This window comes from Liolophura sinensis, chromosome 6, assembly GCF_032854445.1.
Source record: "Liolophura sinensis isolate JHLJ2023 chromosome 6, CUHK_Ljap_v2, whole genome shotgun sequence".
Classification (NCBI taxonomy): domain Eukaryota; kingdom Metazoa; phylum Mollusca; class Polyplacophora; order Chitonida; family Chitonidae; genus Liolophura; species Liolophura sinensis.
The window spans coordinates 9,575,964-9,720,142 of record NC_088300.1 but is presented as its reverse complement, the minus strand read 5'-3'; the positions used below and the strand labels follow the sequence as shown (position 1 = coordinate 9,720,142).

Here is a 144,179-nt window from a genome sequence, read left to right as displayed (position 1 = left end):
TGTACGCTAGGTAAACCATGAGCACGTTTTCCTGGTTCTGTCCACTTCACGTCACTACGCTAGGTAAACTATGAAAACGTCTTCCTTGTCCTGCCCATTTTACATCACCACATGTACGCTAGATAAATCATGAGCACGTTTTCCTTGTCATGTCCACTTCACATCACCACACATACGCCAGGTTAATCATGAGCACGTTTTTCTTGTCCCGTCCATTTCACGTCAGCACATGTACGCTAGGTAAACCATTTGCACGTTTTCCTTGTCCCGCCCATTTCACGTCACCACAAGTACGCTAGGTAAACCATTAGCACGTTTTCCTTGTCATGTCCACTTCACATCACCACATATACGCTAGGTAAACCATGAGCACGTTTTCCTTGTCCTGTCCAATTCATGTCATTACACGTACTCCAAGTAAGCCATGAGCACGTTTTCCTTGTCATGTTCACTTCACGTCACCACATGTACGCTAGGTAAACCATGAGCACGTTTTCCTGGTTCTGTCCACTTCACGTCACTACGCTAGGTAAACTATGAAAACGTCTTCCTTGTCCTGCCCATTTTACATCACCACATGTACGCTAGATAAATCATGAGCACGTTTTCCTTGTCATGTCCACTTCACATCACCACACGTACGCTAGGTAAACCATGAGCACGTTTTTCTTGTCCTGTCGGTTTCACTTCACAAAATGTACGCTGGGTTAACCATGATCACGTTTTTCTTGTCCTGTCCACTTCACATCACCACACGTACGCCAGGTAAATCATGAGCACGTTTTTCTTGTCCCGTCCATTTCACGTCACCACATGTACGCTAGGTAAACCATGAGCACGTTTTCCTTGTCCTGTCCACTTCACGTCACCACATGTACACTAAGCAAACCCTGAGCACGTTTTTTTTTGTCCTGTCCACTTTACGTCACCACATATACGCTAGGTAAATCATGAGCACATTTTCCTTGTCATGTCCACTTCACGTCACCACACATACGCCAAGTAAACGATGAGTACATTTTCCTAGTCTTCTTACTTCATGTCACCACATGTACGCTAAGTAAACCATGATCACGTTTTTCTTGTCCTGCCTATTTTACATCACCACATATACGCTAGGTAAACCATGAGCACGTTTTCCTTGTCATGTCCACTTCACGTCACCACATGTACGCTAGGTAAATCATGAGCACGTTTTCCTTGTCATGTCCACTTCACGTCACCACATGTACGCTAGGTAAATCATGATCACGTTTTCCTTGTCCTGTCCACTTCAAGTCACCACATATACGCTAGGTAAACCATGAGCACGTTTTTCCTTGTCCTGTCCACTTCACGTCACCACATGTACGCTAGGTAAATCATGAGCACGTTTTCCTTGTCCTGTCCACTTCACATCACCACATGTACGTTAGGTAAACCATGAGCACGTTTTCCTTGTCATGTTCACTTCACGTCACCACACACGTACGTTAGGTAAACCATTAGCACGTTTTCCTTGTCCTGCCTATTTTACATCACCACATATACCCTGTCGGTTTCACTTCACAAAATGTACGCTGGGTTAACCATGAGCACGTTTTTCTTGTCCTGTCGGTTTCACTTCACAAAATGTACGCTGGGTTAACCATGAGCACGTTTTTCTTGTCCTGTCGGTTTCACTTCACAAAATGTAGGCTGGGTTAACCATGAGCACGTGTTCCGCTTCAAATCACCACATGTACTATAGGTAATCCACGAGCACGCGTTTTTCGAGGAGCACATTCATCTTGTCCAGAATCTAAGCGGCTCATTAAACTCGGACTGGATGATCGGCTGAAGATTAATGGAATCAGCACTGGTGATTATAGCCGAGGAAATGTCCCACCATCCGGGTTTGGGACCGGAAACCTGAAGAAAAGGCTGGAGAAATCAATAACAGCCTGCAGAAAAATAAGCCGACCAATCCGTTTGATGTCAGGACAAGACGTCGATACCGGGAAAAATTATACGGTGACAAATAAACATAATTAATTCTTTTGATTGTCAAAGACACACTTTTATGCTATTTTTCTGTGGAGCTTTGAAATCCTAATGGGAATTCTGGTTCAGTTTTCTTTACTGTCCTTAATATTGTTTTGTCGTCTTCTGACAGGTAGAAATTTTATTCTCCCTTAAGAGATAGACGAGGTCCCCCATCCCCAAGATCCATCACACCTCATTAGAACTACTTCTTAGCGCTTCTGACTGGAACACAGAGTGTTTGCAGCACTCAGCTGTATGTACCACACGGAAATGGGGCCTCCTCAGTGACGCCGCTTCACAAAGAGATGAGTTCGACGCCAAGACCTAGCGTTTTTTTCTTGGTGCACGGGCACTTACAGAATGCCTCTGTCCATGATGGACGGGTTAGTAAGAAAGCATATGTATAGTATGTTTAGAAAGTTGAGTGACATAAAATAAATTTAACAGATATTTGTATAATATTTTATAATAATAATAATATACTGCGCAATAATAACATTGAGATAAACAACTCATTTTGATTTAAAAATAAAAATAAAGAAGACAGATGAAAACAAAGTTCCATTGTTTGAAAGAGTCGCTGAGAAAATCTAGATTTTTGCTAAAGTTATGCTGACACTACTTTTTTGTCCTATTTTAAAGCTGCAATTCAAGTATCACACAATGTCTGGGCCAGTGCTGAAAAGGGCATAATGAGGCAGATATCAGAATGCAGAAATCGATAATGTTCTAGTATTTCAGGTTTTTGGTGCAGGAAACTGATGAACGTCACACGGAAACTACTCCATTGCGTTGCCTAACAAGCTTACTGGCGTAAAGCAGCAGCAGCAGCTGGATTCCAACGCGCTAAATCAGTGACAAAATGGCTGAGGGGCCTTAACACCTCATTTATCCTGCGATGTGCAGTGTAGAGAAATAGCAGAAATTGAATTACAACTAGTTTGTCGGCAAAAGCAAACAGTAACTAACCCTTTGCACAAAGCCCATTTGCGATCTCAGACACTTATTCAAAGTTACATTTAATCATATGAATTACTACAATAAACTGGGTTCAAATGATTGAGAAAAAAATTAGGGGCCATTATTCTACAGGGTTTTTATAATTTTGTATCCGTATTGTGCAGTTTGTTTTTCAGCAATCTTTAGTCCTCATGCGCCCCGTTCTTCCATCAAGTTTCTACGTTTCACTTGGTGGAACTATCCGCCATGTTTATTGCATCAGCCATAAAAACCGACTTCCGTTCGGCGCTGCATGGCGACAGACATTGACATATCATGTAACAGGTCGTCTTCAGTGATGACAAAACCCTAGCTAGCAATAGCAAAATCGCGAAACTTCAGCGGCATTTATTCTCAGGTGACATCACGTAACCACAGATGTGGCTGCTGTGTTAACTTTCTGGAACTCATCTTTTGGCCTATTCCGTCCCCGTCTGTGATTACGTGATCAACATTATGACTATTTATTTGTTTTAAGACTGATCACTTGATATTTTGTCTAAGACTGATACCCGAGGACCCATAAAACTAGGTTTCAGTTAAGTATAAGGTTAAGTCACCGAACGCTTGAGATCACAAGAATCAGGCGGTGATCCAATATGATCCAATATGGAGAGAATAATGAATAAAAACATTCCTGATAAAATATAAGAACTTATTGTGTTCACAACGTAGAGTATCTGCACAGTTATTATGTTATAGTTCTGGTCTACAGTCATCTTGTAGCAAGATTAACTCATGATATGAAAGGAGCACAGCAAACGCTTTCAGTTCATACATTGATATTACCTTTTTAAGGTGAATGCCACACAGCAGTGTGCCAACAGTATGATCTTCGTGAAGCCTTCGGATCAAATTGGCCTTCTTACTCTGAAGTGGGCCATTCGTTGTAAAGCCAAAAGAAAACATGGAGACTGCTTCAAAAAACTAAGGAAAAAGCCAATAAATACCTAGAGAAACAAACCGTCCTGAAACATTTCCGAGTTGGATAACTATTGGGCAATGCTTTTCTAAAAGACGGCTTAACTACACCAACAGTTTCTACCTCCCTCATATCACTGTAAGGCTCCACTGAAGCCATTACCCAGCGATCCACGTAAAACTCTATATGCTGTAAATGTGACCCAATACAACTTCACTCGGAGTAAGACTCTGTGCAGGCCCTTGGCAAAAGCTTTTTTCATTCCAGATAAAAAGAGAGTTCTTCAAGACTATTCACGTCAACGACAAAAATTTATCCTAAGTTTGCCATTTTCCCGCGTTCTCTGGTCAGACGGTCACGTGACATTGGTGGACGAGTTGTTTTGCATCAGTTTTGCGATTCCCTGCCCATACATGAGCGAGGTTACATGAGGAAGGGTCCGTGAAATGTAGTAACGTGACATTTACCGGGGTTAATTGTAATATCGAGGTTTGGAAAGATGGCAAATATGGCCAAGTTGAAATCCGGTTCACGACTAGTCCGCGAGTTCAAAACAAATCTCATTTCTTTTTTTAAACAAATGCTTCTTTAAAAATTGAAACATTTATCGTGTATATGTACATATTCTAAGGTGATATTTAAAATCACCTTTGACAGCAATCAGAATTCCACGCCATATTGCATTTCTCCACAGACCAGCTCGTGCGTGTTTTAAAAAGCACAGTGTTTGCTTATTGATACTGTAACATAAAATGATTGAGAATCCTTGGGCGTGGTCAATGCCTTCGTTACTTCCTCCAGATAAGCTTCGCCACTTTCCATGAAGATATGTTTAATCGAAATCCAGCCAAGAGTGCTTTAGGTCGGATCCACTTGTTGCTTCCCAATGACCCAAGTTGCAAAAGAGGTGCGCCACCGATGATTGAACCTTCGTCTTTCTGCCTTGATTTAAACAGAAGTTTAAGTTTTTTTTAAAACCAGTTATTTCTGCCAAGCAGGATGGAAGCTCTTTTTCATTAATCAGTTTGCTCGTGCATCAGAATTTATTACCGTCCCACACACCAGTGGGATATTAATTCCGCTAAAGTGCTGTGGGAGCCATTCCTGAGCTTGATGTACCTACGCCTGCAATAGGCAATAAAAAGAAACTAAAGCAGACCGTATTAAAGAACTTATAGCATGACAAAAAAATTTACGTCAGTAGATAATTCTAGTGCCAGAATTACCTCAAATTATGACGTAAAATTACTAATACCTAATACGTTGTAAAATATTGATTGTATCTGGTAGTTTTTAATACTGAGTGAAGACACGATGAACCAGACTGACCAACACTATGTGCTGTTTCTTCACACTTTTCAATACTAATATACGTTTCTATTATTTGAATGAAGGCTGTAGATGCGCAGTTCTCATTTGTTTATTCGCTGTTCTTATCTCTGGATGGCTGTTCACATTTGTATAAACGTTGACCTTAACTATAGACACGCTTTTCTGACTGAGTATATATACGCTGTTTTCATTTCCACTGTTCTCAATTGTGGAAATTATGGCCTCACCTAGTGATGAAGTAATAATGCACTATACAGGATATCACTGTTCTATAATAAGGAATTAGGTAACCATGTGTTACAAAACATAAAACCACTGTATAATGACAAACCAGGTAACCATGTGCCACAATACAAAAAACCACTGTATAATGAGAAACCAGATGATCATGTGCCACAATACCTAAAGCCACTGTATAATGACAAACCAGGAAACCGTGTGCTACAAAACATAAAATCAGCGTATAATGACAAACCAGATAACCATGTGCCACAACACATAAAACCACTTTATAGTGAGAAACTAGGTAACCATGTGCCACAAAACATAAAACCACTGTATAATGAGAAACCAGGTAACCATGTGCCACCAAACATACAACTACTGTATAATGAGAAACCAGGTAACCATGTGCCACAAAACATAAAACCACTGTATAATAATAATTCCATGCATACTAGACTGAGCCTCAGGTAGGCCAACACTTGCACTGCATTGTCATGGAAACATTTGGCACCAGCTGGGCCCATCGAAACAACAGAACGGTCATAGGAACAAACCAAGGCATTGCTCCGTGTATGATAATTATACTGACTGTATCACACTCTCGTCGCTACGTCACCTGTTATATACGTGAACAGATGCCAGGTATCCCATTGGTGTCGCTACTTCATCTGATGTATATATGCGTGACTATGCCAGTTAGTACACTATCATCTCCACTTCGCCTGCTCTACGCGGCTTGTTAAACTCGGACTGGATGATCGACTGAGGATTAATAGAATCAGCATAGGTGATTACAGCCGAGGGAATGTCCCACCGTCTGGGCCTAGGACCGGAGACCTGAAGAAGAGGCCGGAGAAATCAATAACAGCCGGCAGAAAAACAAACCGACCAATCCGTTTGATGTCGAGACAAGAACTCGATAACAGGTACAATTACACACCAGCAAAAAATACATAATCAATTCGTTTGATCTTCAAATTCTGGGTTTCACGTTATTTTTTGCGTCAAGTTTTGAAATTCTTGGGAGAATTTCTCTTTCAGTATTCTTTCCTGTCCTTTAATACAGTTTTGTCGTCTTGTGTCAAAGGGTTTGTAACATGTAGAAATAAGCTCTCTCCTCTAAGAGATAGCTGAGGACACGTCTAATGACCAACCTATCAACTGAAACCTATCAACTCATCTCAGTCTACCTATCTTCGCAATCTTTACACCTTATTAGGCCTACTCCTTAGTGCTTCCGACTGGAACAAGGAATGTTTCTTAATGAATTCTTTGCTTTGTTTTTATGAATTGTCTGCTTTTTCGACTGGGCCAGCTGATGCCAACTGTTTCCATGGCAATGGACTTCAAGTCTAGGCCTACCTGACGTTCATTCAAAAGTCTAGTCTGCATGTAATAAGGCATACAGATACACAAAATGTAAATTCCATTATAGTCATACTCATTCATGTAAATGTCGTTTCCGCTTAAGTTTTTAGAGAGTCAAGTACTGGAAACAGTAGTTATGTGTTTTGTGGCACATGGTTACCTGGCTGCTCATTAAACAGTAGTTATATGTTTTGTAGCACATGGTTACCTGGTTCCTCATTATACAGTAGTTGTATGTTTTGTAGCACATGGTTACCTGGTTCCTCATTATACAGTAGTTGTATGTTCTGAAGCACATGGTTACCTGGTTCCTCATTATACAGTAGTTATATGTTTTGTAGCACATGGTTACCTGGTTTCTCATTATACAGTAGTTGTATGTTTTGCGGCACATGGTTACCTGGTTCCTCATTATACAGTAGTTGCATGTTTTGTCGCACATGGTTACCTGGTTCCTCATTATACAGTAGTTGTATGTTTTGTTGCACATGGTTACCTGGTTTCTCATTATACAGTAATTGTATGTTTTGTGGCACATGGTTACCTGGTTCCTCATTATACAGTAGTTGTATGTTTTGTAGCACCTGGTTACCTGGTTCCTGGTTCCTTATTAGACCAGCGTATTACAGATACCATCTTAACAAAATTAACAACGGAGTTCAAACCATAACTGAATAAAGTGTTAATGAGTTTGGTTCATCATGTTGTTCCCTGTGAGGCTTATCTTCTCTCAGTATTTAAAAAACTGGATACAACCAATACTTTACACACTATTAACCGTTAGTAATTTTAAAGTCATGTTTAGCCGTGATGCTGGCACCAGTGATATCTACTGACGTAAAATTCACCTATAAATTTTACTGTCATGATACAAGTTTTTTTTTATACAGTCTACTTTAGTTTGTTTTCCATCGCGTGGAGTGGTTACATCAAGCTCAAGAATGGCTCTCACAGCACACTTTATTGGAACTGATGCTGTTTGTGTCAGTAATAAATTCTGATGCACGAGCAAACTGATTAATGGAAAAAAGCTTCCATTCTGCTTGGTAGAAAAAATGGGTTTTAAAAAACTTAAACTTCTGTTTATATCAAGGCAGAAAAGCGAATGTTCAGTCATCGGTGTCGCATCTTTATGGCCACTTCGATCATCGGCAGGCCAATCCAAACACTCTTGTCTGATTTTCAATTAGCAAATACACGTAAAAAGCTTTTCGGAAGGATGTAACGAAGGTACTGCCCATGTCCAAGGATTCTCCATCATTTTATGTTATAGTCTCGGAAAGCGTATAATCGTGCTGGTCAAAATACACGCCCGAACTGGTCTGTGGAGAGGGGCAATATGGCGTGGAATTTTCGCTCTTGTCGAAACTCATTATAAATTCCACCGTAGAATATAAGCATATGGAAATTTCCATTGTTTTTCAAGCGGTTTGTAAGCACTTATTTAAATCAGAAGATGTGATTTGTTTGGAGATAGCGTACTAGTAGCGCACCAGAATTAAACTTGGTCGTATTTGCCGTCTCTGCAAACCTCGATATTACCATTAACCCCAACAGACTTCACGTTAGTATATTCCAGGGCCCTTCATGATGTAACCTTGCTCTATGGACAGGCAATCGCGAGACTGGTGCAAACGACCTCGTCCATCAATGTCACATGACCGTCTGGCCAGGAAACGCGTGAAAATGGCAATCTTAGGATAAATTTTTGCCGCTGAGCTGTGAATGGTGTCTTGAAAACCTCTCTTTTCGATAGAAATGAATGCTTGAGGCACTTAAGCTTGTGGAAAAACATTTGGCATCTTATTTGAGGCTTCTGGTTGAAAGCCCATTTCCCACAGGTGCTGACTCCCAGTGCAGCTCTGTTGGATTACATTTACATGGGACATGGGCCTACAATGATATGGACGATGTAGAAAAGAATTATATTTTGGTGTTAAAAAAGTACTGTCCAGTCAATATACATGCATCCAACTGTGTCAATAGTGCTGTCGTATTGGTTTTGAGTCTTGGGAAAGCCTCTCCTAATTCTGTACTCAATGTTCTAAGCATAAGTACAAGGAATTACTACATCAAATTGATTTTTATTCATTATTCTCTACAATCTTACCTAAACACTGATGGATCTCAAGAGTCCGGTGACTTAACCTGATACTTAACCCAAACCCAATTTTACGGATACCCGGGTATTAATCTTAGCCAAAATACCATGTGATCAGTCTCAAAAGAAATACATGTAGATGGATAATCATCATGTCGACCAGATGTATATAACACTCTCTTCGCTACTTCACCTGCTCTATGCGTGAAGCGATCGTCAAGTATGAAGCTCTCGTCGCTACTTCACTTGCTATATACGCGACCTGATGCCAGGTATCACATTGGTGTCGCTACTTCACCTGTTATATACACGACCTGATGCCAGGTATCACATTGGTGTCGCTACTTCACCTGTTTCATACGCGACCTGATGTCAGGTATCACATTGGTGTCGCTACTTCACCTGTTTCATACGCGACCTGATGTCAGGTATCACATTGGTGTCGCTACTTCATTGATGCCAGGTATCACATTGGTGTCGCTACTTCACCAGTTTCATACGCGACCTGATGTCAGGTATCCCATTGGTGTCGCTACTTCATCTGACATATGCACCGGCCCGGATAGCACAGTTGGTAGAGCGTCCCCTTCGGGAGCGGTAGATCCAGGATCAATCCTTGGTCGAGTCACACCTAAGACTTTAACAGAGGAAGTTGTAACTTCCTCGCTTGGCGTTCAGCATGAAGGTGCAACGACTGGTTGACCCGTATCAGTATAATGGCTCGGGCGGGGCGGCTTACTTGCCTTCGGTAAGTCGTCTCAGTGAAGCAGAACTAAATAAAAGAGCGGTGGAAATCCGTCTTGCAACAAGGATTACACGATTACACATTACACGTACATGCACCCTAAGGATTCCTTCGTCTTCCTATGACTGAAAAATTGTTGAGTATGACGTTAAACCCAAGCACTCACTCACTCATCTGACATATGCATGACCAGTTGCCTGTTACCTCACCATCGTTTCCACTTCACCTGCTCTATGCGTCTCATTAAACTCGGACTGGATGATCGACTGAGGATTAATAGAATCAGCATAGGTGATTACAGCCGAGGGAATGTCCCACCGTCTGGGCCTGGGACCGGAGACCTGAAGAAGAGGCCGGAGAAATCAATAACAGCCGGCAGAAAAACAAACCTACCAATCCGTTTGATGTCACGGATACACCAGCAAAAATACATAATCAATTCGTTTGATCTTCAAATTCTGGCTTTAACGTTATTTTTTTTATGTCAAGCTTTGAAATCCTTGGGAGAATTTCTCTTTCAGTATTCTTTCCAGTCCTTTAATACAGTTTTGTCGTCTTGTGTCAAAGGGCTTGTAACATGTAGAAATAAGCTCTCTTCCCTGAGAGATAGATGAGGACATGTCTAATGACCAATGCTGAAACCTATCAACTCATCTCAGTCTACCCATCTTCGCAATCTTTCACACCTCATTAGGCCTACTCGTTAGTGTTCTGACTGAAACAAGGAATGTTTGCAGGACTGAAAGGTTGTATGGACTATACGGAATTGAAGACCTCCTCAGTGACGCCGCTACACAAAGGGATCAGTTCGACGTCAAGACCTGGCGGTGTCATTAAAAAACCATTAAGTATAACAGTGCTTTGAATATAGAGCGACATAAGGTCAGTGTAGCGTAACATTGTATTCTGCTCCTTAATAACATTAAAGTATTACAGCATAATAATTTATTGACAAAAAAAAAAACAAAACAAAAACAGAAATGACCGGTCATCATTTGCAACAGTGTATAATGCATAAGTTCCGTTATTTTGAAAAGATGTAAAAATCGAAATCTTCGCGGAAATTACGCTCTTCCAACCTTTTCTGTTTTATTTTTAAATCTGCAAATTCAAGCACAATATATGGCCTTACCCTTATCTAAGGACATTGTCGAAAAATACAACAAAAAAGACGCCACACGATCGCACCGTGTGCCGCTGGTTTGCGATTTCAGAGGCTAACTAAAAGTTACATTTAATCATATGAATTACTAAAATAAACTGGGTTCACATGATGGATAGGGTGGGTCTATTCAGTATCGATTACGTGATTGCCACAGACATGCCACCGAGTTCACACTCTGTTCAGTTTTATTAGCAGAAACAGGGGAATCTGCTGGCAGCGTTTCTTCCCGATCCATCACTGCTCGGCTATAGCAAGATGTACGTGACAAAACTGACCGAGGCAAAAAGTAGAAGCCATTATACTTTAGAGTTTTTGTACTTTTTAAATGCATATCGTGCAGTTTGTTTTTCGGCGATTTGTAATTCTGATCGCTCTTCCTTCAATTTTCTGAAAATCATCTCATGGAGCTATCCGCCATGTTTTTTTGCATCAGTCATAATCACTGACTTCCGTCCGACATAGCATGCAACAGCTCGTCATCACTGATGCTAAAAGCGTAGAAAATCCGAGAAACTTCAGCGCCATTGATTCTTGGTTAACATTTCTCATGTGCAGATCCCATCATATAATCATATATATGCCTGCTGTGTTTACTTTGAGGAAGTCATCGTTGGCCTATTCTGTCGCCACCTGTTGACGTCGCGTGATCAACATTATGACATTTTGGCTAAGATCGATACATAAGTATAAGGTTAAGTAAGCAGGCGCTTGAGATCATAAGAATCCATCACTGATCAAATACGGTGCAAGAGAAAAACGATTAAAAACCATTGTTGATAAAATATAGGTACTTATTGTGTTCACAACGTAGAGTATCTGCACAGTTATTATGTTATAGTTCTGATCTACAGACATCTTGTAAACAAAACTCCAGTTACATGGCAAGATTATGAAGGGAGCACAGCAAATGGTTTCAGTTCATATATTGATATTATCTTTTTTTATTCTGAATGCCCACTGTATCATCTTCTCGAGACCTTTGGATCAAACTGGCCTTCTAACTCTGAAAACAGGTTATTCGTTATAAAGTCAGTCTATAATATGAAGAGTGCCTCAAAGAGCTAAGGAGAAAACCAATAAATACCTAGAGAAACAAAACTAAGCCTTGTGAGCGCCATTTACACAAACGGATGTTCGTCCTGAAACATTTTCTATTTGTATCATTATTGGACAATGCTTTCCTAAAAGAATCTTAATTACACCAACATTAATACCTCCCTCATATCACTGTAACGTTCCACTGGGACCATTACCCAGCGCTCCACGGATAACTCCATATGCTGTAAATGTGGCCGAAAAGAGCTTCACGCGGAGTCAGACAGCCCCTGCGGTGATGCCCAATGTTTCGCCACAAGTTTAAGTGCTCAAGTTTTTGTCATTCCTGTCGAAAGAGAGTTTTTCAAGATACTATTCACAGCTCAACGACAAAAATGTATCCTGATTACCATTTTCACGCGTTTCCTGGCCAGACGGTCACGTGACTTTGATGGACGAGATCTTTTGCATCAGTCTTGCGATTGCCTGCCCATACATTTGAGGTCACATGGTGAAGGGGCCTGGAATGTAATAACGTGAAATCTATCCGGATTAATGGTAATATCAAGGTTTGGCGAGACGGCAATTCCTAGTTGAATTCATGTTCAAATCTCCAAACAAATCCCATCTCCTTGTATAAACATATACATCAGCGGCCGACATTATGCTAGGAGGAAACCGCAAAGAGCCCTTCGGAAACCCATGACCATCAGCAGTTTGCTGGAAGACCTTCCCACATTGGCCCAGAAAGGAAGTCAGTATTAGCTGGATTTGAACTCACAGCGGCCGCATTTGTGGGAGGTTTCTTGGTCACTGCGCCATGTTACCCCCCACGGCCACCGAGACTCTCAGGTGAAATTTAAATCACGTCTGAGAGCAATCAAAACATATAACTACTGTATAATGGGTAACTATGCGCGACAATACATATTTCCAGTACTTGTCTTTAAAGTCAATCGCAAACAACATCTGAACTAAGGATGAGTTGCGAACACCTGTATGTTATAGGTCATAGAAACAAACAAAAGAATTAGTCGCATTACTGCATGTGTGATAATAATGCGAGCAATATGACATTCTGCTAGATATTTCACGTGCTCTTTGCCTGGACCGAATGATTTATTTATTTATTTGATTGGTGTTTTAGGCCGTACTCAAAAATATTTCCCTTATACGATGGCGCCCAGCATTATGGTGGGAGTATACGGAGCAGAGCCCGGGGGAAACCCACAACCACCCGCAGGTTGGACCGAATGATAATAATGCAAATTATCACACTCTCGTCGCTACTTCACCTGTCATATACGTGAACAGATGCCAGGTATCACGCTGCTGTCGCTGCTTTATCTGATATATATGCGTGACCAGATGCCAGTTAGTACACCATCGTCTCCACTTCTCCTTCATCGTCATATGGCTGAAAAATTGTTACGTTAAACCCTAAGCACTCACTCATGTCAACTTCGCCTGTTCTATACGGCTTATTAAACCCGGAATGAATGCTCGGCTGAGGATTAACGGAATCAGCACCAGTGATTATAGCAGAGGAAATGTCCCACCATCCGAGTCTGGGACCTGAGACCTGGACAAGAGGCCGGAGAAATCAATAACAGCCGGCAGAAAAACAAGCCGACCAATCCGTTTGATGTCAGAACAAGAACTCGATAACGGGTACAATTACACACCAACAAAAATACATAATCAAGTCTTTTGATCTTCAAAGGCATACTTTCACGCTAGTTTTTCTGTAAAGCTTTAAAATCCTCATGAGAATTCTGATTCTGTTTTCTTTCCTCTCCTTTAATATAGTTTTGTTGTCTTCTGTCAAAGGCATTGCAGAATTTAGCTATCTTCTCCCTTAAGAGATAGCTGAGGTCGCCCATCTCCATCCATTACACCTCATTAGGTCTATTCCTTGGTGCTTCTGACTGAAACACGGAATGCTTCTAGGACTGAAAAGTTGTATGTATTATACAAGGAAATGGGATCCTCCTCCGTGACTTGGCGGGTTTTCTACGTGTACTTGCGTTTCTAGAATGTGCATGTCTAAGATCATGGACGAGTCAGTAAGAAACTATATGAGTATACCTGAGTGTTTTGAATGTAGAGCGGCATAAGATAAATGTAGCAGAAATTGAGATAAGAAGGTCTGGCAATAACCTGCGAATGGGCTCTGCCCGGTTTCCTCCCACCATAATTCTGGCCAAGTGAAATATTCTCGAGTAGGGCGTAAAACACCAATCAGATAAATAAATAAATAGATATTCGGATAAAATTTTATGCCGCTCCTATATAATATTCAGGTGTAATGGCATCTTAATTTTAATTGTTAATTTACCAAAAATAAGAAAAAGGAAAGACCGGACGCCATTTACAGAAATATATAATGCATAAGATCTGTTATTTTGAAAAAATGCAAGGATTTTAAAAAGTGCAAACCTTTTCTATCCTATTTCAGTGCATGGCCCAATCTAATTCTATATCATCTACTTTAGTTTAACGAGCGTATACATTCGTGTTATGTAATTTATTGGGCTCCAACAGTGTACCGATCGAGGAACCTCGATAAAAGTAGTTAGGAAGTTAATTAGGGAAAAATGTACAGATATTTATTTATTATGTAGTTATCGATTAGAGACTAGTGAGCGTTGATGGAAACAGCACCTTATAACCCTCCTGACATAAGGCAGCCGCCGATGTGTAGCGAGAGCTGGATTCGAACACGCGACTTCGGTGACAAATAAAGGGCTGTTGATTGGGGGTGTAATTCACATTTCACTAAAGGGAATGTAAAGACATGGTGGAAATTGAATTATAATCAGTTGGTCTCTAGAAGCAAACAATGAATATAACCGACCTAATGTACATTATCGAAATTCCGGTCATTTGCGATCTCATAGGCTTATTAAAAGTTTCATTTTTTTTTACTACACAGTAAACTATGTGCACATCGTTGATAGGATAGATCTGTTCAGTATCGATTGCCACAGACCTGCTACCAAGTTCACACTGTGCTCAGTTTGTGAACCGGGGAATCTGCCGGGAGTGTTTTTTCCCGATCCTCCAGTGCTCGCTATATCAAGATGTTCGCAACAAAATTGGCCGAGAAAAAATGGCCGAGGACATTACTTTGGAGATTTTTATGCTTTTTTATCCATATTGTGCAATCTGTAGTTCTAGTGCCCATTGCTCTTCCATCAATTTTCTAATTGTCATCTGATGGAGCTATCCGCCATGTTTTTCGCATCAGCCATAATTACCGACTTGCATCCGGCGCTGCATGGTGGGAGACTCGACATAAATGTAGTTCCCCTGTCACAGCTCGCCGTGAGTGATGCTAAACCCCAGGCTGTGCAAAATGTGGGACGTCAACTTCAGATCCACTGAATCTCAGTTGACATTTAAATATTCTAATTCCATCATATTACCAAAGATCTGCCTGCTGGGTTTGCTTTTGGGAACTAGTCTACAAGATAACACAAGGCCAACATCAGTGTATATACATCGATAAACTACCTCACATGAATTTTAAAACGCAAAACCTTTCGTCTTTGTGACGTTACACAAGCGAGATATCGCAGTTCAACGTCACCAAAATCGGAAATATTATAAGAAAATCGAAAGGTCGGCCATCTCATGAATTCTGGTCAGTCTTATTGTTTTGCCTGTTAACCATTTGTGCGTGGGGTACGAGTGACGTGTCATCGTGTTTCCGGTTGCTTTCGTATCCTATTACATCGTAAAAATTATAGATTAAATATGGATTTATTAAGTCAGCAAGCACACCAGGAAAAATGACTGTTGTCGTTTAGTTTTGTTTCCGCCCCTCTTCCTGATTAATTCGAGTTTTATTGTTATAGTCTTCGTTTAAGCTTGCAGCCACCTGTCTACATCACGTGATCAACAAGATGATCATCCATATGTTTTAGGCATGATCAAGTGATGATATAAGACTGACACGCGAGGACCCAAGAATCAAGCAGTGATCAAATATGGTGGCAGGACGGATTCGGTCACATGGCATGGTGAACTCACGACATCAAGTGAGGACAGGAAATGTAGACGACCAGTTAAGTCGTTGTTAAGTTAATTGATGTTATGATGTTATTTTTAAATGAATGCCGCACAGCTGTATATCCTCTGAGATCGTTTTGGAACCTTCGTTAACCCTTATAATACAAAAGATCAAATGATCCTTTTAACTGTAGCAATGGATAGTTCGTTATAATACCAGCTGGAATTTGGAGACGATTTCACAAAGCGACTTTTGACTTCGTAAAGGAGAATAAAATACCATAAAAGAATATGATTTATTCAGTCTAAGACCACTGTGGTCTTGTGATTTTTCAACTCTTGACAATCTTAAGTAATTCCAGCGGAAGGATTTTCCATCTCTGAAGTATGTTTGAGGTGTTACGTACCAGCTTTCAGGCAATCAGCGATAGCTATATACTCCTGTTAGTTCACATGTCCAGTTAATATAGGTCTATAGCAAAATTATAAAAGCTGCGAACATATGATGATTTTGTCAATTTTAAAGTTATCGCAAAGAGTTTGTACAGTTTGAAGTGGAAATCACGGACAGCCTGGATGATGGGTGCTTGTACAGTTTGATGTGGAAACCACGGGCAGTCTGGGATGACGGGTGCTTGTACAGTTTGAAGTGGAAACCACGGACAGCCTGGATGATGGGTGCTTGTACAGTCTGAAGTGGAAACCACGGACAGTCTGTAATTATGGGTGGTTGTACAGTTTGATGTGGAAACCACGGACAGCCTGTAATGATGGGTGCTTGTACAGTTTGAAGTGGAAACCACGGACAGCCTGGATGATGGGTGCTTGTACAGTCTGAAGTGGAAATCACGGACAGCCTGGATGATGGGTGCTTGTACAGTCTGAAGTGGAAACCACGGACAGTCTGTAATGATGGGTGCTTGTACAGTTTGATGTGGAAACCACGGGTAGTCTGATATGACGGGTGCTTGTACAGTCTGAAGTGGAAACCACGGACAGTGTGTGATGACGGGCCCTTGTACAGTCTGAAGTGGAAACCACGGGCAGTCTGTGATGATGGGTGCTTGTACAGTCTGAAGTGGACACCACGGACAGTCTGTGATGACGGGTGCTTGTACAGTCTGAAGTGGAAAACCACGGGCAGTCTGTGATGACGGGTGCTTGTACAGTCTGAAGTGGACACCACGGGCAGTCAGTGATGATGGGTGCTTGGCTGTTGATTGTGGAATCTGCATCGCCATTTGCGTAGTCAACAGAACAAGTAACATCTGCATGACTCTCCTCTCCAAACAGGTAATATCGATGGTGGCTTCACACAATTAGTACAGGAACGATTTTACGTTGTGCCAAACTTCCAAACTTGGTAACGGCATTATCTTTAGATGGGGTCCACCTTGTCCACTTTTCATTATTCTCATATTCCTATTTGTCCCCTCTGTCTACATCTCTTCTGCCTGTCTGATAACTATCTGCCTTAATTATTTGAGGCTCTGCTTGTCCAATTCTCAGATTTTCTACTGGGGGGTGATTGAAAGATTTTCTATTTCGCTGCCTTTCTATTTTTTTGGAGGTGGGGGGGGGGGGGAGAGATGTATGTCATTCTCCCAGTTTAACCTTCCGCTTTCATCTAACCGCTTTTCTCCTTCGCCTATGTCTGGTTTTCAGTGTACGAATGTTGGATATATATAGTCTGTTTCCTTGGCTGTCTGCTTTCCTCATGATTCCACATGTGCGCAATTCTCTGTGTTTACAGAAAAGCCTGCATTGTTTTGTATATGTAAACACGCCTTTTCATTTTCCTTGTTAACTAATTTTGTTTTCATTTGACTGTCTGCCTCCATTGGCCCAATTCACCTGTGTGTACGTCTCTATGTATTTCTTTTCATTTCAATCACTCTGTACTCGCCGGGATACCTGTATTTGTTTCTGTCGGCCTGTTCAGTTGTTCATAAGTTTGTATATCGTTTATTTCCGCCTTTCTTCTCCTTATGTGCCATCTCTCTTTCAACACTGCTCAGACCGTCTTTAGATATCTGTCCGGAGGTAATTCTACTTGATCATTTACAACGTGTGACTATTGCCTTTACAGCACAGACTTTACGGTGACCCTCGTCAGGGTTCGGCGACCATGCATCCATGTGACACTTTCTGAGACAGCCTTCAAGCCTCCCACCTTCGTGCAATGCACAATCACTATTAATCTTTATGGAGGCTTCCATAAGTGCCTTTAGGAAGAACCTTAATTTTATCCCAGGCAATCCCGCCTTACCCTGTACAACTGTGATCATGCGGTCTGATAACATATTATCACTTAGATTAATGAACATGTGTGGGCTAGTGGTCATTAAGCAGTGACGATGACGGGCATCAAGGGGCCACCCACTTCTAACACAGACAAAAATGACGGCTTGCAGGGCCAGACTGCCGTGGGCGAACGATTTAAGCTGACATAGGGGTATAGGCCTATAATGAAATTCAATGTAGTACAATAAGAGTGTCTTTTTAGTGCATTAACGCCATTTATTAGATTAAAATCAATGCCATTCCAATAATTGTTTCAGTTACAACGTCGCTAAAACTCCACTTATTCTTGGATAAACATTTGGCATCTAAATAAGAATATATTTGATAAAGAAAGCTGCATGGTTTATGTATGTATGTATGTATGTATGTATGTATGTGTGTATGTATGTATGCATGCGTGTATGTATGCGTGTATGCATGCGTGTATGTATGCATGTATGTATGCATGTATGTATGTATATGCACATGTGAGAAAGTTCGACATTTTCTTGGCACTGGTAGGTGGTTCATACCATGGGTATCCCGCTTTCCTCCACCCATGAATTGAGCGCCATGGTGTAGGTGAAAAACTCTTCAGTTTGGCGTCAACAACAATAATCTTTAAAATAGACAAATTAATAGTCTCCAAAGTATGGAAAGTGAATTCGCCCAAAGATGTAGTATTCCTTTGTTGCGGTTAAAAATTCATTAAATACATGAAGATAGATGGGCTTCTGTCAAAAGTACACAGAACATTTAACGATCCATCATAAGTTTCCACCAAAACCCAGATCTTGATTAATATCATTAGAGATAAATATTATGGTAATAGTGTCAAGAAAATGTTCCACCACAGGTTAAGCCTTGTCACAACATTACTAACTATGCAGTCATTTCAGTCTCAATGGTAGCCTTTCATGGATTGTATGTGAAGGCGACCAATCTACTGCATAACAAGGTCGATATGCCTCTCTCGCACGGGGGTGTTGTAGCTTATATTCTGTGGGCATTGCAGACGACAGTTTGACTTTCCCTCATTGACAGAAAACATGAATTTGAACGATGACTGTAATATTACATTTATGATCGTGGCCATATTCACTCTTCTCAGCTACAGGCATTGCTCATATTACAGAGCACAGGTGTGGCTATTTCCGCTCGGGTAAGGCCCCTTGCATGTCTGTCCTTCCCCCAACCTTCACTCAAAGAAAATAATGATACCAATACATCTTCCAGAACTCTATTTACCATTGGCGCCCCCTTTCATATTGCGCAGTTGACGGTAATATCTGTTCTCGTTAGGGATCACATCAGTGTTGATAACATGCGATACATCGATTTCATACCTGCGTAAAATGCTTGACTTCGAATAAGATCTGTTTAGATAGTATATCTATAAAGATTCGTGTGGGAGAGTAGATTAGATAGTCATCCTCAACAGTGGCATCGTCTGCTTCGCATAGCTCGCACCGAGAATCGCCCTTTGTACAAATAGAGGCCATCTTGTATAACTCCAATGATATAACAAAGACGACTGCAAGCCTAGTGTAAAACACTGGATCACTGTTGACATTTTAACGTGTACGTGCTGTAAATCTTCAACCTTTTCAACCACTAAAGCACTTTTTTCCGTGAAATTTATTCATACATTATTATAAAAATGAGCCTAAAAATGATTTGTTGGTGTTATTAACAAAACTGCGCAAATTATTTTCTACACCCCATAGTTCTCTCAGAATGTTTCAAAATATTGGTTGCAGAGGCGGTTGAAAAGGCTGAAGAATTATAGGGTATCTAGTTTGCTATGAAGGGGGTGGCCCACAGTTTCAGTTCTGAATGGTACATCTTATAACTCATTCAATTAACTTATTCAGTGTTTCCAAGCAAATGGACTTGGCACTGCTCCATTTTCAGTATTGATTTTAGAGTTTTGTGGATTGTATAGAATATGAACTTTAACTGTAAAGTCCGCTATGGGAATCTACACGAAATGGATGGCCCCTGACGCTGTGAAAATCTGGGCTTTCCATGATCAGGAACCGGAAGCTGGGCGTACAAGTCTGGAATGATGGTGAACAGGTGCCCGTGAGACTACATACATCATACATGAAAAACGCCTCCAGGCATCAGGGACCTTGGATAGGGGTCTGCAGGGTAACCTGCCATAACCGTCCAAGGCACTGTCAAATGTTCGACGCCAAAATGCTTGATGAATTTCCTTTGACCGACATTCGCTCATTGTAAACTATACATTACCTTGAACAGTTCCATCACTTGAAAGGCCGCCTCTGAAGGAAACGAGCACAATTTTTTCTTTTCCATTTCCTTTATGCTTACATTTCAAGGCTTTCTGAGATCATGCTGTACATCATGAGTGAACTTAATTATCGCTTCCCTTTTTATTTTTTTTAATCTGGACGCGTGTATCAGTCTTACGGCGTCCATCAAAACCAGTGTGTCTGTAAAAGTGTTTACACGTATATGGGAGATAAGCTGTAATTTTACATTTCATTTTTAATATAGTTGATCTGTTTATTAGGTCTTCATTTAGTGACACGGTATTCCTTGCAGGGTTTATGACCTTGCGATGATATGACATGATATGACATGATATGACGTATGCCGCATACATGCAAATAACAAAGGACGTCTCGCTACAAATATTCATCACTGAGTTTGTCGCTCTTGTGGATTAGCCCAGGATGGAGAGAGTTTGTAGAATGTGTGATAAGCTGAACTTGTTCTCATCCAACATCACTGACAGTTTGTTACTCCCGGGTAATCTAGACTCCACACTTTGTTGTCATCGCATGGCAACAACACGTTAAATGTGGTGTGGAGGATTAACACATGTAACAGCTAAATATGTCTACATGGCGATTTTTATGACGCTATTATTTAGTTCAGTTGCTGACAGAGCCTGTTTAGTCTAAACGTGTGTTGGCCTCTACACGTTCTATTTGAGCATGCTCGCCATATTACACGTGATCTTATTGACAACGAGGCTAGTCGTCCGCACATTTTTGGAAGAAAAGATGTTGAGAGGTGTATCTGTATTTGCGGTACTGATACGTGCTGATTAGTTTATTTTCTCATAAAATTGTTTGTGTTTGTGTCCGCTGCACGATTCGTGGAGCGTTGTGCATCAGTATACACGTGCGTAGTCGTTGTGGCGGTTAGTGATGTGCAAGTATTGGATGTGTTGTAAGCTACATCTGGTACTCATATGACGGTTATATTAGCCCATGGTTACATGCGCATTTTCTTTTTATGTGATTGTATTGTACTGTATTCAATTTAACATGTCATCTTTAACTGAAACACTATGTATATATCCGTAAACATTTGCGTGGTATCATCTCATACCACCACATGCGGCTTTCACTTTTCTCTGCAGCGTATTGCAAATTCAAGCCCACAAGCACCCAGGGCTAGTGTTACCGTGCGCCTGTGTTAATGCTACTAGTGCCAGCCCAGCAACTGTCACCAATAATCATTGTGACCTCTAGAGAAGTGGGTAAACAGCACTGCCAAATAGTTCACAGTTCTGTTCAAATCGAGCAAAATTCTGACATAGGCCTGTTTTAATTAGCTTCAAAATAACATTAAAACACCCACATGCAGCGTTAGTTGAAACTTTAAGCAGCCAGAGTGTTAATCAGGATGGATGTGTATGATGATTCGCATTTTTATGCAATATTTTCGATGCCGATTCCATCTTCACACTATTCAGATACTCCTTGAAGTTAACTTTTAAACATGAGGAAAGAACTCAGGCAATGTCAATATGTCTCCAACTGTGAATCCAAGAAAGGTGACCTATATTTTGAAGTATGTTTTAATCGATCAAAGGTGTGTTTTCCTTGATTTGGGAAAATCCTGTCACGAAATAAATATATTTAGGAATCAAAGTGAAATCCCAGCTAGAATTTAACAACATAGCATTGAATGTCCATGGCAGCAGTGTACCGAAGCACTATCTTACCGGAGGGATACATGTGGGCCTACAATGTGCATGCGTATTTTTGTGTACCGGGTAGCAAAATATTGATGTATTCATTGTCAACAGCAATATATGCCGAAAATCAGGCTGTATGAAATTGATCCACGCTGTTTGTTTTTCATATTAATGTACACTAATTTAGTGCCATTTCCAATTAATATGTAACGTACTGCCCATGGTAAGGCCTACATGTATTATTCCATGCAGGGGGTGTACCCCTAGTAAGAGGTAGTACTGTGTATGCTGGAAGCATTCACAGGTGGGATATATTCATTTTATTTACATATAATATAGTATTGTTATATACTTATTTATTATACCATTTCATTAAAGAGTGACAGCCAGATGTATGTTAAGTGAAATTTGGAGCTTGGTTATTATAGGTATAAAATGAATACAAAGCATTACATGTATGTATACTGGTATATGTAGGTGTATGAGTATGTATGAGTATGTATGAGTATGTATGAGTATGTATGAGTATGTATGAGTAACATTAGCCGTAAGGGAATGCACTCTTAAAAAAAGTTCAGTTTAAAAAAGATTAAATGTCCGGTATCTCTTAACACCTTGTAGACCACTTCTATTGTTTAAAACTAAAATGAAGTCTCTGATTTGTGTTTCGGATAAACTAAAGTTGTTGAATGCCTAAAGAAGGCAGTATGGAGACATCCAACAAACTTCACCCATTTATGACTACAGGTAATAGGCCAAAAGATTGCAGTCTTATTTTGCCTTTGTACATGTGCGTATCATTATAACTGCATTTCGTCCTTGGAAAGAGCATTTCATGGTTGAAAAAGAATAAGGTGACAGTATCACTATGTATATTTTACAAGAAAATAATGCGAAATTCTTGATATTGAAAACCCAAAGCATACAAGTAAATGAATAGGCAAAATCTGCTGACGATTGAGAATTGTGTGAGATGGTATTTGTACATAGAATGTACAGTAATAATGCAAGGTAATGAACGGGTGAGTAACATCTGATAATTCCATCTAACAATAGTGACCAGAAACATGTTAACTGATAATGCTGGTAACCGCTTTGGTGCATGTATATAGCAAAATTTAATTGATTACAAAATTCATTGCTTACAACTGCTCCTTAGCACATAGATTGTGTTGCAAGTTTGTAAGGTCATAATACTTCATTTCTTCAGAGTTGGCTCCGGCATCTGTCATCGGTCATTTTAGTTCAGTTCAAATATACGTTTCAACCTATGAAGGGCTAGAGCAAAGAAGGTGCTGTGGCCAGTTAGGTTACCCATCTTAAGTGTGCACCTCTGAGGACAATTACACTTTGATTCCTATAGGAAGAGCATGACATGTGACTGAAGATATGTGCTGAGCCGGAGAGATTTCAGTGATTTACCTTGTGACTAAGTCGAACTACACCTACCTGTCGTGTTCAGTTCATGCAAGGGATTTGTGAACGTGGTCAGCTGTGGCAGACAGGGAGTCAGTTTATTTATCATAAGAAAATCAGGACAAGACTTACAGTTCCAGTAGTTAATTACCTGCAAAATATGTTTTCCTGAACAATGTCATTGAGTTATATGCTTCTCAAAATTCTCTGGAACCATTGAAATTGCAGACTGACACAAACTGGGGATGTGGATTGTGCATAAAATATATGTACATTATAACATTATATTTACTACATGTAGTTGTGGTAATTTAAGCGTTCAGGTGCACGGAGTGGACATATATCCTACGTTATTATCGTGGTTTCCATAGTAACATGGTTCTGTGGAAATGCGTATTTTTATTACTTTTGCATTATTTTCCTATTGCATCAATTATTACGTTATTATATGAAAACAGTAACTCACACCATAAACAACCTTGTGGTTGGACATTGGTTTCATGTAGAATGGATGTAGGGCTCTTATGAGTGATCTGTTTGTTTGCTAAGGTTTAAGGTGATTTTCAGTATTACTTCAGTGCTTTATTTTGAATGGTTAAATGTAGCATATTTTTACAAACCTTCCTTAAATAATGAGTGGTGTGAATGAAGACATTTAATTCCAAAGAAGAACAAGTTAAGTACCCATATTATATACATGTGTAGGTGATGACATGTTATATAAGTGGAAGCGTGGAGGTTTGCAAATGTCTTGTGCATAGGTGTCAAACATATTTAGCATACCATGTGTCTTGGAGGTAAACATTTTTAGGATTCCCTGACAAAAAATATTTTGTGCCCTCCAGTTGTTTAATGCCTCGACATTTCAAGCTAAACACCTTTTCTCATTCCATGTTTAGCCAACCAAAAAAGTGATAGCAGGATTGTATGGAGCTTTGTGTTTAGACCCTAAACACATATTTTAAAGTGAAATGACTTAGGAACAGCAATAAGGTGATACGACAAGTAACGCCGTTTTGGGTGTCTGTGTTAGATATAGTGAATGGCATAACAAAACTTCTGGAACCAAGATTGCCAATGTTGTGTATATACCTGCGCGGAAGTCATGGAAAATAAAAAGTCAGTGATAAGACAGAGCTAAAGATATTCCAATATATAAGGATAAGGCCTTCAGATAACTCGGAACTGGTATCTGGAACTGGTTTCCAGTAGAAAAAAGCACACGTAAGTCCAGAGACATCTCCAGCCTGTGAGTGATTCCCAACGGTTCATGTATAATGAAAGCCTTCCAGTGTCTAACGAGCTTTAAAGAAGGGATGGGAGCAGACGATTTAGGGGATTTAGCCGGTAAGGAAGGTTCTGTAGTCTGTCCTGAACACGTTATAAGACGTCCGCTTGCCTTCCCCCGTTCTTGACATTTACACCAAATCAATGATAAGTAGATATAACGGATATTTACTTCCGCTAACCAAATTTTCATCCCGGCCACTAGGCGGTGCTAAAAGGTTTTGGCAGGAAATTGAACGCGGATTTGGGAGACGAATAAAAGCCTCCGAGTCCATCATCAAGATTTCAATCTTTATAGTTGGGACTTTCCGACAAATAAAGTGTTCTCGATGAAACAGCGATTGCCGGAGATGATTTAAGATAAGTGCTGTCATCATAAACCATATTTTATTAACCCAGAGCAAGACGATTGATGGCAAAGGAAATTATTCCGGAAACAATCTTTACGCCATCGATTGTGTACTTGTAGAACAGACAGGAGAAGAATATTTACTAAGCCACCAATGCTCCAGAACATAGACGTTACACCATTAACAGGCATACAAATGGTCAGTGCAATTTGATTCTGCTCGAAAGCAATTTACAGAAAACAACTGCGGATGAAATGGGTCAGCATACGCTCAAAAATTACACGAACTCGGGGAAAATATTGATAAACAGATGCACCTGGGACGGCATATTACCACAAAACTATCTTAAACTAAGTTGATCTTCTCTACCATGGCAACATAAGTACATAACCTTGTAACTATAATCTATTGCAATCATCACTTCTAGAATTGTTTAACTGTGAACCGACACATTTATAAAGCGTTACACATTACATCACTAGAAAAGAGCCGCAACTCAAATAGTCATGGTCAAAATTATCTGTTGGGCCGCGTATAAGTAGATCCGTGATAAAAGTAAAGAGATGATGTTAGATTCAAGTCATTAACTACTTATTTACGTTTACCTTAAACCAAATACAAGTACATGTAAAACAAAGTGCCGCTTTATGTGGACATTGCGGAAGGCCATCTGGGCTACATTGAGCTGAGCTGTGACCGTGAAATAGAGCGTCGTGTTCTCTACACATGCGAAGCGTGCTTGCCGCCGTGCATCTTTAATTGTTTGCCGCTGTGCCGTGCATAATTACCGCCGTGCATGTTTGTCGCCATGCATGCTTACCGCCGTGCATGTTTGCCGCCATGCATGTTTACCGCCATGTTGCACCATTTACCTTTCGTCAAACTTTATTATCTGTTGAAAAACTTAAGTCCAATCAACCTGTACGTGATATATCAAATAAAAAAATACGAAAAAATCACAAAACGTACTTGCTGACATGCTGTTTTGCTATTCCCTCTGCCAGATCATGTTGTAAACTACCTCTGCCACATCATGTTATCAACTACCTCTTTTCACTTAAGTGATATGCATGTACTTGTATCGCCACGTTATGGCTGAGACCAAGGTAGCTTTAAGCCATAATAATTCATTCTTCACATATATTCATGCAACGTTTTGTAGAGTGATGACGGTGTTCGGCACCAACGATTTCATTTATCTGTGCACTAAACTGATTCTGAAATACATCGGTCCAATCATTGGTTGAACGAGTTGATAAGATATACGCCTTCATTGGATTAGTGTTCTGCACGTCCACTCACAAAAGACGACAACTCATCAATCTGGCATGTGCGGTCGTCCCCTTGAATCCAGCTCCTGCTGTGTCCACTATAACGAGTTCTAGCAGAGTGTGTCCTCACATATCTGCGTAAAGCTTTCTAAAGACCCACATCACCTTAGAGCCTGTTAATTATATGCACCTCCTTATATATGAGGAGAGCAGCATGTTAAAGCTGCTAATGGTTCAGTTGTAGCTAGAGGCTGTCCGGAGGTTTGTCAGACATCAGACGATCTACGATCATGTTTTCTCAAACTATGCTCGTCTAAACACACACGAACTTGACTTCCGACGGATCTGTGACAAATAGATATACTAGTACATATATAAGGGCTCACACGTGAAGTAACTACAACCAAATGCACGTTATCAATTCTATCTGTGAGCAAACTCAGACTGTGACGTGAGCACGGTCCATTTTAGCATACATGTATCTTATTTCTACCCAGCAAGCACCTGACAACATTGAGCTACATACAACATCAGATGGTTGACAGGCTGAGGAGTCAGCAAGGCCTCTGTAACAGTTTTAATAGATACAAGGTCTAATAAGAATTATTAATTCTAAATTTAATTCAATGTGATTATTTAAGGTAAGTTGACATCATTGTCGATGAGTGGGCGGCAACTCTAGAATGTTTCTGTTTCCAAAGTTGCCTCCCCTGCTACATCATTACGCTTCTCGTAAACAGATCTGCATTTGGGAAATCTTAAATGAAATGTAAACTAATGTGCGTAGGTTTACGTCCTGGTAAAACAAGCTTTGGAAATAATTATAGCCACCATAAGCATCGTGCAGGAGCTAAATACATCTTTTCAAGAAAATTCTCATATACACACTACTGAAAACTATTGTTCTGTTACTTCACTTAAACTGAATAAAATGAGGTTACACAGCGTGAGATGTCCCCTGCAAATATACGGTGGTGATTTGCCCGATTAGCAAAGCTTCAGTGTTAGAGTATACTATCTCATCGAACTGTTGAAATCGTGGAGTTTGATAAATAAAATGAAAATAGGAAAATCTTTCGTCTAAATTAGAATGACAGGGATATCTGTTAACTGGGAGCGGGCCGTGGCTCAGTGGTAAAGTCCAAGATGTGTATTTATTTATTGATTTGAGTGGTGTTTTACGCCGTACTCAAGAACATTTCACTTATACGATGGCGGTCAGCATTATGGTGAGAGGAAACCGGGCAGAACTCGGGTAAACCCAAGGCCATCCGCAGGTTGCTGGCAGACCTTTGCACTTATGGTCGGAGAGGAAACCGGCATGAGCTGGACTTGAACTCACAGTGACCGCATTGGTGGTAGGCGAGTCATTGTTCTCTTCTGGCGTGCTAATCCACTCGGCCACGGAGGACCCAAGACGTCTATTAGGGTGTGGGTTAAACCCCGTCGGACAGGATTCCCCACCTTCAGAACCTGTTTATGGATCCTTGGTGACGATAAACGGTGAGCAGGGCTTGTGAAACGCTTACGCATATTTATATTCGCTTAAGATTATTATTTTCCACTAATATGTGGTACCCGTCTGTAGCGCACGACACTCTGGAAAATATATATATATATATATATATATATATATATATATATATATATATATATATATATATATATATATATATATCCGTGATTGTTTATTACCATACTAATTAAACCATACTATTAAACAATCACGGAGATATATATATATATATATATATATATATATATATATATATATATATATATATATATATATATATATATATATCCGTGATTGTTTAATACCATACTCCAGACCATTTCATAGCAACCCTATGAGAAATCAGTATTCCGTGTCAATTTATGCGGGAAGCCCACGACCATCCATAGGTTGCTGAAAGACCTTCATACCTACAACCGTATCAAACTATACTTTAAATATTGCATGAAAGTGTGTACTGACGTCCGTGAACAGATATGTGTACAGGAATGAGAGAATATGTCCTAGACTGATACATTATTTCATGACAAACAATTTTGTTACACTTATACTGAGCTAATACATTTCCCTTACAAAGCGTTTTTGTTGGTGTGGCTATATAACCGTGGTATAAGTAACCCAGTAACCTTCTCTACATTCCGTGTCATTATCCACAAGTGTTATAATACAGCATTTACTGTTATCCACATTATCACAGCTGAATGTACGGACTCCAGGATGGCGTTGTGTGAATACACATGTCGCTACTTGCTAAATTGCAGGTGGAATGGCGATGCCAGCGGCAACAAAAAATTGAAGGTTAAATTAATGTTATTTGTTTTGTATGTCTGCCATAAAAGGTAGATACGGGAGGAAGATATCAGAGAACAGAGGCAATCAGGGGTGAGAAAGGGTTGATATTCATGATGACTTCTCTACCAGCCGTAAACCTCAAATGAGTTGATGAAAAGGTACCACTGAAAACATAGCGGAGAGTTTGTACATCTTCGTAGGCAACCTATGGGGTAGACTCCCTGCTAGCTCTAACATTCTAACAGTTTCCAAAATTACCCACCCACGTAAAACAAAGCTGGGTATATAGGCAACTGGTCATTCAATCATCATTGATCTTTATATTCTGCGGTTTCGTCTAATTACTCGTAATAATTACTCTTTGGATCTTACTATTCCGTATATGAGCAGGTACAATGTGGCATAGGACTGCAAATGAATATAGATAAATGTATAAGCCCTATATACGGGACATATGGGAGATAATAAAGGCTATAGCCATGTTGCTGGAATAGCTGATACACAGAAGGACAACATATGTTCATGTTGTCACTACAGAACCCGAACCCAAGCTGACGTGGTACAATGCTAAACAAACAAACAAGAAAAAAAAGACTGTAACGAATTTCTGAAACATGCGGGTCTGTGTATAAACATATATACATGTATGTAGGTATAAGTGGGTATATAGTGCATGTAGGATTTCTGGACCATATGTGGCAACCATTCATGTCATGTACGCTGTGCAGGCTAACTCAATGTCATCACAATGAAGCACATTGCCATTCTAGAAGAACAGTTTATATTCTAGGCTTATCTGACATCTGGATTTGCAGCAAAACATATTCTGGATTTAGGGATAGATATTAGCATATCATTTCCATAGTTTAAACATTGGCCCAGGAGAAAAATCTTGTTGGCTTGCGTTGCTTCGAGCGATGGATTAATACTGTTTAGTTGAATGGTTGAGGATATATAAAATTTATAGACAAGACGGAGTACTTTTGGTTCACAACGACCTATTTTGTGTTGCCATGTGTGACCGATTTATAGCCTGAAAGTTTTTCATTGTCCAGTGTTGGAAGGAGTAATACTACAACAGATATGACCTTGGAACAAGGGGACGGCTTGCAGATCTAGGTATGTATGCATGCAATCGTTCTGAGCCAACTTTCTATTATTTTTCATTATTTCCTTTTATTAGTATGTCGAGAAAATTACAAGACTCATTTTATGTCTGCAACCTGCGGATGTTCGTGGGTTTCCCCCGGGCTCTCCCCGGTTTCCACCCATCATAATGCTGGCCGCCGTCGTATAAGTGAAATAACACCAATCAAATAAATAAATATATAACTAGAGCCTGGCTCTGAAGTGGGTTCAAGTTTAATGAGCTAAACCTAATTGGCAGAGTAGTTTGGACTCAGCTTATGGCTATGTATATTGTATTTGTACAGTCAACGGCACACGGTCGTGTCGCTTCAAAGTAGAAACATTGCAGAAGCAACAAAAACCATGTGCGGACTACAGTGATTGGACATTGTATCCTTACACTATATCCTGTACTATATCCCCTTATACGCTGTCTGTGGAACTGGGTGTAACACAATCGAAATGTTTCACAGTGATTGGACTTGCGTAGAGTACACTTAGGAATATCCCCTTCCGTACTGTGTAAGGTGCTGGGTGCAACGCTGTCGAAAGGTTTGGTTTTAATTATCATTGTTTAACGCCATATCCAAAATTGCGTCACAGACATTCGACAGGGTTCAGTTTCATAAATGGAGGAAAATGGAACGTCCGGAGTATATAAACCATCTACGCCTGGCAAGTTCGAATCGACGATATTGTTTTTTATTACAGAGCTTCCTGACATGCAACCCTAAAATCATTCTGCCGTTAGATCATATACTACAAGATATGAAATATAACTCATCTATTAAGGTTATATTATGCTAAAACCTGTAAATAATTTAAAATATGGCAGTGTCAGAAACAGTGTTTAGGGTGAAGTCGATAGGACCTTAGGTTACTGGTGTCACTTTCCCGCAAGACATACTGGACTCTGCCCATTCCCCAGCATGCCATTTGTTTTAAAATAATGATGACCCGAGGCAATGAAATCTCGCCGTCGAAGCTATGCTTATGTAGTTCAACATTATGAATTAGAAAAATGTTCTAACTTCATTTTCTTTGCAAGGATAAGAATTTTCAACATATCGATGTGTAGAGCTTGTGTCGTTATGTGTCACTGACTAAAAGCAAATAGGCGACTCGCTAAAAGAAATAGACCATAGTTTATTAATCCACCGGTCCATTGAACCTTAACAGTGCAAGTTCTCTAATATTTTTGTGGGTTTTTTATCCGATTTTTCTGAATTATTTTATTAGTTCATCGCTAACACTTTCTTTCTCGAATCCTGAATGTGGTATACCATCCATGCTATCCATGACGACTTAGTCCTATACCCTACCATCCATAACGACTTACTCCTATTTTAAAACCTATGCCACCCTACTGACATTCTACCACATCGTATCTACGATGAACGATAAGTGGGGTGTCGCCTATGTCCGTGGGACAGAATATCCCTGCTGTGTGGCAGCTGTTTCACGGCGTACCGTATAATTATGGTTGCGATGGGCGAGATCAATGCTTATATATGTATATCAATATAACTGAATACTCACAAACATGTAGCAATAGATGGGTGAGTCACACGGAATGGCAGCACAATCAGGCCTGGATAAATGCCAGCCGCAGTGTTATCAGCTTTCATGACCTCGTCACTCCCATTATAATATAGCCCATGAACTCAATCCAGCAGAAAATCAAACTTTTGCTGTACACAGTTAGCCTTTGACAGACCTCGACAATCAGAACTCACTGACGACGAAAAGGCAATTTTGAACTCAGCAGGTCTGTGTGTGTCCGTACATTATTATACTTTACACGCTGACATTATTTTATTTGCAGATCTATTATAGGAGAACTGTACACTCAAAAGACAGCAACCTTATAGCCTTTGGGTTGTTTCTGTTTTCTCTCAAAAAATCGAAGTGCCATGCTTTCTTGCATAGCAAGTTGTCATGGTTTCTTGCTTCACGGTGACATGGTGTCCTGTATGTCGAGGGGCCATGGTTTCCTGCAAGGCTAAGTACAATGGTATCATGCAAAGCGAGGTCCCATGCTTTCTACGCGGCGAGGTGCCATGGTTTTCTTGGTGACAATGTACAGTGATTTCCTGTATTTCGAAGCGCCATAGTTTCTTGCATGGCGAGGTGCCATGGGTTCTTGCATGCGATGTGCCATCGTTTCTGAATGGCAAGGTGGCATGAATTCCTGCATGGCAACGTGGAATGGTTTTCCGAATGGCGACGTGGCATGGTTTCCTGAATGGCCCCTTTTCCTAAATGACATGGTTTCCTACAGGCAGGACTAGAGTTTCCCGTCTAGAACGGTGACCATTAGCAGAATGGCGAAATGCCGTGGTTTCCTGCACACCGTGTGTCGTGGCTTTTTGGCTTGGTGATGTACCGTGGTTTCCTGCACGGCAAGGTGTCATGGTCTCCTTCAGATAAGGCTGGGTTTTTCCTTCAGGAGCTGAGACAAGTTCAGAGTACGGCAAGGTGACGATTTTTTACTGACTCATGTTACATCCAGCTATATCTACTTCCTAAAAATCTTGTTTGATTTCTGTTACCACTTCTTAATAAGAAATGAAAAATTAATACCTTAATAGCCCATAATCTCAAGGTAGAGATGTACGTGCATGTACACAATCAGATGTTCTTATAGAAACACTGTACATTATTAGCAGTTCAGGCGTAGATATATCGTGTATATATGCTCATATAGAAGTATGGTGTAGCCTTATTGACAGCGTACGGTTGCTACATGAATGTCAGATCCACATGCATCAATACACAGGCACCTGCTCATATACGGAATATTATTAGCAGTTCTGACGTAGATATTAGATATCAGATTTATTAATCAAGTGGGCGATATTTAGCTAAAATCACGTGGTTATATTCCACAAGCTGTAATAAAACGATCCGGTCGATTAAGCTGAGAGATGTGTAATCGTTTTTCCTTTTGAAGTTGTTTCCTAATAATCGTTCTAACATTCAGTGAAATGGTAATCTCTTGCACAAACAAGTGTCATACAGACCTGCATATATGTATATATCTACATGTAGTAAATGTTCTGTGGCTGACTTTACTCTTGCAAGCATCCAGTATTGTAATGTGATAAGGGATTTGTGTTTCTTGCTGCATACAGAAGCTGCATGTTGTTAATTGTCCATGTCTTTGCCACTCATGAAATTGCAGTGGATTTAAATACACCAGGCACTGTTACTGAAGTCCATTAAAGCGCACCACCTGAATATTTTAAAATACGAGAAATCTCATTTAATGTGTATGTCTTACTCACACAAAGCTATGATAAATATATATGTACAGCAGGATAACGTGCGTACAGCAGGAAAACTTGCGTACAGCAGGGAAACGTGCGCACAGCAGGAAAACGTGTGCGTACAGCAGGAAAACGTGCGTACAGTAAGAAAACATGTGCGTACAGCAGGATAACAAGTGCGTACAACAGGAAAACGTGTGCGTACAGCAGGAAAACGTGCGTACAGCAGGAAAACATGTGCGTACAGCAGTATAACTTGTGCGCGTAGCAAGAAATCATATACCTATAGCAGGAACATATATGCATAGAACAGAAAATAGATGCATAGAACAGGGAACATATACATACAGCAAGAAACATGTATACAGCAGAAAAAACATACTTACAACACGGAGCATATACGCATAGCAGAAAAAACATAAACATACAACAGGGAACATATACGTACAGCAGGAAACATGTATACAGCAGGAAAAAACATATACATACAACAGGGAGCATATACGCATAGCAGGAAACATGAATACAACAGGGAAAAAACATATGCATACAACAAGGAACATATACGTATAGCAGTAAACATGTATACAGCAGGAAAAACATAAACATACAACAGGGAACATATGCGTATAGCAGAAAAAACATCAGGAAACATATATACCAATTTATACGCAAAACATGTACGTAGAGCAGGAAAGGAATACTTCTCCAAATACAAGGCTAGAAACTTTCTCATAAACATACAACAGGGAACATATACGTACAGCAGAAAACATGTATACAGAAGGAAAAACATATACATACAACAGGGAGCATATACGCATAGCAGGAAACATGAATACAGCAGGGAAAAAACATATGCATACAACAAGGAACATATACGTATAGCAGGAAACATGAATACAGCAGGAAAAACATATACATACAACAGGGAACATATACGTTCAGCAGGAAACGTGTATACAGCAGGAAAAACATATACATACAACAAGGCACATATACGTACAGCAGGAAACATGAATACAGCAGGAAAAACATATACATACAACAGGGAACATATACCTTCAGCAGGAAACGTGTATACAGCAGGAAAAACATATACATACTACAAGGAACATATACGTACAGCAGGAAACATGTGTACAGCAGGAAAAAACATACACATACAACAGGGCACCTATACGTTCAGCAGGAAACATGTGTACAGCAGGAAAAAACATACACATACAACAGGGAACATATACGTTCAGCAGTAAACATGTATACAGCAGGAAAAACATAAACATACAACAGGGAACATATGCGTATAGCAGAAAAAACATCAGGAAACACATATACCAATTTATACGCATAACATGTACGTAGAGCAGGAAAAGACTACTTCTCCAAATACAAGGCTAAAAACTTTCTCTTGGAACATATTAAGAACGGATTCAAAATTGACACAATACTTGAGTATGTCAATGCACCTCTTTTTATATAATTTCAAATCTTTCTCTATTTTAATTTGATTCTCGATTTGGAGCTCGGCTTTCCATTTAACTGTCTCATTTGCATTCGTTCGAATGTTTAGGTAATGGAAGTGGGAAAATAGTTTATGCAGACATAGCAAACTACTTCATTGCGTGTAACTATATAGTGTATATCTAGCAACGTTACTTTTAGTGAATGAAAATATGAAGTAAGTCTTCGCGCCTTTTGAAAGACAAAATCCAAACACGAAGTAGGCATATAAGTTTCTTTTGAAAGACGAAGTCGGGAAACACGGGATCAAACCAGAGTCGGGACATACCAAAGGCTTTAAAAATGATACATGTTGCTGCCTCGCTTAGCGCTGAGCACAAAGAAGTTAGAGCAAGGGAAAAGGACTGGTTGGCCCGGTGTGAGTATAATGTGACTGGGTGGGGTATCTGTTGTCTTTGACATGATACTTCAGTGGCGGCAACACTTTGGTGGCACGGACTCGCCCTGCCACAAGAAGACGCAGTATATGTTCACACACATAATGACTCCTGGTCGTCATATGACTGAAAAATTGTTTATTCATTGTTTTGAAAGACAACCTCAAACCGTCCTCAAAACATTTTGGAAACGTTTTGTTCGGCATGATGAAAAGCATCTTAAAAGTATCTATAGGCCTGTACGGCGATCAACCTGCATATACTACAGTTTACATCATGTGCATAGCAGGAAAACAATATTTCTCCGCAGGAATTCCTGTAAGCCACAGGTTTAGGAGCAGTATAGCATACATCAGACTTACACGCACAATATAGGCCTACGCACTGAACTGGTGTATGTTTCTTCTTGAAATGTAAAACATTTTTCTTTTCATCACTATTTTAGATTAAGCTAGGACATATAATTAATGATCCGTAAAAGTCTAATTCTGCTACACGGAACATTCCGGAAGACCCAGGCTTCTCTTGACAGTAGGCCATATTGTTTCGTTTTGTTTTTAGCAAAAGGTGATGAAGGCCTCCGTGAGGAATTGAGGCTTCACTATAAGTTTGCCTACAACTGAAAATGTCCATAACTCATTGATAATTTGCTTGTTTGTTTATTAAGACGTCGGACGCATTTGCTACGGAAGGTGAGGGAAACTCCCGCTGTCACAGCTGTGCCCTCGAAATGAAGGCCTAGCCGAGGAGTACAGTGAACTGCTGATAGACGATGTCCGGGGAGACGCTGCCTCTCAATACTGGGGCGGCGAACATGGCTGATCTGGACGCCGTACCTCCGTGGTTCGTGCGCCATGTCAAGGTGATAGCCAGGGTTTGGGGGGTCATCACACTTACAGGTGAGTCTGGAAACCATGCATGTAGATGGTTGTGCTCAGTTTTAAATCTTAAACCTGAAATATATGTTTAAATATAGCTGACAAAGTAGTTTGAATTATCCCAACCTCACGATAGAACGCGAGATGTATCCCAACCTCATGATGGATCGCGGAACGCGGGATGTATATATATATATATATATATATATATATATATATATATATATATATATATATATATATATATATATATATATATATATATATACCCCGGTTTCCAGCTTATCCTTATTTTACAAGATACCAATAGAAGCCCATTATGTGGTAAACTCATGAAGGTAAACTCATTGGCCACCCATGCCGGTAAACCCAGTAAAGAGCCATGTATGAGCATGCAGGCAGCATTCAAATAGCCCCCGCGGTACTGTGTTACATAGATCGTCTGTAAATGGCAGGCGTGTCACGCATGAAACCCTTCTCGTTCTTTGTCACAGATCATCAGTGTGCCAAGTGACGTAATATCAATGTGTTTTGATATTTGCAGAAAATTCCATTTTGAATATAATTACGATCATGAAAATGGATTTGTGTGATAGATGTCGTGCATATACTGAGGTGGGCATACTTTCTTGTCATCGTGGTGCAGCTGGTAGGCCTACTCAAGTTGTCATCGTCCACATTTAACAGCTGGGGTCGGTTCATGAAGCATGCTTAGTGTTAAGCAGCCGTTAACTAAGTGCACGTCATATCTGTAGAACATACGTTCTACAGGGCGTATTTAGCTAAGTAAGCTTCATGAAACCGGCCGCAGTATCATAGCTGCAGTAGGCCCCTCTACAGCACCATTAACACTGTTTCAGTAGTGTCGTGTAAACAGTGAAGGACGAGCAGAGTCACAGAAGTGGCAGCACTAAAAAGCTTATGTATAGTACTGTATGTCACTCCACATGGGTGTTTTTGTTTGTCAGATCATCGAGGATACTTTTCGCCTCACATGCTGTGTGAGCTTTGTGTTTTCGATGTCATACCGTATAGACACGACACAGTCACAGGCTGGCGACTCGGTGAATCTCATATACAGGCTAAAATACAGACCTGACAAGAGACGCGTTAAAAGTCTCAGACTCATGCATATAATTAACTTCAGTCTGCGTCCTAAGTCCTTTTCTTTTATCGCTTATAACCAGCACTGAGTATCGGTGTTTTATCGCTTATAACTAACAGTGTGTACTGGTATTTTCGGAACTGAAATACTGTTTAATCATAGCCTTACTATGGTTAAAGTTTGGAATCCTCAAAACCACTAAGCACGTTACTCTAGTGTCTGTGGGAACGACTCGAGTTTTTGTGGGTTTCCTTCGCAACCACTAAGAGGTGCATTACTCTGGCGTCTGTGGGAACGAGTAGAGCTTTTATGGGTTTCCCCACAACCACTAAGGGGTGCATTACTTTAGCGTCTGTGGGAACGACTGGAGCGTTTGTGGGTTTTCCTCAAAACCACTAACGACTACTCCGGCGTCTCCTGCAACGGCTAGAGCTTTTCTTTCCTTTCTCTCAGAACAGCTAACCACTAATCCGTATTTATTTATACAAATTTACGTGATTGTTGCTAGGTGTCTCATGGCGAGTGAGAGTGTGGGGATCCACAAATCCAGTGACGGGGAATATGTTTATAGCAGTACGCCTGTGTCATGACTAAACGTCACAACAAAGGCTGAAGCCGATCGTCAATGCCTCGTATAATTGTGTTACTGGGGCCTTGCTGGCCCTGATAGTTAAGGCACAGGCTCGTTTCTACTAGCCTGTGATAACCAATCAGTAAGCTTATCTATATCACAGTTCAGGCAGTCAACCGATCATGTGTTCAAATTCAGCTCTTTTTATTGTTGCGACTTGTCAGGAGGTTTGGTTTGTGGCGGTCACTCTGATTTTCTCTACCGATAAACCTGATCGCCGTCATGTCTTCATGCAGTACCGCGTTAGACATCAGTCAGTCAGTCAGTCAATCCATCAATCAGTAGATTCAATGCGCCATTAGTGGTCTCTCACTTGTTTAATTATTGACCTACCCTAAGTCTTTTCACGTTTTCAACTGCCTCTGCAACCAATATTTTGAAACATTCCGAGAGATCTATGGGGTGTAGAGAAATCATTTGCACAGTTTTTTTGAAGCTTGCATCTTTAATGACACAAAGAAATCAATTTTGGCGTAGCTTTCATAATAATTGTATGTATAAATTCCAAAAGGTTGAAGATTTACAGTATGGGTTATGTGTACGTATGGGTCTAAATATCCATACCCATTTAAGACGGATCCCAGGGGACTGGCAGTGTACAGGTCACTTGGGTGGTAACAGTCTGTCGGGATATTGAGGAGTCCAGTTCCATTGTCTGTCACCTGTAACATGCGGAAAGGTCAACCAGCCTGTAACATGCGGAAAGGTCAACCAGCTTTCTGTGCCGTCCCTTTGTCGTTCACCTATATTCAAGAATCCTTAACCAAGAAAATGGCAATGGTTCACTATATCATTTAATCTAGGTTAACACTTCAACTTAAATCTTTGGGTCTTTTTGAAAAATAGGGGGACGTGTGATGCACGTTGCATCCTGCTTCCTGTTACTCGAACATGGCGCACCCATGACCTAGTGAGAATTCATCCTAAATAAAAACAGATTATATTATTTGTTGTCTTTTCTTTTAAGGCGCTTCCTCACTACTGGGCACTAACTGATTTATTGATTAATTGATTTATTTTAACGACAATATCAAGAATTTTTCACGTCTGTGATGGCGGTGTGGTTTATGGGTGAAGGAGACCAGTGTGTCTGGAGTAAACCAGCGCCTTTGGGCATACTTGACACACTTGACAAACACCTAGGCTTTAACAATGCGATCAGGGCTGACGCACGTGCTTTAAAAACCTGGACCCTCCGTCCGATGAAATCATCTTGCTCTTTATAAAATTTGTTTGTGGACAATATGCATGCTTAAAAAATGATGATGAAGATGATAATGATGATGATGAAAATGGCAATGATTCACTATATAATTTAATCTAACTTAACAAAACAACACTTCATCTTAAGTTAATCGCATAAATATAAACACTGTGCGTGCAAGGACGTATGTCATAATATTGAACAGATAACGTGTCAGTGATATTTATTAGCGTCGTATGAATAGCCTTCATGGTCCCATTGAACGCACACGTTAGCTCCTTGTCTCCTTGTTAGCTCCTTTCTTCATTCTGTCATCAGCTGATAAAAATATATTCGGATGTTTTAATAATTTCGTTAGGCCCATTAACTTTCCTTTACAAAAGCAGAATAACTCCTGCGTCTCCTTCCTGTCTAGTGAGCACTAAAATCTTTCGGCAATCCACATCCTTCATGCGTGACGTTGAAATCGGGGAATGCGCTGATTCGCTACTCGTGCCATTTTTATACCTGAATTTGCAAGATGTAGATCAGACAGTCATCATTAAACAACATCAGGTTAAAATTTCGCCTTTGTATGAAGATAAATTGTTATTCAGAATCCATTATGAGGTGCGATTTACGCAAAAGGTTAAACTGTTTCAACCACCAGAATTTCGATAAAACCATTTATGAATATGTCATTTTATTTTAGTGATTTGGACAACAGCCATCTGGACTTTAGACGAGCATTATAACAGAAAACATGTCAGCGCGGAGAAGCTGTACGTCAGCTGGTATTTGATGTGAGTATCAGAGAACCTGTCAGTACGGAGAAGCTGTACGTCAGCTGGTATTTGATGTGAGCATCAGAGAACCTGTCAGTACGGAGAAGCTGTTCGTTAACAGCGGCGCACTTTGTCCACCAGCAGAATCCTCGCTTATGCAGGAATATAAAACAAAACACTACAGTATAGGGAGTAAAACAGTGACGAGAGTATGACAGCTAACATATGGTGATATTTATTTTAAATATGGTGATATTCAATTTACCTCCGTTTGGCTTTTTTCCAACTGCTCATGTTAACACTTGAAAGGTAGCAATACATGCACCCTAGTACCATGCATGGCTTCAGCAGAATCAGGTAAATGCAGCGATTTCAGTTGCAATTCATTAGACGCCACTTATTCAAAACGCTTTGTTGAAACCACACTTGATTTTATTGGTTTGATGCAGTGGGGGGGGGGGGGGGGGGCATAACGTAAATGTCTTTTAGGTGTTCTATAAGAAAAGGAAATAAGAATGACAATGCAGTGAAGAAACGTCTTGGGAATGTTACTGTAGGGACCAATGCCATCTGTCTTCCACAGATCGTTCTACTTTTGATTCATGTGTGTATCTTGTCGTTTCAGAGCTATTGCCATCTTTATGACGTTTGTAGAAGTCATATGGATAATTAACAAGTCTGCGTGCTGTAGGTGAGTTGGTCATCAGTAACTGGTCATCACTACACCCACATGATTCTCCTCTGTAATACTGACCATTACATGTATCATGCAAGATGACGACCAGTAAATATAGAACGAGAACGACGAATATTAACCCAAATGTTCCACATTCTCCCGCGTGTAGCTTTTGTAATATTGTCTTGGACACAACAAAGGATCATCACCACGAAAATCTTTGTACAAAACATAAATAAATATAAACAGTACATCGGGACATTTACTTTACTGGCTAATTCCGATAAAAACTCCGATGGTTAAAGCGCTGGCTCGTTCAGGCACTTCATCAACGAGATTGCGTGTTCGAATTTAACATTTACTGTACGGATGTCGCCCTAATTCAAAAGGTTTGTCAGGGTTTCCAGCCGTAAACCTACTTCTTGGTCTGCCAGTGGAATAGTTTAATATTTAGAGTTGTATACATGTCTCGCCCGTTTGGCCTAGTTCCTAGTGACATCAAGTTGGTTCCGCAATTTTCAACTGAATACCAATTTGTCTATGGGCCAGTAGTTATGGTGAGAGGGTTTGGTTAGCAGAGACAAAGCAGTGCTATAAATCCCATGGTTTCTCTGTTATTGCAGACAAGACGGTTGCTGCTTTGCCGTTTGGAGGATCTTCCTCTGGCTGGACAACTGGAAAAGAGGCGTTCTTTACATTCTTTTCTCAATCCCTGCCTTTCTCGAGGGATTGGGCATTTATATGAATCTCATTTGTGGTGAGTAAACACTGGACATACTCTCCTTGTCCCTTTGTTTTGTGCCAGATTTTTTGTGCTTTGCTACTTTATATTTCTTTGCCCTCCTCATGTCTTATGTTGTGTAATTTTTGTCTTTTATATTTTGTTCACTTCCTAATAACTTTTCCTCTAATTCTCTTTGTCTGTAGCGTTGCCTACAGTTTTGTTAATATCTGGCTTACAGCCTTATTACACCACCTCTCTAAACATACATACATACGTGTCCAGAGAAAATGCATTTTGTCAGGTATTCCATCGTTTCTACCAATCTGTTTTCTCGTTGCCCTTAAGGGTTCATGCTGATCGTCTTGGGCTGTCTTTACATTACAAAGACTTTTCGTTACGGAGGCTACACTATCATCCGTGAAGTCCGCAGCACTCAGTACGTAGAGTCGGGCGTGGCTAAGCCCCGCGTGATCACCATGGAGGTGACAACCCAGACTGACGATGATCTTTACTACGCCGATCTCTTCAACAGGATAGACAGCATCAAACCAGTAGAAACCAAGAAGTAGGAGGAGTTTCAGTCGGGAAAACAGGCAGGGCCAACTGGATGGTTCGCTCTTCTGAGCCAAATGGATTGTTTACAATGCCATTACAAATTAGAGAGATGACTCCAAGATAAACTTGAACTCAGACCTGATGGAATATCGAGTCACTGCTTCTCTAAGATACTAAACGTGATGGGCGGTGCTTATATGTGATTTATGTTCTCTCAGTTTTTGGAATATGGAAGTCTTTTGAAATGCTTTTCTTGGGAGCAGACGCAGAATGCTCTTGACGTCACTGTGAATTGTCTCCTGATATACATGTTTAATATCAGAGCACTTCAGTTACATAAACCAGCCACATATATAGCATATGGTACACAGCTTGTGTCCTAAGCGAGAATTTTGTCGATACCTAGAGGTCCTACTGTCGTTGTCGATTACCAACAATGCAGACATCATATGGCTCATTAAGCTAGACTTAGAATTCTAATTTGTAGGCCCAAATGCAGTAAGACAGTAAGAGAAGGTATTTTAGATACAGCTTTTATGATGTGGATTTTACCCACCATAAAAACCATGAAAGAAAAAAAAAATTGATGTAGAAATGATTAATCCAGTGGTTGCAGTTTACCGTCTCGTGGTCTTCTACTACGGAACAACAGAACTGTGCCGTAATGTAGCGTAATGCAACATGAGCAATGCTTGATGGAACGACTTTACATAAACCACTCAACCAGTGTTACTATGCCAACGGTGGCTTGCAAGTTTCAGAAATTCCGGGCAGATGACCTAAAATTTGATGTGGCCTTAAACTGTTTAATTATTTTTAATGCTTTTGGATCCCGCGCAACTGAGCGTACTTCCGGTAGCCAGTGATGATGGTCCATGATGGATATGCTAAGATTCCTACAGTGTTTACGTGACTGGGATTGAATCACGAGGACTTTCAATTTCATCTGCGCAGAGGTATTATATTTTGCTCTAACCGTATACTCACAATGGTGTTATGTTGAATTTTAGTGTCCAGAATGGTAGCGAAAGTAATATTATAAGCCTGAATGGAAGTATATGCGTGAGTTGCAATGTGCAAAACTGGTGAACTCCAAGTCATCGACCCTGACTTTGATCCTGTTTTTCGTGAAATAACTGCACCAGGAGATTGTTAATTGTTAACCACTTTATATCTAGACACATCTGATGTAGCTGCGTTCTGTCTGACTAATGTAGAGTCGATTCCAGAGAGAAGTTTCAAACTGCACTCTTCGATGTCTCACGCTTTTAAGAGCAGATTTTAGCAGACCATTTAATGTTATTCTTTTTACTTTTTAATGAACTAGAAGATTAAGATACAGCAAGTTTAGGAAAAAGCCCAGCGCGTACTCTTAACCACTGGGTCAACATATAATTTTCGCTATTTTGTAAACCCTGCTTTCTCTATATACACGATGAAGTCTTCCTTGACAGCAGTCTTGAAAGTTTTTTTTGAAGGCCTTACCATGCGGTACAGGCCAACTTCCTTATGCACACAAGCACAAGTCATCATGTTCTCAGCGCCACCTAGGTGGCAGGTACCAGACATCATTCACAAATATGTACATGTATGTATACATACATACATGTAAACGTTTTCTCAGAATGTGAACAAATTTACAGCATAACAACGTGCTAAATCGCAAAGTTATATATATATATATATATATATATATATATATATATATATATATATATATATATATATATATATATATATATTGGTTTGATGGCAGCCCCATTCTAACGAATGATATATATGAAGTTAAACATGGTTGTAGGATTAATCATGACTGGGATTTGTGTATTCTCAGTGTTCTCTCTTTGCATTATATATTGGCGCGTTTATATAGTGCCACTATTTCATATACATGGAATGTATACATGCATTTCTCTATATATAAAGTTAAAGTCTATATTCAGTCTCCCAACAAACATTAAATTTACATACGTCATATGTACATATTTCAGAACATTTAAAGTTAAAGTCTATATTCAGTTTCCCAACAAATGTTAAATTCACACATGTTATATGTACGTATTTCAGAACAATTCAAGCATGTAAAATTTCCTAGAAGACTATGTTATATTTATATATTACCTCTTAGGCGACAAATTAAACATTGATATACATGCAATATGTGTTTAATATCAAAATTCATGTTGACTATGCAACTCTATGCATAACACTATATAAGTATTCAACGGCTATTTATCTGTGTACATCATTCCATTATAATCTGATATGTAGGCTTACAGTGGTCATTTAAAGCTCTTTCTTAAATAAGTTAAACTATATATTTAACGTACATGGTAAATTTAACAACATACCATTACTTACAGTATGTAAATTAATAACTACACGTGGGTGTATGTATGTATTTATGTTGCAGGTGACATTTGTAGAGGCTACTAAATAGGTCTATATACAGACCTCGACGATATGTGCCAATTCTGCTTAGTCAGCTGTTTAGATATTTGTATCATCCACATGTATAGACTCGTATAGGTTAAAATGTATAATGATGTAAATACTTTTTCTTCTTTAAACTTTTGTTATGTATTGAATTTCATGGTATTATTTAAATCCATGTGCCGTTTTAATGGTTATCTATGATGGTCTCAATGTATATTCTGTTAGACACAATCAGCCTGGTTAACAAGAATGACTGGAATTATGTGATTTACATATAAATATATGTATGAGAGGGATTTGAACACCTTGGGTAGTTATTCTCTTTCAACTTATTTATTTATTTTCACATCTTGTTATGTTTTACAGATTGTAATGGATGCACTATCCATTACCATGGACTGATAATGCATTTGGACTAAAATTAGATGTTAATTGTAATTATGTCTATATTATACAAATATCTATGAAAGAAATAAATAAATCTATGCTGTAAGCATTTCTTTAATATTTTTCTTTTGTCCTGGAATGCTCGCCTTTCACGACTGTTCGTTAAGCCGCACATAATGGCATACATAGCTATAGGACATCAGTCTTGCCAAAGAAGTGCTGGATATCAAAAGTTTCCAGCTTATTAAACAATGCCATCACGTATTATAGTCACCAAGAAAGCGCCAGTTTCTGACGGTGCCAGTGTTTTTCAACTGTACTGTGTCCAACTATTGACTCGCGCTACGTACAATTTGACAGGTGTGTGACCTCATACTGGTACTCAAGAATATTTCACTCCTACGATGGCAGCCATTTCAATGGGTAGAGGGAACCGGAGTGCACAGTTAAATACACCGACCTTTGAAAAGTTACTAACAAACTTTCACACAAGTGGTGTACAGACATGCACATCATATTGATGGTATGAACGTGGTTTTCAACAAACGCAAGACTGCTCACGGCCATACGAGTTTTGTTGACTGCATATGGTACCACGAACACTGAGAGCCGGTATATATTCAAAGCCCCGTATCAAAGGCGTATTTCCATCACACTCCGTCAAGAAACTCGACACTCATTCCAATCACACTAAACTAACATTAACTTTGATTTGATTTGATTTATTCACCAAGCAACAAACAATACATATAATTTGATATTGGTAGATTGATGGCGCGGAAATTAAAGCTCCACTTAGAGGAGCTTTCTCTATCCCCTGCTAAAAGTCACTGAAAATAATCATGATTTAAACTAAAGCTTCTCTCACAGAGAAGATAGGTGTCCTTAATAAAAGTCTCAACAGACTACTTCATTTGTTACAGTCTACTGGAGAACCGCACGTAAAATGCGCAAAAATGAGATATAGTGTACAGGTTAGCCTGACTTTCGTTCTGCCAACGATTGATGTAAATGTCTGCCATCGGAACTTGATTCAACCCTCAAACCCTGTATACAGGCCAGCAAGGGTAGAATGGTGAGGTATCGTGTGGCTTGTTACCACATGCTGGGATTATCCCCCAGGTCAATGGTCTGGAACATACAGAACAATACTTGTCCAAACATCGTCCGGGAATTTGGATATACACAGGTTAGAGCCAACGCGAAGTTAAGAACATTCATCATGCGAGATGCATTGTTATCTAATGCTGCATCGCAGTCCTCCATACAGTCAGTGAAAATAACACACTTAATGCGTCGTCATGTGTGCGGAAGTTCAACGTGAAGTGCTCAGATTCTGGAAGATTTGGTGCAAGGTTGTACAAACAGCCAGCTCCACAGAACACAGAATATGTGTATAAGGTATGGGGGACGAAATACCAGAAACACTTGCCTTGAAGGCTGCATCTCTGAAACCATTTATTATAAACAATGAATTCTCAGAAACAACTTATAAGAACACTGATTCCCAACAATATCCGATAAGAAGATGGCATATTTGAACGACACAAATCATCTCATTACTCCAGAAAAAAATCGTTGCAAGTATATTTACACTTGCTGATGAAGATCAGGAATTACAATACCGATTAGGTCATCAAATGACCCTACATACCGCACACAAGTTTTACCCTCATTTGCTTTGATTCGAAGCTTACATATATATATTAGAAACAACGTGGATGACATCAAATAATATCATCAGAATAAAACCTTATTCTCGTAAAGTTTGGGTCCGATTTGTTGCCGACATGTATTTTAGAGAATAACAAGATTACAATTCTACAGACTGGATTTCGAAGACAATTATAATTTTTTCGCAAATAAGGGCAACGTTAACACACATATTAGCTGCCAAGCAGTAATACAGAGTGAATCAAGCGGCAAATGTCTGATTTATAATGCAAGATACATACTCGTACTAGTTTTTAATTTCACAAAGCACGCGCCGTTATGGCAATTCAACCAAAGTGCGACTAACAAATAAAATGAATGGGATGTCCTTTTTATAGCTGAATTAAAATGTAAACAACAAAGTCTAACTTCATTAAAATGACAGTTATAAATATGTAACAACACACAATTACTAACAGGCTTAGAGCCTCAAATAAAAGCTGCGATTACATTCTCAGTTTGCATGATATGTGTTTGGAAAAATATATTCGTTAATAAGACCTCTGATCAGTAGATCAATGGCTTAAACCACCTAGCTGTAAAATGCCATGGCAAGCAATTTCAGCAACATTAAACACTCCGTATAACTATGTATTATCCGAATACATTATGTTTTCATAAACAATTGCTCCTGTGTAACAGCAACATAACATAAGGAAGTATTCAAGGTAACATCATACCTGAATTCCAAGTTTGGATATATGAATTCCTAGACTGGATACATGAATTCCTAAATTGGATACATTAAGTCCAAGATTGGATACATGAATTCCCAAACTGGATACACGAATTCCTTGACTGGATACATGAAGTCCAAGACTACATACATGAATTCCTACATTGGATACATGAATTCCTACATTGGATACATGAATTCCTACATTGGATACGAGAAGTCCAAGATTGGGTAGATGACGTCCAATATTGAATACATGAAGTCCAAGACTGGATACAGAAATTCCACGACCCAGCTCCATGACCAGATGTATGAATTCCAGTTTATTTTATCACTGGGGATTTACTCTTTCCTGGAATAATAGAGTAGAGATTCTCTAGTGCTGGAAATTAGCTCTGGGCCTCAAGCCAGTGACCCCAGAGCCAGGAACCTCATCACCAGAAATACATGGCAACCCTTCAGATCATTCTTCCAACAAACCTTCCAGAAATATAGGAGGTGGTTGACGGGCAGACATTACAGCAACTTTCAAAAACCAAATACACAAATTCCATGACCCGCTACATAAATTCCCTGACCAAATATAGTGAATTCCATCATTTAATACAACAATGTATCAGTTACGGAGAATATGCCTTTGAGTTTCAGCCCAAGTATGAATCCCAATGTTACTTAGCAAACATTCATACCATCAACAAGATTCATCCAAATACATCAACCAATCAAGCACTCATAAGAACATAACAATTTGGCATGTGTCGTACGTAACAGCTTCAAATAGCAAGGCAATTTAACTGGTAAGTTAGGCTTCACATTCATGGATACCATATAAAGCTTTGGTTGCTTCCTACATCTCTTTTTTTAAAGTCTCCAATCACATAAGACTTGAAGGAGCATCTGTTAACCTCAAGTCAATTTTACAAAATAGATTTAACAAAGAGGCAATGATTACTGCATGGGTAAGTTGTTTTGCGATTGTGTAAATGTTGAACAGGTTAGTTGATATTTACACAGCATAACATAAACATTCACACTACCCTAATTCTTCTATTTTTTTTTTGGACAGATACAGTGTAGTAGGAATGACGAAAAAAGAATATATTTCTTTACCAGCCTTTTGGAAAAGTAAAGATATGAGTATGTTGCTCATTAGAAACCCAATACTCCTGGTAGACTTACATATATATTGGCTAAAATGGGCAGACCAGGTGTTCCAAAACTTAAAAGAAATAAGGTATGTAACACGTACAGGTAAATGTCCAAACAATATCATAGCTGTCTTAGGCAGTAAACCTTGATGTGAGCTTTACAGTGTATACCAGCTTTAATAATGCATTGGCTGGTCAGATCGTTTACACTGTATTATGTATATAAAGGTGAAATGTCAAGATTTCCTTCACTGATGAAAGTTTATATTTTCACTCAGTTAGAGTTAGTCACTCACTTTAGTTTATTACATTGTGCTATCTCACACTCAAACGCCATGACGTCAAAAAAAAAAAAAAAAAAAAACATTTTGTTTTGTGATGTTCCATTCTAAGCTCAGTGGTATGATGTTTACTCAACTTTAACATTCCTACTTCATGAAAAAAAATCCGACATCATGTTCGACTTCATGTCATATACACAAGTCTGTGAAGTCCTACAGTTAAAAACATCGCTTAATCTTGTTCAAATCCACAAAATTATGATATTTTCATAAATAATAAACAGAACGTTGCACAGTGAAGGCTATATCCTCTAGGTATTCATGATTATTTCAGTAATACACACACTCACTACAAACTCAGGCTTATGGTGGGAGGCAATTGTGAGACAAGACTGGAGATGATGATGACGATACATAGAAATTCTGTAAATGCACCCCTGTATAATTCATATTTATCCTGGCACTACCTTTGTAGCCAGGCTTCCCTGTGTATGATACACATGCACACTTTAACAAGCTAAACTTCAAAGACGGGTTCTATATACACCATAACAACAGCAACTAGCATTAACATTAACCAAGGACTAAACATTATCAGGCTATAAACAAATTGTAAAATGATACTAGCTTTTAACAACCTACAAGTCATGGGTATTTGTCTAAAAAAAACTCAAGTTTTGTAAATTATTATCATTGATGACTAGGCAAGTTGAAAGTAATTTTATCTTCAAAAACACACCATCTTTAAAACCAACACACAGTGGTTAATGTTCCACACATTCAACTAGTATATTAATTTTCCGTAATTATAAACAAATCTATATGAACATTAAACAAACAGCTGCCTCTAAAATTCCATCACAAGGTGTACTATATCCTAGAGTAGCCTTGGTTACAGGTGGGTCTGTGTAACAAAACAAAGTGTCATATAATACACGAAATTCAAATTCAAATATCCTGCCCTTTTCAAATAATTAAATAAGATGGCTGCCCTTTCATCTAAATCATTTTTTCCCCACGATTTGGCCGAAATAGGGCCATAATCCTTCATCCAATTGTTAGTCCACTAAGCATATCACTTGCTCACACAAACGGTAACAACAACCACTATGAACGTTTTCCGCATGTTTTTATCTATATATTGTGTGTATTTGTACATTTTACATCATAACAAATGCACTTGTGCCTGGGCAAACATACTACACCGATTAAAAAACCTGTGTGAATGTTTTCCCATTTCAGGGAGGTCAAAAAAAACAATATGCAGGTTTATAAAACAGGTCTGAGGTATATTCTTCTACAAATCTCCTGTAAAATGTGATACTGTTAACTAATAAACACCCCCATCACAGCCTTAGTGCACAAGGAAAGCAACAGCTTTCTGTTGTTGTGTTAATTTAGAGGCTGGCCCCAACACTCCCTGTGTCACTGTCGGATATATCTGCATCCTGCATCTGGTCACAACAGTGTAACTACAATGTAACTACAATGTAACTACAATGGAGCTATGAACTGATTGGCATCCAGTTGTTCCAAGTACCTGAAAACAAATCAAACACACTGTACACATAATACATGTATATCACTCCTGGTATATCAATATTTCTTTTTCTATGTTTCACCTTTAACTTTTGTAACTTTCAGGTTGACGATCTAAATCATTTTGATTTATTCATTTCTTTGATTGGTGTTTTACGTCGTACTCAAGAATATTTCACTTATACGATGGCGGCCAGCATTATGGTGGTCTAAATGAATTCTTATTTCATTTTACTCACTTAATAACTTCTCTGGAAAATTAAATAAGATGGCTGCCTTGAGCAATAACTGCGCAGCTTGTGACAAAAAATTAGAGTCAACAGGAAGCTGATCGTGTTACTGATCTGCACCTTTTTGATTCACACATTAATTCCTTTCTCTCTGGTCCCTAGCCAAAAATAAGGCTCCTACGCCTTTATCACTGTACACCCTGGAGTGAGCTAACTTGACCACACACTTCACATCATTGACCAGGTCAGCCCACCTCAGGGACCTGGGGGGTGGCACTATTCTGAGACAATGACCTTCCGGGAATCACACTTCATCATTTGCCAGGTCAACTCACCCACCTGACAATGGTGGCATGAGAAGCCCTCAATTGACCTCAGGGATATACTGACCTTGGGTTATACTGTTCCACGCGTCCTCTGAGGATGTTGGGTCCCAGGAAGCTGCTGAGCTGGTTAAGGCACTGGCTGGCTGCACTGGAGGTCAAGGCGTTGTCACTTGTCTGGAGATAGATTTCACATGTAGCATCAAATCCTGCTTATACCCCAAATGAATGTATATCACTTACAATTGATCAGAAACATCGACAGACAGAAGCGTTCAGGTATAGTGCACAAGACTGCAGTGCAGTATCAAACAACCCTGACTACATTGCCTTCAACAAAATGTTTATCTGATTCAAACAAAGTACAAGTTTATCAGCATACATAGAGAATTCCACCTACATGCATGTAACTGACTTCTCTGGTATATGTCATATATTCTGAAGTGCCGCGACAAAATCCGGGAAACCCTGTTAGAATTATACATGTGAGCCTCATTGAATTCAAAAATTATGATGCTTTTGTTTTAATTTGTACATTCATGCCACATTAGATAAATCTGTGACACATGATTAGATAATATCAATGAATATCATAGTAAAGTGTATCAAACTCACCAGAGCATAAAATACTGGATTTAAAAAAAATTCAATAAACTGCTTGAAAGGCCTTTTCCCCAAACCTCTTGCAATACTTGGCAGCTGAGAACAAAACCAAACCAACAAAACCACAGAATTAATCATCCAGCAGACAATTTGTAGTCCAATGTCCTATTTATTTTTAGGGCCATGAATTTATATGGGTGTATACAAGAGTTGAAACCATGGCAGTACATAAGCATCCTCAAATGTCATACATTATTTACTTTGGGCCATAACTTCATGTAACTAAGCATAATCAAACCTCATACGTTATTTACTCAGGGGCATAACCTCAAATATCATGTTTACTTCAGGCCATAACTGCTTGTAAGCATCCTCAAATGTCATATATTCTTGGGACCATAACTGAACATAAGCATTCTCAAATGTCATCTTTACTTTGGGGCACAATCTCAAATATCATGTTTACTTAGGGCCATAATTGCATGTGGCATCCTTAAATGCCACATTTACTTACAGCCATAACTACGTAGTCATCCTCAAATGTCATGTTTACTTACAGCTATAACTACATATGGTCATCCTCAAATGTCACATTTACTTACAGCTATAACTACATATAGTCATCCTCAAATGTCACATTTACTTACAGCTATAACTACATATGGTCATCCTCAAATGTCACATTTACTTACAGCTATAACTACTTATGGTCATCCTCAAATGTCACATTTACTTACAGCTATAACTACATATGGTCATCCTCAAATGTCACATTTACTTACAGCTATAACTACATATGATCATCCTCAAATGTCACATTTACTTACAGCTATAACTACGGATGGTCATCCTCAAATGTCACATTTACTTATGGCCACAACTGCATGTAGTCATCCTCAAATGTCACATTTACTTATGGCCACAAACGTATGTAGGCAACCTCAAATGTCACATTTACTTATGGTCATAACTGCAAGTAGGCATCCTCAAATGTCACAATTACTTACGGTCATAACTGCATGTAGGCACTCTCAAATGTCACATTTACTTTGAGCCATAACTTCAAGTAGTTATCCTCAAATGTCATATTTACTTAGGACCATAACTATTTGGTATTCTCAAATGTCATAATTACTTAGGGCAATATAAACTATTTGATACTCTAAAATTACTGCATGTAGGCATCCAACAAGAGTGTTTTCACTAGGTGAGGTGAGATAAACATGTGTCACAGACGGAATCGGCAATCAGGTGGGAAAAACAAACATATGGAGATAATTACATCAAGTTTACAGGGAAACTGGCATTCTAAAATCCATGTAGGATTGATTATACTACCTTAACTTTTTGCACGAGATGGCCACCCAAACCTTTCACATGATCATGTTATTTCCCCGATATAACGAGTCCTCCTGAAGACGCTTGGTAACTTCAATTTGATCAATACTGTCTGCAGTGGACTGTAGCATATACCATGTCAATGCATTTATTTGTGGTAGCAACTAAGATTTATTGCACCATCATATGCACGATGGTGAGATAAATTGTAGTTGCCACCACAAATGCATGCAATGACATAATCGAAGATCCGGTGCAAACAACATTGAGTATCTCACACCTGTGAGACATGCTCAGTTCTCTTGAAAAGTTAAATCAACGTACCTGTTTACAAATGCTCTCTAGAAGTTGAAAATGCTGAGTGTAATGTTTATGACTGGCAGCTTGAGCAACAAGGGGGAGTAACTCTGTCAACACTGAGCTGTACTGAGGAATATTGGCTATTTCTGACACCAAGTGGACGCAACTTGAAGACAGAAGAGAACATAATACAAAAATTAATGGCAAAATGTATACCAAAAATACGATAACAATTTAATAGTAAGCACAATTCTAATTGTAATATAAGCATCTGGGTACGATGCTAATATTATCACGTTTACAATTTCTTCTCTCGAACTTTTGCACAAGCTTATCTGTAACTCCAGCAATAGATTAGTCACATACCCATCTGCCAGTTCCCATGGCTCTGGGGGTTTCCTGAACTTGTGATCCATACATCCACCCCCTCGCTTCCCTCTGCCCATTTTGGGGGCCAGGGACCCACAGGAGTACATCTGCAGGGGTGAGAAACCAGGCCAAATAAACATGATAAATGGACATCAAGTACACAAAGTGACCATAAATTTAAACCATGACTAACTTGCCCATTTTTCCTGATTCTAAGAGTTAGAAAGGTGTTTTGAGGTTTGCTTGGAGCTTAGGATGATATTCTACTGGGCAATTTTAAATTTCAGCACCAAAAGTAATATATTTTGACATTTATTTGCCTCTAAATATGCACTTTTGTGGACAATATTTTTGGTCATTTAGGGGATTGAACAACTATACTACCTTGTAATATACTCAAATCAAACTGGAAAATCTCCATGTGAAAGATGCTTCTACAATGAAGCAAGGAACTGAAAGACAAATCTCGTATCCATGGGAACAAGTTTTCACCGTGAATAAATCTCATCATATATTCCTACTTTGAACATATTCAAACTTTTTCCTTTTCAAGTAAAAAGATACATGACTGTATAAAAAAAATTACACCATTCTAATTTTTTGTTGGTGTTGGTATTCTCAGAAGCATGGTTAGATCCACTATGATTGTTAATTTCAGGTTCTCAAGGTGTCTTCATACATTCACACCTCTCACCTGTTTGTCTGTGTGTAGATCCATATCATTATCCCTGGCTCTCTTCACAACTCCGTAAGTCGCAGGGCCCTTTTCCAGATCCCCGTACTTCTCAGCGGTCACTGGCTGGGATGCTACACCCTCTAGACCCTCTTTGATTTTAGCTATTACTATTTTAGCACTCTCGTCCCCTGGAAAATATATGCATGTAATAAGTAGCTAATATTTTACTTTCTCTTCATAACATACTAACATTAATTTTTCGTTGTTGCTGTTTTAATACCAATTTTTAGGACCAGCCTGTGTGTTGTACCCAGAAATCGCATTAATAAATAATGCTGTCCCTAGGTCATCCATGATTCTCGAATGCCATCGGCTGATCAAACGGATTAAAATGTTGACATACACTTGTCAAGAGCTGCAGACGAGGTATATACCTCAAGAGGTATATGTAATTTAAACCCTGCGAGGCTGAATTAATGCGCAAACTGAAATCATTTTATTGGGTGAGGCCCCATTTCACCACGTCATTGTATTGTCACGCCACAAGTGTTCCATGTCATCAGTCACGGTGATGTTTACACAGGAGTAAACATTAGTTCCACTCATACACAAGAGTACACATCAGTCACACTCATACACAAGAGTAAACACCACTCTCACTCATACACAAGAGTAAACATAACTCCCACTCATACACAAGGGTAAACACTCCCACTCATTCCAAGGAGTAAACATCAGTAAAACTCATACACAAGAGTACACATCAGTCACACTCACACACAAGAGTATACATCAGTCACACTCATACACAGGAGTAAACATCCGTCACACCCATACACAGGAGTAAACATCAGTTCCAGTCACACAGGAGTAAATATCAGTCTCACTCATACACAGGAGTAAACATCTGTTCAACTGAAACAGGAGTAAATATCAGTTCCACTCATAAACAGGAGCAAACATTAGTTCCACTCATACGCATCAGACCAACTCATACACGGGAGTAAACTCACCATATGCTTTGAGAACATTAGCTAGGGCCAGAGCAGCACCCTGTCTCACAGATGGGATGTTGTCTTGTAAATTGTTGAAGAACAGTGGGTACAATGTAGGCATGGAATCCCTGAGGGAAAAAAATTGTATACATTCACTGACCAAATTCTTGGAGTGAGTGAGTGCTTGGGGTTTAACGTCGTTCTCAACAATTTTTCAGTCATATGACGACGAAGGAATCATTAGGGTGCATATACGTGTAATGTGCCTCCTTGTTGCAGGACGGATTTCCACCGCTCTTTTATTTAGTGCTGCCTCACTGAGACGACTTACCGAAGGCAAGCAAGCCGCCCCGCCCGAGCCATTATACTGATATGGGTCAACCAGTCGTTGCACTATCCCCGTAATGCTGAACGCCAAGCGAGGAAGTTACAACTTCCTCTTTTAAAGTCTTAGGTGTGACTCGATCAAGGATTGATCCTGGATCTACCAGTCCCGAAGCGGACGCTCTACCAACCAAATTCTTGGAAGGCATCAAATAAAAAAATTAATTTTCATATCTAAACATTTAATCTAAAAGTTTAATTTTGCATCACTTAAAAAGGCATTATGACAAACATTTAACAATGTTTTCAGGACTGAAACTGTGGCCATTTCAAGACAAGGAAAAATATTTCTAAACCTTCTTAAGACATGTCTTATGGGTTGAGATAAGAATGCCCCTAGTTTACTCTTCCTGGCAGTTCAGTGAGGTTTGATAAAATAGACTCCCAGGCCATCCAAGTTCATCAAAGCCAGCAAAGTTCATCATCTGTCATCCATGACAAATACGACTCACAAATACATAAAGCTAAAACAGTGGGTATGTGCTCATGCATTACTGCAATGTTTCAATACCACAAATAAGTTCAGATTCACTTACTTAGATTCTTGTGGAAAACACTGCACAAAGTTGCCACATGCCACACAAGCAGCTGAAAATTGAGAATATAAAAGGAGATAACTGATAAAGTTGCTTCATTAACAAGGTTATAGGCCTTTATCTCATGAAATTGGTGTCAACAACAAAGTGAAATCAATGCAATACAAGATTTTGCACGCTAATATATCCATGAGATAAGTATCTGTCCAGAGTGATGGTCAATGAGTACCCAAACTGTGACAGGTGTGACCAGGAAGGTACGACAGAACGCGATTTAATTAAATACTGAGATAAAAATAAATACTTTGCAGATGCTTCTGGGATATTTCGAGGGTCCGCATAACGAAGAAGTTAAATTTGTGTATTACAGGCAAAGTATTATATATATGTATGTCACATTATGAAAAAGAATGTCTATTTCTCGTGGTTCACATCATACACTCATATGAAATACCTACATTATTAGGAGTTATCAAAAAGAGTAAATTTGTTTACTTGAAGGTTTAGTTACAGCGTGCTGTTCTAGATCTAATTTTACATGAAAATCATCTTCAGTCCAAACAGATACAGTCCATCATCCTTCTGATACTATTGTTCATTATGACAAATTCAGCACTGAAGTTGATTAGCCTTTTGGTACAACTGTAATATTGGAACATTGTATACATGTATAGATACACCAAGATTGTTACAAAAATGTTCCATATTGTTTGATATCTTCAAATTGAGTTTATGTAAATTTTTTCTTTCAAAAAAAAAACAACCTCAAATTGAATAAATATCAAAAATATATATATATATATATATATATATATATATTTCTGCTTCATGAGGTGGTGGAGGAATAGACCATGAAGAAAGCAGGCCATGACACTATCTGTTTGCAATTCACAAGACAGAATCACATCTACCAGGATGGGCGGAGAAAAAATTGGACCAAATCAAGAAGAAATTTTCATAAAACTTGTGTTGTTTTGATATTAAGGAGTATTACAGCAGTGTGAAAATATATCAACTATGAAATAGCCATGTACAGTTGCAGATTTCTACACCACCTATTTAATGTGTTATGTCAAAAATCTTACCATCTCTGACAGGCCAGCTGTCATCATTGAAACAGACAATTAATGCATCTAGCAGTTTGGGGATGTAAGGACTGACCACTGACTTGTCCAGCTATAACAAAACAAGATAGCTCTGACATGATAACAGGACATTTAGATTAACAACAGCAATCCTTATCTCCTCAAGCATTTAAAATAACCCGGTGGTATGATCAGGAATTATGACAAGACAATTTTCATTCCACACAAATCAATGTGTATACCTTTGTAAGTGGCTTGACTTTATAAAACAATGACATAACAATGTGACAAATAGCAAAAATTGTCACCAAAGTGGTGCCATCACTGTCATTACTGAGTGCTAAGCGAGGCTGTGAAAGGTGCCATTTTTAAAGTCTTTGGTATGACCCAACCTGGGTTTGATCCTGGAGGTCTGTATGATATTACTGTGATACAAAGTAGCTATGCTAAATGCTATAAATGCCCCTCCGATGATACACATATACATTTGATATTAGCCCTTTGTAGTGTTACAAAGGAGATCTGGACAATGTTAGAGGCGAGGTTTGTGTGATGTTACCTTATGTCCTAATTCATGTTACCTTATGTCCTAACTCATGTTACCTTATGTACTAACTCGTGTTACCTTATATCCTAACTCATGTTACCTTATGTCCTAACTCATGTTACCTTATGTACTAACTCGTGTTACCTTATATCCTAACTCATGTTACCTTATGTCCTAACTCATGTTACCTTGTGTACTAACTCGTGTTACCTTATATCCTAACTCATGTTACCTTATATCCTAACTCATGTTACCTTATGTCCTAACTCATGTTACCTTATGTACTAACTCATGGTACCTTATATCCTAACTCATGTCACCTTATGTCCTAACTCATGTTACCTTATGTACTAACTCATGTTACCTTATATCCTAACTCATGTTACCTTACATCCTAACTCATGTTACCTTATGTCCTAACTCATGATACCTTGTGCACAAACTCATGTTATCGTATGTCCTAACTCATGTTACCTTGTGTCCTAACTCATGTTACCTTGTGTACTAACTCATGTTACCTTATGTCCTAACTCATGTTACCTTGTCCTAACTCATGTTACCTTATGTCCTAACTCAGCAATACAGGCACAGGCTGCTTCCCTCACAGCATGATTGTCAGCTTCTGACTGTTCAATGTAATACTCCACCTGAACACACAATAGTTGGTATTAATACACAAATTCTTTTTCCTGTCTTTCCAACATCTTTAAACCCTATAAATTACGTCCTAAATCCAATTATCTTGAGAATAAATTACATTAAAAGACTAAAACAACACACAACATGCAAGGCATCTTTATGTCTTTTTACGTTGAAGTTTTGATGAAATACTGGTTACTGATAATTTCAAAGGCGCTTACCCAAAACAAAAATGACAAAGTTTTCAGACACTACTTTCCTTTATAAGATACTAAACGAAACTTGTCAGGGTTAAAATGTTTCTCAAACATCCCTCTAAATCATGGTTCGCGCCAATCCCATCAAGGGAGATAGCTCATACATACCACCTGAGGCATGTACCTTTCCACCAGTTGCTTCCCTTCCCCTTGAGTTATCTGACGCCAAGTTTCCTGTGAGAATATCTTTACACCTTCAGCCACATAATATCTAAAAGAACAAAAGTTTTTGAAAGGTGTTAAAACTAAATAACTGTTTTTCCTACAGAAGTAGTCATGATTTCTCAAAGCTTAACAATTCAATTTGCACACAGTTAAAATACAAATGAGCGGGCGGGGCTACCATATTATTTGAAATTTTGAGAACCCTGATAAATAATATGTCAATCGACCTAGATATAGTTACGGATAATTTTGAGCGAAAAGAACTATGACGAGCACGGAGAGATTGCTGACCTGTTCAGGCACATACGAGGAATTAGCACTGGGTAGAACTGTCCTCGGATTTCATCTGAGGGCAGAGATTGTAAAAACTTGCGGGTGGCAATTGACGCTGCTAGACGAACCTGAAACAAAAGAATGTACTTACAGTACTTGCTTGTTGAATATTGGTTTTAATGTTGAGACTTCTCAATGCTGTTGTGAACAAACAGTCTACGCATTATGATATATTACAAAAAGTACTGGGGGCCTCCGTGGCTGAGGTGGTTAGCGCGCCAGCATGGCACAATAACCCAGGAGCCTCTCACCAACGCGGTCCCTGTGAGTTAATCTAGCTCGTGCTGGCTTCCTCTCTGCCCGTACATGGGAAAGTCTGCCAGCAACATGTGGATGGTCGTGGGTTCCCCCCCACCCCTCCACCTAATGATGGCTGCCGTCATATAAATGAAATACTCTCGAGTTCGGTGTAAAACATCAATCAAATCAATAAAAAAATAAATATAATCTGAACAAACCATTACTTCTAACGCACCCTAGCCAATGCAGTTTTCTGTTACTGCTCAAATTACTTCTGCGTATAATGGCAACTGAAGTACAAGACAGTACATGAACATACACAGAAGCAAACGTGCAGTGCAGAAAGAACCCACCTGACTCCAGTTGTCACTGAGACCCTTGCCCAGGTACTCTGTGAACTGATGGCCATATCTGTACACAGCATTGCTCTCATCTATAGCAACCACACCATCAGGGGCTGCAGAAAAGTAACACAACAAACACATGATATCTGAAATTAATCAGCTCTGGTAACGGTCTCTCATAGCACATTTATACAGTTTAATCATTCCAATGATAATCTCTTAGCCGTACATGTTTACGGTGCCCAAGCAATTCTCGGTCCACATTTTAACACTTGATTACGGAACTATCTGTTTAAGCTCAGAGGCATAGCACCTACCATTGTGATCAATTCCACAGGAGACGAGAGAGGCGCACACATAATAGCCAGTCTCCCGCACAAACCTGTTAGTGTGATTCAGTGCTTGGAATATCAGGTCTAACAGGTCCTGATCTACATGAGGGTTAAACAGATGGCCACAACCATCTATCATAGACTGGAGGCACCTGCAAACATAGAATTACTTTCATCAAAGCACCGAGAGCATTTTGTTCCTAAAGACAGGATGTGATTTCATCATGGAACACTGAAGATCACTTCAAATATCTAATTTTAAACGAAAATCAATTCAAGACAAATATCTAATCTTAACATTTCAGGAGTGAGATGATAGGATTGATCCAAGACATAATGTACCCTAGCCATGGAAAGACAGCCATGATCAAGTGTTTGTTTTTAACCTTTTATATTACCTCCACGTCAATTTTGAGTTTCTTTTAATCGTATGTGGTGGGTGAAATATCTTACTTCATCCATGTTTCAAGTGCTTTCCAACCAGCTGTGTCATGGAATATCTGAGCAGCATCTGCACTGTTCCTCTGGAAGCAAAATACATTACATATATTTTTGTAGCATGTGTGAAGAGATACCCCCTTCCCCAAACAAGTCAATAACCATTCAACATGTACTGTGTCAATTAAATGAACGGAATGTCCTGCAAAATAGCATCAGTGGATAAATACCTTAATGGCTCCACAAAATCTGAAATGCAGACTATAGCAATGTGGTTAACAGAAATTTGTGTCACACAAAATTTTCATTTTATGTCTCAAAATTATGACAAAATTTTATGCATATATTCCGCCTAGTAATGTGAAATTCTCGGACATAATGACGTAATGGTTACTGACTATTTTATTTCCTTACTGATCATTAGGGTCTTAGGAAGTTTAAGGCCATTTGTATCCCCAAGACTGTCATCATAAAAGTGAAATATTCTTTACGAAACGCTAAACTGAATATTAAATTATGAAATCCATACGTTTCATTTATCATTTTTACGTATATTTTTGAGTCATACCCTTTTCCTATCTGCCAGGTTTCCAAGTTTTTCCACAAGTTTTTCTGTGTCCTCCTGACTTGAAGTCATCGGTTCTAGCAGACTAAGATCTCGCTCAAGGTTTGATCGCACTCCCTGAAGTATGACATCCTTGTATAGCCCATATATCTCAGGACCTACCCTACTACACAGAGCACCCATCACCTCTCCTGAAAGAAGAGACAGACCTTGAATATTACAAACATTACATGAGGCAATCAAACATGAGAAATCACTAAAATTCTGAACTAACACACGTTGAGTTATATTCAAATGCAGCCTCTTAAAGCTCCTTAACCTAATAACTTAATGTGATAAATATCTAGAACAATGTTGTTCATACATACAACATTGGTATGTAAAAACGCTCTTTCCAAATCATATAAAGGCCATGAAATGATACTTTTACTTTGGATGCCAACACTTTAGTTTTTCTGACAAGAAAACTTTACAAAAAATGCTTAAGTGAGCCTATAAGGTGGATGAGATAAATATCTGAAGACAGCCTACGTCAACTGAACAATGCTGTTCATACACATAAGTTTTATATGTAAAAATGCACTTTCCAAATCACATATCAAGACCTTAAAATGATACATTCACTGTTGATGCAAACACTTAATTTTTCTGATAGTAAATTCATGCAATTACACAAAAACCTCTTCAGTGATTCTATAAGTAAGACCAGTCAATCAGTATCGAACAAAATGTGTCACTTAAAAAATGTGAACTACTTTACATAAAGTACACTAATCAACATTCAATTCTTGAAATGTTAATCTTCTTGCAATCATTTAAAATGTACACATGGAAGTCACACGGCATGCCATTACATTTTTCTTGTGTTTGCTTGTTTGTTTATTCTTTCATTTTCTAGAGTAAAATCGGTACGGGCATTGAAATGATGGTGCTGTTTGTCAGTACATGGCGAGAATTAAATAATTACAGATATGACAGCTGTATCCAGTGACAACCTAAAGATTATTCGTTCTCACCAGCAGCAATTCTTACACGGAACTCTCCATCATCCAACAAACTGATGGCCTTTTCTCCCATTACAGACGAAAAATCGTCGGAAGAAACTTGCAGTACAAGGACAGCTTTGGCACCCATCAGAGCTCCATGCTTCTTTTCCCATTCTGCGCTGGTGTCTCCTAACAACTGGAGGAACCGTTGCTCAAGTTCTTGGATTCCTGGTCCATCTAATGTGGCTATAAATCGCTGCAGCTCTGCCACACCTCTGTCACGTTCTAGTTTAGCAGAGCTACAGATCAGTTTCAATATTTCCTCTGCCATTTCGATGTTGTTTGTGTCAAACTGAACATCTTCAACAAGCATCCTTTTAATTGGTTAACTGTGTAATGAAATAGCCAATAAGAATTAAGATGGAGTGCTCCGCGGGAAGTGGTACGAACGCATTATGTAAAAGTTACTTTCATTGGTCACAATTAAAGCTTGGCCCAATCAGAATTAAACTAACAAAATAATTTTGGACCCATGTCTTGGCGGAAGTACTTGCTAACTCCCCTGCTGCAAGAAAACAGAAGCGTCAAACATAAGTGATTAAATCGCTGAAAAACCTGATTCCCGATGGGAGTCCCAGCGTTCTTCCGATGGCTAAGTCGGAAATATCCCGCAATTTTGGTAAATTGTGTGGAAGAAAAGGTAATGTTTTTGTGATAATCCGAGCAATCTTGCTCATCGTATCACAGTTTCAACAACGACAGCAGCAGGCCCTTGTAGTCATTGGTTGACTGACCATTCAGTGCACAAAGACAAACTAGTGATGCCTGAGGGCTTCGTGTGTTAATTACTTGATATTTTTTTTTATGTTTTAATGCAGAGAATCTATCCCGTGGGCTGAAGGTTTGGGGTGCTGTTAGTCGACGAATCTGCAACTAGCCTTGGATGGCAACGCTCGTAGGTCCTCGCGTAATCATGGATCAGTCCCGTTCACCCTGGTAGGATGAGTTGTAAAGTTTCTGAAAACAGTAGATTACAAACCTACCCCGCCCATCCAGCCACTACTTTACAATGCTTAGGGTTCTAGGGAACTTGATGTTAAAATCCTGAGTTCTCTCGGGCTCTTCCCGGTTTCCTCCCACCATAATGCTGGCCGCCTTCATATAAGTGAAATATTCTTGAGTACTGCGTAAAACACCAATCAAATAAATAAATAAATTTTTCTTTACCACTCCTTTACAATGCTTAGGATCCTAGAACACCTGACTGTTAGAATCCTGAGATGTAGATCGTCCCAAAGGTAAATATCCATATTTATTAAAGTCCTCATCTCTGCTGACTTCTCATTTAGAAAAAGGCTGCCATCTACATGGCACGCATGCGTGGCCAGGCAGACGGATATGAAACGGCTGACCTGTACTGGCCTCATTTGTGGCGGTCACGCATGTGAAAACAACGGCACATGTTCTAGTTTGGTTCCCTGACACACTATTTGAACCATCTAAAGTCAGGGGGTCTAAACCAGCCAGTGCCTGATCGTATAACAGCAAAAGGACTTCATAACCTGCATGACTAAGATGGGCTGGTGGTGCTGGGGGGGGGGGGGGATTGTTTCGTATCCAGCTGCCTGGCTGTGCGTGTGCGCCTTGTAGATGGTGGACATTTTATTAGTGAGAAGTCAGCTGAGATGGGGAATTTAATAAATATGGATGGATATTTTCTATTTTGATGATCAACATCTTGATATTTTAACAGTCAGGTGTCTTAGGACCCTGAACATTGAAAAAGAGTGGCTGGATGGACGGGGTAAGTTAGTAATCTGCTGCCTTCCGAAATTTTACAATTCATCCTACCGGGCTGAAGTGGATTGATCCAAGGCCTTATGAGTGTTGTCATCCAGGGCTAGCTACGACTGTTGAATGGTAGCCCATGGTGACTCTTCTCTGTTTTATGTTTGTTCTGGCGCTGGCATAGTCAAGGATGAGTCCTATTCACCCCTGTAGTTAGCCCCAAAGACTCCTTTTCTTATACTGGCCAAGTGCTGTTGGAGTCTCGATGCTTACAGTGTTAATTTCATACGTAACGCAATCCAGGCTGATTGTCTTTGTTATTGAACAAGTCTCATGCAAATAAAAGACACCAACCTGAAGACCTGTCTGCACCCATCACACTGCACTGTTGTGATAAACCTAACTCAGTGCTGTTTTAAGCTAAATCATGAGGTTCAAAAGATTTTTTGGAGTGTTGGAGTTTACCCTAATTTCCTCATGCTTTAAAATCCTAGTCATAGCAAATTATAAACATGTCGGTTACATTGATTGTGAGACATACATGTGGTTGGTGCATTTTTTTGGTCTGTCAAATTGTCCATCTGTGCATCCGTGTGTGGCCATGGGGAAGTCCTTTGTGTATCTGTAGTTTGACTCTGTACGTCTACTGTTAGCTGGAGCTGCTACACTGCTGGCCAAATTTCTGTCAAACTGCATACTTTTTTCCCCCAGACAATCTAATGGTATTTTTGCACGGCCATGATCATAACAAATCACTCAAACAACTATTGATGTGCATCCAATCTTTACTGCCCTCAGCACAGAAAATTGAACCAAGATGTATACTTCAGTGATGTGAAATAACTTGTCATGCTGCATCAGCCATGGTTAGTACGTTATTGCTGACAAGGAAACTATATGTAGTCAGATTACACCTCTGCCAGTATGCATGGTGGTGGATGGAGCAAGAAGAGTACCACATGAGTTATGGTTTAGTTTGGTTCTTTATACCAACAGCAGTGCGCACACAGCAGAATGAGTTTAAATTTGGGATGCAACAGGACTTGTGTGTGGGGTGTGCTATGATTTGTGGTTGAGCAAATACACTATGGATTTTAAGCTAAAAAGTATATGTGAGCAGCAGTGTCTCTGTGACTAATAGTACAAGTCTATCCATGGGGGTCATTATAAGATCCTCATTTTTGATCTGAATGTTAGATATTCAATTGCTGGAATATGGTACATGTATTTCATGTGAATCTTTCATGTGAATCTTTCATGTGAATATTTCTAGTAAGACTGGTTGCGTGATTCTGATTGATTCACTCATTTTTATTTATCGCTATGGGTTTTTGGTGAAGTTTGATTAATTTCTTATCAGAAAAACTCAAGTGTTGACATCAAAAGTATCATTTTAAAGTCTTAATTTGTCTTAGAAAGTGCATTTTTACAGGCCAAAATTGTAGTGAAATGCAGTACCGGTACACAATACTGCATTTCCTTGGGTTCCCAGCAGTACATACAGCAGGCGTGAAATTGATTGCCTGAAAGGTTATGAAGACAGACATTCTATCCTTTATATCATCGTCATATGACTGAAAACTTGTCAAGTGGGACGTAAAAGCCACAGCATACATATGTTATTCTTTCTTTTATAGTTAAATCTTGAAATGAACATGTAATTTAGAGAAGAATCGTAAAACTCGGGTTACAGTGAATGTGTTAGAGGCTGCATATTGGTACATAGTTTTGTTTGGAGTCCAGTGATGTATTGGTTATTGGCACAACAGCCTAGGAGCTCCTCTCTGATGCGATTGCTGTGAGTTCGTCAAGCTCATGTCGGCTTCCTCTCCAGTGGTACGTGGGATAGACTGTCAGCAATTTGCGGATGGTTGTGGGTTTACCCTGCCTGGTGTCCTCCAACCCTCATGACCATAATGCTGACTCCATCATATGAGTAAAATATCATTGAGTACAGCGTAAAATTCCAATAAATTAATCAAATAAATTTTTTTGGTCTCCAGCCAAAACAAGTTGGAGATGTAAAGGCTCCAGTGGACTCTAGTCAGTCTAACCCAAATGAGGTGGAGTTTGACAACCTGTACCTGGACATGAACGGCATCATTCACCCATGCTGTCATCCAGAAGACAGGTAAGTAAGCCATGTCCTGGACAACACCATGCCAGCTTGGTTAATTGTGTGGAAAAAATATGTTCATATTGTAATTGGCAGAGTTATGCCCCTTTGCCTCATCGGCTGGGGAAGTGGGGGTATTCACACACTACAAGCACATTTCTGTATATTTCTATGAGATCCTTAACTGTTTGTGATTTCCTCTTTTGTTACATATTTGTCACCACATTTGTTTTTGATTTAGTCTGAAAACATAAAAGTAAGATGTATAAGAAAAAGTCCGGTTGTAGTTAAATTGTGCTTGTAAATCACACATTGCACAGATTCTGCATTTACATGTACATGATGTAGTTTAATAGTAAACTACCTTAATAGTAAAGTACCTGTAAATCATGTGTTGTTTTACATCTGCTACCAAGAATTAGGACATGTAGTTTAATTGTACCTGTGAATCATGCATGCATTGTTTCACACCTGCTCCCAAGAATTAGGAGATGTAGTTTAATCGTACCTGTGAATCATACATGTGTTGTTTCACACCTGCTCCCAAGAATTAGGAGATGCAGTTTAATCGTACCTGTGAATCATGCATGCATTTTTTCACACCTGCTCCCAAGAATAAGGAGATGTAGTTTAATCGTACCTGTGAATCATGCATGCATTGTTTCAGACCTGCTCTCAAAAATTAGGACATGTAGTTTAATTGTACCTGTGAATCATACATGTGTTGTTTCACACCTGCTCCCAAGAATTAGGACATGTAGTTTAATCGTACCTGTGAATCATGCATGCATTGTTTCACACCTGCTCCCAAGAATTAGGAGATGTAGTTTAATCGTACCTGTGAATCATACATGTGTTGTTTCACACCTGCTCCCAAGAATTAGGAGATGTAGTTTAATCATACCTTTGAATCATGCACGCATTGTTTCACACCTGCTCCCAAGAATTAGGAGATGTAGTTTAATCGTACCTGTGAATCATACATGTGTTGTTTCACACCTGCTCCCAAGAATTAGGAGATGTAGTTTAATCGTACGTGTGAATCATGCATGCATTGTTTCACACCTGCTCCCAAGAATTAGGAGATGTAGTTTAATCGTACCTTTGAATCATACATGTGTTGTTTCAGGCCTGCTCCCAAGAATGAGGATGAGATGATGGTTTTGATATTTGAATACATTGACAGAATCTTCTCCATTGTCCGACCTAGGAAGTTGCTCTACATGGCGATTGACGGTGTGGTATGTTCTAACTTCAGTTCATTAATTCATGAGATGTAAACATCAGGAGAATGCAGGATTTAGTAAAGCATACTTTAATACATCAGCAGTTTTATTTTCCGAAGTAAGCTTGGAAAGAAGACTTTTTCAGCTGCAGATTTGTAAGAAACAGAATATGATGTTATTCTTACAACTCCCATGGGACATGTACTATACAAATAGTCCTATTTTTCCTGACAACAGGCACCACGTGCTAAAATGAACCAGCAGAGATCCAGAAGATTTAGAGCCTCGAAAGAATCCAAGTAAGTTTGACATAAAAAATCTAATTCAGATTCATGGAGGTAACTTTTTTGTGTGTTAAAATTTGTGGTGCTCAGGTGTACTTATGTAAAAAGAATTAAAGATGTGAGGTATGGAGTTTATCTGTGGGACTCCAGCTTACAAGGAGTTTCTGATGATTTAACAGTATTTATTTACATTGTAACTGAGAAAGCTCAGTATTTTGACTGTAATCAGCTAATTAGGTTCTAACATGCTAATCATTTACGTGTACTTCACATTATTATTACAGGGAAAAAGCAGAAGAAATTACTAAAGTGAGAGAAGAACTTCTCGCCAAAGGAGCGTACGTTCCCCCGGAAAAGCCGGCCTCTGAGAAGTTTGACAGTAACTGTATTACCCCTGTTAGTATTTTGGAATGTCCTGGGAGTGCTCAGGTGTTGGGGTGTGGTCTGGTGGTCATGTGTTGGGGTGTGGTCATGTCATGTGTTGGGGTGTGGTCTGGTGTCGGGGTATGGTCAGGTGTCGGGGTGTGGTCAGGCGTTGGGATGTGGGTGTCACATATTGGGGTGTGGGGGTGTGGTCAGGTGTTAGGGTGTGATCAGATGTTGAGGTCTAGTCAGATGTCAGGGTGTGGTCAGGCGTTGAGATGTGGGTGTCACATATTAGGATGTGGGGGTGTGGTCAGGTGTTGGGGTGTGGTCAAATGTTGAGGTGTAGTCAGATGTCTAGGAGTGGTCAGGTGTTGGGATGCGGTCAGGTGTGGCTAGCTCAAAGCAGAGAATGGTGTCTTTTGAAGATACTGTATGTTTGATCTAAAAGAAGATTTGTAAATCAAGATTGGATTGGATTTTTGAAAATTTATTTTGAGTAGATGAGAAATGGGCATGAGCTGTAAATACCAGAAGTTATTTCCACTCTTTCCTGTTGTATACTGTGCAGTGGTTGGAGTATCCAATACATTTAGCTACGTTGTCTTTAATAAGATTTGGAGTCCTTAAAGCTACATGTTGGTTCACCTGGAAAGAGAATATTCTAGCTACAAGTAAACAGATCTTTATCACCCTTTTTTGGTTATCAGATCATTTTATTATAGTTATCATTAATGTTACGCTTGGCAGGGCACGCCGTTCATGTTCAAGTTAGCGGAGTGTTTGCGGTACTACGTTCATGATCGTTTGAACAATGACTCGGGCTGGAAAAACATCAAAGTGATCCTGTCAGACGCCAATGTACCCGGGGAGGGAGAGCACAAAATCATGGACTACATCAGGAAACAGAGAGGTCAGTGTAACGCTGTCATTTGTTTTACCCAAGTTACTTTAAGACAATGTAGGGTAAATGGATTAAAACGTAATAATGAATGGGAGGTGGAAAACTGTTGCCAGATGATAAAAGTATAAAGTTTGAATGTTGTTTGTGCTTGTTTCAGGTCAGCCTGATCATGATCCTAACACACACCATTGTTTATGTGGCGCAGACGGTAAGCTATTTGATTATTTTGTAATTTCTGTGTCTTGTAATCAAGCCCAGACCATGTTGAGTCAGCCTATGTCTGCCATGTGTATGACACACCACGTCTGACAAGGGCACCCTCCCCCCGGACACACACAGTTATCCACTAGTATTGTAGGAGTGTTATTAAGTTTATAATTTTATTTAGTTTATTTATTTGTTTATTTGATTGGTGTTGTACGCCATACTCAAGAATATTTCACTTATACGACGACAGCCAGCATTATGGTTGGAGGAAACCGGGCAGAGCCCAATTGAAACCCACAACCATCTGCAGATTGCAGGCAGACCTTCCGACTTAAGATTTTATTTAGTATATGAAATACTGTGTAATCTTCAATCAATTCTGCAGTGATTAACTATTCTCCTTGTAAGTCTGCTGTACAATTTCCATTTTTCTGTTACTGTGTAAATTTGAGCTGTCTCAGAACATCTTTCTGAATGCCCATGCACATATATCTTGTTTCCACCCATCTTTGCATTTGACTCCACCCATCTCCCCTTATGACTCTGTAGTCATCTGTTATTGCATGACCTTTTAATAAGACAAACTTTTGCTCTGATTTTTCAGCTGATCTGATCATGTTGGGTAAGTATTATGAGATGAATCAGTGACAAAGTCTTGTAGACTCGACCTCTGTTCATTTAATTCAACCGCTCCAGTCTTTACATGTAATGGAGGGTAAACCCCTGCAGTGGTCATAGTATGATATACAACCACACAAACCAGACCAGAATTCCAGATTCCAAAACCAAATCATCTTTTACTGTTTTCAGCGCAGCTGTGAGATTTATAACATATTCCTTGTTCTCTGTAAAACAAAAAAACTGATATATTCAGTTCTGTTATTACATTATTTGTTTTTTGTAAGGAATAAAATTGTTGTGCAAATGTGTTGTAGTAGCTGTTGTTGTTGCAGGTCTTGCTACCCATGAACCCTACTTCACCATCATCCGGGAGGAGTTCAAACCCAATAAGCCCCGCTCATGCGAGCTCTGTGGACAAATCGGTCAGTTTCACACCTCTGCTTTCTGTATTTAATGGTCTGAGGCTAAGATGACCTTTTCCTCACATTTGTAATTTATGGTTTTTGTGGTAAACTCATTAACTCATTAAAGGAATATGTCACCATTGATACAATTTTCAGTGGATGAAATTAAGACCAGCTAAACAACTATCAAGAATGAATCTGTAATCACAGCTACAGATATCTGTAGTACATGTACAAGACATCACAGTGCAGATGATGGTACAAGAATGACAGTGAAGAATTTATTTCAGTTCTGTTGTATGTGTTGTTGCTCTTCCTGATTGTAGGTCATGAACTGAAGGAGTGTACAGGGGCTGCAAAGGAAAAGCAAGGAGAGGTTAGTATTAGTTGCACTGCAGTATGTTGCAGTGCATGAAATGGGTTTTCAGTTTAAAGCACCTTCATTGAAGTTAACTAATTTGATTGGGCTATTTAGGCTTTGCGCAAATATTTGAAATTGTAATACATGTATTTAGATTTACATTACTGATAACTAACATTGACAGCATGACCCTTGTCTAATGTTTCTGCGTTCCATGATGTAGTTTGATGAGTTGCCAGCCTCGGTGGGAGAAGAACAGGCCTTCATTTTCCTGAGGTTGAACATTCTACGGGAATACCTGGAGAGAGAGCTCATGATGACAGGGCTGCCATTTACCTATGATTTTGAGGTGGGTGTGAAAGAAAAGGGAAGTACTACACAGTACAGAATGTGAATCTGAAACTGTCATTTCCATGGATTGAAGTATTTAATGCATCAATCATAACTTTTACTGCCATATAACCATATCAACATGAAAGTATTTAAATATTGCTTACTGGTTTATCATTGTGCAGAGAGCTCTGGATGACTGGGTGTTTATGTGCTTCTTTGTGGGAAATGATTTCTTACCTCATTTACCATCATTAGAGATCAGGTAAGTTGAATGTGCAATGAGTTTAATTTATTTGTTTGCTTATTATCTATGATTTATGTTTTATGCTATGCTCGAGTGTGTCAGGTATGCATTCATATGGCTGTAGTCCAGTATGAGGCCTAAGAAAACTATTACATCTCATCACTCTACATGTATGCCTTCTGATATAAAACTGCGACTAAGCTGATGAGGGGGGATTTTAAACGTTAATTTTCACTGGTCAAGTTCTATTGCTTTTCTGGGATAACCTATAAGACAAGATGGCCAGTGAGATCATTAGTCGTCAAATGAAATAATAAATAACAAACAGGGGCTTGAAATATTTCCTAAAATATAAAACTTTATATACATTCTACGTGTTTTGTTCTTGAGAGTTGTACAGAGATAAGAATGGGTTCTATTTATTCCCTTTCACAGTGGTTGTCAAAGTAGATGTATGGATCCCGTATGATATGTACAAGTGTTGTTAAATGTTAACGATATTCCATTTGTTTTACTCCTTTCTGCTTTCTGTTTGTTTGACAGAGAAAATGCCATTGACAGACTCATTAATTTATACAAGAAGACAGTTCACAAAACTGGGGTATGTTTTATACACCACATTGTACAGGATACAGTTAAAAACTTAAATGTGTGAGGAGAATACACAGTGCCTCCATATGAATATCAGATACTATGAAATGCTGAATGTCCATGTATCCAAAGTACATGTCCGCTGCGTGAGATGGACACACGAGATGTGGGTTCAAAACTTGGCCATGTACAGGGAATTCCTAGATTCTCCTGCTCCAACTGATTTATGGGGCCTTGGTGACAGTAAGTCGTTGACAGTGCCCCTGTGGTCATTGATGTGGTGTAATGCTGATTGAAGACCACTCTATATGTATCTCTGTATACATCTAAATACCTTGTGGAAAGTTTGTTTGTAACTTGCCAGAGGTTGGTGAGTTTAGCTGGCCACTCAGGTTTTATCCACCCATAAAACTGACGGTCATTTTGAGGAGGATGTTAAACAGTGTGCAGTCAGTCACATTGCAAGACAAGGAAATGTTGTTTCATTGGTAACCTAATATCAGTTTCATCTCAGCATGTACACTGATGATTTGTTGAAACGTTTATAGGGTTGGTAGTGTGTCCTATCTGATGCTCATGTACATGGATGTATAAAGTACACTATGACTTTCCCTGACAGGGCTACTTGACAGACAGTGGTGTAGTCAACCTGAGCAGGGTCCAGCTTGTTATGGCAGGTAAGGTTAACACAGAAAATCATGTCACCTTTGTTTTCCTTGCAGCACGTAACATTGCAGCAAGTTTACGCTAACAGTTATTATCACCAGTGATGGACTTAGGTGTTTACTGTATTCTGTGAAGCATTTAACAAAGCAATCAATTAGAAAAATAAATATTGAGACTTGTGAAAGTAATCCATATAATCTTTGGTGTCAGAACTAGAGTATTGGTTGTTTGAACTAGAGTACTGGTTGTTAGAACTAGAGTACTGGTTGTTAGAACTAGAGTACTGGTTGTTAGAATTAGAGTATCTGTTGTCAGAACTAGAGTATTGGTTGTTTGAACTAGAGTACTGGTTGTTAGAACTAGAGCACTGGTTGTTAGAACTAGACTACTGGTTGTCAGAACTGGTTGTTAGAACTAGAGTACTGGTTGTCAGAACTAGAGTACTGGTTGTCAGAACTAGAGTACTGGTTGTCAGAAATAGAGTACTGGTTGTTAGAATTAGAGTATCTGTTGTCAGAACTAGAGTACTGGTTGTCAGAACTAGAGTACTGGTTGTTAGAATTAGAGTATCTGTTGTCAGAACTAGAGTACTGGTAGTCAGAACTAGAGTACTGGTAGTCAGAACTAGAGTACTGGTTGTCAGAACTAGAGTACTTGTTGTTAGAACTAGAGTATTGGTTGTCAGAACTAGAGTATTGGTTGTCAGAACTAGAGTATTGTTTGTTAGAAATGGAGTATTGGTTGTTAGAACTAGAGTATCTGTTGTTAGAGCTAGAGTACTTGTTGTTAGAACTAGAGACTACTGTTTCTTTGTCTCTTTCAGACCTGGGGGAAGTGGAGGACCAGATTTTTAAGACGAGAAGAGACAATGAGGTGTGGGTGCAGCATGAGCCTTGCAGAGGCCATTTTCTTTTGTCCAGTTTACAAGTTTATTAAACACCACTTTTTATGTACTATGCTCTGTAAAGTTTGACCAGATTTGGATTCTGACATTGTATTTGGACTGTTTTTCTTTTCTTTCAAAACTTTGGTTTACTCTGTTTAATTTTTTTTATCAGCTGTCACTATTGAAAGACTTATGTAAGAACGAAAGAATTGCTGCGCTGTTTGTATATGATTATCTCTGGTTACCGTTCTGTGGTGCGGAGTCTTTACCATATTCTCCAGACCTTAAGCTGGATGTACAATTAGTTCAGTGAAAACTGCCTTACTTTCATATGTCAACTTTGTTCAGGCTGTGATTGAAGACAAAGGTGCAATTTTTTGCTCTAGCAACCTTTTTTTTGTATGTTTTTTACGTCTCAAACTAACTCCTGAAAGACTTAAACGTAACACACTCAAAAGATGTCTTTTATTGTCGTAGCAGGCAGCATTCGTCTGTCCGCCTCTTCTTATGCTTGTAGACGCTCTATCTCTAGAATGGTTTAGCCCAAGTTGACTAAACTTACACCACATCTATGCCTTGGCATAACGAAGAACGCTATTGATTTTCAGAGACCTAGAGCTTTTTCTTCAAGGTCATTACGGTCATTTAAGTTAAATTTTATAAAAGCCTTGCAAACATAATATCCCCGGGGTAGTGCCATATTCACCCAGCTTGCAGTATTGTGGTATTTCAGTTATACCACACATACACTTTGTCATGAGGAAGAACCCCTTTGTTTTTAACTGGACTTTTTCCTTCAAGGCCATTAGGGCCTTTTAAGTTAAATTTTATAAAAAGGTTTGTAAACCTGCTATCTCTTGAATGGTTTAGCTTAAGTTCACCCAACATACACCACACTTGCACCTTGGCTTGTGGAAGTCAGTATTTTACTTCTCGGACTCCGGTCTTTTTCACCCATAAACCTGGTCAATGTTAAATTAGTGTAAAATTCCAAAGCACTCTGCCATACACAGTCACGCGGTTGATCCTTGTTGCATGTTTTGGATTTATTGAGGTAAAAATTGTTTACAGCTTAATTTCCGGAGGAGGAATAAAGAAAAGAAGAAGAGGCTGAAACAGGTGAGCAGTGTTACATACTAATTTGTAAAAAGTCCTGCTCTTCTTGAATTTGAAAACAAATTTCATTGTACACTATAAACTTCGTTCCCTCTAGAATTTATTTCATCTGTGATCATTTTTAGTGTGTGCCTATGTTTGCCTGTAAATTAAACATTATTTTGTTGAATTACACTAATTGGAATGTTATTTATTTGTGTAGTTTAAGGACAGGCCTAATTGGACGCCCAGGGGACAGTTTGCTCCACAGGTGAGTGACATCATTATCACAGGTGTATTAATGGTATGGGCTGATATTTATGTGCGCATGTCCACGGTGTTACATTAATAGTTTGTTGTGAGTTTCCCCCGGGGCTCAGCCGGGTTTCGTCCCACAATAGTGCAGGCTGCCGTCGTATAAGTAAAATATTCTTGAGTATGGTGTAGAACACCAATCAAATTAATAAATGAATAAATATATAATAGTGTGTTGTTCTGTTGTACAAGTCTTGACATGATTACAAAATATCTTGTATATTATCATCAGTGATTCTTTCATCATCATTGAATCACTGTAAACCCTTCTACCTGTGTGTTGTTAATTTGTTGGCTGATAAATTAGAATTCACGCCATGATTAAATAAAGCCAAGATTGATTTGCTTCATGATAGTACAGCCCCCTTATTTAAACATGTGTTACAATACTGCTTGGTGATATTAATCATTCACATATTATTCACCATTCGTGTAGTATAGTAGCGATTACTTAGTCAACGCTCTGGGCCCAGTTGTTCGATACTGTATTAACAGTTAATTCGGGTGTTAACTTTTGTCCAAACTAAATTGCGATTTAGTATTAAGATTTAAGTCTGGCTTAACTTTTAATACACTTTTGAACAACCGATCCCTGATGAGTTCAGATTGACAGGGGGGCCTCCGTGGCTCAGTCGGTTAGGGCGCTAGCGCAGCGTAATGACCCAGGAGCCTCTCACCAATGCGGTCGCTGTGAGTTCAAGTCCAGTTCATGCTGGCTTCCTCTCCGGCCCTAAGTGGGAAGGTCAGCCAGCAACCTGCGGATGGTCGTGGGTTTCCTCCGGGCTGTGCCCAGTTTCCACCCACCATAATGCTGGCCGCCGTTGTATAAGTGAAATATTCTTCAGTACGATGTAAAACACCAATCAAATAAATCAAATCAGATTGACAGTGAGGACATAGCTGTTCAGATTCCCGGTGCTTACTTTCCTCAGCCAATCGGGAACAGGCCGTCTCCCATTCACAACCCCAAACAGACGGCTATGGACATGAGAGTACAGGGTAGGAATTACGGCACGTCAGCTGACAGCTCAAACAAGGAGGCAGCCGCAGCACTCAGGTCAATGCTCAAGAACGGGGAGGTGAGGTCATTACCTAGAAGCTTGGAAGATTCCTTAATGTTGCTGTGTTTTTCATACCTACACATGTCATCGTATTTGTCAACTTACCTATATCCATTAAAGCTAACTCCAATAATGAAACTGATTTATGGGATGCTTGTAAAGGAACTCTAAAACAAAGATTATAGTTTTAAAGGAAAGGAAGAAAGTTGTGCCAAAAATTTTATATCTGTTAATTATCACTCTACATCCTGCATATTTTTCATCAACGTTTGGAATTTTTCCAAAATGATATCAACAATGGACTTACTGGGACCGAGGGACCAGCTTAGTTTTCCCCATGTGGAGTAATCCCCGCCCCCCTCCCTCCCCCCAAAGATCCCCCACAGAGTTGTTTTGACAGCTATCACCATTGATGTCACATGCAGGTTACATATTTTCTGCGCTGACCACTTGGGCCTTGGGTGAACTGTAAATTACAGCCATTTTACATCCCAAGATGAAAACTAAGAAGTATTGTTGTACCTTTAGATTTTAGCACAATCCTAGACTTGATAAGAAATAAAAAGCAAATGTTTTCTGTATCATTTACAAGTCCTATACAGGGGTATTGGGGATATAATATGTGGCTAGGGTATTCTGAGAAAACTGTGTTTTCATGTTTTAATTTGTACATGTATCGTTATCCTGCATTAGGGGGACATGTTTTAGTACAGTATCTATATATCCCCATCACCGTTTACCGTGTCTGTTTACTGTTACAACACCTAAATTCCTCTTCAGTACATGGACATCATTTTCAGTTGACAGCTGGAGGGTCTTCTGAATTTGCAAAAATTGATGAACAGTGAAAATGTTACTGGCATCTTATTGGACAACAGGTTAATTAAAACATCTATGTGTGTCAGACTTTGTTAACATGTGAGTGGTAACTTGCAGGAATCAAATGAACAGCGAGGAGAAAAACGCAAGTCAACGGGCGATGATTCTGACGAGGAAGAGGAACCCCCAGACAATGTCAGGTGAGAAAGATAGTTCACCTTTGTCCATTGTTGCTTGTAGTTTCCATTGTAAGGCTTAGTTTGGTAACCATGACAGAGTTTCCGCTAGGTCTGGTCTGCGTTCGGTAATTGGACCCATAGCCCTGGAAAAGGTAACGAAAATTCCCCCTCAGACATACAAAAAGTGAAATAAAGAAAAGTGTTTTCAATCACCAGTGGAATATTTGAATCCTTTTTCAGATATGTTTACGGAAATAAATAGCTACATGTAAAGCACAAAACAAACTAATCCGCCCACTTGTCAAACTCGTGTTTATCTGCAACATCACTGACAAGTCCCGGCCCTGCAATTCATCAAAATTTCTATTCTTAGTGTGGTGCCCGAGGCGAATGTAATTCACTTGACATTTGCTGATGACGTAAGTTTTTTTCCGTATTTTTGTTCCGCTGAACAAAGGCTCTGTACCCATATACACATTTTGCTATGGATAGTTTCTTGGCTGTGAACTAGACCTTAACTAATTTTAAAAACTGACAGCCAATTTTTTTGCTAGGAATTGCCTTCGTATGCGCCATGGAGTAAGATAAAAATTATCCACAAGACCACAAAGCCGTCAGGGAATGTAATTCACCTGACTTTTGCCCATGACTCGTAAGTTTTGGCTTGTATTTTCGTTGCCCCGACGTGCACATCTGATACAACACAGGAATTTTACTACGGACATTGTTAATTATACCTCATCAAGACTCAAAACTGAATGGGGTACCCTCGCGCTCTTCTCCCCACCGCTCTTACACCAACCCTCGGCCTCAAAAGGACTCAGAATGTATTTTCTGGCGGAAACCCTGCATAAAATGGTTTGTCCATAGGTTTGGAACAGTTTGTGGTGTGCCTGATATATTTGTGTACCTCTCAGTACTGTGTTTCTCTCTGACTGTCTAAGACAAGAGGGTCGTATGGTGCAGAAGCTCTGGTGGACCATGGCAGAAAGCGAGTTCGACAGCTTTGGCCTCAGCATGTAAAGCTTGTTCAGTTTTATTTATTCATTTATTTATATGATTGGTCTTTCACGTCGTACTCAAGAATATTTCACTTGCACGACGGCGACCAGTGTGGAAACCGAGCAGAGCCAAGGGGAAACCCACGACTGTACGCAGGTTCCTGTAAGACCTTCCCACGTATGGTCGGAGAGTATGTTCAGTTTTACACCCTTTGATACACATTTATATTTACAGACTGTGGGAAGATGGTTGGAAGGAAAGGTACTACAAAAACAAGTTCAATGTAGATATCAGTGATGCAGAATTCAGACATACTGTGGTAAGTATTGTGATTTTGTTGTTACCTTCGATCCTAACTTCTGAGTTATTGGTAGAATTGAGGGTAAGATTACCCTGCCTAATGTGAAATTTCTACTTTAGAAGGAATGTGAGTGTTTGACACTGTGTTCATATTACCATTGTCTTTGACTGCAGGCTAACCATTATGTGAGGGGCTTATGTTTGACACTGTGTTCATATTACCATTCTCTTTGTCCGCAGGCTAACCATTATGTGAGGGGCTTATGTTGGGTGTTGCGCTACTACTATCAGGTTGGTACACAATTTTGTCTTCAGGACTCTCACTGTAATGGAATCGCTCATTATTTGCCTCCATGTTCGATATTTTTCTGACCTGTGATAACATATTTGCTGTGATGGTTTGGTAATAATATTTTCTCCTGCTCTCGCTGCGTATGAGGCCTTTTTTGACAGTTAAGCAGTCAACAGTGTCTGTGTGGCAGTTTGCACACTCAAACATTCCTTAAAGACCACTCATCTTCCACCAACATGGTGTACATGCATAGACAAGTATCTGTACTCTTTCTGTTGAAAAGTTCATCAGTAACTTTGTGTTTTATGCTGGGCACTCCAGTTTGAAGTGGTTCCTCCACCCGTAAACTGAACACCTTTACATAAGTGAAGAATTCTTGACTATGGCTATAAATCTCACTGAAAGCTGCTCATTGATATATGAAAGGGCTGAGGAATGAGGGTGTAATATTATGGTCCTGTCCTGTGAAGAGAGATTTCTCACACATGTTGGCATAATGTTAACCAGTTCCATGTTTGCATTGATGTAAGACTGGTTTGTTCCATGCTATATACATCACATTTACATGCGTGTGTGTCAGATGGGCTCACCTATCAGCATTAGTGAGGACATCATGTAAGCCATTATTTGTTTGACAGGGTTGTGCATCCTGGAAGTGGTATTTTCCATACCATTATGCCCCTTTTGCCTCAGATTTTGTGAATATCGGGGACTTACCTAATGACTTTGAGAGGAACACAGAACCAGTGAGTTTCTTTTTTAGTACAACCTGAAAATCTTCAACAAAAAAAAGAATAAGATTTCACACCGTATATTTTGTTTGTCACTCTTCATGTTAAAGATGTATACTGTACTTACATGTTTCCAATATTAAATTTTCCTCTTTTTTTTTTTTTTTTATTAATTTTTTCTTTCTTTTCTAAACTTACATAAATATCTCAAATGCTGTCAATTTTTTTTATTATGGACAGATTGTGTCCAACTTTATACATTAACCCACAAACTATTTCTTGTCTGTTGCATAGTTCAAGCCACTGGAACAGCTGATGAGCGTGTTCCCAGCAGCCAGTAAACAGCACCTGCCCCTCACTTGGCAGAGACTCATGGAGGATCCGGTCTGTATTATACTATTTGTTGGGTTTTAAAATCAGATCTATCGTTCAGATCCATATAATACTAAGTATGTTGTCTCCTAAAAATCAAGTTTTTCTAATTGACTAGGTAATAAATTAGTTTAAAACACTTTGCTTAAATGCCTAGATCTATTTTTTTCTACGTGCAGAGAAGAATTTGTTATTGTGAAAATTTGTTCAAGGTTGAATAGTCAGAAACATTTTTGTACTGTGACTAAGTACATTGTAATATGCAAATCAATTTATGTATTGCATCATTTTCCATTTTAGGAATCACCTATTATAGATTTTTACCCAGTGGATTTCAAAATAGATTTGAATGGAAAGAAATATGCTTGGCAAGGTAGGTCAAGATTGGAAATGACTTAATTAGTGTTAGGGTAATAATCATATTTAAAAGATCAAATTTGGTGTCTTTATTCATATAGACTCGCATGATATATTTAAGGTTTCTCATGAATTGTTCCAATATTTTAGCATAGAAGCACTCCCTCTGCTAAACATTCCCAGTGTGATTAAAATAGTTTATTCCCCTTTGTATTAATACCAGTCAGTTAAAGCCCTAAAGCAACTATTTCTTTAGTACAATTTTAAAATAAAAAGATATGACTTGTCCACGCTCACTTTATTTTTGTGTAATTCTAACAGCCAGGTATCATTTGAATTCTTTGTCATCAAAATGACCCCTGTAAGCCTTCATTTTGCAGAAACACCTGAGCAGTTGATACATGTATACTCACAAGTATTTTTCTGTCTTAATCAGGCCGAGAATTTCATACATTTTTACCTCTTTTGTAAATGTGTATGTGATTTTTGATAATGTCAGTAATTTCTACAAAATGTATTTATATTAGAAACTGGACTGTGAATGACCTGATACCCCATAAAACTCATTAAAAGGTTGTAATAGGTGGCCTGCTCCTGATGGTGAGAGTAGTGTTAAGCAATGATCTCTGTTCTGTTGCACAGGTGTAGCCTTGTTACCGTTCGTGGATGAGAAGCGACTGAAGGATGCGTTACAGTCTGTGTATCCAGATCTCACTGAGGATGAAAGTAAGCAAGAATTTTACGTTCATCAGCTTGTAAAATCAATTTGAACTTGAATTTTGATTTTTCCATACATACACGTGTCTGCTAGTTATTCTGTTTGATACTGGAGATTGGGTTTCTGAGTGTCCAGATTTATTCAAGAGACCTTCTGTTCAGAAAGATAGGTAAAATGGAGTGGTCAGTAATGTTGAGGTTTACCTGGTCAAGTGTCCCTTTAGAGAAACTTTTGGAAACGATGGAATTCAGATTAAATTGAATGAAATTTTACCTTTTGATGCTAAGTTTCAAACGTTTTGCATTGTGAAATTATATATACTTTTGTCTTTAAGAACCATTTCATATATAAAAATTTCACGGTGGGAAGTCATCGTGATACTGCCAACAAAACCTTTTTGTTGTGTTTCTGTTGCCATTTGATGGCATAAACTAGCAGGCTACTTTACCTGGGGTGTATCTGGTCAATAGTGGCATGATCTAGCAGGCTACTTTACCTGGGGTGCATCTGGTCGATAGTGGCATGATCTAGGTGGCTACTTTACCTGGGGTGTATCTGGTCGATAGTGGCATGATCTAGCAGGCTACTTTACCTGGGGTGTATCTGGTCAATAGTGGCATGATCTAGCAGGCTACTTTACCTGGGGTGTATCTGGTCACTAGTGGCATGATCTAGGTGGCTACTTTACCTGGGGTGTATCTGGTCAGTAGTGGCATGATCTAGGTGGCTACTTTACCTGGGGTGTATCTGGTCACTAGTGGCATGATCTAGGTGGCTACTTTACCTGGGGTGTATCTGGTCAATAGTGGCATGATCTAACAGACTACTTTACCAGGGGTGTATCTGGTCGATAGTGGCATGATCTAGCAGGCTACTGTACCTGGGGTGTATCTGGTCGATAGTGGCATGATCTAACAGGCTACTTTACCTGAGGTGTATCTGGTCGATAGTGGCATGATCTAGGTGGCATCTTTGCCTGAGGTGTATCAGGTCAATAGTGGCATGATCTAACAGACTACTTTACCTGGGGTGTATCAGGTCAATAGTGGCGTGATCTATCAGGCTACTTTACCTGAGGTGTATCTGGTCAATAATGGCATGATCTAGCAGGCTACTTTACCTGGGGTGTATCTGGTCGATAGTGGCATGATCTAGCAGGCTACTTTACCTGAGGTGTATCAGGTCAATAGTGGCATGATCTAGCAGGCTACTTTACCTGAGGTGTATCTGGTCGATAGTGGCATGATCTAACAGGCTACTTAACCTGAGGTGTATCTGGTCAGTAGTGGCATGATCTAACAGGCTACTTAACCTGAGGTGTATCTGGTCAGTAGTGGCATGATCTAGCAGGCTACTTTACCTGAGGTGTATCTGGTCAATAATGGCATGATCTAGCAGGCTACTGTACCTGGGGTGTATCTGGTCAGTAGTGGCATGATCTAGCAGGCTACTTTACCTGAGGTGTATCTGGTCAATAATGGCATGATCTAGCAGGCTACTTTACCTGAGGTGTATCTGGTCAGTAGTGGCAAGTGCATCTATCTAACCAAATTTTTGTGAGCGATTGCTATGTTAACACTGTTTGTATGTCTTTCAGAGAAAAGAAATGTGCGAGGAAATGACCGCCTGTTTGTGGGTCAGTCACACCCAGTCTTTAGCTTCCTGGAGGGTCTGTATGAAGGGGAGAGAACTGAGGAGGTAAGTAGTCAGATAGGACTTATCTCTACAGCGATAAAGAATACTTTACCATACATTTGTCTTCAGGCTTCCTGTTCTTTGCCTTGCCGAGTGGGGAAGGGACATGGAAATGCTGTTTGTGTGTCTGTCTGTCTCTCTGGCTGTCACACTTGTGAAGAAGACATCGTGAACAGATTTGAACCAATGAAATTTATTCTTACCATTTGACTTGAGGTCAACCAGAATGGTTAGGATTGATTTTGTAACATAATCCAGTGTGGTTGCTGTCAGTCATTGTGGATTTTCTGGCCATAACACCTGCTCTTATGAACAAAAGATTCTGAGGTTTTCAAGCAGTCAAGTTTCAAACTTACACAGTGGACTCTGCTAAGAAGAGCTGTCTGAATGAAGCATGCTTATGTTGAACTTTTGATGGACATACGAATTGTGCTTGTCCAGGCATTTTGATGGACATACAAGTTATGCTTGTCCAGGCATTTTGATGGACATACGAATTGTGCTTGGCCAGGCATTTTGATGACATGCGAATTGTGCTTGTCCAGGCATTTTATGGACATACAAATTGTGCTTGTCAAGGCATTTTGATGGGTATTCACTGTATGCTTGTATGGACATTTGATGGACAGTCAAAATGTACACGGCCAGTGATTTTGATATCTGATTTCAAGCCTGATGTTGACCTTAAGCTATTGATTTTGATACTCCTTGTGTTTCAGATGCTCGATATTAATGCCAAGCTAACTCAGGGAATGGCCGGCAAAGTTGCGTGTGACGAGTTTGCTGTGATGACAAGCGGGTAAGGTCGATCTCTGATTTCACCTCCAGTGTCAAGTTACAAGTAGCAGATCTCACTTAAGTAATTACTATCATCAGTATTTTATGAAGCTGGCCAAAACTTTACTCTGGTTGACTAATTGTGTATTTCGTTGTTTATCACCAGAATATTAATGATGTATTATAAGCCAACATGTTTTGGTGAACACTTGTCAGAATAAGCATAGCGATTGGTTTTGTCCTGGAAAATGAACTGAAATTTTGTGTTTCGTGTTTTCTTTATCTGCAGTACGTTTAAATCTCCAATACCAAGCCACCTGCCTGATCTCACAGAGAACAGAACAATAACGTAAGTCCACCATGTTGCACTGCTTGGAGAATGTTAATTGTGACAAAAAAGCATTATGCAATTCCACTGCTTATCAGTTTTCTGAGGGCTTAAGACATCTGCCTGTGAATATCTCATCAGAAGTGATGTTTCTATTCACCAGATATTTTAGTTTACTGTTAATCTTCAACCTCAAACGCATTTTTTTTGAGTGGAAAAAAAATGATTTGTTTGTGACACTAAATATGCAGGCCTCTTAAAACTGCAAATTATTTCTCTACACCCCATAGTTGTCCCAGACTTAGGATTTAGGGTGTAACGCAAGAACTCAACCTTCAGTATGTGTTACAATACAACTTATCCTGTTGTCAAAAAGGATATTTACTGCCTGTCTGGACTTGGAAAGAAATATTCAGTTCGAGGAGATCTTCTTCGACCATTTTCCTTAAACATTTGCATATTATATTTTTCAGTGTGAAATACCAAGATCCACAGTATGAGGAGGGATATTTGTTCCAGGCTAAGGTCTTACCCAATGCAAAGTGAGTATACATGTGTCTAACTGACAAGCTCAGATTCATTTGGTATGTTATGGATTTTTACAAATTTGGAAAATGTTGCACACATGTTGCACACAAAAATCTCTTTATTGGTTCAGGATCTCGGGAAAAGTAAATGTACTTCAGAGGTGAAATGGCAAAGGTGTTTGATAGAGGAGAGGAATGTGATACATTCTTTTTTTTATTTTATACATATGTATACAATTTGTAGCACAAGTTTGATCAGAAATAAACTGATATATCTGAACAGCCTGTAATTTGTTCAAAACCCCTCTGCTTTTTTCCCTTGGATTTTGGGACGTAACAACATCAAAGTTTCTTTGGTGCATTCATCCAACAATCATAAGTGTCACAAAAGTGTCACAAAAACTTGTACATTTTTTAAAGCATGACTGAGCGGCACCACCAATGGCGTAACACTGCTCTGAAAACTATTTAATGAATATCTTTACCAAGAATTTACACAAAATAAAAGAAGCCTGTTTACCAGAACATTATGAAAATTTGAAAGCACCAATAAAATGATCAGTTAACCTACTCTGCCAAGCTTATTGTAATTTCAAGTAGATTCATTGTGTGTTAAAGTCTGTGGCTAATACATTGTTCATTCTACATTACAGAATGCCAGTGGCTAATGCATTGTTCATTCTACATTACAGAATGCTAGTGGCAAATGCATTGTTCATTTTACATTACAGAATTGCAGTGGCTAATGCATTGTTCATTCTACATTACAGAATGCCAGTGGCTAATGGATCCTTTGTTCTACATTACAGAATGCCAGTGGATAATGCATTGTTTATTCTACATTACAGAATGCCAGTGGCTAATGCATTGTTCATTCTACATTACAGAATGCTAGTGGCAAATGCATTGTTCATTCTACATTACAGAATGCCAGTGGCTAATGCATTGTTCATTCTACATTACAGAATGCCAGTGGCTAATGCATTGTTCATTCTACATTACAGAATGCCAGTGACAAATGCATTGTTCATTCTACATTACTGAATGCCAGTGGCTAATGGATCCTTTGTTCTACATTACAGAATGCCAGTGGATAATGCATTCTTTATTCTACATTACAGAATGCCAGACAAAGTTCTCAAACCTGAGGATTTCAACAACAGACATCCGGGCCATAACTTCCGTCCTCAGTTGGGCTTCACTAAAAGTTTCGGTCACAGGGGTGGGAGGGACAGCTCTACAGCAAACCGATTTATCAGGCAAGTCTTTACAAATTTGTCATTTCTTCTACTTGTGTCATTAGGCATGAAAGATAATAGGAAAAGTTTACAAAATCACTGCATTATGTAGTCTGAATTTCTTCTTCTTTTGGGGATAACCAAATCTACCCACAAACTTCCTCAGGCAGGAGACAGAATGGTTTCTGAACAATAGTATTCTGAAAACGTCTGTTCTCGATATAACTTTTATAGCACTATAGAGGCAGTCATAGTTTTATGTGTCTGTATGTAGTCTTTACCTATGAGTGTAGGGTCTCGGACATCCTTGTTTGTGTAGGGCAGCTAACAGTTGGAGAGGAGATGGTGTTTATGATATCAAAAAAAGTGTTCTTAGTAGCTGTTGCCTAGTCAACAAAATGTGACTTGAGCAGTATCACTGATTAGCATTGGTCATTCAACTTTTTTTTGAAACTGTATAGCTTGGTTTGAGTGATGAATTTAGAGCTGTATTTGGGTGGTGGATTTAGAGCTGCATTTGGGTGGTGGATTTAGGGCTGTATTTAGGTGGTGGATTTAGAGTTGTATTTGGGTGGTGGATTTCGAGCTGTGTTTGGGTACTGGATTTAGAGCTTTATTTGGGAGGTGGATTTAGAGCTGGACCTGGGTGGTGGATTTAGGGCTGTATTTGTGTGGTGGATTTAGAGTTGTGTTTGGGTGTTGTTTTTATAGCGGTGGTGGATTTAGAGCTGTATTTGAGTGGCAGGTTTAGAACTTTATTTGGGAGGTGGATTTAGAGCTGCATTTGGGTGGTGGATTTAGAGCTGTGTTTGGGTGGTGGATTTAGAGCTGTATTTGAGTGGCAGGTTTAGAACTTTATTTGGCAGGTGGATTTAGAGCTGGATCTGGGTGGTGGATTTAGAGCTGAATTTAGCGGGCGAGTATATAGCTGGGTCGTGGGTTTAGAACTGGGGCTTGGTGGTGGGTTAGAGAGTTTTAGCTGGGTCGTGGGTGTAGAGCTGGATCTGGGTGGTCTATTTAGAGCTGTATTTTGGTTGGTGGATTTAGAACTGGATTTTAATATAAAGGCTGCAAGGCCTGAGTACCCAAAATTTGCTTTACAAAAAACATTACGTTGTAACTTTCCTGTCATGACTGTTGTTTGTTTCGTTTGCAGACATGGTCTGGGTTCACAAGAAGGTCAGGGAGGGGGCTATGGCCGTCAACATGGACAGGGTAAGACACAATTCTCTCAACGGATATGTGAGAGAATGAATATATGTACTTGGGTCATATTCACAAGACTAATCGTTTACGGAACATTCTGTAGCTGCCATGTATTAAACATCCAATGTTTCTCACACAAAATTCATAAAATTTCCAAAGTCCTTTGACAATAGCCCAAATGAGTCAATTTTGACCAATGGAAACCTTAGCAATGTTGAGGTAACATAGGGTAGTTGTGAGAATGCTATAACTGAACAGAGCGGGAAAGTGAAGACAAGCCAAACTATACCATATACATGACAAATGGAGACTATATATGGTTCACTTGCCCGTGTGGAAGATCAGTGATAGCGGGTATTCTGGGAGTACTTTTTTTTTGTTTGTTGGAAATGCGAGACTCAGCAGTTGACACCCTGTTATGTGAATATTAAAAAAGACATTCCCCCTAGAGCAAAAAGCGGGGTCCTTAGCTAACACAGATTTTTGTCACGCTTCACTGGTATCAGAAAAACCAGGTCTCTTTCAACAAAGCACAGAATTGATAAATTCAAATGATTTGTGAAGATGGTATGCTGCCTGGTGGTGAAAAACTTGTCCAAATTTCCAAGTGGCAGTAAGTTAATAAGGGTGAATAACTGTTGAGTGTAGAAATGTTGATGGCAGTATAGGTGTGTGGGTTCTCACCTGAAGCAAAGTGCTTTTCTACAATTGACTGTTTTAGTGATTTTAACCTGCGGATGATCTTGGGTTTCCCCTGGGCTCTGGGGGGTTTCTTCCCACCATAATGCTGACCTCAGTCATATAAGTGAAATATTCTTGAGTACGCCGTTAAAAAACCAATCAAATAAATAAATAAATTTAATGATTTCACTCTGCAGGTTACAATGAGCATAGGAGACAGAACTCCTGGGATAATGCCAGATTCCAAGATAATAGGTAAGTTGCTCTTTATTAATTCCTTACACTGGAAGTGTTTTATTCCCTGAAATGTCACATGTTTAATTGATCTGGTAGACGCAGGTTTAAATCCAAGGAGAGTCATAACCAGACATGAGCTGCTTCCTTTGAGGTCAGTCATACTGAGTAAAACGGTAATCATATAAAACTGCTCATATTCTGTTGATAATTCAAAGGTTTCATGTTAAACACACCCTATTTACCTGAACTTTCAATCTTGCTGCATACCACCAGGCAAAGCTTTAGCATAGATCTGCTGTTCAATTGCTCTGCCATGTCACATTTGAATCAGCTAACCTTGATACATACTCTGTCTATTAACCAGAGGTCAAGGCTATGGTGGTGGGGGTTATGGAGGCAGAGGTGGAGGCGGGGGCAGTCGATATGGCGGGGGTAGTCGAGGCGGAGGGGGAGGCCAAGGCGGAGGAGGAGGGGCGTGGCAAAGGAACATGTACAACCAGCAGGCTGCATATCAGCAGAACCAGGGTGGCTATCACCAAAGGAACTACTCTGCCCCCCTGGACAGCTATAGCACCCGCAGGGCCCCTGCGTTCGACCAGCAACCTTACATGGACAGCTACTCCACACGACAGGGTGGTGGATATGGGGTAAGTCAGCTGGGGAATAAGGGGTAACTTAACAAGTGACGGGGTGAGGGTGTACAGAGTGGGTTAGTGCTAGGTTGAATATGCTAAGTTGGCATGCTAAAGTCAGCTCTTTTATCATTCGCCATTTTCAACTCAGCTCCATTCTTGCTTAAAAATTCTTGCTTTGACCAGATCCACATTCTGAACACTTTTCGATGTATGTGTATATACATACATTTTGTTCCAAATTAGTTGTTGACCAAACTATGGCATTACCAAAATAAAATTCAGTCCTGGGTCTGTGTGTACAAAGAGATTGTAGCTACAATCAGTTGTAGACCCCACAACTGAGTTTACAGTTGCTTGAAAAAATAAGATGTGCCACTTGCACAAAGGAAATGTTAAGGGATTGAAATTTTCTGAAGTTACAAATGCGATTATAGGCCAAATTTGACTCGCACATAAAGGTGGCCTGTGGAAATGGACAGTGTACTGGTCAATAACTTTTCTTGCTTTCATTTTCAAGAGAGTTCTACGTCATAATGATCCAGCAACTAAAAACAACAACATTTGAAAAAATGTTTGTGACATCTTATGAAGACAATTACATTGCGCATCTTTACAAATCTTTTCGAAAAGTACCAGCAATCTACCTGAAGCAAGTATTTGCACTGAACATTAATTTTGGGGCGATGGTAAATATTTACAGCAGGGTCGACCTGAAGGTAATTTCTGATTATAAGTTACAACTGTCGTAGCTTAAGCTATGAATCCCTTCATGTAAGAGGGTATCAATGGTAAGTTAAAGGATTAGTGTCCAGATTTATTATTTAGTCATAATTATCTTCCCCTATGTGTATATTGTTTAAATACATTGATTGTAAAGAATATTGAGAAAGGGTATGTTTATCTGACCAATAAAACGCTTCAGATCTTCAAGATAATGAAGCTGGTTTCATGCATTTTTTCTGCCAACACTTGGAAGTCTCTGCTGATTTATGTCATACAAGTCCAACCTTTACGAGTTGTCATAGCTTCGCCATTTAGTTCAGTGTTAAAAACCCTATGAGAGTGCGAGAAGCATATCAAAATTCTTCAGGAAATTGTGTGCTGGTCTGCAGACGGTTGTGAAAACAAGTCGTTGATGAAACATGGAATTAGTTTTTTCAAGTTTTCAGGCGATTTAGGCAGTTAGCAATGCATGGAATTACAGCACAAGAAGGATTTTTACATTTTACCATTTTTACCGATTTGCCATTTTACATCTGAAAGCTACAAGAGGAATACAGCTGAATTTCCACGACGGCACCTTTACACAGTAGCTATAAAATACTATTATCTGAACTGAAAGCTGATAGTAAATTTCTGGACACTAAAACAGACGTCCACATCCACATGTATTTATATGGTACATGATTATAGGCCCCTATAGGCATATTCTATTTAGAGCGCAGACGATAAGATGTACTGGTAGTTGTCATTGCATATAGGTGTAAATTTAGAATCCCCCAGGGAATAGAATGGTATTTATTGTGAAGCGGACAGAGGGAAAGAATAGTAAATAAATATTAAATCATAAGAGAAACCACGAAATGTGTAATATAGTATAAAGCTATAGCTTACCAGTCCATATTGCCAAGTGCTGTTGAAAATGCCTGGACAAAGATCAAATTCAACGTCTGAAAAATTAAAATCTTAACTCTGAGTAGAGATGTCGTCATAAATCAGAACTTCAACATCGTCCATGGTTCAAATTAATACGGCAGTATATTTGCTTCTGTGTAGGGAGAATCCATGTCGAAAATGACACCATTTTGATATGAATTCCCAGGTTATTTAGGCCAGCTCGACTTGATGTCACCCATTGAGCTGTACTTGGCGGTTGGCGAGGGCAGTAAATCTATTGTTTTTTTTGTGGATTTAAAGTCATTAATACGTTTCTCTAAAGCCATGGCGGTAGTATACTGTGCAAACAGGTTATAATCTTTATAATTAGGACCAATAGCTAAATCTGGACACTAATCCTTTAAGACTACAATCAAGATCTTGGTTTACAATCAACTTAAGCGTACAGTCCCTTTGTACAAGTGGTACCATGTACTAAAAGCATATTGGGATATCTCCTTTTGTGGTAATTATTTTTCTTCAGACAATAGTAAACTTTAATTTTTTACAATTTTCTGTTTTCAGAATTCGAGGCAGTACGGCTACCCTTACCCGCCATCTTATCAGCAAAGAAGGTACTGAGGACTGTTCTGTAAAACTCCTAAAACTGACCCGGAACATTACATACAAATTGAATTCCTTACGAGTCAGTCTGGAACATTTGTTTATTCATTCTGCAAGAAGAGTTGTAATCCCCATTGAAATTATGTTGCGAAAAAATTGAAATATGTCTAGATCCTTTTAGCCAGCATGATGTCATGAATTTGACAGGTAAATGAAGAAATCTGAAATGTTTCTCTTACGAGCAACAAGTTTGTTTTATGGGGGTTGCATGTCAGTAAATTCATTTCTGTGCTAGTTTGTTTGAGTCATTGGCTTGGAGGGCCATGGGTTGTCATGACCTGTCTGTCCTTGTCTAACGGAATTTCTGAAGGTGTTCGTAATGATCATGATACCTAAGAAGAGTGTAACACTTACCTTGTAGGATCATTGACTTGTAGGGCCATGGGTTGTCATGACCTGTCTGTCCTTGTCTAACGGAATTTCTGAAGGTGTTCGTAATGATCATGATACCTAAGAAGAGTGTAACACTTACCTTGTAGGATCACTGGCTTGTAGGGCCATGGGTTGTCATGACCTGTCTGTCTTTGTCTAACGGAAGTTCTGAAGGTGTTCGTAATGATCATGATACTTAAGAAGAGTGTAACACTTACCTTGTAGGATCATTGGCTTGGAGGGCCATGGGTTGTCATGACCTGTCTGTCTTGGTCTAACGGAAGTTCTGAAGGTGTTCGTAATGATCATGATACTTAAGAAGAGTGTAACACTTACCTTGTAGGATCATTGGCTTGGAGGGCCATGGGTTGTCATGACCTGTCTGTCTTTGTCTAACGGAAGTTCTGAAGGTGTTCGTAATGATCATGATACTTAAGAAGAGTGTAACACTTACTCTGTAGGATCATTGCATGTTCTCACATCATTGATTTATTTCAGTGTGTCAAGCGACAGGATCCCTGTATTTATAGTAATTCATTTGAACTGTTTTAGGGAAGTCAACCAGAAATCTTTTATATATCTCTGTTCGATCATCAGATTTTAAATTCACATAAACCTGCATATTACCCAATACATGACCAGCTGTCAGGTATCTGTTGAGTTTATTTATTTGTTTTGTTTTGTATGAATTGTCAGACTCATAAAATACAGAATGATTTTAAGTGACTTTAATATTTTATATCTATATTGGTTCAAATGTTTCATAAATTTGTGTGTAACATGGAAATAAACTATAGAGTTTATCCCATAACAAACTGTGTGACGCTGACTGTCTGTGGCTAAACTGTCTGGGGCAGAGGTGGTCAGTATGCTAGCATGGCGCAGTAACCCAGGAGCCTCTCACCAATGCAGTTGCTCTAGGTTTATATCCAGCAGAAGCTGGCTTCCTCTTCAACCATACGTGGGAAGGTCTGGCAGCAACCTGTCGATGGTCATGGGTTTCCTCCCCAGTGTATAGGTGATTGCATGTTCTTGAGTACAGAATAAAACACTAATCAAATATATAAATAAATCTAAACTGTTTTATCTGTCCTCTCATGAATCAGTTGGGCACGAATTCCATGTACATGTGGGTGTCTGGGTGTTATGCAGCCGAGAAATCTTCCACGTTTCAACCTGAAGCTATTGAACGTATAACATTTATATAAAAGTATATAACAAAATCAAAAAGTAGATGGTGATAATTTGTGTACAGTGATGTACTTTACCTGTGCATCTGTACACAAAGAATAGAGTTAATGAGAAAAATGAGCCTGCACAAAGAAAAATAGTCCAGCATTTTTGGGGAAGTCATTACATGCTCTGATGTGTGTTTATATTACATAAATTTTTACCCATTAACATGTATACAGCACACTCATTACTATGTATTTTCTTCTGTACAGATTTAAGCTGTAAATATTTCAGTCAAATAAACTAAATACTTGCGTAATAACGTCAAGGTTATTCTTTCTTTTTGGCAGTGTACATGCTGTTATTGTGATGGTTTTCTTGCCAACAAAACTACAGTACAGGCGTAGCTTATGTAGTACTCTGGCGGTGTTGGCATCCACTAATGTAAAGTACAGACGTAGCTTATGTCGTACTCTGGCGGTGTCTGCATCCACTAATGTAAAGTACAGGCGTAGCTTATGTCGTACTCTGGCGGTGTCAGCATCCACTAATGTAAAATACAGGCGTAGCTTATGTCGTACTCTGGCGGTGTTGGCATCCACTAATGTAAAGTACAGGCATAGCTTATGTCGTACTCTGGCGGTGTCGGCATCCACTAATGTAAAGTACAGGCGTAGCTTATGTCGTACTCTGGCGGTGTCTGCATCCACTAATGTAACGTACAGGCGTAGCTTATGTCGTCCTCTGGCGGTGTCTGCATCCACTAATGTAAAGTACAGGTGTAGCTTATGTCGTACTCTGGCGGTGTTGGCATCCACTAATGTAAAGTACAGACGTAGCTTATGTTGTACTCTGGCGGTGTCAGCATCCACTAATGTAAAGTACAGACGTAGCTTATGTCATACTCTGGCGGTGTCAGCATCCACTAATGTAAAGTACAGGCGTAGCTTATGTCGTACTCTGGCGGTGTCTGCATCCACTAATGTAAAGTACAGACGTAGCTTATGTCGTACTCTGGCGGTGTCAGCATCCACTAATGTAAAGTACAGACGTAGCTTATGTCGTACTCTGGCGGTGTCTGCATCCACTAATGTAAAGTACAGGCGTAGCTTATGTCGTACTCTGGCGGTGTCAGCATCCACTAATGTAAAAGTACAGGCGTAGCTTATGTCGTACTCTGGCGGCGTCTGCATCCACTAATGTACAGTACAGGCGTAGCTTATGTCGTACTCTGGCGGCGTCTGCATCCACTAATGTAAAAGTACAGGCGTAGCTTATGTCGTACTCTGGCGGTGTCAGCATCCACTAATGTAAAATACAGGCGTAGCTTATGTCGTACTCTGGCGGTGTCAGCATCCACTAATGTAAAAGTACAGGCGTAGCTTATGTCGTACTCTGGCGGCATCTGCATCCACTAATGTAAAGTACAGGCGTAGCTTATGTCGTACTCTGGCGGTGTCTGCATCCACTAATTTAAAGTACAGACGTAGCTTATGTCGTACTCTGGCGGCGTCTGCATCCACTAATGTAAAAGTACAGGCGTAGCTTATGTCGTACTCTGGCGGTGTCAGCATCCACTAATGTAAAAGTACAGGCGTAGCTTATGTCGTACTCTGGCGGCGTCTGCATCCACTAATGTACAGTACAGGCGTAGCTTATGTCGTACTCTGGCGGTGTCTGCATCCACTAATGTAAAAGTACAGGCGTAGCTTATGTCGTACTCTGGCGGTGTCTGCATCCACTAATGTAAAGTACAGGCGTAGCTTATGTCGTACTCTGGCGGTGTCAGCATCCACTAATGTAAAGTACAGGCGTAGCTTATGTCGTACTCTGGCGGTGTCTGCATCCACTAATGTAAAAGTACAGGCGTAGCTTATGTCGTACTCTGGCGGTGTCTGCATCCACTAATGTAAAGTACAGACGTTGTTTATGTCGTACTCTGGCGGTGTCTGCATCCACTAATGTAAAGTACAGGCGTAGCTTATGTCGTACTCTGGCGGTGTCAGCATCCACTAATGTAAAGTACAGACGTAGCTTATGTCGTACTCTGGCGGTGTCTGCATCCACTAATGTAAACTATAGGCGTACCGTATGTTATACTCTGGCGGTGTCGGCATCCGCTAATACAAAGTACTGGCGTAGCTTATGTCGTACTCTGGCGGTGTCTGCATCCACTAATGCAAACTATAGGCGTACCTGATGTTATACTCTGGTGGTGTCTGCATCCGCTAGTACAAAGTATAGGCTTAGCTTATGTCCAATTCTGAAGTGTTAATGTCCTATAAAAAATACAAAGTAGAGGCGTTGCTAAATTCATACCCTGACTGTTCAGATCCAGTAATATTGTTTGGCTTGCATATATTTGCCATTTCTAAGATGATACCATTATAAATGTACAGGATAAGCAGGAATGGGCAATCTCATTCCCACAGTCATGTTGCTAGATGTGGGTTCCTGCTAGCTTTCCAGAGATGGGTATGGTTGTCATAGGTGTTGACTAGAGAAGGGGGAAGTGCCCTGGAAGAAGACCAGCATCACTGCATCTTATAATGGCATGTGGTAAAACACACACACACACAAGAAGATGTTAATATAAACATCACTGTAAGCCACAGGCTCCTAAACAATATTGTTACCTGTCCAAATACAACTCCGTTGCGTGAATGCCATAAAGCATTGCCATCATACCAAAAAGTAGACATCGGGTCATGCAGCATTGCCATCATGCCAAAAATTAGACCGGGTCATGCAGCATTGCCCTCATGCCAAAACGTAGACATTGGGTCACGCAGCATTGCTGTCATGCCAAAAAGTAGACATCGGGTCATGCAGCATTGCCATCATGCCAAAAAGCAGCCATCATGTCATAAAGCACTGGGGGCCTCCTTGGCTTGGTTGGTTAGCGCGCTTACGCAGTGTAATGACCAAAGAGTCTCTCACCAATGCAGTCGTTGTGAGTTCAAATCCAGCTCATGTTGGCTTCCTCTCAGCAAGGAAGGGCTGTCAGCAACAGCAATATATAAATGAAACATTCTTATTCTTGAGTACGGCGTAAAACACCAATGAAATAAATACATAAATAAATAAATCATAACGCACTGCCATACCAAAAAGTAGCCATCAGGTCACAAAACATTGCCATCATGTCAAAAAGTAGCTGTCGTATAATAAAGCGGGTGTAGGACAAAAGGTCCACCCCAAAACAACCTAGGCCAAAATGCCCCTCGGGCAGAATGCCCATGCCTTATGTCAAAAGCGGACAAAATATACACTGCCCAAAAGAATAAAAACTAAAATATAAATAAAAACAAAATTTTACCATAATTACTGCATTAGGTGTATTTTTTGTGTTCATAATTTAAAATCGCATTTGGGTATACCATGAAATAAAGCATTGTAATACAAGGCATAATAATACACAAAAGCTGTTTTGAATTTACATATATTTCTGTTTATAGGAGTTATTTAACAAATATCTGAATTCATCAAATAAGGCCAAAAATCAATTTATTTTACTTCATTCTTTTGGGCAGTGGGTATTATGTCTGCTTTTGACATTAGGCATGGGCATTCTGTCCGAGGGGCATTATCACCTAGGGTGTTTTGGGGGTGGACCTTTTGTCCAGTGAACCTTTTGTTCGTATCCCCCATAAAGCACTGTAATGCCAAAAAGGAGGCATCAGGTCAAACAGCATTCCCATCATACCAAAAATTAGCGATTACCACACCAAAAAGTAGCAATTACCACACCAAAAAGTAACCAAAATGCCATAAAGCAGTGCCGTTATGCCATAAAGCAGGGCCGTTATGCCATAAAGCAGCAATGTCATGAACGAATGCAGCATTGTGATACCATAAAGAAGCTATGTCCTGGTATAAAACATCCAAACCATGCCAAAATGAAGCACTGTCAGCCACAAGACAACAACGTCCTGCCAAAATGCAGCACCTTCATGTTGTAAGCAGCACCATCAAGCATATCACAGAATACAGCAAAACAATAAGTACACATTACTACATTCCTCGGCAGAAATTTCTGAGACACAGTGAAATGTCCAAGTCTGAATACCATTTTTTACAGTAAACATAAATTTCATTTAGGTAATTTTCAGCAAATGTCATATTTTAATACACATGTTTATGTACTTTAAGAAGATAACAACAAAGATTCCATTTAAATAATCAGGTAAATTGTGGTTAAATACAAAAGAGAGCAAGTAGACGCTCACATTATAAAACAATATGCCCTGTTTAAATGAGTCTTAGTAAAGAAGGGAAAAGCCATATAAAGTTAAGGTTACATAAATATTGGAATTATATGTGCCCTGTAAGCATGAAAGTCCTTTACTGCTTCAACCCACAGGACCTTGGGTTGACCCTTATGGAAAAAAGCCAAGAAAACTGGAATACTTGTGTTATTCTTTTGATTTTGATGTCAAACAAACTTCTCAAATTTATGTTTTAGTGAAATACTAAGAGGGCTACCACTTTTTTTTTTACAAGTTTAAACTGGAACAACCACAACTACATGGCATCAGTTACCATTCAAATGTAGATCCGTTTTCTCCCCCTCCCCTCCTCCCCACCCCTACAATGGTACACATGAATGAATTACTTAATCTTCATATATGTTAAGACAATGCAATGTTGTATGATTTGAAACCTTAAATACACAAAGTCACCTGGCTTTCTTGTTTCAAAACTTCTGAAACTATTTTTTACCAACAAGTTTTTACAGAACCTTGTAAATTAAACCTTTGCCCACTCACCCCCTACATGACATCAAAATTTCATTTCTGAATTTTTTTTTTCAATAACTTACCAAGAATTTCTGTTGTCAAGCAATATTTTTTCCTTGTTATGTAAGAAATAACAACTAAAGTGATTTGAAATTTTGACTTAGGCCTAAGATCACTTTGTGATCCTGAGACCAGAGCCTTTATTCACAGGGAAGGGTTCTCACACAGCAAACATGTGAGGCTCCAGATTAGCTCTGTAGGGGTAACTTTTCTGTGTCCCCTCCGCCTGAACGCTGATAGTGGCAATCTCCCCAGCTCTTCTCACTGCCTCTATAAACTCCAGGCCCGGCAATGTGGACAGGTAGAAGGCCAGCCCTCCCAAAAAGGCATCTCCAGCACCCTGGAGAACAGAAAGAGGGGAAGAGTGTGAAGAGAGATATATGTAGCAATATGACAACATAGAACCTGGACTAAACGAGACATACTGGCATAATTGTATATACAAAGTATGTCAAATTCTGAACTTCATCTGCTATGTGCAGATTGTGCTGTCAAGACAAACCATATCAACATTTGCCTTGCAAACAATAGATGATGGCTTTTCCTTTCTGTGAGGGTATCACTCTGTCTTTTAGCACTATTTTACACATAATTTCAGATTAAAAATAAGGTCACAACATTGGGCGGAGAACAATGTTCAGAAGTGTAAGTCCTCACAGCCACATGCTATGTCATGTCTGATCAGTGAAACCATCACTTCAGGGCAGCAACATAAAGATGTAACCCAAAAGTGAAATGAAAACTACATGTATATCGATAAGACATCATGGAATATAAAAATGAATCATTTAACAGAAATTGTCAGCCTGATCAATATTCTATTTTCTGGCCATATTAGGTCACTTTAAACTGAAAGCAAAGCATTTCACACAAAATATGACGGCTGCCAGCATTACGAAGGGAGGATATTTATTTGATTATAACCACATTCAAGAAGTTTTCACTTACATGATGTTGTTATTGAGGTTAATGGTTGGGGAAAGTGGAGTAAACCTCCTCCCTTAGCCAAGTATCTGACAAACCTCCTGACTTAACGCTGCAGTCAAGGAAGCCAGAGGTGGAGTTTATACCAGCGACCTCACTGGACAAAGACATTTACAGTGAGCCTGAGTTTTTACTGAGGGGTTTTAAATTGAAGGAAGTATGAAGAACAAAAAGAACCAGACATAACTAACATACTCTGGGATATTTTTAGATTGTGACATTTAACATGCCCATTGTAACCCTGAACTCACTGTGCTGTCTATGGACTTCACTTTTTTGGCAGGGATATGTATAGGAGTAGTCTCCCCTTGGAAAGCAACAACAGCACCTTGTTCACCAAGTGTGATAATCACAGCCTTACAGCCTCGATCCAACAACAACAATGAGGCTTTCTTTGCATCATCAACTGACTTGACTGACATCCCAGACAAAATTTCGGCCTAAAAACAGACAGAAAAAATATGTCTAGAAAGATAAACTAGGTAATGTTCCTTTACACAAATGTCACAAAACACAAAAATTAGCATCTCGTTTAGTACCCTTTACAAATTACTCTTTGTTTCTTGCAGTCTCATATATTATCTAGTGACAGAATTTTGTAGCTCTGGAGCAAACTGGGTCCTTTACCACATGCACAAAATGTAACCGTTTAATGGACTAAAAGTCAAAAAGTTATAGAGAAGATGATAAAGTGATACTGTTTTCCAGGGTTGAATTACTTCTGGCAATGTCAGGCAATTAGGAGACAAGTTAGTTCCCCATTTCACCTCTGACTGATTGAGCACATTTTCCCATACATTCATGCTGCTTCCACATGTTTTAGTTTCTCAGTGATTCTTACCTCTGTCTCGTTTGGACACAGGATGTCCGACAGTGTAAACATTTCCTCAGGTAAATCTGACAGGGCAGGAGCAGGGTTCAAAATTGTCCGCACTTAAACAATGCAAGACAAACAGTACAGTGTAAAAGGTGAAAGGTTTCAGTTGCATTTTCCAAGCTGTCAAAGATACGTTTTGTGTATGCTAATATAAAGCACAATGACAATCTGCTATTTGCTTCTGATACATATACTCTGGTCTGGGGATACCAGACTTCTGCAGCATGTACTAATTTTTTCCCTACCAATCAATATAAATGTTACGTTAAAAACATAAAGCATGCTTTAAAATAAGTCAAAATATATGAGAAAATAACAATTAATTAAGGCAACAATGGCCTTAATTTGATTTTGGCGATTTTTGTTTTGTAAGGAAAAAATAGTCATTCACTTTCGTTTTCATTGTTAATGTCATTACAAAGTGAGCAGCCACAAAACATTGCAAATACATTATACATTCACTCTCCACAACCACATCATACATGTTCACCTTATTTTGGTCTGCTTATAGTGTTGCCAACTCTTAACAGGAACACAAGATCCCAGTGCTGTTACATTTACTGCTTCATTAAAGGACCATATTGCAGACACCCAGTCCTATACCAAAGACACCATACATGACACTCTATCCAGTTCAATACCACATAAGCCTAGCATGACACTTTACCCAGTCTAACACAAAACACGGTACAGACACCAGACATGACACTCTACCCAGCCCAATATCTGACACCAGACATAACTCTGTACCCCGTCCAATGCCACAATACCTGATCCAACACCCCAGACACCTGGCATGACACTCTATCTAGTCCAATACCCCAGACACCAGATATGACACTCTACCCAGTTCAAAATCACAGATACCAGACATGAGATTCTACCTAGTCCAACACCAGAGACCAGACATGACACTCTACACAGTCCGATACCACCAACACCAGACATCACACTCAATCCAGTCCAACACCACAGACACTAGGCATGACACTCTACCCAGTCTAATACCAAAGACACCAGACATGACATTCCGCCTAGTCCAACACCAAAAACACAAGGTATGACACTCTACCCAGTCCAATAACAGAGACCAGACATGACAATACACCCAGTCCAATACCAAAGCCACTAGACATGACACTCTACCCAGTTCAATACCACGGACACTAAACATGCCACTTTACCAAGTCCAATACCAAAGACACTAGACATGACACTCCATCCAGTCCAATACCATAGACACCAGACATGACACTCTATCCAGTCCAATACCACAGACACCAGGTGTGACACTCTACCCTATCCAATACCATAGACACCAGACATGACACTCTATCCAGTCCAATACCACAGACACCTGACATGACACTATAACCAGTCCAACACCACAGACACCTGGCATGACACTCTATTCAGTCCAACGCCACACACATTAAGCAATCAGCCAGTGCTAGCCTGAACAGATCAGTATCTGGCATAAACAGCCTCTAAATATCCGAGGTGCTATGAATACATGTATATAATAATATCATCAGATTTGAAGTTTTACCGCCATGTTTCCTGGCTAGTCTCATTGCCATGACTGTAATGGGTGGGGAAATTTCTAACTGACAGACGAGGACTTTTGCTGATTGGATGAGTGTCTCAGCAGCTATGACATCACTCTCGGTCAACAGCAGGTTTGCCCCTGGTACAATCACAATGGCATTTTGACCTGGAACAAAGGAATTAATTGCTAAATAAATATTTTTATTATGAATAATAGAAAAACAAATGATAAAAATGTTATGTCAAATCCTACAGTAAAGTGATGTTATTATTACTGAGAAGACGATGTTTCGTTTTTGTATTTATATGAAGACAATGCATCTCATTATTTATGGGTGCTTGATCAGAAATGTAAAGGACCACAACTGTCATCTTAAAAATCCAGCAACATCAGTGAAAAAATTATTACTACAACTTTAAATACTTCAATAACGATCGACTCAAAATTAGAGAAGCCTCTTTTAGGCTCACCTTCATCAGTAACTGAGATAGGAGCTACTCCTGTTGAGGCTTCTGATGTTCTATACACAAAATCTGAAAAATATTTTAATTATTGTTTGTGAACAGTCAATAAGCAGCCCTCTAATGCAATGCAGCCATTTCTTTAAACTGATCCCAAAGTCTTTAGGTGCTGAAAACAAGTACAGAGTGTAATAATGTATTCCATGATGACAAAAAAGTTGGAATAAAACAAGGTCTGATACATGGGGTTGTGTGGTTTGCGTTCCACTCCTTGATTTACAGGCAAATCGAGTTCACAACATATTATTTTTGATGGTGAAACATGAATTTATCCTGCAGGATAATACCCTGTCTTCCACTTTTCAAGATAAATAGGATCATTCAAACTTGAGTCATTTATTACATGTTACATCAATTACTGTGATGTCAAAAACTAAAGGCGGTGGGCCATGGTCTTGAGGTTAAATTTACTTGTCTTACAATCGCTAAGAACATATGAGGTTAAAACAGGCCTTAGACACAGAATTTGCAAATCTCCACTGCTCTCACTGCTTGTTATTCATAGAAAGCTTCTTGCCTTCCACCAGTATGATGTGCATATTTGTATGCCGCAAGTGCAAAACTTTGTCTGTAACTTGCAAACGGTGAGTGGTTTACCCATGAGCATTCCCTTCATCTTATAGGAGAAAAATTCTCAAATATGGTTTTAAGTTATTTGATTTATTTACTTGATTGGTGTTTTTATGCCATACTCAAGAATATTTTACTTATACGACCATGGCCAGCATTAACGTGGGAGGAAACCGGGCAGAGTCCGGAGGAAACCCACGACCATCCACAGGTTTGGTGTAACCAATAACAATCAAGTAAGTACATAAATAATCAAACACTATACTAGCTGCATGGTTCTCTATTTCTTGAAGGATTTTATCACCTCTGAAATCAAAACTAACTGATGTTCTCATTCTCCAGCTCCACTTGATAATTTAATGTCAATTTAACCTCAAAACAGGCCTGACAGGGCTTTGAAAGCATCACCTGATTAATTACATTTAAACATAACAGATGCAGCTGTGCGTGGGAAGGTCTTCCAGCAATCTGCTGATGGTCATGCATTTGCCCAGACTCTGCTTGGTTTCCTCCTATCATAATGCTGGCCGTTGTCGTACAAGTGAAATATTCTTGAGTACGGTGTAAAAGCGCAATCAAATAAATAAATAAATATAACAGGTGATATTATAATGTGCCTCACAGTAGATACCTGTATTAACACCACTGTCCTGCAGATTCTTCAAGTAATCATCGCCAAATGAGTCTGTCCCAATCTGAAAACAAATTATACAATCGTTTTATTTATCTGATTACAAAACATTATTTTTCTGTAAATATGAAAATGAAGTGTCAGAGTCAATAATAAGTACCTTGCAATAATTCTAACTTTCAATTTCATATATACTTTACCTTTTATAGGCAGATACTAAAGACATAAAGGTTTCTCTACATATAACACATCAACAGTTTTAATTCCAGTCACACGCATCCAAAATTATCAGTGGTTGGTTGACAATGCAACTCTGTGGAATAATATCAAGATCAAGAAAAAGAGAGTTCAAAAGTAGCTCTCTCCAACTCTCCTCTGATATGTCAAACAAGCTCTTTATGTGGAACACTGCCATGCATCTGGAAAGATGAGAAAAGGTTCAAGCAAAAATCTGATTGCTCATTTACATATTTGTGACACAATTTTAGAAAAACAAATCTCTAACCTTTGCAACCATGGCTGTCCTTGCACCAAGTCTGCCTGAGCTAACACACTGATTGGCACCTTTACCTCCAAACCCTATAGAAAACCGACTCCCGTGAATTGTTTCCCCTGGCTTGGGCAATCGAGGAACATAACTGAAAGATGATGAAAGAGAAAAAAAAAAAAAAACAGTTAAGAAAAGATCAACACTTCTGACACATAACATGGTATGAGTCAGAATTATTAACCAGAGTCATCTGTAGGGACCATTGTTTGCCGTGCTTTTTAAACTTTCCAAGTCAAACAAAATTTTAAAATGAATTTTAAACTTTTTGTTTCCAAGAACAAAATAATTGTAAATCATCATTAGCTGTTACATCCGCTGTATGGGTTTTGTATCATCTTGCACGCAGGCCTGTTGTTAAGTGAATGGCCCATGTCAAAAGAAGAGACTCATGTCGACAGACAGACAGAATAACCAACAGAGAGACAGAATGATTAACAAACAGACAGAGCAACAAACTGACAGAATGAAAAACATACAGACAGAACAACAGACTAACAGAACGATCGAGAGGTAGACAGAACAGACAGACAGAACACCAGACAGACAAAATGACCAACAGATAGGCAAAATAACCAACAGACAGATAGAATGACCAACAATCAGACCAAACAACAAACAGACAGAATGACCAACAGACAGAATGACCAACAGACAGAAAGAACAACAAACAGACAGACAGAATGTCCAACAGACTGAGAGAGCAACCGACAGACAGACTGACCCACCTGAATGACATAGAAATAAGCATATATTTGACAAATCTCAAGCCCAAACCAGCAAGAAATGGATTTGAACCGGCAATGTGGTATTGTTCATGGGCCTGTATGATATTTATTTGTTTATTTACGTTATTGGTGTTCTACGCCGTACTCAAGATTGAATATTTCACTCACCGTATATGACAGAGGCCAACATTTTGGTGAAAGGAAACCCGGCACAGCCCAGGGTAAACCCATGCACGGCCATGCGTAGGTTCCTGACAGACCCTGCCACACATGACCGGAGAGGAAGCAAAACATGAGCTGGACTTCACCTCACTGGTGACACAGTCATTGCCCCGTGCTGGCACGCCACCTACTCAGCCACTACCATTATAAGTACTAATATTAACAAGTGTGTAGGTTAACATGGTTACTTTCAATTAAGGATGCAGGGAGATGTCTTCCATGTTGTGGATTTTCAGAGAAAAGGGAGTATTCGGTCATGGTTTGTGCATGAACTATTACATTGAATTTGAACAGCCCGCCGTCCAGCCACGGTGAGCAGTTTGAAAGCGCTATTTGGAGCATGAGTTGCCGGTTGTCCACTTCCGCGCATGTTTTGTTGTTCATCAGTATTAAGCTTACAGCCGTAATCAAGTAGAACGTTGTCACTTTGATAGATCTTCCACACATTTAGCCTACCTTATCAGATCGACATTACAACTCCCGACGACAACCACATCCATCATAAATCTAAGTATTGTCTGTCGTCCGCTAATTTAGGTCATGAGCATCAAGGGCGATAACTTATGCTATGTCCATCAAGGGGTGGGGGTAAATATAGGACATTTCTTAAGTGAACGTAACACAGAAACTATTGTATGGACATCCAATAAAGCAACAGATTTAACAAGAGTACATATAATATGTCACTATTTAGTTTAATTTCGGGTCCGTTTCTTAGACTGAACGATAGGAACACGCAAACATGCAAGACTATTCTTAAATACACTTGAATTTGCCAATATAAGCTGTATAACACGTTCAGTGTGCAGTGTCGAATCGTTGTGATCGAATGTGAAATGGCGCTGAGTTCTGAAGAAAGTTCTACACTCGCTGCTCCGTTTCCTCTTCACAGAGGTGGCCTCCGTGACCATAGAAGTGAAATGTGATTGAGTACTTCGTAAAACACCCGCTCACCTCTCCGCCAAGTAAATGTTGAGGAAATATCGCAGGTGAGGCGAAAAACACGCGTATACCATTAAATCCGTCACGAAAATGAAATTTGATCTTCAAATAACCGAGTGTTTTGATCATTGACACCTTATGACAGTTAATTAGCGTTGTCGGACGTTAGCTTAGAAAATGAGTATTAGAATTTTTTTCTTTTCTTTTTATGTTTTGTTTGACTGATTTGTATTTTTAACGGCAAAGAAAAAACTAACGCTAAAAAAATTGTCAGATGACAACCCACTAAAACTGCACTCAAAAATAGTTGGATTTATTTTTTGAGAATTTTTTCAGCTCAGTAAAATGAATTTGGAACCATATTTGAACCATGGACGACACATCAGGTTTTTGTTACTAAAAACATAGAGAATCACATGTAGAGCTAACGGTTTGTTCAACCGTCAACAAACTGTTTTAAGGGAAAGTGTGGATGTGACTTGATGATGATACCCTCTGGGCCACTACAGACCACCAAAGAATCTGATGTTTTTAAAGCATTTTACTCGGTTTAAAAAATTCGACAAAAATATTTTCCTGTCGAATGCTTCATGGTCTTTCTTTTGATATAAACTTCATTTAATGCCTTTAATAAATTTATATAATAATATAACGGTCACCATTCTCCTGCCTGTAAACACAACTGACCCCACTCTTTTATCATCTCATTTCAACGGACGCTGAACCTGGAGTTAATTTCAGACTGAACTCATACAAACGCCCGTTGAAATCGACAGCGACCCCCCGTGCTTTCCTCTCTCCTTTCACCTCCTCCACCTCTCTCCCCATCTCTCCGCCTCGTGTGTTAAGGTGGGGGTGGGGGTATCCATTACCTGGAGAGATGTGTTTGCTTTCCCTCGGACCTCGTCCGATCTCGTCCACCCATAAAGCCTCCTACCACCCGATATGTGAAATCTTCCTGAGCTAGAGCAGTGTCAAACAGACAAAAGTTTGTCTCCCAACACAGCGATGCACATCAACTGTGACCTCAAATGTGTGGCCACCAAGGATTATACTTGACGCCCTGATCGGTGAGGTTGTGTGTTCAATTCAAGCTTTCTTTCATTCACAAGCTTTGGAACCTACGACGTATATGGGATACAGTTGCGTGAAACAAATAGTAAATTGAACGACACAATCTAAAGCATAGGGAAACGGATAATTTATTTATTTGTTTTGCCTTTGCTACAGTTACAGTGTTCCAGTCTGTTTGAATAGCTATGAATGTACTGAACGGTACAGCAAAATACATATGCATAGCATATACGGATATATTTATTCATTTATTTGCTTGACGTTTCACGCGTTACTCAAGAGTATTTCACTTCCACGACGGAGGTCAGCATAAGATAAACCAGGCAGAGCCCCGGGGAAACCCAGGAAAATTCGACTTTCACATGTACGGCCGGAACGGAAGCCAGCTGAACTTATTAAAAACATGAGTTATTAAAAGTAGTGCACCAGATAACAGATAAAAACAGAATCAAAATTCTGTATTTTTTCTTTACTTAAAACAGTTTGATAATGAGCGTTTTATGCACCTCTAACTTGTTAAACGATAAGAAAGTCCTGTGTCTGGTTTCCCGTGCCATTTGACGTCAGATTAACAGTTGGAATGGTTTCGTTACCAGTTAAAGATGGGAACTGAATTGTCTGGTTTCCCTGGATAGATGGCATATCCATGGTCTCGTTTCCTTGGACAGAAGACATATTCGTGGTCTGGTTTCCTTGATTAGGTAGCATCGTTGTGTTCTGGTTCCCTTGAGTAGGTAGCATCGTTGTGTTCTTGTTTTGTTGAGTAGGCAGCATCGTTGTGTTCTGTTTTCCTTCAGTAGGTAGCATTGTTGTGTTCTTGTTTCCTTGAATCGGTAGCATTGTTATATTGTGGTTATCCGTTTGGTTTCCGGGCATATCTGGCACCCATGTGTTGCTGCCGTCAGTGGCTGCCAAAACAGTTGTGGTATTCATAGATGGGGTTGTTGTACTCACTTTGCGATTCCCATGGTAATTTTTATTTAAAAGCCAAAGTAACTTAGCAAAGATCGGGTGAAGTAAATTGAAGTTAGGTTTCCTGGCAATCCACGGTAGTCTTGGCGGCATTGTCGTTCTTGCTGTCGTTGGGGTTGACTGCCAGATGTCATCATTTGTTCCGTATTTACTAGCTGTTGTTGTGGTTGAGCTTGGCCGCCAAATGTCATCATTTGTCCCGTATTGCTTTGATGTTGCTGTGGTTGAGCTTGGCCACCAAATGTCATAATTTGTTCCGTATTGCCTTGATGTTGTGGTTGAACTTGGCCGCCAAATGTCATCATTTGTTCCGTATTGCCTTGATGTTGTTGTGGTTGAGCTTGGCCACCAAATGTCATAATTTGTTCCGTATTGCCTTGATGTTGTTGTGGTTGAGCTTGGCCGCCAAATGTCATCATTTGTTCCGTATTGCCTTGATGTTGTTGTGGTTGAGCTTGGCCACCAAATGTCATAATTTGTTCCGTATTGCCTTGATGTTGTTGTGGTTGAACTTGGCCGCCAAATGTCATCATTTGTTCCGTATTGCCTTGCTGTTGTTGTGGTTGAGCTTGGCCGCCAGATGTCATCATTTGTTCCATACTGCCTCGTTCGTCTGCTTGTTGACAAGGTTCCGGTTGTTGGCCAGCTTGTCGGTCTACTACTTTTCGTTGACCAATACGTATGCCATACATCGGAAATTAGTTTTGGTGTTGAGTCTGTTGTCGGTGTTGGCTCAGTTGTTGGCCTTGGGTCAGTTATTGGTCTTGGCTCAGTTGTTGATGTTGATCCAATTGGAATCTCCGATATCACCGTGTCTAACTTGGCCAGAACGCAGACTATTATAAGCAAACCTGCGGTGATCATTCCGGAACGCCCCATGTTGGTTCGCGTTAACTGACAGGGAATTATGAGACCTAAGTGGACTTTTGGGCTTTTCATAGGGTTTGTAAGGCGACAACGTGTCAGTGAATGACCGCACTGGTCGAATCTGGGAAAATGTTATCTAACACAAGGTACCGGTATTGATTAATCCACACATGTTTCAGTCTGCGTTTGTAAAATGAACAATCAATGAAAACTGATAATGCCACTGACTTTAGACCAGTAGACGTTTTACACATATTTAAAGTTACAGAAAAAATGTTTTTGCAGGGTTTAACTGTGTTTGACTAAGTTTAACAAAGCTTTAAAGTTGAAATCCTTTGCAACTAAAATTGGCTTGGCTGGGAAATATCGTGACATTTGGTTGGAAAACATTGACATCTGAATACCTTTTACGGCCCTCTCAAGGGCATGACAAGGTCATAGGTTAATTGTACGCGTGGGCGAAACGGGCAGCACGTGGGTACCACGCTGGTTACCATGACCTAACTTGCGGTGTGAATGGTCACTCACCTGTTGCACATCACCCTGAGCTCCCTACTAACTGTTATGTAAAACAATGTTACTTTATACTCCCTTTACAAGTATCCTTTTAGAAGATAAATATGGTATAACATATGTTGTGTGAATGTGGTTAAGTAGCTGGTTTAGCCCAAATTACATTAAGGGAATCTTATTACATGTATACTATATATTTCTCATTCCCGCCTTGGCTTCGAACCTCGTTCATCTTTATTATGAAGTAATTAATGTTTATCGCTCCCAGGAAAGGACTCTTTACTCTCTTAATAAGCCCAATAACTTAATCGCCTGGTGCCTCATAACATTGCATGTGAAATTGCTCTTTGTTATTATATGATTCAATGACCTTTTACAGTTACTTTGGGCTGTGCCGTTTCTGAGTTTTTCGGTCCTTCCAGTGGAATTAGACAGGGCAGGATATGTTCCCCATCACTATATATTTTCTGTTTATGAGCATGTTGTGGACACTGTTATCGCTGAGGATAAAATACTTGGCAACGTTCCATGTGTTAAATAATCAACTTCGTATGTACGCCGATGACATGTTCCTTGCCTAGTCAGCTAAATTGCTTCAATGTCTTTTTGAAAAGTTGTTTTGATGTCCATGATGTATTAATATCAGAGCGACACCTTTCCTCTATGTCAGATCAAATAGTTTCAAGAACTTAGTAGCACCTTGGTTGCATGCGTTTATATGTGGATAGCTATACGTATTTCAGATCATGATCTAAAGATAGGGTGATAAATATAAAGAATGTCCGAAAATAAAAATGTGCATCAGAACGCATGTTAATATGCGAAAATTCCCTGACTTCATAATGTAAAAAATGAAGCCCCTTTTTAATCATATTGACATAACGCACATTTCAACTGTCTAATTTTCCCATGACAAGGCAATGGCCAGTAAATTACGAGTGACTCACACAATTTGTGATGTCATCAATTCGTAATTTGCTTACACAATAGACATTTTTTAATGCTCGACACTGAGATTTTTTGGGGTGAGTGTTTGTGTATGGAGAAAATTTAAGGATACATACATACACATACACGCACGCACGCACCTATCCATCCATCCGTCCATCCATCCATCCATCCATCCATCCATGGACGCATGTATATGGCTTCAGTGGCCTAATAGTCAGAGTGCTTGCCTCCGAGTCGGGAGATGGTACTTGTTGCTGCCTCACTTGGCGCTCACCACTGAAAGGTCAGAGCAAGGAAACGGGACTGGTTGGCCCGGTGTCTGTATAATGTCACTGGGTGGGGTTTCATATCTGGTGTCTCCGGCACGATACTTCAGTGACAGCAGCACTTTGACTGCATGGACTCGTCGTGCCACAAGAAAACACACTGTATACACACATCTAATGATTCCTCGTCGTCAAATGACAAAAATTGTTAAGTACGACGTTAAACCCCTGCATTTATACGTTCATCCATTCAGACAGACAGACATATATGGATATCTCATATCGTTAAATATGGATATCTCAGAAAAAGTCGTCAATTTTCAAGGAAACCGTACTTTAAATATTTTATTTTTATTTATTTATTTCATTGGTGCTTTGATCCGTACTCAAGAATAATTCACTTACACGACGGCGGCCAGCATTATTGTGGGAGGAAACCGGGCATAGCCGCATTGGTGAACTGCTCCCGGGTCTGCGCCGCGCTGGCACGCTAACCACCTCGAAAATGGAGCCCCCTCCCCCAGTCCTATTCACCACACCACTACACCGCACAACGGTTGAAAATTTAATATCACATTCCAGCTGCCGGTATACTATTTATAAAGTAGCCAGTCGTAGCACTGACTTTTCGCACACAATCCGAAATTCTTGAGACCAACCCCTTATGATGTAATATAAAAAAAAATAAAAATAAAGAAATAAAAATGAAAAATAAAATGAGCAAAACAAAAATAGGTCATAATACATGATGTTTGAATATCATAAGCATCGTTCTCCTGGATAGGTGTGGTTGTTTCACCTGTAAGCTGTGCTTGTTTTTCTCTACCTATAGGCCAGTTGGAACTTGAGACTCCATTTAAGCGATATACAACAACAAATAAATTAAATAAATATGGGCTTTTCTGGAGTCACATCTAACACAAGTATAGCTAATGTAATACAAAACTTGTTTTAATCAAAGAATAGACCTATTTGCGCGATAGATATTATTTAAACTTGATCACTGTGCGGAACAAAAAAAGTAGAGTGACGCATGCGCTGCAAGGAGTATGATGTAATGGATAGTCGATCATGCACGTGACTACTTCATGCGTGACCTGACATTCCCCTGCATCAGCCGAGAAATAAATCAATAAATCAATAAAATATCGAACCCACAAGGCTTGTTCGTAATTGTTCACCTATGCTTTATTTTTTATTTTGTTCACTGCTCTGTAATCAATATGTTATTGTTCTATAATATTGCTCAGTGAGGTGTAAAAACTAATTCAGAATAGCTTGATGCTCCAACTGAGTAATGGTTAAAAAAAAACTAAATCTTTATCTGTATAGTCGGTTTCGTGCCGGTTAACGATATAGCCTGACAACTATTCAGTCTATAACAATATGTTCAACAAAAAATGTAGCTGATCTGTACTTTGTTACTTCCCCCATTGACATAGCAATCCCTGTATTATATCGTATAGTAAGCTTGTACCCTGAAGCTAGGGAGTTGTTAATATAGCGGATTACTCTAACTACAAACCTCACCACAAAAATAGGGGTTAATACACATTTACTAACATCTCCATTTTTTAAAATAGTGTTCGTTCTCGTAAAAAAGAAAAGAAAGTTAATACCTCGGACATAATTGTATTACAGAAATTATATATAGAAACATGCAGTTTGTAGCAGAAAATGCTTTATAAAAATGTGTTATAATACCAGCGCATTGTAGCGCCAACCAACGTATAGGCCATTATCAAAGTCAATGACATTTTATGTCCTCCGTGTGCGTAAACAGGTTTATAATTTAAGCCGGAAACATATTTATAAGGCAGTCGACCGCAGTGTACTTTTTAAATAAAATGCCGTCTATATTGCCATAACCAATCAACAAAAGCAGCATATTAATATGTAATGGTTGTACATGATTTAATAGAAATTATTGTCTCCCACAGTTATCCGCTTAGTTATTATGGCAGCTTGAATCACGTATTAGACAGATTATGTAACAATATGTATCACCTTATACAGTTAAAATAAATGTATTTAAATTTGCTGGTTTCAGACAAGTGCATGTAGGCCTTTGTGATCACTAGGTGCCTCATGTGATGAGAACGTGACAGAATAGCAGCAAGCATGCCGTATTTCTCAGTGCCCACATGTATCATCATGACGATATTATGTTTAGACTCTATGCAGCGTATTGACAATATTACATCAAAAAAATATAATAAAAGGTGAATCATCGAGCAATTATGTACATAGCATATAGCTATAAACCTCGACGAAATTCGCTCATTTAGACTGACGAATTTATAAATTATGAAACCATCCAAAATGATAATGAATACATAAGTTACAAAAGGTTTTGTCATAAATTTTAACACAAATCAGTTGCAACGTAAAGCAGTTTGATATTTTCCAACATAAATTTAAAACCATTTAAACTGGCATACAAAAGTCAGACCCTCAATCAATTTAAAATCATTAAAGGAACGACTGAATCATGCATAAGCATTTGTAAGCCTGTATTCTGACCAAGTCAATTAAAGAGGGCTGTTTTTGCTCCGTTACTGGCCCAAATCATATTGGCTACAAGTATCAGAACGTTAATCGTTCTTTTTTTTTCAATTGAAAGGGTTGATGTTATTATGACTGTTACCAGTTTGAAAAGACACGTTTCAGGGTTTCCTTATATACCGTATGTAACATGTTTTCCCCCTCTTTCCATGTGGGTTTCACCTTTTTTCAAGCATGCTTGAAGTTCACTGTGGATTACTTGTGGAAATACCTTTTCTATCGGCACAAACTATAGGGAGTTGTCGTTCGTGACGTCATCAATCAGACAAGATGGCGGACGTCGAGTTAAATGTCGACAGTTTAATCCAGCGTCTTTTAGAAGGTATAGTTACTTTGATTTCTTATTATTTTGACATTCGGGTGTTAGGAATAAAGAGAAAGCTTAGTTGTGGGGAATAGTCCCAAATTACATAAATCCGGTGGCACTGCCCTGTAAACCAGGCGATGCTACTCTGAATCTTTTAAAAGTTTCTTTTACCGGTCAGTGACCGTTTGTGTATCGTGTTACTAACTTAGCAACTGTTTTATATTGAAAATCATGTAATTGCTGATTATTTTTGCTGTAGTGCGAGGATGCCGTCCAGGAAAAACCGTACAGATGACAGAATCTGAAGTGAGGGGACTGTGCTTGAAGTCTAGAGAAATATTTTTGAGCCAACCAATACTTTTAGAACTGGAAGCGCCTTTGAAGATATGTGGTAAGCTGACAGCCTAGACAGAATAATGTAAGACCAGCCCTTGCTTTGTTGAATACTGAAACAGTTGTTCGAACTGCTACCCAAAGTAAACCTTTCCTGACATTTGCAGTGTTAAATTGGTTTCCATTATCTGGAATCCAATTAGACACTGGTAATGGCCATACTGGAAATGGATTAAACGGTAGACCTACTGGTCTGATTTGTGACCTTGATGATGGAAGGACATTCTAGCTCCATGGCACCAATCGGTCGCATAGCCAGGTGAATCCTGATTAACTCATTCACTATGAGGTTCAAATATGTGTCTCTGATTCTCTATCGGGCTGTGATTATACTGTTACAGCCCTGTCTTGTTCCAGGTAAAAGTTTAAAAAATTTCAAAATTTCGTGACTGGAGGTACGTTCATGATGATTCGTCTGGATTCATAAAAGTTCATTCGTAAAAATTTTGTGAGAATAGTTCAGGGGACATTTCTGAAACGTCAAATGTACCCCCACCTCATATCCCCATAGACTTAATTTTGCAGATCTGTGATAATAGACGTATTATAATAAACAGGTGCTGTGTCAGAATGTTGCAAAGAAATTGAATACATGTGGTTAGTGTGAGAGAAAGCCCACTGGCTGATTTGCAGCAGTACTTGTTCATGATGGATAAAATGAAGGTTCTTGATTGATGTTGGAAAGACCTATTGTGATATATGTTGATATCTCAACGGTAAGGTGAAGATGAGTTTGTTATGGACATGTATTTAATATGGGTATTATATTCCAGGTGACATCCATGGGCAATACACAGACTTACTGCGACTGTTTGAATATGGAGGCTTCCCACCAGAGTCAAACTACTTGTTCTTAGGCGACTATGTGGACAGAGGAAAGCAATCACTGGAAACAATTTGTCTTCTGTTGGCGTATAAGATCAAATATCCGGAGAACTTTTTCTTGTTGAGAGGAAACCATGAGTGTGCCAGCATTAATCGTATTTATGGTTTCTATGATGAATGTGAGTGTTGATTTCTTTGTATTTTTGTTAATTTTATTGGTATTTAATGCAGTGCTATGTATGATGACAGTTACTTTTAGCTTTATGGGAGTAGGAAATATGATAATTTACCATAAGCAGGTTGATAGGAACTACTGTAAGAACATTGCCAAATGAACCAGTGAGGCCAGAATTTCTATGCAATTTAACTACAAGTAATGTCATTTCATTACCAAATATTTATGGGTTAGCTAGGAGAGAAGCATTCTCCTGCATTTAACCTAAAATAAATCTGACCACTGATGAGGCCAGTGGTTCATCCCTGTGTGTGATGGATGAAGCGATAGGAATAACTGATATGTGTATCTGTGAAAAAGAAAAGTTGCATATACATTATATTGTAGGATTTAAATTCCTCATCTATGCTTACATAGTTTCTTTTATGTAAAGCTGGCGTCTCTTTATCATGCACAAATAAAATATTTCATTATCACATAAGTATTAGTTGAAGAAGGGCGTTTTTTTGAAATGAATAAACCAAATTAGTAGTTTACACATACAATTTAATATGCAAAAATATTTTAATGTATAATGTAAAACGCTCCATTCAGAATGAAAAAGCCCCATACCCACGAATTCATATATATTTAAACTACTTCTAAAGTATTAGATATGATTTTAGACCTTCTTGTTTTTCAGGTTGAAAATCTCCAAGTGGTTTGTGTTTTGTTACACAGAAGTCTTGACATTGTATTTTTCTGTTGTCAGGTAAAAGGAGGTTTAACATCAAGTTATGGAAGACTTTCACTGACTGTTTTAACTGCTTACCAATAGCTGCTATCATAGACGAGAAAAATTTTCTGCTGTCATGGGGGTGAGTGTGTTATTTCCTAACATTTCCTGACATATTTTTTTGAATTAGTCTGAAATGTCTTGCATCTTTTGTGCTGGATTGTGTCTATTGTACGTTTTCTTGTGCTGAGGTACAAATCAATGTACTCACTGAGGAAAATCTTGAAGGATTAGTGTCCACATTTATTATTCTTTCATAATATAATTCATAATTCATAATATGGCACTTAAAATCACTAGATAATGACGCTGGTTTTATGCATTTTTTTCCACCAACACTTGGTTGTCTCTGCCAAATTAGGTCATGCAAGTCCAACCTTATGAGCTGTCATAGCATGCCCATTTAGTTTAGTGTGAAGGAAAGGCCACAAGAGTGACAACAAGTATATCAAATTTGTCAACGAAATTGTATGCTGTTCAGCGTATGGCCTGTGAAAAACAGGTCGTCAAAGAATCCTGGAGTTAGTGTTTTCAAGTTTCTTGGTGATTTCACCTTCAGAAAGGAGTGGATTTACAGTACGAGACAGAAAGATTTGTACTTACCTAAAAGAGCCTTCTGTTCTCGCCATTATACAGCTGAAAGCTACGAGAGGAATACAGCTAAACTCATAAGATTTGGCTACTATGATAGCAAATCTCTGTACACTAAAGCCGACGCCCACTTCATCTAAATTTATGTTTTTTATTGTACACAATGCAAACAGTAAGATTCAGTGACATGTCATCGCATGTATGAATTTAGACAACCTTGGCGAAATAGGATGGTATTTATTGTGAAGAAGACAGACGGAAAGAACTGTAAATTTATAAATAATTAATTGTAAGAAATGTTCAGTGTATCACAGGATATAGATATGTAGTCCTATAGTTTACCAGTCCCTATTGCCAGTGTGGTTGGAAATCCCTGGACAAAGTTCAAATTCACCTTCTGAAGCTCAGAATCTTATGTCCGACCAGAGATGTCAGTGGCATAAATTGGCTTCAAATTAATTAGACATTTTATTTGCTTCTGTGTAATTGGAATCTATCTTGAAAATGACATCGTTTTGATTCCCAGGTTGTAAAGCCCAGTCATGCTAGTGTTGGCCTGTTATTATGTCAGTCGCTGAGCTGCAGAGGCCTGCCAATGTGTTTTTGCTGTATTTAAAGTCATTATTACCTTTCTCAGAAGTCCCCCTGGCAGCATACAGTTTAAACAGGTTATAATCATTACAAGTAGACCAGTAGCAAAATCAGGGACACTAATCCTTTAACTTTTGTTCGTCTTTTGGTTCAGGCTTATCTCCAGATCTCCAATCTATGGAACAGATTCGACGAATTTTACGACCAACAGATGTGCCTGACACAGGTAGGTGTAGTGTTAACCACTAGTTGATGTCCTTGTTGATATAGATCAGTTGTTATGGTTAAGATGCTGACGCTTTCTTGGGATCCTTACATCGGCTATCCAGTCTTTTGGGCTGTGTGATATGCTCTTGTAAACCTTACAGACATGTTGCCCGCGTCATTTGTTACCTCTGTCAAGGAAATAATTAGTTTTGATAACTCTGTATCAAACGTTTTTATACCAGCAAAAATACTACACATGGGCTTTGGGGAGATTAGGACTTGAGAACAAGGATGTCAAAAACCGATTTATCAGGTGAACTATCAAGCCAGATGGGTGGTTTTCTAACCAAATTCATCTTCAATTATATTTAAACTAAAACGTAGAAAGCTACTAAGGTATTAATACATTATATATATATATACAAGTCACAATATTGAAAAAGTTGCTTTTGTTTTGTATTGGAATGAGACAGGCATAACAATTTAAGCCTCGTGTACACCTGAAGTGGTCATGTCAAAACTTCAGGTACATGTGGTTGGCCACATGCAACTTGCATTGGTGATGGTATCATTTCTGAGGATATCAAATTCTCCTAACTTTCACTTCTCCTAAACCTGTGCATTAGCATTTTTTATTATTATTACATTATTGTGTGAAAGATTTCGTAGGTAACCTCCCTCAGTAGATCTTTTATCTTCCTGGTTTTCCATGACCTACATAGTCACTCACTGTCACTGCATATACCTCTGATCGAATGCATGTTCCCTTTTGCCTGTCAGGCTTACTATGTGACCTACTGTGGTCTGACCCAGACAAAGACGTCCAAGGCTGGGGGGAAAATGACCGTGGGGTGTCGTTCACATTTGGAGGAGATGTCGTCGGTAAATTCCTCAACAGACATGATCTAGACCTAATTTGCAGAGCCCACCAGGTATTCCTCCAGATTTGTCATATTGCCTGTCTTCTTACATTTCATAAACACTCAAAGTTTTGATTCATGCTGTCCTGTTTTATGACCTAGATAACTCCTATTTAGTGGATAGTGTCAATAGTGTGGTTACCATGGCACTTACATCATTGTGTTCCCCCTCATGTAAAATCGTAACACTTAAAAAAAAAACAACAACAGGGTTTTGCAGTGGACTTATTTCTTCTGGCAGTGCATCATTTCAAAACTGTATATATGTAGATGGTTTTTTTTTAACATGCTAAATATATGTGATGTGGCTTCACTTGTGGATCTGAAGGGAAATGATAATAAAAATTGTCTTGAAATAATTTGTAGGTTGTGGAGGATGGTTATGAATTTTTTGCCAAGAGACAACTAGTGACCCTGTTCTCTGCTCCCAACTACTGCGGGGAGTTTGACAACGCAGGAGGGATGATGTCGGTGGATGATACCCTTATGTGCTCATTTCAGGTCTGTACTGCTCATTATGAACCAGTTGGGACTTAACACATTATCAGTGACATTTGTTAGAATGGGTCCAACACCAAGGAAATGTAGTAGTTTGATAGGCGAGATACATATAATTGTTTATTTCATTTGTTTCTTACGCCATTCTCAAGAATACTTTACTTGAATGATGGTCTTCAAATTTATGGATGGAGTAAATGCTCAGAGAAAAACCACCAGAACTTGCCAGGTACATGCAAATCTTCCTGACTTTGCCGGGACCGGTAGATCCAGGATCAATCCTTGATCGAGTCACACCTAAGACTTTAAAAGAGGAAGTTGTAACTTCCTCGCTTGGCGTTCAGCATGAAGGGGATAGTGCAACGACTGGTTGACCCGTATCAGTATAATGGCTCGGGCGGGGCGGCTTGCTTGCCTTCGGTAAATCGTCTCAGTGAGGCAGCACTAAATAAAAGAGCGGTGGAAATCCGTCTTGCAACAAGGAGGCACATTACACGTACATGCACCCTAATGATTCCTTCGTCGTCATATGACTGAAAAATTGTTGAGAACGACGTTAAACCCCAAGCACTCACTCACTCCTGACTTTGTAACAGAATCAGTGAGAGCTGGATACGAACTGTGTTGTTCAATGGCCGGGCGTCTTCTGGGACCGCCCAATGAAAGACTTGCCCGAAAGGCTGTATGTATATCACCTACATTTAAGAGAACTGAGAACTTCAAAGGCTTCTTGTATAGAAGCTTCTTTCATCTCCATGAAAGTGAGGGAAGAAAAACTAGACCCAAAAGAGGATTGTTGCTTATTGTGGAAATTTTAGTACAAAAGAAACAGCCATTAAATTATTCCAGACCACTCTTTATCTCTAACCTTGTTTTTTGTGGAATTTTTTCCAGATATTGAAACCGTCAGAAAAGAAGGCAAAATACCAGTATGGAGGGCTAAATTCAGGCCGACCTGTCACCCCTCCTCGAGGCCCTCCCAAGAAGAAGTAGTGTCTTTAGCACAAAGTACTTCTACCAATGCAAATACTTGTCTAAAATATGCATGGATTGGAAATATTCGTCACCGTTAATTATTATTTAAATATTCTACCATTGGCAGTTGTTAACTTGTGAGGCAGATTACAGAGTTCAGTCCAAATTAGAAAATAAGAGAAAAACTCTATAAACCAGACTGTGTTGCACCGAAGGGCCTTGACATCACTTAGATTTTATTATTATTTTTTTAAACGTCATTTGCCCCATTTTTTAATACAGAATACAGCCTTCCACAGCTTTAACTCATGACATCGTTCATTTTGGTGCTGTTGAGGTAGGGGACTAAGTAGACTTTTGCAAGCAAGTCCATATGGATCAAGTTCAAACTGATCGATTTTATCTGTGGTGTAGGGCCACTGTGGGATACAAACATTTACATCCTTACTTTTGTCTGTGGCACAAATACCCCAAGCTAAGGTTTCCTCTGACCACATAAATGCAGAATCTTTTTCATACCAAGAAAAATACCCAATCATTTTTTAGTGCTGTTCGTAGTTTGATAGGATGATGTTTTTTTTTTATCAGCATCATTAAGGAGGTTGTGGTTTCATAGATGGATCTAATGTCACAATGAGAGGTGCTTTATAATAGATGTCACAAGCTATTATTTCAATACACTCTATACTGTGTAACAAACCATAAATGTATCCATAGTAGTGTGTTACTGACTGCCATACCACATGCTTGTCTTGCTTGTTTATTTTGTGTTGAAAAACGGAATCTCAGCCATAATGTCAGTTTTCAGGACTATTAGTCATTGTGTTTAAATGTCTTTTTTTTTTTTTTTTTAATTACCAGTATTCCTTCCAGTGAAAATAACAATGGTGAATTGGATTGAAGAGTAGATTGGACTGGAAACAATTACAAATATATATTTTTGATTCTTGACCATATGTGCTGAAGACTACAAAAGCAGTTGTTGTTTCTGTAAAATAGACTCATGCCTTTACATGGCATAAAGTAATTAAAATATTAAACAAATTTTGTGTGATCACCTTATAATTTTCACAGGACCTGTAAGCATGTCCGAAAACTTCCAGAAAGGTGTACAGTCAGTAACTCCTTAAGACTTCGGCTGTTTGGTGAGATTGTAGTGAGTGGTATTAGTGTGGGTGTGCGGGGAAAATTTGGGTGGGGGGAGGGATATTGTTGGGGGTGAGCTATATTACAATAGTCGTTTATCATATTTGTCCTCATTATGCAAGTAAAACAAGGGCCAGATTTCTGTATTCTACAAGAACAGTTTGAACAGACTTTTTGGATGTGTAGTCTCGACAGAGCAAGACTATATTTCAGTACCAATTGTTATCAGTGACCTTGAACATAATTTAGTCTGAGGTCAAGGCTGTGATGTCTTACTGTATTTTGAGTTAAATAAAACCAGTCCCTAATAGCATATTGATTTAAATATATATAAGAGATTTCTGTTACAAGCATCCATCCTCATTTTACTTTTTTTTTTGTGATATTTTAATATAGCTTATTTTGTTGAAAAATTTATTATGCAATTTTGTTCATAGTCATTTGTAAGCATACATGTGTTTTGTTGTCAAGACCGGCTTCCTCACAATCGGATAGCAAGAACATCATAAATGAAGTTATTAAGATGGTACATAGATTTGTGAATTTTTACCAAATATTCTTAATTATTCTGATGATTTGCTGCTGTGGATTTCTACTGTAATCCATGTATACATCTAAGCTTTCGTCTTAATCTGCTTTCTGTTAAGCTGCAGTTCAGATCTGCTGTACTCATCTTCCACTGAACACTTGTAAATAGCCTGCTTTATCTATTAAAACATTTGTATCACATACACAGCTTGCGTTGTTCTATTTCTCTGACCTGAGGTGGGGCAGAGGGGTTTAACAGATCTTTACCAAGATAATCTCAGTATTTAATCAACCCTTGCTACTCTGCACATTTCCATGATCTAGTGGGTAATGGGACACGGAAGATGTGGGTTAAAGCCTAGCCTTCCACGTGGAATTTGTAGACTCCCCGCTGTCATCTTGGGTCTGTGGTGATCATAAGCGGTCTATAACGATTGTGTGGCCATTTAAGCACTTTAAAGTTTGCTGAAGACCATTTGTGTTTCACCAATATTGTGTACAAGTCAAAAACTGACCACCTTCGCATCAGTGAAAACTTTGTGAGTATGGTGTTGAGCAAGAATCAGTTAAATCTATAAATGATAAATATCGGTAACCTAAGATGACCGTTTAGTCATTTGAATTGTACCCAGCCATGTGGGGTCAAATGACCAAAATTCTTCAAAAGAATTACATAAACTATTAACAAATGTGACTTCATTTAGATGTAGAGATTTAAATATCGTGTGAGTGGTTAAAATTCAATATCCAATTCTTCTAATTTTTGGAACATATTAGTTTATGTTAAAAGTAGAATATTACATTTCTTTACCAGCCTTCTGGAAAAGTAAAGATATGAGTACGTTGTTTATCAGATGGTCTAAATATGTGAGAAAAAAACTCAATATTCCTGCTACAAGTACATATATACTGCCTAAAATGGGTAGACCAGAGGGCTGTCTTTCAAAGGTGTTATAATGTTACGTCTTTCGCAAATGCAAAAGTGGCGTATAGAGTCGGTATGTGATGTCATGGTGATTAGACTGGCATAACGTTGCGACCCTTACCAGAAACAGCCCCCAGGTGTTCTAAAAACTGGAAGAAACAGGGTAACTTGTATAGGTTTATCAGATCTTTAATGGGCTGTGGTGGACACATCTTCATTTAATCAAGCCAACCATGTCCGACAGCAAGCATCAACCTTGCCGGCAGGAAGATGTGATGGACATGTTTCTCTCAAAGTGTACCTTCACTTTATAAAGATATGCCTGAGGAGAAACCATTCAACAAGCAGCATCTGAATCTACAAGGATTCTTACAAACTTCTCATCTGCATGAATCACAATGTACATCTAGCTGGAGATTGGTACAGTAAACTGCTTTAGACCTCATATGATAAAGATGGAGTGATTGCCAGAGTGTTGTTAACTTCTTGTTTGCACAATGGGATGTGCTACTGGTAGTAAAAGTCTGACAGGTCCTAATGGGATCAACTTCTGTTTCCAACCTTTGACAGCTACAGTCTTGTTACAGTCATTTACATGCAGATTCGTGAAATTCATCGCTAATCACTTCCTCTACATAAACAACATAAATGACCATGCTCACATGTAAGAAATAACGTTTTTTGTCAAAGGCTGCTGGTTTACTCCACACCATACAGGACAAAAAATTTTGGCGTTAACCAAATAAATTATCAATTCTGGTCTTTGACAGGTTCCTTTACACTTAGAATCAGGCCTCCAGAAGATCTGATTTGTGTTTGACATGATACTCAGTAATATTTTCCTGCAGGGCCTGACAGCTGTAAATGTGTGGAGGAGGCTGTGGTCAGACAGAGAACAGCACAGCACCTCACAAACAACTCAAACCTCCTAGTGCGGATTCCACAAACCATTTCTGACTTAAGTGGAAATTTGAAATAAGATCTTAAACATTACTATTCAGCTTTGGAAAACATAGTGTCCACCTGATCAATATTATTTTAAGACAAATGTGTGCAAATTTCAAATTTCAGTACCAAAAACTAACCATTTTGAAGAGATTTTAAAGTTTGACTTACTGATAAATCAGAAATGGCTTCGTGGAGTTGGTGCCTTATGTAAGGTAGTTGATTTGATCCCACAACTTCACACGTCAAGGGCCAATGGTAAGAGCTAGGCCATCTAGACCACGAGTCAAGGAGATGAATCCAATCCTTTACTTGCTAGGTTAGACGTGGAATGCATGACTAGACAGCGACCTGATGAGCTCTGAACCTCAACATCTTGCCACAAACTTTACAAAGCAGAAGGGAAAGTCAGTGGAAGCTGGATTTGAACTTGCAACTTTAGTAATCAAAGACGAGTGTTATTCTATTATGCTTGTTCAGTTTGGCCTGACATTGCCAAAAGTTAGGGTCTTAAGTTAAATGTAATTCCAACGTAAACAAAATTAACAATTTATTCTCTTAATTAAGACACTTGTGTGTGAAAACTGGCTGAAAACTGCAGTATCCTCAATGTATGGCTGATGTACACCTCACTTTTGACCTGTTTCGATCAGCATACCCTCCAGTAGGACCTCTGCTCTCTCCTCAATGCATGGCTGATGTACACCTCACTTGTGACCTGTTTCTATCAGCATACCCTCCAGTAGGATCTCTGCTCTCTCCTCAATGTATGGCCGATGTACACCTCACTTGTGACCTGTTTCGATCAGCATACCCTCCAGTAGGAGCTCTGCTCTCTCCTCAGTGTATGGCTGATGTACACCTCACTTGTGACCTGTTTCTATCAGCATACCCTCCAGTAGGATCTCTGCTCTCTCCTCAGTGTATGGCTGATGTACACCTCACTTGTGACCTGTTTCTATCAGCATACCCTCCAGTGGGAGCTCTGCTCTCTCCTCAGTGTATGGCTGATGTACACCTCACATGTGACCTGTTTCTATCAGCACACCCTCCAGTGGGAGCTCTGCTCTCTCCTCAGTGTATGGCTGATGTACACCTCACTTGTGACCTGTTTCCACCAGCACACCCTCCAGTAGGAGCTCTGCTCTCTCCTCAGTGTATGGCTGATGTACACCTCACTTTTGACCTGTTTCTATCAGCATACCCTCCAGTAGGAGCTCTGCTCTCTCCTCAGTGTATGGCTGATGTACACCTCACTTGTGACCTGTTTCTATCAGCATACCCTCCAGTAGGAGCTCTGCTCTCTCCTCAATGTATGGCTGATGTACACCTCACTTGTGACCTGTTTCTATCAGCATACCCTCCAGTAGGATCTCTGCTCTCTCCTCAATGTATGGCTGATGTACACCTCACTTGTGACCTGTTTCGATCAGCATACCCTCCAGTAGGAGCTCTGCTCTCTCCTCAATGCATGGCTGATGTACACCTCACTTGTGACCTGTTTCGATCAGCATAACCTCCAGTAGGATCTCTGCTCTCTCCTCAATGCATGGCTGATGTACACCTCACTTGTGACCTGTTTCTATCAGCATACCCTCCAGTGGGAGCTCTGCTCTCTCCTCAGTGTATGGCTGATGTACACCTCACTTGTGACCTGTTTCTATCAGCATACCCTCCAGTAGGATCTCTGCTCTCTCCTCAATGCATGGCTGATGTACACCTCACTTGTGACCTGTTTCTATCAGCATACCCTCCAGTGGGAGCTCTGCTCTCTCCTCAGAGTATGGCTGATGTACACCTCACTTGTGACCTGTTTCGATCAGCATACCCTCCAGCAGGAGCTCTGCTCTCTCCTCAATGCATGGCTGATGTACACCTCACTTGTGACCTGTTTCGATCAGCATAACCTCCAGTAGGATCTCTGCTCTCTCCTCAGTGCATGGCTGATGTACACCTCACTTGTGACCTGTTTCTAACAGCATACCCTCCAGTAGAAGCTCTGCTCTCTCCTCAGTGTATGGCTGATGTACACCTCACTTGTGACCTGTTTTGATCAGCACACCCTCCAGTAGGATCTCTGCTCTCTCCTCAATGTATGGCTGATGTACACCTCACTTGTGACCTGTTTCTATCAGCATACCCTCCAGTAGGATCTCTGCTCTCTCCTCAATGTATGGCTGATGAAGCCATGAAGATGTATACATCATTAAAGCATTCCTGTCTTTGGCATGTGCCACATTCTGGCCAATTATCTTCTTTAGTTCCAACTCTTTCTCATACATTTCACCTAGTCCTTTGAATGTCTCCTCTGAAATATAGAAATTGAAATTAATTAGCCATATTAGTATTTGATCACATCTTAATTATATAATATTTGTAAAAGGACAACCTGTATCAGGGTAGGGAGTGTTTCTTTAAACATTCTGAATCACAATCTTAGTAATTCTCTCTCTCTCTCTCTTTCACTTTTTACTTTTTTTTGAAAACTGTATTCATCAGATATTCTGAAAGCCAATGTGATCAAAAATAAAAATTTACATGTTAGAATGAGGATTCACATGGTGAGAGTAAACAAGGTTTCATTATTATAGGAGAAAGCATCAGACCCTGTCATGAGACACAAAAATACTCATCTGCGGTGTGCAAATTAGTAATAATATTCTATTTAACATTTTAAATATTTCCCACAAATTAGTTGAAATAATTCTTTCATTTTGAACATCTTCATGTTTGGATCCTGATGAAGTCTAACATTAGTTTTGTGCCTGTTTATGTGCTGGTGAAGTCCTACACTAATGCTGTGCCTGTTTGTGTGCCACTTAAGTCCTACACTATTACGTTGTTCATGTTTACATGATGATGAAGTCCTACACTATTACATGTTGTTCATGTTCACACTATTGTTGTTCATGTTTATATGCCGGTGAAGTCCTACACTAATGCTGTGCCTGTTTATGAACCAATGAAGTCTTACACTATTGCTGTCCCTGTTTATGTGCTGCTGATGTCCTACACTATTACATGTTGTTCATGATTACATGCTGATGAAGTCCTACACTATTACATGTTGTTCATGTTTACATGCCGCTGAAGTCCTACACTATTACATCTTGTTCACGTTTATATGCCAGTGAAGTCCAACAATAATGCTCTGCCTGTTCATGTGCCTCTGAAGTCTTACACTATTACATGTTGTTGATGTTTACATACCGATGAAGTCCTACACTATTACATGTTGTTCAGAATTATATGCTGGTGAAGTCCTTGGCTTGATTATCTATTGATGAAGTCCAACACTAATAAAGTCCTACACTAATGCTGTGCCAGTTTACATGGCAATGAAGTCCTACACTAATGCTGTGCCTGTTTACATGTCAAAGAAGTCCTACACTAATGCTGTGCCTGTTTACGTATCAAAGAAGTCCTACACTAATGTTGTGCCTGTTTATGTACCGACAAATTCCTACACTATTACATGCTGTGCCTGTTTACATTCCGATGAAGTTCTACAGTAATGCTGTGTCTGATTATCTATCGACGAAGTCCTACACTAATGCTGTACCTGTTAACATCTGGATGAAATCCTGCACTACTGATGTGCCTGCTAATGTCCTGATGAAGTCTGACACTAATCCAGTGCCTGCTAACATTCAGATGAAGTCCTACACTAATGTTGTGCCTGCTTTTCCACCAGACAATGCTAACATCCTGATGAAGTCCTACACTAATGCTGTGCCCGTTTACATCCCAATGACGTCCTACACTATTTGTACTGCTGTATATGACTGATGAAGTCCTACACTAATGCTGTGCCTGTTTATATCCCAATGAAGTCCTACACTATTCATATGGCTGTATACGACTGATGAAGTCCTACACTAATGCTGTGCCTGTTACAAGTCGCAAGCTCTCATCACCAAGTGACCATGTCTTACCAAACTCTGTGATAGACCAAGACTGAAATAATGGATGAGATGCTGTGTTTCCTTCTCCTTGCCCTTCACATCTGAATGCTTCAAGGTTCTTCACACCAACCAACATGACTCTCATGGATTTCATCTTCCTCACAATTTTTTCCTGTAAGAAAAATACAGTGCAGTTTATAAGTGATAAAATAAAAATAAATTATTTTATGGCTTCCCTGTCTAATACTAAATGTTTACATTCATGTATCTCTTTCCATTCGTTATTTAGTTGACTGTGGTTTACATTACACTGAAAAATATTTTGCCATTCAGACGATGGTGGGTTTTGGCAGAGAAAACTGGGCACTGTTGAGTATAAACATGCTATATATACCTGGTGAGAGGCAGAGAAGAGAGAAAACATTACTGTTTAATACTTGCACTAAAATGCCAGATGCACTAATATATTTTTTGAAAACACCTACATAGCATGATCTTGATTTGTGTTACCAGTTGAATAAACTCTGTACTAAACCCTACCTGAGACTGAACAATAACTGTTAATGCCTCACAAAGTGGCTCTAGGTCAGGTGACATAAGGTCACCAGAGGCCACCTCACTCTCATTCTGCTGACAAGCAAACCTGAAGAAAAAGAAGAAAAGAATGCCAGCAATGAAAACAGATAATAATGGAGGACTGGCAGTGCAACGGTTAAAGTAAACTCAGATGAAAGAACAGGAAACTGAAAGATGAAAGAAAGGAAATCATTTCCATCTCAATCATCCAGTAGTATATGTAAGTCACTAGTTTTGATCTCGCTGTTGAGAAGAGTATCAAACTTCACTTTTCCTCCAGACACTGCTACTGTTTAACAATATAATCTCCCAACAGTTAGCTTGCATTCTACTTCTCACATGCTACATTTCATGCTACAGAAAAATTCTCTCATTTCCTTCAAACGTCCTATTTCTCTGACATTTGCATTTAACATTTGGATAAGAGAATGAAAAACAAGCTACTTGCTTACATCCTCTCCAGTTTAATATTGGCTATTTTGTTGATTATTTTCACTCCCTCTGAGTTCAAAGAATTCCATTTCAGAATCCCATTATGCCAGTCAGCTGCAGCATCTTTTATCTTCCGTGCACTTCCCTGAAGATTTCTTTGCATGTGATATGGACTAGATGGACCTGTGAATGACAGATGATAGAGTTAATACATGTCCAATACAACAACCACAGGGTCCGAAGGAGAAAAAAAAGAGTACAGAATGGCTACACAGGTGAACATTTTTGGGTGCACTATGTAAAAAGTGGATGCATAAATACAGAACATGCATGCCAGTGTGGCGCAATGACCCAGGAGCCTCCCACCAATGCAATGCTGTAAGTCCAGCCTATGATGATCTCCTCTCCGGCCGTAGGTAGGAAGGTCTGCCAGCAACCTTTGGATGGTCCTGGGTATCCACGCAATTCTATCGGGTTTCCCTCCGGCTCTGCCCGGTTTCCTCTCACCATAATGCCGGCCGCTGCCGTATAAGTGCAATATTCTTGAACACGACATAAAGCACCAAGCAAATAAATAAATAAATGCATCCTAATTTTGAACACAGACCAACATTAAAAATAGGATCACAGTATTGTAAAATATATGGGTCGTCTACCACAAGTGCTTACTGAGAAATTGAAATCAGAAATCACAGGAAACGTAAACTACATGTATGAATCAATTAAGTTTTGTCCCAGAACAGTAGTTCAACATCTTACTTTTAACTGGAGAAAAATTTTCCTCCGCTTCATCGTACATCTTTTGAGGCGACTTTTCGTGAAACAGCCTGTTCCTCTTCTTCCTCCCCGACATCTTCACTCTCTCGCCACTACTATAAAATACCTAAATAACATTCTGCATCAAACGAAAACGGACTCGCAATGGTCACGTGTGGCACACAATTATAAAAATATCGTTACAAAAGTGTTGATGATTTTGTTTAGGCCTTCTGTGTATTCACTTTGACTAAATTTTGTGCTGTTAATCCACAAATTTTCGGGCAAGTTGTTTTCAGAAATAACGTTTTTCGGTTTTATCTTTAAGTTAAAAGGTAGTAATGACTGAGAACAAATATGGCGACGGCCATGGACACACATGTGAAATTTCCCTATAAATCAGTTGTTAGGAAGATTGTTACACGGAATGTTATCTTGCTGATTCCTGTTCTAGTTATTTTTAAAGTCTCTGTAAATGGGGGTTCATTATTGGACCCGATCGCTTATCCTTTAGCCTCATGCAAGTGTTTTACTGCCTTGATAGCAATCCTTGAATTTACCTCCTGGCTCCTCATTGTCCAGAAATCTCAGAAAAAGGTACAAAGTCACACCCAGTTTTCCAAATGGTGAAAACCTTCTGTTTCATGTGCTGTTTGATCCAGTCAACACTGTATATACAGGCTGGTTGGAGGACCAAAAATACTGATCTATATTAATATAAGTCTCACAGTTGGAATTAAACCGTGCGGATCAGTTACAGCATTGGTCTACCGCCACGGTAGACAGGTCAGTGAGGCCACAGACTGGGGGGAAAGGTGGTTTTATCTTGGATCCATCAGATGTTATTTTGTAGGCCTACATAAAAGCACAACATTGTCTGCTGTTGATTCAGTCTGTTATCTTGTGGGAAGTCTGTAGTTATATAGAAATAAATAAATTATAATAAAAAAGATCTTAGAGAAAAAATATGGTTGGTTGGTATGATTTTTTTTCTGCCAAATGAAAGGGATAAGGATTTCAAAAATTAAAAGTGAGAGAACAATAAGAACAATAAATTTCCATCAAAAGCCAAACAAAACATTTGAGTATGATACAGGGCTCTTTTTGGGGGGTCTATGAACATTTTTACTGATGGTCCAGGTAAAACTAATTCTTCAGACTAATCCTGATCTAGGATAATAAACATAATATTTCTAAACACATGATATATGCAAGACGAATAAATTCATTTTCTTCCATCCACTGAATTTGAAGTTATAAATATATAATGCATATATCTTTAATTATCATGAAGAGGCCATATTTGTAGCATGAAGTCTTAGTCAGTCATTCATTCATTCATTCTTCTGGCTTGACAGTTTCACCTAGAAGCTAGAAATATTTCACAGTATAATTCAGTTTAGAGGAGAAGACAGCACTTAGTTGAGCTTTAATTCTTCTGAGAATGAAAATTCATCTATTGATAAAAACCTATTTGATGAGGTGCTGTCTCACCTTAAGCATAGTTATCAAAATCCGTCAGTTTCACATACAGTATGATCAAGTAGTAAATTCTTCTGTCTTGCCTGGTGCATGGAAATAAACAAATAATAGTCTTTCAGCTCGCCCTTTATTTACAGGTGGGGAACTTGCTGAAGTCTGTTGCTGTTATTCTCTTATTCAGTGGTGTGTATCACCTTGTAGCGATTCTGTTTGGTGCACCGTTTTTAGCGTAAGTACCACTGACTACAAATATACCTGTCTTTACTTATTTACTTACATGTGCTTGGCCTTAAAAGACAACATTTTATAGTTAGCAGAATTCTGAACAAAAGTTTTTAGTTCATTTATAATCTGTTTCCTGAAGGAAAACAAGTTGGTGTATGCTTATGAAATGCAGGCAAAATGCCTTATGCATGTATATATATCAGATAGTGTACACATTTGCTTTTTTGGCACATATCAGACCAAACTTTAAAACCTGTTCTAAGTCACATGTATTGCCAAACTTTCATTCCTACACACATAAGCTTGTCCCAACCAGTCTGGACTTTAGAACTTGGCATAAAGGTGTCAGGAAAGGCAAGCTTTCACTAATGAGAGTGTTTTACTTAAATATCCAGACCAACATTTTGATAACTTTCTGGTAGTTGTTTATGTTTTGATTGGAACAGATGATGGTTACATGTATGACGATAGCTTATCCTCTCTTTATTTGAAAGAGGCCAGTTACATGTGCTAGGCACAAAACCAGATCTTAGATGATGCCTGTCTGTCCTATGCTTCAAAGGCTGAAGAATTAACAGGTGTGTTAGAATATCTTCTTTGTAGGCAGTTACACAATATATTACACAATATTATAATGACTCATAAATGTAATTCTGCCAACTTTGCATGTTTCAGATCCAGTGCAGAGACTTATCACTTTGCTATGCTTCTGACAGCGACCACAATTCTGCCGGCTTGTTGTGTTTTAGGGCCTCCCTCTGCAATCTGGATACGTAACTATTTTCTCAACATGTATGATCTATTCTTTTATCCACTTTGGAAGAAAAATGAAATAATATGTCATCTACACTCCAGCTGCCCATAGCAAATTAGGACCATAGGCTGAAATTTGCATCCACTGGATATTACAAGTGTGGAGGGGCTGGCAGTCTGTAAAGTTTGCATCCACTGTAGGTAGTAAGGGCAGAGGGGATAGCACAGGCTGTAAAGTTTGCTTCCACTGCAGGTTAGATATGTTGAAGGGATAGCATCCACTGTAGATTGTGTGATCGAAATAGTCAGTGCTGTTCATTCTGTCATTGTATGTGTAAATTATATATTGAGTAAGGTGTTTTACATCAATTAAGTGATATAAATAAATAAATCTCTGTGTGAAAGCCGAACCCCCTCTTAACCTTTCCAAATATAAGGTACTCAGACAAAAAGCCAAGCAGTTGGGCGGTACATTAGTATGTCACTTCTGGTGTATCATAAGCAGTTGTCTAGCCATTTGTAAAAACATAGCGTTACATGTACTGTATCCATTTGCAGGTCGGAGTTGGGAGTGGAATCAGTGGTACACATCTGCAGTATTTGTAGCCTGCTAGGGGCCTGGCTGGGAGCCTTCCCTATTCCTCTGGACTGGGACAGGCCTTGGCAGGTAAACTGCCAGTACTACACTTCTATATTGTCACTGTCATAATCACTCACTCAGTCATTCTACATGTATTATGTAAAATTTGGGTGCATTTGTTCAGTTTTAAAAAAATGTAGTTATAAAAAAGATAAAAATTCTGCACGATTCTGTCTATTTCACTGCAGCGTAGGCTTCATGAGCAAATTTTAGAAACTGTGATTACATGATTGGTCAGTGTTACATTCATAATTCTCATCTGTGACTAGACAATTCTGTGTGTCATGATTTGTTCTTTCCAGAAGACTGTGTAATATTTGTTGGCTCTGGTTGGTCCATGTAATTTCTATCCTTGTCAGGTCTGCCCACTGGCCAGACAGCTACATGATTGCTATGACTGGTTGTCTCCAGTAAACTGTGTAATATTTCCAGTTCTGATTGGTCTATGTAATTTCAACCCTTTACAGGTCTGGCCAATCAGCTGTGTACTTGGTGTGTTGGGAGGGTATTGTTCAGGACTGGTCTTGTCAACCTGCCATCTTATCTACTGCACAAGAAACAGGAAGTCCAAACTATTCTAGTAGTAGATGTCCTGATCTCATTATTTATTGATGGAGCATTCATCTGAATCATCTTCAAACAGAAACGTGTATTTTTTCTGTACAGTGTATATATTTGTACATGGTATCCATTGATTGACAAATGCATTAAGTAGATCAGTAATTTTCCAAATGTCCATGGTTTGCTCACAGCACTTTGGGTTTCTTGAGTATGACAATAGGCTACATTCAGATAAATAAATTTATTAGTAAATGGATCTGTTCATGTCACTCAAAATTGGTTACATTGTTGCAAGTGTACTAGCACTAGGTGTGCTATGTTCTGGTCACGAGAGGGCCTAGTTTTGTGCAAATGCAGCACAGTGACCAAGGAACCTCTGATCAGTGCGATTGTTTTGAGTTCGTGTCCAGCTCATGGTGGCTTCCTCTCCGGTCTGCCAGTAAATCTGAAAATGGTTGCTGGTTTACCTTGGGCTCTGCCCAGTTTCCTCCACCATAATGCTGGCTGCTATCATATAAGTGAAATATTCTTGATTATGGCATAAAACACCAATGGATTGAATAAATAAGTGACCTGGCCCGTGATGATTCCGTGTGTCACCATCATAACTCTGAAAAGGGGACTGTCATGTCACAAGGGGAGACAATTATGATGACTACCAAAGTAGTGCTGTGAGATGAATCCTAAAGACAACAGACAAATGTAGATGTAGTGAATATTCAGCTCATGTATGTATGGTAACCTGTATGTTGTGTTTCCACTGTGTGTCCATTGCACATCCATGGTAGAAGAATGGCAGTATACTGGTTCAACTTTAAGATAGTGTAACATATCATTTTTTTATTCATCATTTTATTCATCAGGCAATGAACACATATCTAAGATCACATTGCTGTTTACTTTGTGTTACACTGTAGAATTGTACATTTCTATTCTTAAGCATTACAACTCGACCTGACTAAAATCAAATGCTAGGACTTGAATGGCACCATGACTCAGGATGACTGAAATCAAATGCTAGGACTTAAATGGCACCATGACCCAAGCTGAATGAAATCGAATGTCAGGACTTGAATGGCACCATGATTCAAGCTAAGAGGAATCACATTCCAGGACTTGACTGACACTGTGACCCAAGCTGACTGAAATCAAATTCTAGGACTTGAAAGGCACATTGACCCAGGCTGACTGAAATCAAATGCTAGGACTTGAATGGCACCATGACCCAAGCTGACTGAAATCAAATGCTAGGACTTGAATGGCACCATGACCCAAGCTGCTTGAAATCAAATACTAGGCCTTGCAAGACACCATGACCCAAGCTGACTGAAATCAAATTCTAGGACTTGAATGGTATCATGATCCAGGCTGACTGAAATCAAATGCCAGGACTTGAATGGCACCATGACCCAAGCTGAATGAAATTGAATGTCAGGACTTGAATGGCACCATGATTCAAGCTGAGATGAATCACATTCCAGGACTTGACTGACACTGTGACCCAAGCTGACAGAAATCAAATTCTAGGACTTGAAAGGCACCTTGACCCAAGCTGCCTGAAATTAAATTCTGGGACTTGAATGGCACCATGATTCAAGCTACCTGAAATCAAATGCTAGGCTTTGCAATACAAAAGGACCCAAGCTGACTGAAATCAAATTCTAGGACTTAAATGGCACCATGACCCAGGCTGACTGAAATCAAATGCTAGGACTTGAATGGCACCATGACCCAAGCTGACTGAAATCAAATGCCAGGACTTGAATGGCACCATGACCCAAGCTGCTTGAAATCAAATACTAGGCCTTGCAAGACACCGTGACCCAAGCTGACTGAAATCAAATTCTAGGACTTGATTGGCATCATGACCCAGGCTGACTGAAATCAAATGCCAGGACTTGAATGGCACCATGACCCAAGCTGCCTGAAATAAAATACTAGGCCTTGCAAGACACCATGACCCAGGCTGACTGAAATCAAATGCCAGGACTTGAATGGCACCATGACCCAGGCTGACTGAATTCAAATGCCAGGACTTGAATGGCACCATGATGAAGTGTCATCAGCTAGTTTCATCACGCTGCCATGAGCAGTCACCTACGTATATGAAGGTTACCTGCTACTGAAGACACTAGCTTACGATAAGCGTAACTGCCAGGATGGAAATGTGATGAGGCGCGATCCTGGTCACAAGACACACAATCTTGTGATGGTCACAAAATCCAATTACATTACTTTGAAATTTACACCAATCAACTAGTATGTAAATACTCTAAAGTCTCTATTCAGAACTGCTGTTTCTTTTAGCATTTTCACGCAAAATTCTGAATTGTATTTGACTTTTGAGAAAAAAAACCAAATGGAGGAGACCAGTGTCCTCAGTAGACATCGAGTTTACATAGAAATTCTGTTTCAGAACACAACCCTGTTGTCAGGTTTATGGAGAATTCCTGAAAGGCATTAATGTTAACACCACTAAAACACCGGCCACACACATATACCAAATCCATGTGTTTACTTAATTCAGGAAGTACCCCGCAATATTGTTCATACCTGTACCTGGGGGTGCTATACATCACCCTATATCAGACCTGACATAGGCAGTCCAGGACACATAGAAATATCACACATCAATTTATACAAAACTCTGTTCACCAATAGAACCATTGCACAATAACAAAATATGTGAATTTGTTAACAACCACAGAGTGCATGTACACTTTTATGCTTATAATAGGCTGGATACAGAATAAAACTGCCTGGAGCATTTGAACAATGTCAGTATAAGTTAACTCTCACCAACATTCACTACTATCTACCACACATACACATCACTACCACTCATGAAGATGATTTTACCTGCACGCTGTACTATAGCATTTTTTACAACGCAGGTACACCTGTAATTATCAGTGACCTATTTTATGGTTGGGCCTACATCAGCAGTTGCTTACAGAGATAACAAGAGACACTGTTGGCCCCAAATTTGTACAGGTGAAGAAAATTCCTTGCAGCTTTCCAATCAGAAAATAATTGTACACGTACATGTATCTACAAAAAGGCTGAAGATCATGGGGAGAATTTTGTTAATAAGTAACCAGTCATGTCTTTGGGCTTTACATGGTTCAATACACATGACGGATTAGATGAGATAAAATTTCTTAAATTGAACCCATGAACTTTGGCCAAAACTTAAGTAGAAATCAAAAAGTAAAAACATAAATACAACATAGCGTTAAAAACAAAGAAGAAACAAAGCAGCATTACATATACAAATAAATCCATCACAACTCAGATTTGACAAGTGTCAAAGAAATGTAAGTACATATAAGTAGTAATGATGGTTACGCAACAATAGATATCACACAAAATATCACAACACACTGGACTGTTTGTAATAAAAACTAAAGTACAATGTGTAGCCAAAGCATAAGTGAACCTCGTCTAATTTAAATACAAGAACTCTGGCAACTTCGATGACAGTACATGTAAATTCATGTATTTGTGTATCTTGGCTAAATATCTAGCCTGAGATGCTTGACAAAAGCAGAAGGCTATATAAAATACTACACAGCAATGAATCAAGTTGCCTGTGTACCAATTATTCAGCTTTTGCCTAGAAGCTTGACAATGCTGGGTATTGCAATGTAATGTTCTGCAGCTTACATATAACCACAAAACATATAGACAAGTGACTAGCAAAAAATTTACAGGACCATTACGATCCATTTTAAGAGACAAATTTAAGTTAACATTTATGTTGATGTCTGACTAAAAATTGTGAACTTGAAGAGAAAATATATCTGTGTATAAGACCCATTGGATCATTCACACCTCTGCTGTGATGGAAAAGAGGTCTGTCTGGAACACCACCATCTGAATTAGTGCACCATAACCACTACACTGTACCATACATATAATGACAATATGTGTGCTGTGGTGCATAACACACATACATTTATTGGAACATTCCAGTGTGGAGCTATGCTATGTTGTACCACACGTGATGACAAGATAAACTGTGGTGCGGAACACACACACTGGAGTATTCTAGAGTGGAGCACCACCATTGCTATGATGTACTACACACGTTTTAACATAAACTGTGGTGCATAACACACACATTGGAGTATTCCACTGTGGAGCACCATCATTGCTATGTTGTACTACATGTGCTGACAACATGAACTGTGGTACATAATACACATTGGAGTATTCCAGTGTGGAGCACCATCACTGCCATGCTGTACCACATGCTGTGATGCATAACACACACACTGGAACATCAGTCTAAGCCGACAGAAGTATCAGATGCAAACATTCCTCATTAAATGAAGAAAAAAAACCTGAGCTACATAATTACATGTATGTATATCTACATGATGTTTGGCAACAGTGAACACGGTAATATATATTTATTACTAAGGTAATGCAGTTTATTAACTGATTTATCAACGCTGAATATTTGAGAGGTATTTATCAGCAAACACTGTAGGTTGAAGTTCACCATCCTCATTTATAGTTCCAGCAGCTTTGTAACACAGGCCACGCCATGATGTTTCTTTTTTCTCATATGGTTAGACCATCTAATGAACAATATACTCAATACATTTCCAAAAGGCTGGTCAAGATATGTATTATTCAACTTTCAACACTACTAATATCTGTCCAAAATTTTCGAAGAATTAGGGTACTGACCCATTCTGTCAAAATATTACAGGTATACACATGACTTGGTAAACAATTCCTTCATATACCAAGGTTGGCTGGCTGCTCGTCTCGTCAGCACATGGCATCAACAGGGCACACAAGTAAGCCGCTTACATCAAACACTTTGACTTCATGGGTTTCTCTAGGAGGATGACATTCATGACTTGTCTTGAAAATGCAACGTTAAAATAAGGGAGAAGCACCACAAAAGGTATTCATACCTCAGTAGGACTGATTTAATTAACTTTTATCTAATCACGCTAAGAATAAGTTTCATGAAAACTTTTTGTGCCAGCAAATGATTCTGCATATTCAAATAGTTTTGTCAATAAAATATTCCTACATGTATTTGCACAAACATCTTGATACACTTTTCATGAATGATTGATCAACGTCAGGACACTAAAATATGTTGAGAATTCCAGGTCACACTTTGATTCTCAAGCTTTTCTGGTAATCAGTGTCATTGCACATTCACACTGAATGTGCAATAGGACATCAAACAGTAATGTTTTGGCCAGAGCACTCAACAAAAAAATTGGTCTGGCAGATCATTGTCTTAAAACACATACAGTACTTCCAATCACATCCTGTCAAAGTCTCTCTTTCCTTTGTTCTAAAACTTCACAACCCTATAAACATCTGACACACATTCCACTTTTCCTCACTGATCATTCTGGTGATGGCGATGACGAAGACTGGTGTCCCCTGATGGCTCATTAGAATCCCCTTTATCTGACAGTATAACAGTCTCTTCGTCTTCTAAAACTATCCCCTTAGACACAGTTGTCTCCCCTGATCCTCCTGAAGAGGACTCTGCTCCTAAAGTTTCTGCAGACTGTCTCGTTCTGCTTGGATGACCCAGATCACTTCTAGAAGAACCAGCTTTCCCAACTTTCGATGGAATGGGAAGTTTCTCTTGCTCTGAACAAAAAAAAAAAAAGAGACATACTCGATGGATTAGAAACAGACATGTTGTCTGCTACACCAGTGGCTGTGTTGACAAACTTCAGGGCTTCACAAACAACATAAATCAGCTCCTAAAGCTGGTTTAGTTGTTAGACTGGAGGTATGATACATTTCTAGTGTCACTATCCACCACAATTTTGTGTTTTTTTGTATACTTGACCTAAAAGCTCGCCCTAAAAGTGTACAAAATATTATGGGCACAAAATATTACCTTTTTTAGTCAGATATCGTCCTACTTTTCAAACAAGCCTCAAATCCTAAATACCAACTCCACTGTCAATGACTGCACAAGGCATTGGCCAATTAACTTCCACCAGTTAATATTTCTTACATCATTTCTCCTTCTCAAACTTTGCTTGTATTTCCTTCACATAATATCTCTCTTCTACAATAGCTCGCTCATTTTCTTCACATAATCTTACCTCGCTTCTCCTTTTCTAACACTGCTCGTATTTTCTTCCGTCTTTCCTCCAGCGACATATTTTCCCTGAATTCTAACCTCTCCCCAAAGTCTAACTTTGAGGTGTCACTACAAAAGAAGTGATACCATGACAGTAGAGCAATGGCTGACAGGAAGAACATATTCGTTCCGATCCCAAAAACTGCACATGACACGGGCCAGTTAAACATCAGGTATCTAGAAAAAAGAGAGCAATTCATCACCAATCATACAATCAAAACCTGACACACAGACCTACTCACATGTACTGTATACAGTTAATAATGGAATACATTATCAATGCTGAAAACAAAAGACTTAATTTGATCATCCAACAATGTTTTCTCACAGATTATGGATAACCTTTGTGTTCTTTTACTGTAAAGCTTAACCAATATCATTAATGCCCTATAAACAAAAAGCCACAAAATCAAACTGAAAGGAATTTACAGACATGAGGAAACATTAAAATACTGACATGAAGAAACATTAAAATACTGACATAAGGAAACATTCAAATACTGACATGAGGAAACATTCAAATACTAACATTAGGAAACATTAAGAATACAGAGTGGCCAAAAAAAAAATTACCTTAGCCCTGTAAAGTTGGCATAAATCCTTAGAGATGCTGAATAAAACTGTATTTTCTGGTTCTGTATTTCAATCAGGGCCCCAACACTTGGTTTATACTAATAAGAAAAGAAGATTAATACAGTAAATATGACAATGGTCACGTTGAGGGGAGTGGAAAACCCCCAAGTATCCATAAGAAGCCACTTTACCAAGCACTGATATATAAGCACTGACTTATACCCTCATTTCTCAAGCTTTTTGCATGTGAAAGAGCAACTTTCAAAAATCAAGAGAAACCATTGTAAACTTAAACCTTTTAATGGCTACAAATTAGCTGTAGAATAATTGTAAGAATATTTCAGCAAATTCTACAGATTTAAAGGATCTCAATCTACATAGTTCTTCCTATTGGTATTTAATGCCATGCTCAAAAGATGTTTCACTTACAGAACAGTGGTTAGGTTTATGGTGGAGAAAACCAGAGTGCCTGGAGGGAACAAATGTCCCTGGTCAAGGACATACCAAACCTCCTGGAAGAAACAACTGTCCCTTGTCTGGGACATACCAAAACTCCTGGAGGAAACAAATGTCCCTTATCAGGGACATGCCCAACTTCCTAAAGGAAACAACTGTCTCTTGTCAGGGACATACCAAACCTCCTGGAGGAAAAACTGTTCCGTGTCTGGGACATACCAAACCTCCTAGAGGAAACAAATGTCCCTTATCAGGGACATGTCAAACTTCCTAAAGGAAACAACTGTCCCTTGTCAGGGACATTCCAAACCTTCTGGAGAAAACAACTGTCCCTTGTCAGGGACATACCAAACCTCCTGGAGAAAACAACTGTGCCTTGTCAGGGACATACCTAACCTCTTGGAGGAAACAACTGTCCCTTGTCAGGGACATACCAAACTTCCTGACACAACTGTCCCTTGTCAGGGACATACCAAACTTCCTGACACAACTGTCCCTTGTCAGGGACATACCAAACTTCCTGACACAACTGTCCCTTGTCAGGGACATACCAAACTTCTTGACAAAGACGCAACTGATCACGCCAATGTCGACCACCCACTTTACTGAAAAGACTACTTGCTTTACATTATGCATGATAACTTACTGGGTTGTCCACATATTGTGGGAAGAGTTCTATTGGCAGGATTTGCTTCTGTTCTGTCAACCCAGACAGGAACATGGGAGAGAAGACAAATGTGTTCATTGTCTCTAACAGTGCTGAGCGGTACCTCAGTATAGCCTGTAACAAACAGGTTAAAAGTGATTAACTTCGTATTGTGACACCAGACAGGACACTACAGATGACACCAACAAAGTGTACCAAAGCATGTCTATTATAATGCCATAACTAAAAAAGAAGATACATTTGTGCTTCAGTTTGCCATGAGTGGCTTAGCGAATGCTGATACATACGTAACACTGACAAGTTGATAGTGTAACACTAAAACCTTACAATACTTTGGTGATGTGAGGTCGGTCTACTTACAGCTCGTGATGAGGTCTGGAGAATTTCTCTGTTCTTGTCATACATCTGGACAGACACCATAAACATGCCTGTAAACAAATGACACCAACAAAATACAATCTGTCAACCTTCTGTGGGCCATACAAAAGCTGTCAGGTACAAAAGTTATGGACAAGTAAGTAAATGCAATCTGTCAACCTTCTGTGAGCCATACAGAAGCTGGCAGGTACATAGGTCATAAACAAGTAAGAAAATACAATCTGTCAACCTTTTACAGGTCACAAAGAAGCCATTAGGGATATAAGCCATAAACAAGTAACTAAATACAATCTGTCAACTTTCTATGGGCCATAAAGAAGCAATCAGGTACGTAAGTCCAAGACAAGTACTGTAATTCTGCAACCTTTTCACATGTTTGCACGATGATTATCTAAGCATATTCTGAAGACATTATTCTGTGTACACTGGTAAAATTATAGTTTTTGTGAAGCCCTGAAATTGGCCAATCCAATCAATGTACTTTTGTCTCCAAAAACAAATTCATAAAGTGCATAAAGTTTAGACATTGTACAATTATTCCCTGTTACCCTAATTCAACTTTTTCAACTGCCTCTTTAACTACTATTTTGAACATTGTGAGAGGGCTATGAGGTGTAGAGAACTAATTTGCACGCTTTTAGGAAGCTTGCATCTTTAATGCCACAAACAAATTATTTTAGCTTCACTTTTATAATAATTGTACACTTAAATTCTACTAAAAAATAAGTGTTTGAGTGGTTTAAAAGGTTGAGGACCTACAGTAAGCCAAATGTGACCAAGACAGAAACTTCAAGGTAGGATATGCAGGTTTCACTAATCAGCATCAATTCTCTATGCCTTGAGATGTGTGAAAAATAACCTTTTCAAAAACTTAAACAAGTTTATTCCAAACATCTGAATGGATATTTTAAATTTGAATAGTGTTATACTATAGTATAAACACAAAAATCATATGAGAGATAGTGTTGTAATAATATGCATGAATATCATATTTGTCAAAATGAAGTGTTCTAGAACTGTTTCAACATTTACAACAAGCTTTTTGTTGCTTTAGTTCAATCAACAACATTACTGGGTAGAAAACATGTTCCCCCTTGGACTATTCAGTAGTTAGGTAAAGTTTCTAGAATCACCTGGTGCCACCCTCACACACAGCATGTACAAAGCACCACAACAGGAAGGTTTGCAACATGCATTCAAAAGGAAAATTACAGGTAATCACTTTTTTCTTCTCTTTGTTTCTTGGTGAAATATGGCAATCCTGTTGATGGCCTGTTAAAGTTTCACACAGTTCACACAGCATGGGCTAATCCCTTAAGCTTGTGTTACAGAAGTGTCAGCAGAGTTCTAAATACAGGTTTTCATGTCTTCTTCAAAGTACCCCTGTATCCTCCACCACAAAGACACACACGTTTTGAAGTTAAGTAGTAATAACCGCACCTGTCAGTTCTAATCTAATTCCCAGCTTCTCTTCACATGTGTACAAACACAGATTCCCATTGAGTTGGAATATTAAAAACATTGTTTGAATAAGAAGTGAAAGATAACTCAAGTGATGTAATACACTGAGTGGGTGAGACTTGTAATCTGTCATGAGGGTAGTATTTATATCAATTATCTATTAAAACAACATCAGCCAATGTACTTGTCTGAATAGCAACAGTATGAAATAGCAAATACTGTGAGAAATATTTATAACTTTTACCTGTGAAGAAAATTCTCTTGTTCTCTTCTTAGTTTTTCAGAATGTAGGTATCCTTATTCCTTATATATGCATTTTCACCAAAAAACAAACTTTATTTATTATCCAAATATAAACAGAAATAACTTTTGGCAAGTTTATCACAGTTAACTCAAAGGAAACAAAAAACTTCTCTTGCACAAAGAAAAGAATTAGGGTAATGTCAATACAAAAAAACATCTGGTGGTCAAGGTATACACCACAAATTCATGAATTTGACCAAGTTTTCATGGCAATTGACAGTTACGAATGGGGTGATATATATCATTCTCCATAAACACATTACCTGTGAGTCATTTCTGCCGTGCAGAATATGAGATACATACCTAAATACTGATTTGTTGGAGATTCTGGTAAATCCAATTCCAGCATTATCCTATAAACCTGTCCTTTTGCTAAAATCTGCAACATACATGCATAACATTTAAATACAATCAACTTAAAAAGTACCCCAAACTACTACATCTAAATGACCTAACTAACCAACGGAAATGTTCTATCACAACTCAGATAATAACGTAATGATAATGATACACTTAAGTTACGATAATTTACACACTACTGGAGCATGTAACTATCATTTATATAAAGGTGAAATGTCAGGATTTCCTTCACTGATAAAAGTGATATCTCACTCGCTGGAGTACATATCACTTTGGTTATTACACACACAGACGCCATGACGTCACAAAGAAACATCTTGTCCTCTGCATTCCAATCCGCGCTTAGCAGAATGACGTCATAATACAAGTTCAGTCAACTTTAACATTTCTTATGTCATGCACCAAGACATGACATCAAACCAGATGTCATGTGTGACGTCACGCTATATACACAAGTCTGTGAAGGCCTACAGCTAAAAACATTGCTTAAGCTTGCTCAAATACACAAAATCATGATATTTGTCAAAATATAATAATAGAATATTGCACAGTGAAGGTTGAATATCATAAATATTTTTTTCCTGAAATTGATAACCCAAGAGACGTGAAGCTTTGACTAGGTTATCATTTCCACCTCTCGCTCAAAAAATATTTATGAAAGTCAACCTTCACTGTGCAATATCCTCTACATATTTGTTAAACTAAATAATCAGGCATATCCATATATATATACATATAAGTAACACTCAGTCTGAACAAAAGACTTACTTCATCTTTATTGTCTTTCACTAATGACACATTTGCTGATGGAAATGAACATAACCCCTCTCCATTTTCACACACTCTGAAAAATCAGTAAAAAATAAACTGAATTTGTAAACAAATACAAAATCCACACATGTTGCAATAACAATCTGAAGGCAAAGAAAAGCATCTAAATTCAAGATCTGAACACATGCTAACTCAATACTGTTCTGAAATCTGCCTGAAGTTTTCAGTTCACTACTAGCTGCTGTCACTATAAGTATGCCATCAGCCTGCTTATTGTCAGTTAGTCCCTACGAAAAATGATGCCTGGGGAATAGAACAAATTTCCTGTCCAACCGGTCCATAGTTGGGGTTTAATCATGGACCTCATGTGTCCAGTCCTAGCGATTTTCTTTAAGAATTACATGCTCTGTAAACAGAATGTTGGGTAGAACAAACCTTTTGTGGCCCATCACCCGGCAAGAAGACGAAAAAAAAAAAAAAAATCTAAACATGGCAGACGCTAATTTGAGTTGTCCGATACAAAAGTTTAAACGGCTGGATTTCTGTTGAAAGATGGTTTACCAATGCTGGCTTTGATGTATTACATTTCAGTTGTTTTAGGGAATTGGTGGATAGCAAAAATAAGGTAGCCTCTGAGCCATTTTTTTTAGGGAAATTGTCCACGTGGAAGTCTATATGACCGAAGCTGCGGTAGGAGCATTCAGCTTAGCTTTGGGCTAGGTTAGTGTTTAGTGCAGCGCAATGATCCAGGAGCCTCTCACGAATGCTGTCACTGTGAGTCCAAGACCAGCTCTTGCTGGTTTCCTCTGGTCATACATGGGAAGGTCTTCCAGAAACCTGCAGATTGTTGTGAGGTTTCTGCCAGGCTCTGCTCGGTTTCCTTCCACCATAATGCTGGCTGCTGTCATAAAAGTGAAATATTCTTCAGTATGGCATAAAACACCAATCAAATAAATAAATAAATGTATAGCTCTCTTTCTTCTTTTGTATTTCTGTGAATGACAATTGAAATTATTTGCACATCATTTCATCTTGATTTTAAACTGCCTGCACCAATCAACAGTTTTCATCTTTTCTTACATTTATTAAATATGAATCAATGTTTTCTTGTGTTTGTGCAATGACATAACTTGCAGTTAAACACCACAAATGTTTTAGCTTCAATTATTCTCCATGACTGTCAAATTCAAATTCATTCAAATTATATCAGCAGTTACAATATATGTGAGACCTCCTATCAGTCATGAGGTAAAATTTAAGAGAGGAAACAGGGAAAGAGAGGCCAAACATGAAAAATACTAACTGGAGCAAGTGTAGCTGGTGTTCACCTGTCTATAAGCCAAGTCGGCATTTCAGGGGTCTCGCAAGTTCACAGAGTTTCAGGCGAGACAGTGAGGAATCTCGCAAACTAACACAGATAAATGGCAGGGTTTTACGGTGCCTGCTAACAGCCCCGTTGAGCTGACAGACCTGACAAAGCCCGATGTAGTATCAGAATAGCAAATACTGTAAAATCTTGCTTTTTGATCCCATTAGTTTGCCCCACCAAGTCTCACCTAAACCTTTGTGAACTCGCAAGACTCCTGAAATTCTCTCCTGAAATTCTGACTCCCCTTATCACGACGGTGCACATCCAATAATATGCAAAACAACGATACTTTCTTATTGAAATAATTGTAAAAAAAAAAATCAGACACTAGTTTTAATGATGCAGTTCAATGCAAACTCACTTTACACAACACTAAAGTATAGGAAGGGAAGACTGTGCAATGTTATAAACCTTAGTTTTCAACATTAAGAATACAACTGAAATGTGTTTATGTTTTTACACTTGTGAAAATACCATAGCTAACAATATAATTAAGCAAAAGTACAAACCTGAATGAAAAATGCACTGGTTTCACATGAGATTCGGCTGGCATGTAGGTATAATAGAAACTGGCGTATAAAAACACTGACAGCCATAAAAGGCATAAAACAGCAAACAACAGAATTGCACCTCTTAGAACCATGTACTTCATTAAGTTCAGTGTCCACTTGAAGCTATCCTGAACCCAGAATATACCAGAGCGGATAATCATTAAAATCATGTTGACAAAAGGCGTCCGTTGAGTTCTAAAAACAATTTCAGTTTGCATTCATCAAGTGAGTACTTTAGCCTGATAATCGCCCGTTCTCTCAGCAGTTCACTCGTATGACATGTCGTGCACTTTGAACTCTGGTTCTGGTCACAGCACGATCTCCGTCTGTTATGTTTGGAAATCAGGGAATCTTAAACTCTGACGCTCCAGTACATAGTGTCAATGGTACTATGGAACCTACTTCTCTCACAGGTATTTTCCTATGACTGTGTCTTCACATAACTAGGTCAGTAAAGAGTGAAACTGTTCGGGTCATGCTCTGCCGTGCAACCGTACTAACAAAAAGTTCAACACTTTTAGTAACGGATGATTGTAAATATTCAAACCTAGAATATATAAGGAAAAGGCACTAAATGTTCCAATAAAATTGTGGCTCATTTTGTAAATCTTTAACCTCTCTTCACACTTAGAACACTGTTATGATACATTTTAGGATTTATATATGACGAATTGCTGGTCTGTATAAGTTTTTATTCATTTTATAATGATAAATATTGAGAGCTGTTCATACATTTTAAAAGATCGATTAAGAATTTTGCATTTCCCGATTTCCGTGAAACCTCGTGCTCTTCCGCAAAGTTGCATTGTGGGACGTTAGTTTACATCCGCCATTTGCGAACTTGTGAGTTTGTAGCATTTTCATGCAGTCGGAAACTTATGAATTGTGAACTTAACTGGCCAGATACCTTGTAGCATAAGTACCAATAAAACGAAGGTAAGCAGAAAAGCGTTGGTTTGAATTGATAACTGAGCGCTGGAAGTACTAATGTTTTGGGAAACGTTGTTACTGGTATCACTTGCACCACCATCTGAAAGTGTGCTGCTGATGTTGTTTAAAACGGTATCTTCTTCAGTTTTTCCTGAAGTCATATAACCTCTCAGATGTTATTTATTTCAGTTTGTTTGTGTGGTTTACATTGAATTTTTCAGACTGTCATTGTATTTATTTCAGGAAAAGTTTTATTCATTAAAAGAAACAAGAATCTGAAGTGATTTGCAGTAGGCCTGAATATTGTAGATTTGAATTTAGAAGATAAAGATGTGATTTTAATTGATGTTTAATGTAGTGTTTGTTTATTGTAAGTAAGATACAGATTATGTTGTGATCACGATCATGCTATATAAATTGTACTTTAATGGCAAATGACGAAGGGCTTCGAGGTAGTTCACAGTGTCAGACAATCTACAACTATAATTCATCAGCATGTCCCAAGATAACTCTGACGTTAGGTTTGGAAGAATTTTGTTCAACCAATTTTGTCCCAAACCAGTGTCAGAGCGTGCTCCATTTAAAAATGTGATGCAGTTACCTGGCCTTAAATATTTCAAGACGATTGGTATAGCTGCTCGCTTT

The 144,179-nt window shown here is 39.1% G+C and overlaps 9 protein-coding genes across 12 annotated transcripts in view; 5 read left to right on the top strand and 4 right to left on the bottom strand.

The window, feature by feature from the left end:
- The first annotated feature begins 29,567 nt into the window (after positions 1-29,567).
- On the top strand, positions 29,568-43,302 carry LOC135468704 (uncharacterized). Its single transcript, XM_064747099.1, has 6 exons — positions 29,568-29,902; positions 35,749-35,980; positions 39,591-39,681; positions 40,289-40,354; positions 40,963-41,096; positions 41,409-43,302. Exons 2-6 carry the CDS (start codon positions 35,854-35,856, stop codon positions 41,630-41,632), a joined length of 642 nt encoding a protein of 213 aa, XP_064603169.1. The 5' UTR covers positions 29,568-29,902; positions 35,749-35,853; the 3' UTR covers positions 41,633-43,302.
- A 5,032-nt stretch (positions 43,303-48,334) lies between these two features.
- Positions 48,335-61,814, bottom strand: LOC135468221 (uncharacterized). Its single transcript, XM_064746345.1, has 17 exons — positions 61,514-61,814; positions 60,501-60,688; positions 59,948-60,018; positions 59,480-59,646; positions 59,172-59,275; positions 58,537-58,646; positions 58,189-58,291; positions 57,745-57,831; positions 56,638-56,728; positions 55,553-55,604; positions 54,651-54,760; positions 53,656-53,825; positions 52,959-53,068; positions 52,617-52,758; positions 50,967-51,050; positions 50,419-50,528; positions 48,335-49,799 (listed from the first exon to the last, which is right to left on the bottom strand). The coding sequence occupies exons 1-17, from the start codon at positions 61,812-61,814 to the stop codon at positions 49,754-49,756; spliced, it is 2,046 nt and encodes a 681-aa protein (XP_064602415.1). The 3' UTR covers positions 48,335-49,753.
- Positions 61,815-62,053: 239 nt separating this feature from the next.
- Positions 62,054-86,847, top strand: LOC135466316 (5'-3' exoribonuclease 2-like; the record flags this gene model as incomplete). The annotated part of the gene is made up of 33 exons (XM_064743739.1): positions 62,054-62,183; positions 65,275-65,402; positions 66,517-66,628; positions 66,851-66,912; positions 67,182-67,293; positions 68,011-68,173; positions 68,322-68,372; positions 68,976-68,993; positions 69,325-69,414; positions 69,723-69,772; positions 69,981-70,106; positions 70,273-70,352; positions 70,878-70,935; positions 71,545-71,602; positions 72,415-72,464; positions 73,549-73,596; positions 73,796-73,843; positions 74,820-74,966; positions 75,885-75,967; positions 77,183-77,267; positions 77,489-77,539; positions 78,179-78,286; positions 78,566-78,655; positions 78,944-79,016; positions 79,643-79,726; positions 81,316-81,416; positions 82,133-82,212; positions 82,480-82,539; positions 82,992-83,060; positions 84,167-84,304; positions 85,440-85,498; positions 86,368-86,425; positions 86,772-86,847. Coding segments are annotated over exons 1-33 (2,691 nt in total), but the record flags the coding sequence as incomplete, so codon positions are not given.
- An 8,618-nt stretch (positions 86,848-95,465) lies between these two features.
- Positions 95,466-103,333, bottom strand: LOC135468909 (ribokinase-like). Of its 2 annotated transcripts, none has more exons than XM_064747378.1 (8): positions 103,250-103,333; positions 101,304-101,436; positions 100,799-100,862; positions 99,547-99,609; positions 99,077-99,241; positions 97,492-97,583; positions 96,902-97,090; positions 95,466-96,006 (listed from the first exon to the last, which is right to left on the bottom strand). In XM_064747378.1, the coding sequence occupies exons 1-8, from the start codon at positions 103,309-103,311 to the stop codon at positions 95,827-95,829; spliced, it is 948 nt and encodes a 315-aa protein (XP_064603448.1). In that variant the 5' UTR covers positions 103,312-103,333; the 3' UTR covers positions 95,466-95,826. The 2 variants fall into 2 exon arrangements, with proteins under 2 accessions (XP_064603448.1, XP_064603449.1); XM_064747379.1 differs by lacking the exon at positions 103,250-103,333 and adding an exon at positions 102,752-102,808.
- A 7,376-nt stretch (positions 103,334-110,709) lies between these two features.
- On the top strand, positions 110,710-118,579 carry LOC135466193 (serine/threonine-protein phosphatase PP1-beta catalytic subunit-like). Its single transcript, XM_064743580.1, is given in 9 exon segments — positions 110,710-110,767; positions 111,012-111,143; positions 111,919-112,149; positions 112,897-112,979; positions 112,981-113,002; positions 114,257-114,328; positions 115,090-115,241; positions 115,596-115,730; positions 116,622-118,579. Coding segments are annotated over 9 exon segments (978 nt in total). The 5' UTR covers positions 110,710-110,715; the 3' UTR covers positions 116,721-118,579.
- A 3,735-nt stretch (positions 118,580-122,314) lies between these two features.
- Positions 122,315-126,012, bottom strand: LOC135468786 (cyclin-dependent kinase 2-interacting protein-like). The gene is made up of 5 exons (XM_064747210.1): positions 125,919-126,012; positions 125,180-125,342; positions 124,692-124,794; positions 124,182-124,323; positions 122,315-122,554 (listed from the first exon to the last, which is right to left on the bottom strand). Exons 1-5 carry the CDS (start codon positions 126,010-126,012, stop codon positions 122,358-122,360), a joined length of 699 nt encoding a protein of 232 aa, XP_064603280.1. The 3' UTR covers positions 122,315-122,357.
- A 260-nt stretch (positions 126,013-126,272) lies between these two features.
- LOC135466314 (phosphatidylinositol-glycan biosynthesis class F protein-like) lies at positions 126,273-129,826 on the top strand. Its single transcript, XM_064743735.1, has 5 exons — positions 126,273-126,512; positions 127,535-127,626; positions 128,298-128,414; positions 128,934-129,042; positions 129,483-129,826. Exons 1-5 carry the CDS (start codon positions 126,273-126,275, stop codon positions 129,594-129,596), a joined length of 672 nt encoding a protein of 223 aa, XP_064599805.1. The 3' UTR covers positions 129,597-129,826.
- Positions 129,827-131,604: 1,778 nt separating this feature from the next.
- On the bottom strand, positions 131,605-143,069 carry LOC135467851 (seipin-like). Its single transcript, XM_064745747.1, has 8 exons — positions 142,563-143,069; positions 140,682-140,757; positions 139,857-139,932; positions 137,772-137,839; positions 137,391-137,525; positions 136,289-136,386; positions 135,678-135,892; positions 131,605-135,210 (listed from the first exon to the last, which is right to left on the bottom strand). Exons 1-8 carry the CDS (start codon positions 142,820-142,822, stop codon positions 134,951-134,953), a joined length of 1,188 nt encoding a protein of 395 aa, XP_064601817.1. The 5' UTR covers positions 142,823-143,069; the 3' UTR covers positions 131,605-134,950.
- Positions 143,070-143,419: 350 nt separating this feature from the next.
- The window catches only part of LOC135466191 (poly(A) polymerase beta-like), a 23,124-nt gene continuing 22,364 nt past the window's right edge, over positions 143,420-144,179 (top strand). For all 3 annotated transcript variants that reach the window (XM_064743578.1, XM_064743577.1, XM_064743576.1), the window contains exon 1: positions 143,420-143,540. The gene's annotated coding sequence lies outside the window, so the exon portion shown is untranslated. The remainder of the gene's footprint in view (positions 143,541-144,179) is intronic.

Excerpts from the sequence above, each read along its gene's own strand:
- LOC135468704 (XM_064747099.1), top strand. The coding sequence starts at position 35,854 with ATGTCCGGGGAGACGCTGCCTCTCAATACTGGGGCGGCGAACATGGCT. Across the intron at positions 35,981-39,590 it reads GGGGGTCATCACACTTACAG|TGATTTGGACAACAGCCATC; the intron begins GTGAGTCTGGAA and ends ATTTTATTTTAG. Across the intron at positions 39,682-40,288 it reads TACGTCAGCTGGTATTTGAT|AGCTATTGCCATCTTTATGA; the intron begins GTGAGTATCAGA and ends TTGTCGTTTCAG.
- LOC135468221 (XM_064746345.1), bottom strand. The coding sequence starts at position 61,814 with ATGGCAGAGGAAATATTGAAACTGATCTGTAGCTCTGCTAAACTAGAA. Across the intron at positions 53,826-54,650 it reads TAATGTTCTCAAAGCATATG|GGGACGAGAGTGCTAAAATA; the intron begins GTGAGTTTACTC and ends TATATTTTCCAG. Across the intron at positions 51,051-52,616 it reads TAGAGAGCATTTGTAAACAG|CTGCCAAGTATTGCAAGAGG; the intron begins GTACGTTGATTT and ends TTTTGTTCTCAG.
- LOC135468909 (XM_064747378.1), bottom strand. The coding sequence starts at position 103,311 with ATGGTATACGCGTGTTTTTCGCCTCACCTGCGATATTTCCTCAACATT. Across the intron at positions 101,437-103,249 it reads AACATTTACTTGGCGGAGAG|TTATGTTCCTCGATTGCCCA; the intron begins GTGAGCGGGTGT and ends ATCATCTTTCAG. Across the intron at positions 96,007-96,901 it reads TGAAGTCCATAGACAGCACA|GGTGCTGGAGATGCCTTTTT; the intron begins GTGAGTTCAGGG and ends TCTGTTCTCCAG.
- LOC135468786 (XM_064747210.1), bottom strand. The coding sequence starts at position 126,012 with ATGTCGGGGAGGAAGAAGAGGAACAGGCTGTTTCACGAAAAGTCGCCT. Across the intron at positions 125,343-125,918 it reads AAATTTTTCTCCAGTTAAAA|GTCCATCTAGTCCATATCAC; the intron begins GTAAGATGTTGA and ends TGTCATTCACAG. Across the intron at positions 124,795-125,179 it reads AATATTAAACTGGAGAGGAT|GTTTGCTTGTCAGCAGAATG; the intron begins GTAAGCAAGTAG and ends CTTTTTCTTCAG.
- LOC135466314 (XM_064743735.1), top strand. The coding sequence starts at position 126,273 with ATGGCGACGGCCATGGACACACATGTGAAATTTCCCTATAAATCAGTT. Across the intron at positions 127,627-128,297 it reads TTTGGTGCACCGTTTTTAGC|ATCCAGTGCAGAGACTTATC; the intron begins GTAAGTACCACT and ends TGCATGTTTCAG. Across the intron at positions 129,043-129,482 it reads ACTGGGACAGGCCTTGGCAG|GTCTGGCCAATCAGCTGTGT; the intron begins GTAAACTGCCAG and ends AACCCTTTACAG.
- LOC135467851 (XM_064745747.1), bottom strand. The coding sequence starts at position 142,822 with ATGCAAACTGAAATTGTTTTTAGAACTCAACGGACGCCTTTTGTCAAC. Across the intron at positions 135,893-136,288 it reads GCCAACTTTACAGGGCTAAG|ATACCTGATGTTTAACTGGC; the intron begins GTAATTTTTTTT and ends TCTTTTTTCTAG. Across the intron at positions 135,211-135,677 it reads GTTAGAAAAGGAGAAGCGAG|AGCAAGAGAAACTTCCCATT; the intron begins GTAAGATTATGT and ends TTTTTTGTTCAG.